This window comes from Cuculus canorus, chromosome 1 (assembly GCF_017976375.1).
Source record: "Cuculus canorus isolate bCucCan1 chromosome 1, bCucCan1.pri, whole genome shotgun sequence".
Taxonomy (NCBI): domain Eukaryota; kingdom Metazoa; phylum Chordata; class Aves; order Cuculiformes; family Cuculidae; genus Cuculus; species Cuculus canorus.
The window spans coordinates 196,675,895-196,820,073 of record NC_071401.1 but is presented as its reverse complement, the minus strand read 5'-3'; the positions used below and the strand labels follow the sequence as shown (position 1 = coordinate 196,820,073).

Genomic DNA, 144,179 nt, shown 5'->3' with positions numbered 1-144,179 from the left:
GATGGGGATATGCAAAAGTTAGCTGTCTCAGAGGGTTTCCACCAAAAATTCTCAGTGACTACACTCCTACATGACTTTTATGGGCTCCTGTACTCATGGCTTCTTTTTCTGCCTTGTTTTCAGCCCAGCAACTGCGCTAAGGGGGCTGAAAAATGCAGCTATGGAAAGAGGTTGTAGAGCATTCTATCAAGACTTCTCACATTACATACTCTAGGGCATTTGAGATATACACGTGGGACAAGTGGTATGATATAGACTCTGTGGGAGACTCGGACCTCCCTAAATTAGCTGCTAATGAAAAAAATAGGTGTGCTGAGATATTGCATTTATACAGTTAAGATACTGACACTGTTCACATTCCTACTTTCTCTGGTTTGCTTGCACACCTGTATGGCACATCCCCACACATGGTAGGGTGAGCATAGCAAACAGTCTGGGGGCTGGTGGGGAACAAGCTCCCTAGAAAGATGATGTTCCTGATGTCCCAACCTGTGCAATACCCAAGGTCTACTGAGCTTGTAGTCTTTCTTGTGGGGTATTGCAACCTGCTTTCACTTTATAGCCATCTACATGCAAACCTCTACCTGCATCTGTGGCTGTTCTCCCTGTCCTGGTCTTGCAGAATTCTCTTATCCTCATTATCTTGTATGGGGACACTCAGAAATTGCTGTTACAGATGTACATTTGAGTTTTGTGGAATGTCATTGCCATGGCCATGTGCATTGCTGTTCCTTCCTCCCTCTACATCTCATCCCATGCTTCATAATTTTTGTTTTAAAGCCATATATTAGGGATTAAGTAGAGCATAGCAGACAAGAGCTATTCAGATAAACAATTATCATTTCCCAGCAAGGTATAAAAATAAGGCTCAGCAGCCAATTAAAGCTGAAAATTCTGGTGCAAATTGAAGCATGCGTCATTCAGCTCAGTGCAGTGAGGGAGGGGAAGAAATGGCAAGATCAAGATCTAATTGCATTTGCAATAAAATTTACAAAATTTACAGCAAAACAGTATTTACTGGCAGTGCTTCACTGGAGAGGATGCCCTAAATAGTCCCCTTCTTTATCTTCCCATTCCCTCCACTGTATATTTGTTTGATTTTTGATTTGTCCAAACTGTTACAGTTGCTGTGTACCATCAGTTACAGACTCTGCAAAAAAAGCCTTTATGATTGTAAACCTATTGCATCATCCTTTGTGTAACAGTGAGAACTTTTCGTCCCTTTCAGACAAAGGCTGAATAGGTGAGTTAAACCACTTGTCAAGCATCGAAATATGTTTGTGAAACTGTGAAGCAGAAATCACAGGACTGGCACTCTTAGCAGGTGACTGAGGCAAATACACTCTTGAAGATTTTCTACTGGGGTATAAGGCATAGCTACGCTAAGCCGTCTGTGCAGACTTGTCATTCTTTACCTTTGTGTAAACTTAGACAGACTTCAGGGACCTCTGACCTCTTGACTCAAGTATTCCAGACAGATCAGCCTCTCTGGGGTCAAAGCATTAAACAGAAGTACTTTAATGTTATGATAGTTGACGCTGCAACACCGAAGGGGTTCTTGCCCCAGGAAAGAATTCCTGTGAAACACAGGGTAAAAATGGCCTCTTTTTCTGGATTCATAAAAGCTGATGTGCCAAGAAACAGATCATTTAAACTCCAAAAAGTGACCAATCTTTCTCCTTCCTTAAGGAGAAGATTCGTTTATCAATTGTGTTATAGTTCCCGCACCTTACTAGAAAGGGAGATCAAGAGATTCTGGTCCTTGATTCCTGGACTACGTCTGGTTTTAAATCAGTAAGAATTGGAATTAACATAAAAAGAGTCCTTTGTCACTCAATCAGTATCCAAAGTAGAGCCAAGTCCCCTTCACCTTCATGGATTACCAAGACTGCAGAACAGAATGCAGCTCCTGCCACATTAGAGTGTCCATCCATGTACATTAACTGTAGTGATAACTTCTGATTTCACAAAGCAAGCACAGTGTTTGACTACTGCAAAGATAAATTGTTACACCTCTTGAGTGAATGTACAGAGAAGGATATGCTTCCACATTTGTGGTAAAAATACAGGAAATGTCTGGTTTTATATATAAGTACCCAGAAGTACCCGCACTTCCAGCACTTCTGCTGATGATTTGAGGTGCCGACTACAGTTTAGCTCCTGCTGTGAAATAAAGTATCGGTGGAGAATTTTACCTTCAGAAACATTCACATATGTGGCCTTTTCATTTTGAAAAATAACTCTCCCAGTCCTACATGCAAATATTCCAGTGAGGCTGAAATTGCAAATGTGTTTATGGTGCATCCAAAACCTAAGGCACATAAAAGAGCACACATATGGCTATATATAAATTCTGAATTGTCCACAAATCATTGGTGTTACATAAGTGAGGCCAGGAAAGAAACAGAGGCCTGAAAAATACGGATGCAGCTGTTTACATCAAGCATTTATTTTGTAGAGCATCAGTTCACTGAACTCAGCAGAAACCTTGGCCTTAACAAAACACTCCAGACTGTTAATGGGCATCAAAATTTCTGCCTTGGTGCTGCATCCTTAGCACACACCTTGGATGTGTTTTTTCTCATGCTGCTTTTAAAGTGACATAATTATTTCTGAGCATGTCAACTGGCAGAAGAAGCAACAATGAATTTTAGCCAGCATTATTTTTTATTATCTGTGCTGAAATGAAGCAGGAGAACTTGTGAAAAACTGTATGCCCTTTGGGTGGCGCCTACTGCAAAGCATTTGGATTCTTGTCTTACACAGTATAGCTGAGAAAGGTCCTAGCCTGGTGGACTTCAAGCCCCTGCTCCTTTGGGTATTGCTGGGTGAGGGTGCAACTACAGACTATCAGGGATACCTGGCATGCAATGAGTGGACAGAGAATAAAAAATGAATAGCATCTATTTATAAATGCAGTTGGCATTTGGTTATTGTAAGTCATTTGCCAGTTTTTGGGTTTATACCGCTACTGAAACAAAACCACCCAAACTGCTAATATTTTCTATTAGTTATTAAAGTTATTATTTTTAAAAAACTATTGATCTGTACACCAATGAATAAAACAAGTCCTTGCTTAGTCTCACAGTTAAAAGAACAGAGAAAATACAAATTTTCTTTCTTTTTTTGTGGTGTAGTATCATGTTTGCATTGCCTTAACAAAGACTGGTAAACTACGTAGGAAGAATAGGTTTTAAGAAAGGCTTTGAAAGTGTAATTACAGCTAAAGATCAAGAGCTGGCACACCTGTTCTGGGGTGTAACTATGTGGGCTGTTAGATCTTGGGCCAGATCTAATTTTCAGCAATTACTTTCACCCATAAGGACCTGGGGCAAATGGGGAACATGAGATGTGAGCATCCCCAGGCACCCGTCCCACCCAACCTGCCAGGCAGGCAAAGCCAGGAAAGGATATTGTAATGTGCATCTGGATGTGCTAACACCATCCTCCCAACACCTCCAGCTGAAGGGAGCTGAAAGCAGGTATCTCTCTGAGATTGATTTACTGGGACTGGTTTAGAATTCATCAGTTTGGACATGCTTGTGCTTAAATCTGCCCACAAACTCTCCTCCTTTTTTGGAAGGAAAAGCATAAATGTTGTATGTCATTGATATTTATAATATATCATGTGGCAACATGAAACACGATACACACTTCTGAGCAGCTGTGGTGTGCCAGAGTACAATGACATAACAAGGTTACCCATAAGTTCCCTCATTTATGTTTATAAAATCTGTTTCTAAGAAAAGAAAACACACGCAAAATACCAAGAAAGGAAACATGAGGTGTTCATTATCCAACACAGAAGACTTTATTTGCATTTAGAGCTGAGAAAGAAGAGTTTGAGTTTTATTTTATTTGTACTGAATTCATTAACATTTCTAATAAATGTCTATCCTGCACTGTTCAAACAAATATAAACTCCTAACATTAGCCTTAATAACAAGAATTAACAATAACTGTAACGAATACTTCAGACAAAATAACTACTAAATATAATTCAAGTCCAGTATAGCTGCTGAACATAGTTTAGAAGTCCAAACAGGCATTGAGATCAATAAGTCTTTACAAATGAACAAATCTATTTGCGTGCGTGCAAAAATGGGCCTCAGGACATTTAAAATTACAGCCTGGCTTGCTGGATCACTGCTGCTGTAGCACAACATAGTACTAAACAAATCCAATAGAGCAAATACTATCCCTCTAACAATGGACTTGAAGCCAAAGAAAATGAATCTGAACCACTAGTGTACCAAAATAATGACAGTAGTACGGCTGTTGCTCCTTTGGTGATAAGATCTCACTTTTAGATTCTGGCAAAAAGGCTAATTTTGTTATAAAAACCTGGAGCCAGATCTTGAACTGCAGCAGAGCTGTACATGTTTCAGAGGGGAAAGCAACTTAAAAACTTTAGTGGTCCCCATTTTTTTTTTTTTTTGACCAGGCCGTAGGACTGTAGGGATGTCTTCAACTGTGAAATGAGAGGAAGGCCTTACTTTTCATTGAATAGCAAGCACTGTGGGTAATCAAATGATTAAGCTCTTTAAGTAAAAGCAGAGCTTCCAGTGAGTGCCATGCCTCTTTCACATCTCCTGCCCTGTAACTCAGTGCTGGAGAAAGAGAGAGTAGCCATGTACCACACCAACTTTGCCCTCAGGAGTATTCTCTTGGGATTTCTGTGATTTAGCAGCTCTATTCATCGCTACACAAATTTGTCCACAAAGAACATGATATTAAAATAACAGCATTTTAGTCTGTTCAGTTTTTTTTTCTTTCCAAAGGGTAAAAACACTTTATTCAAGATACTTCGTGAAAGATGTTGTCCTTTACTAGTAAAATAAATCTTTCTACTTTAAAGTCCATTGTAGCATTATTTCCAAAGACCAGGCTATAAGAGTCTGGCCATTTTTTTAACTTCCTTTTTCTTTGCAGTTCTTATTTAAAGAGACAAAAAATCCAAGAAGAAATCTTTAAAAATGCTGATTTTTTGGGGTCTTTTTCTGAATTCAGTAAGTGCATAAGAAAAGGGGGGACCCTATAACACTCAATGTCTGCCCCATTGACTCTCATTTCTAAGATATGGCATTCAGGTTAAACGGAAAAGTAAAGCATTTAAGCAGATGGCAGTGTTTGCTACCTGTCTACAGGCTGATGCACCCCATTAAACAAATGGTTCCACAAATTTCCTTGTGGCAGATGGTTTATAGTAAAGAATTGGGGTGACCTGTTTTAATTTATGTTCTTCTGTAGCAAGGAGGTGGAACCCTCTGATGTTTGATCAAAATTATCTGAATCCTACCTGTGTCTGAAATAATTTCACTTGACCCTGAAGGTGAAGTATGAGATCATTCCTTAAGAGAGGGCAAAAATGGGATTAGGACAGCGCACAGCCTGATGTTCAAGCAGTAGCCAGAAAGAGAAGGGCACAAGAGGCAACAGTAAAAGCAATGGAGCAGGTTGGGAGTTTGGGAGCAGCTCTGATTGCTAATCAGCTGTGGAGCCAAATGTTGATGAGCTCAATCAATATGAGAAAGGTTGTCTATGAGCCATCTCGATATAAAATGAATAAACAATGTATTTTAGTAAGTCTTTTATTAACTTCATGTATTACAGTTAGTAACTTTACATAATAAACTTCACATTCAATGCAATTCACGTCCCTGAATAGAAAACAGAGAGCAATTCTATTGCAGCAGCTTCCATTCCTCGAAGGAACAGAACAAAATGTTGCAACGAGAGCATCTAGAGCACAGCATGAGCTCAAAGGCGTTGTCATTCTCAGTCTGTGCTCAGAGACAGAATTTCCGTAAAAAGCTTTCAATTGTCTTGCAAATCCCAGAAGAAAAAAAGTAGTAAGTTGCATAAATGGCAGAAGGTGGACTAAGATCCAATTTCATCTTGAAGTCAATCCGACTTCAGTCTGCTTGAATGTCATTTAAAATTTGTAACAAGGTTCCAATAATCAAGCGTATTTGAAAGCACAGTTTCCATGGTGACTGCTTTAGTGATGCCAGAAGTGTGGACCTTTTGAAACAGCAGTTTATTTGGTTTAGTGAGTTGGTCTTCTCAAAATAGAAAAGAATGTTGAATTCCATAGCATGTGGACTGGCTGTGCCTTGATTCATACCTTTTGTCTCCAAATTTTAATATGCTTCTTGGCTGAAGTTTCAATTAAACATTACCTACCTCTGAACTCTTTTGTTACCTGTAGTGAAATAAAATCAGAATTCATCATGTGATGAGTTAAGTCTTCTTAAAAATGTCTTTTTAATACAGCATAATTTTCATCATAACATTCTCTACACTTCTTTTAAATTACTCTATAAATGCATTTGATTCCCTGAATGTCAATGCATTAATCCTACTTAGTTATTCTACCCATGATGGCAGTATATTTATTTTTGGTGGGCTAGGTACACTCAGGAGATATTTTGACTAATGTGGCAGTGATGCACAACTGAGAGAAAGAAGTGAAAAACTCTACCCAACACTAAAAAAGAGTCACGTACAGTGGATTCACTGAATCTCAAACAGAGGTAGGTTCTGTAAGAGCCTAGGAGTCTGCAGTTGTGTGGCCTTGTCCCAAAGAAGTACTAGAGGGCACTTCTGAACAGTTTAGCAATCTTGGATAAAATATCTACAGTTATGAACTCACTACAACTATGTTGTGCTTTGGAATAAAGAAAAGATATTCTGATATAGTTTCCAATATCCTCTCCTAGATATGCTAAGAGCATCCTGAAAGATTAAGGCTGGGAAGACATTTGAAAACATTAGCTAAATATTTCATTCTCCACAGAACAACTGCTGAATTTACTACCACTAAAAAAAATAAGAACAACTAAATAGGTAACGCCTCTGAACTTAGAATCATAGAATCATAGAATCACCAGGTTGGAAAGGACCCATGGGATCATCGAGTCCAACCATTCCTAACACTCCCTTAAACCATTTCCCTAAGCACTTCATCAACCCATTCCTTAAACACCTCCAGGGAAGGCGACTCAACCACCTCCCTGGGCAGCCTGTTCCAGTGCCCAATGACCCTTTCTGTGAAGAATTTTTTTCTGATGTCCAGCCTGAACCTCCCCTGGCGGAGCTTCAGGCCATTCCCCCTTGTCCTGTCCTCTGTCACTTGGGAGAAGAGGCCAGCTCCCTCCTCTCCACAGCCTCCTTTCAGGTAGTTGTAGAGAGTAATAAGGCGTCCCCTCAGCCTCCTCTCAGCTCTCTCAACCCCAGCTCTCTCAGCCGCTCCTCGTAAGACTTGTTCTCCAGCCCCCTCACCAGCTTCGTTGCTCTTCTCTGGACACACTCCAGAGCCTCAACATCCTTCTTGTGGTGAGGGGCCCAGAACTGAACATAGTATTCGAGGTGCTGTCTCACCAGTGCCAAGTACAGAGGGAGAATCTCGTGGACCTGCTGGTCACAAGCCAAGATGCCGTTGGCCTTCTTGGCCACCTGGGCACACTGCTGGCTCATGTTCAGTCGGCTGTCAACCATTACCCCCAGGTCCTTCTCCTCTGGGCAGCTCTCCAGCCACTCTTCCCCAAGTCTGTAGCACTGCGTAGGATTGTTGTGTCCCAAGTGCAGGACCCGGCATTTGGCCTTGTTGAACCTCATGCCATTGGCCTCAGCCCAGCGGTCCAGCCTGTTCAGATCCCTTTGCAGAGCCTCCCTACCCTCCAGCAGATCCACACTTCCACCCAGCTTAGTGTCATCCGCAAACTTCTCGAAACCCTGGGGAAAAGTTACTGCTGAGGACTGAATTGTCAGTGGTTACTTACTTATTTTAGTTTCTTTGTTCTGCATATGAAAAAGGAACCCATGAACGCGACAAACATCACAGAACCTGCAATCATTAACGCCATCTGCAGCACACCCAGAAACTGGACCCGACCAGTGACTTTACTTCTGAACATTTCTGCTTTCTCATCCCCAATGACAGCAGACTGAAACAATACAAGAAAATGTCAGTTAAAAGGAAGTATGCAAGCCCTGATTTGCTGAATATATTGCTGGCATGCACAACTGACAGCATGAATTTAATTGCGCAATTGCAGGGCATCAAGACTGAAAAAGCTAGGTTGTAGGGTTTTTTCTCTTTTCTTTTTTAACAGTGAAAATTAATAGACAGAAAATATACTAACCTCATTTAGCCAAAGAAGAGGAAAAATGTAAGGTTTCTTCACTTTTGATAAAGCTCTGAAATGAGGAAAAAAAATAAGTAAAGCATTTTAGCTTTAGTTTGGCACATAAGGTCAGTCTTTACTTAAACATTTTTCTTTTCCTCTCACTACATTTCTACCTTCCAAATGTACCTTTTTAGTATAGTTTTGGACTGAAAACAAATAAATGTAAAATTATTAACAGTCTTTTTCAGTATCGGTTAACCATCTCTTTCTGTCTGGTCTTACATGTGTGGGTAGGTAGAAAGAAGAAAGGTGAGGTGGTCTGAAGATCTATGAAATGTCCACCTGTCAGATGTTCAGGATCCCAAAATGCACAACTGTACATGTAAATTTGAGCCAATAAAGAGTAAAGAAACAGCTAGAAAACTGTCAGCCCTGGTGATAAAACCCACCTAGTGACAGAGCACACATAAATTCTCTCTCTCATTGGATTTATTACAGAAAATACATTTTGCCTTCCAGTTCAATCTTATGGTCCCCATCTGAGTTTTGTAAGAATGTTATTTTTAAGAATATGTTGCCTCATGAGCTTCTGTGGGGAAATAAAATGTGTGTTAAAGTACTTATGCAGTGGCTTGCTCAAGAAGGTTTCTTTTGCTGAAATTTATGGTCTCTGAAAAGCTATCACTGAAATTTTTGCAAGAAAGATGAAAAAGCTTTTGGAATTTTTTTTTTTTATTACTTCTTATCCCAGTCAACTCTAATGACAACCTCGTAGACCAATCAGTCCTCTTGCAAAAAAAGTCTTCAAAAACTAATTGTAAAATCATAGAATGGTTCAGGTTGGAAGGGACCGTAAATATCATCTAGATTTAACCACTCTGCCACAGGCAGGAGCACCTTCCACTAGATCAGCTTGCTCAAAGCCTCATCCAGCCTGGCCTTGAACGCCTCCAGAGATGGGGCATCCATGACTTCTCTGTGCAATCTGTTCCAGTGCCTCACCACTGTCAAGATAAAAAAATTTCTTCCTGCTAGCTAATCTAAATCTACTCCCTTTCAGCTTAAAAATGTTATCCTTCACTCTATCACTATACTTCCTGATAAAGAGCCCCTCCTCAGCTTTCCTGTAGGCTCCCTTTATGTACTAGAAGGCTTCTATAAGGTCTCTGCAGAGCCTTCTCTGAGCTAAACAGGTCCAACTCTCTCAGCCTGAGCTCATAAGGGAGGTGCTCCAGCCCTCTGATCATCTTCATGGACCTCCTCTGGACTCACTCTAACAGATCCATGTCCTTCCTCTGCTGAGGACTCCAGAAGTGAATGCAGTACTCCGGGTGAGGTCTCACAAGAGTAGAGTAGATGGAATGAAGTTGAACTTACTCAATTTTTGGTGCGGGCTTCACAAGGAGGTTTACTTGCAGCCTTTTTGCAAACTGTAGTGTAAAACCAGTGATCTAAAACCAGAAAAAAACCCCTCCCATTAATTTATATCAATGAACTGGGTGTCTAAGCCTAGATTGTAGACTCCGTCAAAAAAAAAAAAAAGAAACAACACTTCGATATTATTTTACCCTCATTTTTTGAAGGATTCCATTTTTATGAAAATGTAATGTTTCTAAGGGTCTCTCATTTCTATAGAATTTCTGATTTTTTGGGTTTTCCACAGTTACTTTTTTATTTGAAATCAAAATTGAAGGCCAAAAAAGATTAAAAATGCTAAATGAGTCAGGAAATGTCTCATATAAAAATATGGTTTGTTTGTTTTGTTTTTTCTTCAACAGAAATCAGCTAAGTTTTATTTTTAAGGAAGAAGGATATTGAACTTGCATAGGGCCAAACCAAAATATTTCATATCATAACAAACATATCAAAACCAAGGTCAAATCATTTTTTTAATCTTCTTCTTTTCCCCTCTGTCCTCCACAAAAACAAAGCAGGGTATGATTTTTGAAAATTTCATCAGATTCAAGAAATTCTATTTGATGCCTCTATTCCAAATAAAGTAAAACAAAGATTGTACTTTAGATCTCCTGATAGAAGTTACATAGCTTAAATGTCAAATTATGCAACTAAAAGTATTTTAGTGGAAAATAATGAATTTTACATTTTCATCCACAGTCAGAACAAAATAAAACTTTGAAACCTTAGAATTCCTCACACAATTGAGAAAAAATTGGTGAATACATTTTAAGTTAAGAATCTGAATAACTGAAACAGAAGTAGAGGTAAAATTGGAGGCAATCAAAATCAGACCCGTAAAAAAATTCCTTTTGGGAGCTCTGTTGAAAAATCTGAGTCACAAAGAGTATATTAGATCTGTTCGAGACTAGTATGATCAGGCTTCTGGCAATTTTCTTGAAAATAAACTGATTTATATTTATTTAACTCAATTGAGATACTAATTATACAAAAATTGTTAGTTATAGAAAAAGAAAAATATAAAGTATAGAGGGAACAGAAGAACTCTCTTAGAAAAGAATTTGAGTGTTTGAATATCATAAAAAAGCTATAGTATAATTCAAGTTTTGCTGGATCTATTTAATGCCATATTCCTAAAAAGGAAAAATGAAAACTTATTTTGTAAATTTTGAATATCAGAATGAGGCAATGTTCTGCTCTAATATTCAACTGCTAAAATCATAACACTTTCGTGAACAAATCTTGGAAAAGCAAATATTGTGTCTTCTGCTTGTGCCTCTGGAAAAAGGTAAAAGGTCTACACTTCTACAATTAAATTTAAACATTGCAAGTTTCTTGAGTTACAATTATTAAATATTTGAACTTACAGGCTCTACATCTAGAAACGTCTCGTGTTCCTTCTCATTTGGGCTCAGGCCTTCAACATCATTCAATATAGATTCACTCGCATGAAGAAAATGCGGAAGAGAGATAAATACTGGTCTTCCTGTTTGAAGAAACAAACTCACATGAATCATTCAGCCTTGTTTCAGTGCTCATCTTCTGAGGCCATTTTCAACACAAACATAATTTTTTATACAGACACACAATCCTGATAATAATATTTATATCCCTACTCTTCCTGCTCCCTTAATTTGCACAGTTCTATGATTCTGCTGTCATTAGAAAAATTTACAAGATGAAATAAGTTGGAATCATAAATCCTGCTCGTCTATGCCCACTCTGTGGAGGTGGCCATGCTGCCAGTTTCATGCTAAGGTGAGGACCTAACTGTCCCCGTTTCTCTAACCCTCGTGATCTTGTTTTAGCAGAAAGCAAGCCCGAAGGGAACCCGTGCTGTCCACTCTCCACCTAACGCAGACTCTCTATATATTTATTTTATTAAACCAGTGTTAAACTCAAGAAATAATGTCTCTCAGTCTCTGCATGTGTTTATAGTTGTGTATGCACATGCACACACTGCGTGTGAGAATTATCAGAAATAGAAGGGCTGTGACTATCTCTGGGATATAGACACCTTCTCTTTCTTTTCTATACATGCATTCATACTGTTTCAGTTTACAATCTGTAGCAGCGTGAATTTGCATGACACTATGCAAAATACAGAAACACTATAAGAGCTCATTTTGAGAAATGAGGCTACAGAAAATGAAGGGTCTCACAGGAAATCCGTGGAAGAATTTACAGAAAAACACAACCATCCTGGACGTTTAGATGGCCTCTTTGGCAGTACCGTGTCACTACTATACCTGCTTTGCAGGCACTAATGTCTAGGACTCCAGCTAACGTGCAGTTCTGTGATATGACTCGATCTGTACAGAAGCAATAATTATCTGCGACTTCAGCAGGTGATGCAAATGCTTCACGTGGAACTGTGAAACGATAGAGCGATATTCCTTTCACATTCTGCTTGCCCTGAAAAACTCCATAGATGGATCTGAATATAAAAGAGGACAAACATGTTTCAGTTATTTGGATTAAAAATCTGAATTTGTTGCAATACTTCTTAAGGATACTTCAACCGTCTCTTTTAAAAGAAACAAGCACTCCAGAGAGCCAAAGTCCAAAGTTCCCTTCACACCATTCAGCAGTTTGTAGGGCTATTAATCTGTAATGGAGAATACTCCACACTTTCACAAAAGGATGTACAAGCTCAGAGATAAGCATGACAATACAAATATACAGACAAAAATACTAATTCTAATAATAAACAGTATACACAAACTTACAAATTAATTAACATCTCTTTTCACTACACATTTCTGCATTGATTGTTATAAAATTTTTGAAAGTTTTCAATTATGGTACATTTACTTTTCAAGATAAATCAGCACTGCTATAGGATTTTGCTGACCTGATGATATTAATTTGAGCTTTATGATGCAGCTTACATTCTCCATATAAACTTATTACATTGCAGAATGCCACTTAGGCTTATTTTTGCTGATATGTTATCAACTGATATGGAGATATGGTTGTTACACAGTAATGTAACCAGGGCAGCAACACTTTGTATTGCAGCCAAACAAAAACAGGGGTCTGGGTTTTGTAACATGGACAGAAACCTTTTTCCATAGCCCTGTTTTAGCATGACCTTTGGGCAATTACTACTGTCCTTCTCCATTGTTCATTAATAGAATTAAATGACCAGAGGGATCTCTCAGACTGTGCAATCAATCCAAAGAATTTTATAATGTCTCCTCTGTATAGAATCCTCTTTTCCATGACTTGTGAAATGCTTTCCAGTTTGGAAATACAATTACTTCATGAAAAAGAAACCAAAAAACCAACTTCAATTTCATGTAAAAACCCTGATCTCTAAAAGCAGCCTGCAAAGCAAATGGCCCATGTTAAACATAGTTAAAAGGAAACAGCTGTTTCCAGGGAGCAAAATAAATAAAGGGGTTGAACCTCCCAAAGTAAATACACTGTAATGCACTCTAAATCTTTTACCACTGCTCTCAGCGATCCCACTGGAGAGCTCAGGGATACTGAATAGGCACAGCAGAAGCAGCAGACTGAAAAGCAGTCAGTGTGTGATGTATTAAGCAGGTTTGTTTGTTTGTTTGTAAATATATAAAAATAAAATATGTAAAAATATCCTGTGAGAAAACAATTTAGAGTATCCAGTGGATACAGTAATCTCTGTTCTGCATAGACGGTGTTCTGCAGAAATGCCAAAGATGGGTCTAACTGGTCCCTGCTGTACCTACTACCCTCTCAGACCAAATAAGGAAGGCTATAGACTAGGTCCTGATCTTAGGAGTTGTTGAAGATGTTTGGATTAAATATTTATACTGAATGCCTGGGTGACCTGAGCCCAAGCAGAGCCCCTGCAGTTGCCCTTTGAAACAAAAGAGCATTCCATTGCCACACACAGGTATGTGTGCACACGAGGAAGGGACCAGCCTACCTGCAGATATCGGAGGAGAAGAAGCGCAGTACCTGATCCTTCTTAACAAACGGTGGGAACGATGCTCCATCTGTGAATAAAGTAAAATAAGAGCTTGAAACCAATTTCACTTAGAAGATTTAATTTCAGGCCTGTACACATCTATCACTTTCCTATAAAACTTTAGAAAAAGTAAACAAGATGAGTCATTTATGGGGAAAATATTTATGTAAGTTATTGCACAGTAAAAAGCACTCCATAGATAAGATTGTATTTTGAACGTGAGCCAGAAACAGAGGATAAAAAACCAATCCTGCTTAATATGAACACAAATATTTGTTGCCATTGCTTCAAGGTTTATGCAGTCTAAAGACTTAAAACTTTCTAGACGTGTTTGATTAACCTGCACTTACAGTACTCAGCACTTACAAGAAACAAAGCTTTAGACTTCAAAACTCCCTATTTACTCATCAGTGCTGAACCTTTTTGCACCAAATGTTACTCAAGTGGATCTCTTCTTTGTAAGCTGGTATGGTCTCTATAGCTAACAGAGAGAAGGAAGCACCGCTAAGATGCAATCCGTCTCACACATGGTAAACATGCAAAATAAGTCAGAGCAGTAACACTTCGGTGATGTCTTTCCATTCACTACAAACAGAAATCAGACGGCCAGTTCAGATGTATACGTCTGCATTGCAAGCATTCAGGGTTAAGTAAGAGGACTGTCTGCCATTTTCTGAAACCAGGTGGTATAGCAAATCTCCAATCAGTATATTTGTTACTTCTTGCCACAATTTCTGTTTAATTTCTCAGTCAGCACTCATAACCAAGTCATTGAAAACATCTGTGATATCTTTGAGTCTAGTTGGCAAGAGCGAGGAAGCTAAATTACATACTGCCACTTGCTCAATGCTGACAGGAGCACTTTTTCTTAAAGAAGATCCAAGATCATTCTAGATACACACTATTTCTACACCTTGGCAGTCTTGGAGAGTTTGCAAATGTGGACTTATTTCAAGCCCCATACAAGAATACTGCTTAATCTTTTCATCTAGGTACTGACTTATTCTATACTTATTCTGCACTTTGATGTGAAAGTCTACAAGATAAGAAAGAATTCTCACACTTCTAAGACATTTTAAACCTGCTGCTTCTCTAAACACATGGTCTCTCCCCAGCAGACACACTGAATGTTCTTCTAGACTGGGTGATAACCTTTGCTAACAAGGAAGATCTTCACATTTTCACTGTACTGGAGCACTTAGTCTAGTTAGCTGAGTATGTTTATTCCATCAATTGTGGAAGAAGAAAAAGCGAAAAGCTGACCCCAGGAAAAAAATTCAGGCTCTGTAAGAAAGAAGGTATATCCCAAAACATAAGAAAATATTGCTTCTTATAAAACTAATTACATGGGTTAAAAAGGATCTAATCCTTTTTGATTCACAGGTTTTTGGATAGTCATATTCTTGTGATGCATTTGAAATACTTAAGTACACATTCTCATGTGCTTTGGGTTGTAAGGAAAACTATCTATGCCAGTTAAGGAAGCCCAGAAAAGAAAAAAACCTGCCCCAAAACCTGCTTGTTTTAACACTCGCTCACTGAAGGCCTAAAGCTCTTTGCAAAAGCCTCCACTGTGACATCTGCCAACCTCTGCTCAACAGATTGTGGTTGACATCCTCATTAAGAAGAAAAAAATATAATCTTGAATAAATGTATCTTAAACAAGTCAACACTTTTCATATGCATTCCAAAAGTAAATTAAAAACTATTCTTCCCTTGTTTATTCATCCCAAACAACTTCTTTTCATCATCCCTTTTCACTTGCTAGTGGCCTCCGAGCCATCTGTCTGATAGTCTTCTCCTTTGTCACTTTCTTTTCATATCTCAGTAAAAAAAAATTCTATCCATTCTGGTTCATTTTACATCACTGTAAATAAATGTATATTATGAGAGTACAAAGATAATTTTCAACCGCTAGGGCAATGAAAAGGAATCTTAGATATATTGTACCATGAGGACAATTATTAAGAATAGAGAGTTAAATTCTTTTCTTCTGTCTTCCACATCACCTCTAGCTGAAGAGAGTGTATGTTCATGTATACACAAAATAATGTACAATAACATTTAATATATATATTATGGAACACACATGTACAGTATTTGTAGTATGCATATATTCATATTTATATAGACATATAACACACAAAATTCCCCTGTCAAAGCCCAGGGGAATTAACTTAAATATTTTTTTTTCATTATTCTCTTGCAATAACAAGAAATTTGTTGATGTTTTAAAAGCCTTAGTAGCCTTACCTGTGCCATTAACCATATCACAGTGACCTTCCCAGTATGAAAGATTCCTTTAAGATAAAAAAGAAAATCATGCTTTATGTAGTATATCATATAATGTAATCCATTTCATCACCTGTATTGTTAAATGTAACTGCTCCAGTAAAAGCCTGATCCATTAGCAAAGTCAGGACAAAGATGTTCATTCATTTATTCAGATAAACTATATGATGCATTAGAATAGCATAAAAGGGATCTAGCTGCTTAAGTATGCAAAACAGAAGTAACTGCTTGTTTCAAAGAATCAATAACCGTCTTAAATCCAAGCTCTTAACAGAATCATTAATAGCTGAAAGAGTGGTGGTTTTGCTAAATTGAGGGCTTGATCCAGCTTCCTTTGAATCGTTGAAGATATTCCACTTATGTATAGCTCTTAATGAATCAAGCCTTAAAAGCCATACCTTGAAAATATGTATGCTTTCTGTACAATGTTATGATACCTTTTGTTTTTATAACTTTCGATTATTGCTGTTTTCTTAATATCTTCTTTCCCAGTATAAACTTTGTAAAGGCCATCGAATGTCCCATTATACTGTAACAGACACAAGAAGAAGGAATAACAGCTAGAAGCATTGAACCAGATGGTAGCATTGTCAGATTTTTCTTCCTCATAGTAAATGCCTTAATTTTTATTCACAGAATAAAAATTGAAGGCTTTGCCTCCTCAGTGGTTTCACTTACCGGGTAGAAGACTCCCAGAACTGGGTCCAAGGGGAAAGGGATCTTGTTTAAGAAGGGATCTTTGTATCCCCACAGTATTTCTTTCACTGTTCTGTTCTGCAGCATGGATGACTTAGAAGATTTAATCCAAGTGTTTAATAGTAGTTGTATAAAATTATTTGTATACAAGGCAGGTGCAGCCTACAACAACAGTAAAATTAATGTTTAGCATTAAATGCTTCATATGATTTGAGTCAAAACCACAGAAACTAACTCCAAGAAATCTTTGGCCAAGCTGGTTTCCAGAGTTGCAGCTCACTACAAGTTAAGTTTCCACTTAAAACTGATACTCCTTAACAGAATAATTACTGGGCATAACTTACACAAAAGCTGATAATCTGTCTTTACTGCTTACATGAGTTCACTAGATCACCCCTTATCAAAGAATTACAGAAGACTTGAGTTCGGAAGCGACCTTTGAGGTCCTCTTGTCCAACCTCACCACTTAAGCAGGACCACCGAGAGCCAAATGCCCAGGACCATGGACAGGCAGCTTCTGAGTATCTCCTAGAAAAAAACTCAAATCCCCGTCCGTGTAATAGGAGCTGTACCACTTTCAGATTTCTACTTCTTTTCTGTTATCTCCATATGTCACGTACTTCAGAATCTCTTACACTATAAAAACGTAAGTAAAAATATACAAGCCTCGTTACTTATTGCCTTAGATTAGTGGTTTAGATTTGTTCTTATGCTAACAGCAATACAACTGTATCCTGCATAAAACTGACTAAAGTGCTAAATCTTCATTATTTCTTTACTTAGAAAGAATACATATTTACAAGACAAGTCCCACTTTCTGAACAGTTTTAATTCTAAGTAATGGGTAACTTTTCCTAATCCATTGAAGAATAGTGTAGATTTACCAGCAGTAATTGTAATGAACATTCCCGGAGGCGTAAACACAAAGTCAAGACCATAAAGACTATTAATAGCTTGTGGAAAGCAAACAGAAATCATAAATCTGTATAAAACCAGGTGATTCTCTTAGAGCAAGTGCTCAGCCTAGGCCTGTTAGTGGGCCATGTATTTAGTGCTATGGGGATAGCAACAGAAAAGTCACTTTTAGTCTCATTTCTTTTCCCTCACCCTAATGAATCTTTTACTTTTGTCTGAACTTGAAGTAGAAAGCATGGATATGGCAAGATTATGATATATAAGAGTTGTGGATTCAATCCCCTTAGATTAAGAAAGTGTGAAAAAATACTTCTCTGCACTCTCAGTGAGTATTTTGACAACAAGTTTATTACATAAAAGGTGGACTCTAGTGGATTAAAGTCAGTGCTGTCAAATGAGATAGTCAGAGCCTTTCTGGGAATTTCTGCTTCCAGCATTGTGTTTCCAGACAGCAAAATGGAGTTTGGATCATCTGTTCCTATCTCCCCTGACGTGGCTTCTTCCAGGAATAAGCCTATGCTTGAGACTCATAAAGAGCTGCATGGTCCAAAGTGTGGCAGCTGAGCAGTATTGGCTAATATTGTGACTTAAAGGACTCTGAGTACAGGAAATGAAAAATGATTCTATACTGCATTAACACCAAGTATTTCTCTGCCTCTAGCATCCACCTTCTCACAGTAATCCTGAACACTCACAAACACCACAGAGTTAATGCAAGATAATCATACAACATAAATAGGAATGTTGTATGATAAATACAAACTGATAAACTAGGGATGTAGGGATAAATACAAAAGCTGTAAACAATAATCAAGGGCAAATGTTCTCAGCCTGAGACAAGACAAATACATCTGGACTGAAAAGGCTCTAGCGCTACTGTAGGTGGGGACACCTATGATTTTCTTTGAAGGACTAAGGGCTCAGTTGGATGGAGAAGCTCAAGGGATGCCATTGCGGGGGTGCTGAGGGGCACCACGGGGAGCAAGCAGCTGGGGCAGTGAGACTATGCATACACCCAGGGTGGGATTTAATGCAGCCTCCCTTGCAAAGCAGGACTGAGGATATTATGGAGGCATATGGAGTATGGCAAATCCGTCTTATATTGTCCATGCTGTATTTCGCAGAAAGAGAATCTGTCCACAAACTTTTAAATCATTCCCACACTAAAACTGATTAACAGGGTGTTTTTTGATACATCCCATTGAACCTGATGACTTTACTTCCATTGACAGGAACGGGTCAATTTTCCTTTGCCGTTTAAATTGCCCTGGGAATAGAAGGAAATATTAATATATGTGAAATAAGCCCTCAGAATTTTTTCTTTAAAGTCAATAATACAGGTATCCTCAGTGTAGCTAACACTTGTATCATTTGCATTCCTAGAGAGGAAATCTAGCCTGGCGCAGTTTCAGTATTCCTAATTCCTCCAGTATCTCAACATTTGAATGTGAACATTCTTTACTTACAACAACAGCGAGGTTCAGGCATGTGATGGTATCATTTTCTGTCCCAATAGACATATCTGGTTCAAACCGAGCAACATTAGGCAACATGTAGGATATTGTGCCATCAGGGTTTTCTGTGACATTTTCTTTGGGTAAATATCGCACCCTTGAAATTCAAAATAAATCCAGAAAAAAATTAGCATTTGATTTTCAAAACAACACATAACCGTGCCTAAATGAAGTTTTTTTGAAAAATTGATGAACATTTTTGTAGATGAATGCTGAACATTTTATAAGACCTGAAAGGATTCTAGACTTTTCGTGTGAATAATTCTAGACTTTTCCTGTAAAAATCCTATTTTCTGTAAAACATTTTTTCTTTTGGAAATATTTCCTCAGTGCCTAATGGGATTTTTTTTCTTGATACTTAAACAAAACCAAATACACCTCTTTATTTTTTTTTTAAGTAATGGATCTTGTATCTCTTTATATTTTGTTTTATATTAATTACATTTATTAAAACTTCTTTTTAAGCTTTCCCATGGTTTACTATCATTAGAAGAGAATGACTCAGAATGGTTAAAAAAACCATCCCAAATGATGTCAAAAAAAGATATATCTTTAGGAAAGCAATTTTATAACAAGGCTGCAAATGATGTCTGGATATTGGGCTTAATCACTCAGGAAGCATTAACAAGACCTATGTCAACATCACATATTAAATTAGGCAAATTGTTAAAAACATCCCTGAATGAGGATGGACTGCTCTACTCAGGCCCTACCCGGTACATTCAGAAAATTGAATGCCTTCCAGTGGAAAACTTGGAAAAGAAAAAGCTATAAATTAAAAATGTCATAAGGTAATAAAGAAATAAAACATATTATTAAAAGAAATTTGAGTGATACATGCATGATAAGATAAGCTCTTGGGCTCAGGGCATCTGGTGGATTTTCTTCTATGTAAAAAGTTGGCAAAAACTGAACAGCAACAAATGCAACCACGCCTGTGTGGAGTTGTGGCAAACTCCTTGCTAATGAGCAATTGTTTTTCACAAGAGAAAATAGCTTTACACCCAGTTTCCCAATTACATATTTCTATATGTGTTTTCCCAATGTGAGACCCAATATAGAAAGTGTTTCTGATTGCTGTGCACAGATGCAATGTAAGCATTTTTGTCAACTCTGACTAAAATATAACATTGGAATTTCAAAATCAAATCTTAACTCTGCAGAACTTTCTCAGATTTTAACAAAATTTCTGATAAGACGTATTATATATTCAGAGGCTTTTCTTACCTGTATGTGTAAGGTCCTCTCTGTTCAAGTACTGGACGTGCTCCAGACTCTAATACTTCTGAAGGATTTTGCACATTGAAAATCCAAAATTGCCTATAAACTGAACTTCCTGGCACAAGCCAGTTTTGAAAAGCAATGGTACCATTTGCAATGACAGCTTCCTAAAAGGACAAAAACCAAAGCTGAAATTAACCACAAAAAATGAGGGACATTTACTTTCCAGATCATTGTATAAGATCCTGAAACAAACATAAAAAAAACTATCTCATCATCCATGAGAGGCATACAGCACATATTTGTGGCCGAAATTTGAAGGCAGCCTGACATTCCTGCTCAGTGAGAGCAAAAGTGAATCCTCTAAAAGAAATGACAACAAGCTCATACACGTGTTACTGAGAGCAAAATACAGCTATAAAGATATGACATCAGGAATCACTCCAGAGTAACCATTGTCTGTGGCACTCAGCTATAATGTCATAAGTGTCCATCCAGTCTCTGGGACTGTACAGTGAGAAGCAGAGTTTGAAGGTATGTTTCCTATATTGTCAGGTGAATACCTGCTTTTCCTGGTCTATGTCAAGCCTCTTTCTATATGATTGTCCCCTGTAGTCTTTCCCTGTGGCGGCAAAAATTTGGAAAAGTTTTTTCAATAGCAATAAAAATCTAGGCTGCCTGGTTTCTACATATAAATTTATTTTTATTAAAGTGGTGCAATATTTATTAGTTAATATATTAACTTGAATCCCAGAAATTAAAAGGGCAGTATGTCTCCAGATAGAAAGAAAAGGCATTTTAAATACAAGCTGTTAAATCTTTCTAGCTTGTTTCTGCCACTAGAGCTTGCTTAGTAAGTACTATGAAAAAATTAAAAAGAAATACTATGAATTAAGAACCATCACAGTTAGAAATTAATACCATGTCTTGAAGAACTCTTACCACAGGCAGGGCATTGTCTGTGAAAGCCCGTTCCCATGGAATTGTAAATGCCTTGCTGTTGGTGGAAAGCACTGCATTTGATGTCTGAATAGCTGCTATAATTTATATGTATTTTTGTGACAGGTGAACGTAACCTTGCTAAGGCAGAATAAAACCTAGAACTTTGCCTTTATTCATGTCTTCATTTAATAAAATCAATATCCTCACACCAGCAAGTCCTTGGATTTTGGCTGTCTGATCACTGTTGAGGCCAGCCTTAAATGTCACTTGTATGTTCCCCTAGTAACACTGCCATGCTTTGTGATATTATGAGATATAAGGGAATTTGGAAAACTACTAATTTGCATTTAATGATATGAAACACTTCCCAAATCCCTAGTCAACCTACATCAACCCTTATATCTTATTGCATAGTCAATTATTGTTAGCAAAAGTAGCTATACTGTATGTAACTGCTGCACAGCCAAGATAATTTCTTCACCTAAATGTGCAAGGCTGAGTGAAATCAATGGGAACTTTAACCCCGTTTGTTTCTGAGAAATTTTTTCCTCCACTTGTGGTGAGTCAACTGGCAATACATAAATTCAAGAAATGCTGAGCAATCAGCAATAGAAGTTTGCTGTACTTTGTTGCTTTATGCTGAATTCAGCCGTCCTGGCTTCCAATGAAGAAATAAAATATACAAACCAAAGCTTCTGTCTTGAATAAAGGATCTGGCCAGATGGACAAAAGGTGACATTTTCTGAGAACCCAGAATAGCCCTGAATATTTTAGGCTGTAACAAAAGTATTATTAGTTTATCTCTGTGTGTCATATGTGTTGGGCTGCTTATGTAAGCTGAAAGAGTTAAACAATACAATTCTGTAAAACCAAATAAGTTACATTCCAGGAAAGCAAATAATCTTCTTCCATTTTGCAGCTGAAAGTACAATTAGCTATTTATTATTAAGTGATAATTAATAACTTATTATTAGCCTTTCTATCCAGGCCTTGTTGGATCAAAAATTTTAGTCTTTTTTCAGTCCTTGTTCTTAAAAAATTATGGGAGCCAATCAATTTATCACTGATAATGCTGCAAATTGTGTGATTAGATCACTTATGTTCTGCTGAGACCCAGTAGTTGCTTTAGCTTCATTAGTTTAAACACAGATGTGACGTGAATATCACAAACAATTTTAAATTTGAAGTGTTTCCTATGCCCCCAGTGGCTAAGGAGGTGTAATCTGGCCAATCATAGGTAACACATAAGTAGACATACAGATGGCTAAACATAATAATAGCTAAAACTGATAGCTTCATTTCTAAGAAGAGCAGAGACTAACTCTGAAGACTCTACAGAAAGAGTGCAGCACTGAGATATTGTTGCAAATCATACCTCACTATTCTGTAGTAACACTATCTGGCTTCTGTTAACCTCCTGACCTCGGGCACTCAGGTAGAAAGCAAAAGTTGTTAGAGAAGTGGTGATAAAAGATTTTCCTGGTAAATGAATCTGCTACTAATGGATTTTAGTGGTTAGACCTAGCTGGGAAAAAAAATGCTGATCAGCTGAGAAAAAGAAAACTTTTATCATAAATGAAATGATGTAATTTTACCTAAATAAATAGTATTGTTTTAATATCTCCTTTCAACAATATCCTATGCAAACTTTCTGATTTGTTGTTTTGAATTCACCTCTCCTCTTGATTTTTTTTTTTTCAAATGTTAAACATCATAATATGGAGTCAGTTAAAAGGTACATTTTGATAGCCTCAAACATTTTGATGCCTCAAGGCATCTTTTCCCTCTGGATAGATTCAGTGTTTGGGGAAACTATTTTTTTTCCCCGTTGGTGCTGAAATAAAAAACACCTTTTAAAGGAGAATTCTCCTTTCCCTGAATATTATCAGAGCTCAAGTAGCTTAGTAATAATCTTATTCAATGGATACTTGTTAAGATGCTACTGATAGTGCCATTTTTATTGTGCTATTCAAGTGACAGTTTCTTTAAAGAGCCTCTGAAAAAATGCAGAAAATATATGTAATATTAAATGCTTTAAGCCTGCTGGAGGCAGGAGTAGATACAACTTATCCTAAAAAGATCTGAGGAACAGGTAGAGTAGTCTGGGGTTAGAGAAGGTAGCAATGTGGTTTGTGTTGAAGCACAGATGTATATTAATGAACTGGAACATATGAAGAGGTGGCATCTTAGTCTTATCTGTTACATTGACTTTGTTTGAGTTGTCCACCCATGGACTGTTCATGAGTGGAGAACAGCACCTGCCTGCTAGGAGATAACAGGGTGTATCCTGAGAGACTCAATCAAATTTGTAACGGCACGGGACGTTGTTTATATATTTCCTGATGGTTTCTCTTTCCTGCAGTAACAACATGCAGTCTCCCAACAAAATATGTCCTGCAATGTTTACTCAGTCTAATCTCTCAGTGACTGCAATAAAGAAAAGAGGTTAGCAGGGTTTGTAGACTGCACAGATAGGCGCTTAAAGGAAGTATGCTCAATCTTCGGCTGCTAGCAGAACAAGAACAGTAAGAAATATTGATTCTATTGATTGTTAAAACTAAAGTTGTCCCTATGTATTGAGATGCTAAGAAGTTCAACTGGACTTGCTTGAGCATAAGTTGATGATAATGTGGTTTGACGAAATCTTTATAACATGTTAATTTATGACACTTTGACTTGCTATAGTACGAAGTGTCGTAAAACCATTTTAAAGAACATTTTGCTCATTAGAGTTTTTTCCCTGTCCTAGGGTTTTTGTTTGTGAGAAATTCTGAATAATATTGTCATTGAAACTGATCTGTTTCTTCCGAATATTTCCTTAAAACATGACATTTCCCAAAGTGAAAGATTTCAGAAAAAAAAATGTATTTTCAGCATGCTCTGCTCAGCAGATATTTTTGTTTTGCAGTCAGCTCTATGTTTATCTTAAACATAATTGCAGTGGATAACAAATATTTGTTTTTCTTACTTCCCTTTTCCTCAACACAGGTAAATAAAAACTAGTTAGATTCTAGAACCTCCTGAGCATCTGCTGAGCAGATGATGCGTTTCAGCTATTGCACCTTGCCGTATCATTTCTGAAAAAGAATTGTCTTAGAGACTCATGGTCTCACTAAACAGTGACTATGATGCAAAGGAGAAAAATAATCCAGTATGATTTGTACTTAGGGAAAAAAGCCTCTACACATTTACTCTTTTATGTTTTACATGAATATTGATACTAATTTTCCTTTACATATATATATATATAAAAGCCGCCCTGAAATAGATGCAACCATCTGAAATATAATCACAATGCAAAAGATTATAAAGACATTGACGAAAAAGTTACTCTGCCAAATACTTTACTGCTTAGGAAGTCATGTAAGTATAATTTCACATATAGACATTTGCAAATCATGTTGTATAACTGGTTCATTATTACAAGTAAACAGATGTAAACATAGCATTGCTAATATGTGTAATTTGCTTTGAAATTAATTAATGGCATAAGAAATTACTTTTTTATTCTCTATAAATTTGAAAAATTAATGAAAAATTCAATAGGTATTGGAAGATTCTTCTACTGTTAAGTTTTCACCGAGTTTGCTGACAAAATTAAAATGTTATGTAGAACCCACTTTTTAAAATTTTTTTTAAAAGTTGTGGTAAAACCTAGACAGGGCCTCAACAAACAGTTTAACATTTCCTGACAGTTCATGTATCCATCTACTCTACTGACTTCAATAGCTGTTAAGGGCAGTCTTCCAGAAGGGTCTTTGAATAAGTATCTCCACAATCTCCGCAGTCTTTAGCAAAATAGCAGATCATTAGGAGGACTGTTCATCAGCCAAAGACCTTAGGTCTCTAGATTTTTAGCTGTAGGAGTGACCCCAGGGTCATTCCATGTCTCCATGGTGGACACCCCAGAACTTATTCAGTCCAGATTACTCCATGATTTAGACCTTCAGTTACACAACCTTTTCACTGAAGTTTTAACAAATTATTTTTTCATTTTTCTTTAAAGAAAAAATAGATTTTAAAGAAATAAAATCTTCTAAAAAACAAAAAAAAACCCCAGTGTCCAGCAGGTCTATAGCACTCTACTTTGATTACTCTTCACACTCCTTGAATAAAAGAGATGTATATGATCAGATCCTGTGGTCTTGCCGAGGAAGCACTGGCTTGGATCACACAGTCATAGAACGTGAGCTGAATGCATGTAAGTGAAGGATCAGATTCTGCATCAGAAATTTGTTTAAATTATTTGCAGTACATAAATATAACTGCATGGAGTATAAAAATAAGAAAATGCAGAAGTGAATCATGATGAGGAAAAATAAAGAAACTAGAAACTAACAAAATAAAAATAAAAATAAAAATAAAAATAAAAATAAAAATAAAAATAAAAATAAAAATAAAAATAAAAATAAAAATACTTTGAATTACACTACTGAAAGCACATCTTGAAAACAATATTTTGGCTTCTTATATGAAGCACAAAGGACAGCAAACAAGTAAACATGATAATATAATTAGTATATTTTAATATATTCTCTATTCCCAGGGAAGTCTAGATTGCATAAATGACAAAAAATGGGTTTAATAGAGGGAAAAAGAAAAGGAATAAAGCAGAAGTGGAACACAATGTTTAGAATTAATGATTACTGAATAACCATAAACCATACAGATTAAAAAAAAAAAAAGAAAATAAAATTACCTTTTTTATTGCTTTGCCTATAAGGTTATCTCCAACCGGTACCAGAACTCCTCCAAAGATAGCCAGCACGGCACCAATGACGGCCCCAGTGAGGAGTCCACAGTCTCTGTTACAGCCCATTCCTCTCCTTTGTCAGGGTGCAAACGGTCAATATAAAAATATCCTTGCTGTAAGGCTTGATTTTTTTTGCACTTCTTGGTCCCAACGGACTCACTGGTCTTCCTGAGAGAAGCTCCTGATATAAGGAGAGAGTGAACAAAAATCACATTCCAAAGCTCAAAGTACAAAGTGCATGAGGTCAACAAGTATGGAGATAACATGTCAAAACCAGCCAGAGAGTGGCAGCCAGTGCCAAAAAAGCAAACAAATAAACAAAAAGTTGCAAGTACTTTTGACATGCTAGTCACTTGTTACACAGCATTACCTTTTTTGATTCCAATTCTCTGAAAGACAGAGAAGTTGTCGCATAAGTTTTTTTTTTCTTGGCTTTGTTTCGTTAGGGCAAACTGACATAATTATTATTCATCTGAATTATTCCTGAGGCAAGAACCTTCTCTGTAATCTCTCTGTGCCAAAGGAGGAAGCTGTAGCCTCTGCTTCTTCACAGCCTGCAATGCTCATGACTCTCACTTTTGGCAAACCCAGGAGTTTACACCACTCATGTGAGCTCACCAGGCTGTTCCTGCACTGTGCCAGTAAGGAAGCCCTCAAGGCTCATCAACACCTTGGTGGTGATGGCAGCCTTTATCAAGAGGCACCTACGAGAAGTCTGTCTTTCCAGGTCTGTGCCAATCCACAGGCTTCTACTGAAGAGATAAACCTTCGTTTCAGCAACTTCATGTTGAAGGCGTGACTGGATTTTCCTTTTAGAGAAGCTTTCTTACTACGGTGTAGTTTCATCAAGACCAATAGCCTTACAGAAAGGCAGATTTCTTGAAGTGAGTCTAGATTTTTATCTTTGAAAGATGTAACACCTTATATTTCAAGATTATTCAGTCTCAGAAAGAAAATGTCTGCAATTACTCATTAGTAAGTACTCATTAGTAAGTAAGTGCCAATCTATCTTAAGATCAGGCCCCTAGTGAAAAGGAGTGTAAAGAAAATACAATGATACTAAAGCTGAGAGACACTGTAAAGCATAAGATCTTAGAGATATTTTTTTTCTGTTTGTAACTGTTTATTAAAAAATGGACTAAGAGCTGCCTAATTCACAACTTATTCTTGTTCAGGAATTAATCACATCCACAGAATTTTCAAGTTTGTTATTTGCTTTAGAACTCCAGCTAACAGAATATCTGCTGGTTTCTATTTTAGATGTCATTGCCCATATCCTTTTTATTCTTACTGATTTATGTTTGTTAATACAGTGTGCTCAACTCTAAATTAATTTTAAAACCAGTATTAGTTGCCAAGCTAATTGTTCATTCAAGGCCAAACACAGAGAGCAAAGGAAAACACGGAAGGACAGCTCAACCGGAATTCCCAGTTTACTCATGAGGATTAAAGGTCTAAAAAATTTTTCATTAATTCCTAAGCAGTAAAGCAAGTATAGAAATAGCATGTGTTTTATTTTTGTAAATGCACTTATGAAGGCCTTTTATTTTTTAAAAAAGACATGTACAGAATACACTGACACGTAAGGTACTATGGTCAGCTGGTTAAGATATGTCCTTCCATGTACCACCAAATTCCCAACTATACCATGTCTGTACCTGAGCCCAGATTGCTCCTTTTATCTGCGCCCACCTTTTTTTCCTCCTTTTCCAGTAGCAGCAGTTTATGGCTCCTTTGCTGTTAACAATGGCTCTCTCTGTACATTTGAGCTCATGTGACATTTTAATAATTTCTTCTTGGATGCTTGCAAGCCAAATGACCTAAACACTACTTGCAATCTCATAAAAATATCCTTCCCATAGACGTCAACCAGTCCATCCACCTGCCACCAGGTCATTCTTTGTGGTTCCCACATCAAAACCTTACCCTTTGATTCCTCTACCTGCTCATACAAGGAACCAGGAAAGAAAGCAGATTTGGCTAATTTTTTTTACTTTTGCTAGGGTTTGAGGAAAATCTCATTACAGCTGTAGACCTGGCTTTACTGCTGGAGGAGGTACACCTTATTTGAACTGCAGGTTTACTTAGTTGGTGTCCCATCTACCAGCTCTGTTACTCTGTGCCTTTAAAGTGGTAGCATTAAGACTATTTGCCCAAATTATTTTCCCAAACTTTTCATACAAATTATTGATTTTCACAAAGATAACTGACAGATGACTTGACTAAGTAAAATTCACAAGTTATTTAAGGCTTTTTGATATAGCGGATGAATGTATATTGTGGCTAACAACAAACTTTAAAGCAAACTCAAGTCAGAATTTCATTAGACCCAAAGAATTTGTAAGTGAAAGTCACTAAGGCCAGCTCTCATATATCTGTAGATATGTTCAGATTAGGATTTTTAGTCTGGAAAAAAGCAGAACTGTAATACCACTGTTGTCTAACGGGATGTGGGAATTTAGAAATCGGACTACTATACACATTGTAGCATCTAAGAAGCAGAAATTCTCAATGAAATCAAACTCTGAGACATACATCTTTCAGGCTTTTTTTTTCCCCCAATTCGATCTATTCTAGCAGATTTTTTTTTTTTTAAATGTGGAAATACACATTTTAAAGTTAAAAATGGAAATTATCTCTATCTCTCCCATAAGCATCTAAAAGGGATTTTTAGATATTGTTAGACTTTTTATGTTGAATTACATACTGAAGATTCTTTAATTAAGCACAGACACACCTTTCACTAAAATACATTTCCATCTAAGTTTTTGCAGGCTTATCCAATGGATTATTTTGTGTGTTAAGTGGACTAGTTTTTTCTTCATGAGAACTAGCAATAAACAGCTAGAATGAAACTGGCTGCTAATAATTTGTGTCTAAACCAAGTTTTTGTAAAATATTCACCTTTCTCTTGCCAAACACTCTGCAATAGCAGTCTAGACACATCTGAATTTATGCAATTCAAATTATCCATTACACAATTGCAATGAAGAGCACTCATAACTAAACACTCAACCTCACATAGAAGTCAACAACCCATTCTCATAGCAACTGAATGAAAAATATGAAGATTAAATTTCCAATAAGGATGCAGTTGTGTCTGGGAATTCATATTTAAGTAAAAATAATTTACCTTAAGCAGAACAGAAAGTATCATAACAAAATTAGATATTAGCTATAAGACAACAGTATCAATGAAGCACAGCTTTGACTGCCAGATTAATACACATATTCATACCGTTCTAGACTGTACTTTTTATATTGTTTCAAATGTCTTTGGTAGAATATTGACAATGGAAAAAGTCCATTCAAATCCCTGAAAAGATCACTTGCAAGCAACTGAATAGGAGGAAACATGCAAAATACTATTAAACTTTCTCTTCCCTACTTGATTTATGCTTTTTACATGTCAGTTTAAAGCAAGTTCTTATAAAATTAAAAACTATTATCTGTATTTTCTTAATGAATCCTCCAGCACTAATAGCAATTTTTAATCAATGCTCGACATGGCATTGCTTCAGTTCTGACAAAGAAACATATTTATTGCCTCAAATGAGAGCAACTACATGGGGAAGAAGCAAGTGTATAATGAAAATTAAAACAGGGTTTGAAAATTCCTATTAAGAATTTCAACACCAAAACTTAGTGTTCCTTTAAAGCTAATTCCAGTTTGTCCAAGGTCAGACAATGAGATTAAAAATCCTAAAATTATTAAGAGATATATTTGAAGGTAAGATGTTACTTCTGTTTTTTTAATCTTTGACATAATTCAAAATTATTTTTTTCTGCAATAGTAAATACCACTTTTAAAAGATGCATTTCTCATAATTCACATTACTCTAGAACTAATTTCAAGAATATTAAATATCAAAAGACAGAATACAATCGAGAACGCCAGCAATACTGAGCATAAGATATCATTGCTAACATACTAACAAAGCATTTCATTAATACATGTAAAATTTCACTGTTTCTTGCAAACAGCTTTGCAAAATCACGTCTTTTTAATTTATATTACATATAAATATTTTCCACCAACTGATTTCAAAAGTATTGCTGAGGAAAACCCTCTGATTTTAAGCACTGTATGATATGACTCACCTTGAATAAGGGCAACTGACTTTTCAGCTGAACATACAAGTACTTAACACACGACTTGCATCAAGTTACAAGAAGACGAGCAGCTAAATCTCCCCACCAAGCACATAGCCTCTAAACTCTGAGGGAGTGTTTATATATTCCAAGAGACGTCAGTTCCCTCTTTATCATTTTGCCAGATGAAAAAGTTAAGTTGTATTGGTGCTTAGGGTGGGGGGGTTATTTTTACAGTCTGACTACAAGCCACTACCTACATCTCGTGGTAATATACTTAGCAGCTGCAATCTTTGTCAAATTTTGATCCAAGTGAGTCAAAGGTCAAGGACACAAAAGGGTAACTTACTTATTTGGTTTCTGGTCACTTCTTCTCTAATATCCATTTGCTTTAAAACTGCTCATATTAGCAAATAATGACTAACTGGTTCCTGACAACTTCTTTAAGATACAGAGTATTTTCAAATATTCTTTGCCATATAGCATGCTCTACTGTATAAATAAAGCCTCTTGGTCTCTGTCAAAACACAGGCTTAACACCTCTGCAGCTTAATCATCATGGTAGTATATTTTCAAGTAACAAAAATCAGGAAATGTTAGAATATTTTTAAAAGAGATTTTTTTTTCACAGATTGGATTACAACATTTCCTCACAAAGTGCTATGGTTCTTCCTTTTTTTACTGAAAGTTCAATGAACTTCATCCCAGAAGTTTCTTTTTCTTAGTGTGTATAAAAACCAGTTATTTTTACACTGACGTCTGTGTAGAACAAAGTGTCAGCCCAGAACTGTGTCTACTAATAATTAGCAATAATTAGTTTAGCATGCTTTTGCACAAACATTTTTTAAATACCTCCTCATCCTAGGAAAATTAAATTAATGGATTGTTTTAAAAGATTCTTCTGGCAGTAGCAAGAGGAAATGATTAATATTTAGTTTATTTAATTATAAGAAAGAAAATATTTCTAAAAATAGATTCTTAGGTCCAAACTCTTCAGGTGTAGAACTGAATGGTTTGTGATCCATGTTTAAAGTCTGATATGTGTTTTGACTGATTTTTCACTGTTCTGTTCTTGCTATTGCCCTATTTGAAAGTTAAGTTTTGTTATACTAATGCTTCTGCTACATCAATCTAAAGTGGATGAAGGCTAATGAATTTGAGATTTTATCACCTTGTAGTCAAAGCAAGAGTGAAAGTGAGCTTGGTCCTTTGGAAGCAACCTGTAGAACAATCTTGGAACAAGGTTTGCTGCCAGGGAAAGCTGGTGACCCTGACTGATGCCAGTTTAACATCCTTAAAAAGCAGAGTACATTTGCTTTCCTTTGTTCTCTAATTATAGGGTGGAGTTTAACTGCTGAAAGAAGCAGTCCTCCATGCTATGATTCCCACGTGCTTTTATGAATACAAACATTAATTATTTCTATTGGACATATCTTTGTATGATGCTCTTCTGAGGATGCTCTTGTTCGGGATCCTCCAGATTTCTTCCAGGCTGCACTGACTCCTTCACTCCTAATTTGCCTCTTTTAAGAGGAGTAATTCCAGTTACTCACTCACACACTGTCCATGTAGATGTCTCCTCCCATGCTCATTTTCTCCATTTGCATTATATAGGATTCATTAACAAGTGAGGAAAATATCTGGTGCTGTCTTTTCCTAGGAATCGTAAGTCACTAAAACAAATGTAATGAAGTTCAGTTTTCAGCATATATTTGCTGACATGTATCAGATGATTTTGTGACCTATGATACCCTGTTATTGTCCTTTATAAGCAAAATCTCTTCCAGCAGGCAGTGCTTGGCAGTAAAATGAGGACTGTCAGGTTTAACTTCAGGAAACAGCTGAAAGGATTTGAAGCTAAGAGAGAAGCTGTGCACTTTTGGATACCAGTTAATTTTGTTAAAAACAACTGAACGAAACCGTAAGTACTTAATAGTCCTTTTGTATTCTCCAGCTTCATATTGGAGCTCAGAGGTTGCAAGAGAGAAAGCATAGAATGGTGACAATAAAAGCGAAAAATTACATATTTCACTGGAGTCCTCAGTGGTGTGACAACAGAAAATCTAACCCACAAGGATAAATTGTCAAGAAAGAAATAATATACATGACACTCACATGCCTTATGAAGACACAGAGAAGTGCAGGAAGCAGAAAAAGACAAATGCAGTTGCTAACTCCAAATGATGTCCACCCACATTTCCAGGAATAAACAACTGATGAGAAAATGCTGAAAACAAGAGTGTGATTCCTGGCTTTCCTAGACATGTCATAGCTGGGCCTTTCAGAATCATTTTCATTGGGGTGTTTTCTGAACAAATGCAGATAATTATAATTTTTCTACATGCCCTGAGATCTCTAAACATTCAGTGTCCCTCCTTTGTATTTTTACGTTAAGATCTCTTCCATCACGGGATGACATATCTTTATGACACATTTAATTTGAATTTTGAGGATGCCCACATAAATGTTCCCACATTCCTGTGGGAATTATCTTATGTACAGCACATGATTTTACATTCCTGTGTTTCCACAGTAATAGCACTCTCGGGGCTTTTCTTCACCTGCCTATTATGAAACCTGTTAAACCAAACCTAAAATCAATCCCTTGTCAGATGTGGAGATATGGTTGAGGTTAGCAAGCAGAGTAGAAAACACCAAGAAAAACCTTTCTGTACTTTTGTACCCTCTGAAGATTTTCTTTATTCTTTTGGCTACTCTTCCTACTATGAAATAAAGGTGTGAGGAATTACTTTACCTCCTTTCCATGGAAAGTAAAAGCACAGAATTATGGTTCATCCATCTTATTCTATCAGCATCATTGTATGTGGTTTCCACACTCCCTCCCCAAAATGCTGTGCTACCACTCAGTGGTCCTCTCTGGATTCTCTGCAGTTATTAAGTCCCACAATAAGGCTTTCAAAAAAAAAAAAAAAAAAAAAACTACAGAAAATAAGCAAATGTGGCTCCTGTCCCAAAATAAGTTCTTTCTGATTCAACATACTCCTGTTCACTCATGTGCACTTAGTTCTACTGAGGAGGAGGGTGAAGATTATGAATCATCATCAAGAAAATGTGCAATATGCCACCAGCTGGATGAGACTTCTGTCCCTTTGCATGTACTGGAGATACTAGGAGGTGTTTCTTTATAATGCATGAAATTCTATGTTCATGAAAGGCAGTTTGATTTCTTGTGAAAAACTAATATGTATCACCTCATTATATAATGCACAAGAAGCAGTACCTGAACTATCCACCCAAAACAGCCTCCATAATTTATTTCACTTCAATTGCAGAAGAGCCTCCCCTAGAATGAACATGGCATGTTTTCAATTACTGCTTATAAAGAACTTGAATATGTCAAACTTGAATATGTAGCACTAAAATTATAAAAATAATCATTTTTTTTCTAAATGATATGTTTGATCACTTTTGATTGAGTATTCTCACTATTTTATTTTCTATCATCTAATTTTCTAAAAGCCATGGGAAATAACAGAGTTACATGGCAGAAGTAGTCACTTCAATTTAAAAGCAGGTAGTATCAAGATATTTCAGTTATTTCAGTTTTGTTTTTAATATCCTGTCTCTAAGGACCTAAAAGAAAAGAAAGGTGTCATTTCATAGCAATAATAATTTTCTTGTTTAAAACTATTTGTTGCAAATAATTTTATCTGGGTTAAAACTAGGAATCTGGCCTAAGGAAGATGAATTTGTGTCCTCTCCTCTTAATGGAGAGGAATGAGCACTTCCATGGACTCATCTCATCTACCTTAATTGTTTACCTTAGAAAAGGATGTATCATATTCTTTGGAGGTACTGATGTCTCTCCTTTAACTACAGAGGATCTAAAAAACTCATTTAAGCTAGACATATAACTTTTGTAAGGTTAATGTCAGAACAATTCAACTCAAGCTCCCCAGAAAGGTCTTCCAGCTCTTTCCCTCATCAGTGCACCATATCAACAATCCCAGCACACCTATACCAGGTTCTGGTAAGTGCAAACAAGTTCATAGAATTATAGTATAGACAAGTGGCCCTCCTCTGGGCCTGCTCTAACAGGTTTGTGTGTTCTTTGTACACAGGGAACTCCAAGTTGGATCTCACCAGGACAGAGTAGATGGGTAGAATTTCTTGACCTGCTGGCTATGATGCTTTTTGATGTCAGCCTTCTGACCTGCCAGTGCACACTGTTGAATCATGTCCAGCTTGTCATCTCTCAGTACCCCTAAGTCCTTCTTGCCAGGACTACTCTCAATCCCTTCATTACGCAGCCTGTATTGATATTGGAGACTGCCCTAACCCACTTGTAGGACCTTGCACTTGGTCTTTGTTGAACCTCATGAGGTTCTCAGGGGACCACCTCCTCAAGCCTGTTGGAGTCCCTTTGGATGGTATTCCTTCCATGAAGAAAATCAACTGCACCACTGAGCTCGGTGTCATCTGCAAACTTTCTGAGGGTGCACTCGATCCCACTGTCTATGTAACTGATCAAGATATTAAACAGTACTGATCCCAGTATGGACCCCTGAAGGACACTATCTGTCACTAATCTCCATCTGTACATTGAGCTGTTGACTACTACCCTCTGCATGTGTTCATCCAACCAGTTCCTCATCCACCAAACAGTCCTCCCATCAAATCCATACCTCTCAAATTCAGAGAGAAGGCTGTTGGGAGAGGACCATGTCAAAAGCCTCACTAAAGTCCAGATAGATGGCATCCTTAGCTCTTCCCTTCTCCATTGATGTAGTCACTCCATCATAGAAGGCCAGTAAGTTGGTCAGGCAGGACTTGCCCTTGATGAAGTCATGCTGGCTGTCTCAAATCACCTCCCTCTCCTCCGTGTGCTTTAACATAGATTTTAGGAGGACCTATTCCATGAGCTGCCTTGATACATAAGTGAGACTGACAGGTCAGTGGTTCCCAAGGTCTTCCTTTCTACTCCTTTTAAAAATGGGTGCAATTTTTCCCTTTCTCCGCTCACAAAGAACTTCACCTGACGGCCATGACTTTTCATATATCATGGAGAATGGCTTGGCAACTACTTTGAGCGATTCCCTCAGGACTCTGGGATGCACCTCATCAGGTCCCATAGACTTAAATATCTTCATGTTCCTTAGGTGGTTACAATCGTCATCTTCTCTTGCAGTAGGAAGGACTTTGCTCCTTCAGTCCCATATTGCAGTCCATCCACTTGATAAGTGTGGGAAGAGATATCATAGAATCATAGAATTGTAGAATCATAGAATAGTTTGGGTTGGAAGGGACCTTAAAGATCATCTAGTTCCAACCCCCTTGAGATGGGCGGGGACACGTCCCACTAGATTTCCAGAGAAGACTGACACAAAAACTTGATTGAGTACCTCAATCTTCTCCAGTGTCTCTGGTTGTCAGTTTGCTAGTAGTGTTCATCAAGGGTTACACTTTCTTTGGTCTTTCTTTTCTGGTTGACATACTTGTAGAAGCCCTTCCTATTACTCTTTGCCTCCCTTGCCAAATCCAGCTCCAGTCGTGCCACGGCCTTCCTGACTTCATCCCTACTTAACCGGGCAGCATCCCTATACTCTTCCCAGAATTTTCACAGAAAGGCATTTCACATTGGGCACTGCAACAAGTTGCCCAGGGAAGTGGTGGAGTCACCATCCCTGGAGGTGTTTAAAGGACGGGTGGATGGGATACTCGGGGGCATGGTTTAGTGGTTAATAGGAATGATTGGACTCGATGATCCAGGAGGTCTTTTCCAACCTAGTGATTCTGTGATTCTATGATTCTGTGAATATCTGTCCCTGCTTCCATTGCTTGCGCATTTCCTTCTTGCCCTTTAATTTGACCAGCAGATCTCAACCACATCAATTTCATGCCTTCCTTTCCTGATTTCTTACACCTAAGGGCTGAGAGCTTTTGTGCTCTATAGAAAGCATGCTTAAAGATCTTCCAGCTCCATTCTACTCCCTTGTCCTGAGGGCAGTTTCCCAGTGTGTCATATTGACCAACTCCTTGAAGCACTGTAAGTTTACTTTCCTAAAATTCAGGGTCCTGACTTTACTTTTTGCCTCACCTGTATCTCTCAGGAATGTGAACTCCACCTGTGCATCATTATTGAAGCCCAGGTTGCTTCCAGTCCTGATGTTACTGGTTAGCTCACTTGAATTAGGGACTATCAGGTCCAGCATTACATCCCTTTTGGTAGCTGTCTATTAAGAACAGCTTAAGAAGTTATCCTGAATGCACTCCTGGAGTCTCCTGGATTGCCTACAGCTCAACATGCTACTTTTCCAGCTGATGTCACAGCAGGACAAGAGCCCACGAGTATAATACCTCCGGTAGCTGGAGTAAAAAAGGCTTCATCAATATGTTCCCCTTGATCAGGCCACATGTAGTAGACACAAACTACAAGGTTCACTTTATCACCTTGGTCTCTGATTCTTACCTATAAGCTTTCAACCTGCTCACAGCTATTCCTGTGAAGAGACAGCCCTTCATACTCTATCTATTACTTGATGTTAAGGTCAAAGCCTCTGTCCCTTCTTCCTCACCTGCCTCTTCTGAACAGCATGTAGTCATCAATAGACACACTTGTATCATGGAATTCATCCCACCAGATTTCAGTAATGGCAACTAGGTCGTAGCTTTCTAGTGGTACAGTGGCTTCCAGCTCCTCCTGGTTTTTGCCCGTGCTGTGTGTGTTGGTTTAGGTACTTTAGCTGGGCTGTTGGCAACCTCACCTTCTTAGAGGAACACCTCTTAGTTCTTTTGAGGTATTTCACTGGTGTTTCCCTTTTGACAGCTATTAATTCAGGAACGCTTGGGTCATCTCTGTAAGACTTCAAGTGTGCTTCAGTGTAGCCAGCACATCTCAGAGCAACAGGCTGAGCACCCTCACTACCACTCCATCCCTCTAACCTTGGCAGTTCTTCTCACAGCTTGTCATGACCAAGCCTAATATTATCACCTTCCCCAACAAATCTAGTTTAAAGCTTTGTCAATGAGCCCCACTAGCTTGTGAGCAAAGACCCTCTTCTTCCTCTGAGAAAAGTGAATCCCATCTGATGTCAGCAATCCTGTTGCTGTGTCAGCCATCTGATTACTGGAAAAAAAATCCCAAAATTGTGGCTTTGATGCCAGTCACAGAGCCACGTATTAATAATCTGTGTCTGTTTTTCCCAGTGTTGTTGCTTGCAATTGAGGGAGAGATATAAAAATAATCTGTGCTCTAAATCCCCTTACCAACCATCCCAAGTCCTGAAGTCTCTTTTGTTCACCCTTGGACTATGCATTGTGGCTTCATTGCCACCAACATGGAAGAGCAGTAATGGGTGAGAGTCCGAGGGCTGTACCAGACTAAGAAGTTTCCCAGTGATGTCCTTAACTCTGGCCCCAGGGAGGCAGGAGACTTATCTAATAGGAGGGTCTGTCTGGTGTATTGGACCCTCTGTTCCCCTCAGAAGGAAGTTCCCTACAACTATGACTCATCATTTCTTCCTCATGGAGGTGGTCATGATAAAGAGGGTAGGCCTTTCTGACTCCTGGCAACACTTCTGGTGCAGGTGGACCTTCATACACAACATCCATTGACTGGTCTTCTACTTCCAGAGCCTCATACACATGGTACAGAGGCACTTGTGAAGGCAAGGGAGGCAAGGAGAGGGTTCACCTGCCACACTGAGTGTGTACTTGTCTCCATTCACTCCTCTCCTTTGAGCTACTGCCTCCAGCCTGGCATGGGAGGACACAGGATCCCAGCCATCATGGAGATTTTTTAGTGGCTGGTCTTGTTTCTGTCTCAGGGAGGGTGGAGGATAGCTCCGCTTTCTCAAACGTGCTGATGCTCCTTAACCTTTCTACTTCTCATAGTTCTGCCACTAAGCTGAGCAGATCCTCCATCTGGCCACACCTCATTACAACTGTTCTCACTACTGCCATCCATTACCAATGAAAAGCTCTGGCACTCCCTGAAGCCTGAGACCTGGACAGGTGCATGTTTTCATGACAGCTCTGTCTGGGTTGCCACATACATTCTGGTATGGTTAGAGGACATAGCTTTCTGACAGGTGGTTACCATAGCTAAGCTCCTCTGAGAGGGTGATAACCACCATCTGAACTCACTCTTGAGGTGATATGGTGATGATAACTTCCTGTGTGCCTTTCCACATGAACTGACTCGCCACATCCTGGTTCATGTGCCATGAACTTTTTGTCCACTATGTTTGCAGAGCTCGTGGTCACTTGCATTCCCAAGGCTCCTTTTTGCAGGCGTAGAAGTGGCTGCTGTTGCTCTGGCTACGTCTAGGCCTCATCAGTGTCTTCCACAAGAGCTGCTGTTACCTACATGGTCTCACCAATGTCCTGACATTTCCCTGCTTTAAGAAAACCTCTGTACACCAAGATCTGCTGCTCCACTGCAGATCGAGCCAGCTCACCTGGGCAGCTGCTGAGTCATGAAACAAAAAAGAAATGCAATGAGAAAACTTCAAAATATTTACCACCTGACACAAACAGAAAGTTTGGCTAAAAACACTGCAGAGATGGTGTAGGATTATTTTGCTCACCTTGCACCACAGACTCAGTGCAGATGTGTTGGCCTTCAAGGCTATCCAGCATATGCTCTGAAGCATACTCCAACCACTCACATACAGCAATATTCTGCCCCTTGAGAAAAGATCCTCCTAAGCATGTGCTAATAACTGATTTCCCATCATAAGATCTTGGAATACTTATTCCAGACTGCTGTGTAGCTCCTTCATTACCCACTAATGACCCTCATCTGTAGTTTTCACAGCTCTGTGAATTGTCAGGACCTAAGGTGCTGTCCCTCGTGATTCTCAATGTGTTCTGATGGTATGGAAAAGATCCTAAAATACCATTGGCTCAAGCCAACTTGGCAGTGGTACAGTGGAAAGAGTGTGATGTATTTGTCACCTGCCTGTGATGAGTTTCTGTTATATTGTAACTGTTCTTTAAAGGAAAAATGGATGATGGAAGACCCAGCAGCTTCTTCAGTTCATTTTTTCCCCCCCAGAAATATTGATTCTGAGCTCTTCTTCGCTGAGTATGGCATGCATAAACTGGTGCTTTTCTCTGTCCTCAAAATAGTTTCTAAAATTTATTTTTGAGTGACATTAGCAGAGAAGTAAGGTGAAGAAGGCACAAGTGAGGCAGAGATAGAGTGAACTTTGATTCTTCCTCTCCTGTAGCTTTACGTGAGAGTCACTTGGAAGGCAGACAAGAAGGAACTTCACAGAGTTTAACCCTGTACAGAGCCTGTAATAAAATAATCTACATCTCTGGGTGAGTCTGAAGCAGCAAAGAGACATAAAAGTCTGTTACCTAAAGGGTTGTATTGGTCTACTAATGCTAGAGATGTTTCTCACTGAAACCTAAGGAGGGCACAGAGAGGAGGCTTCAATGGTAGAGGAGACATTTTTGAAAGATTTTGAAAGCCGTCAAGTTTGAAAATCAGGAGAAATTTAATGTATCTTGTCCTTCCTTGGATATATTGCATTTCTTGCAAAACCTTATTCCTTGACTCAGAAGTCACAGAATAATGGAGTAATTCAAAACTCCTTCACTGCTGCAATACCTGGTTGAGAAATAGTCACCATAGTGAATCACACCAAACAGACAACAGCAGTGGCTTTGATGAATCACTGGATAATCCTTATTTTAGCTTTTACCTACCAGCTGCACCATAATTTTGTCTCTGTAATAATTAAGAATCACACACGTACTGAGGATTTTTCCAGTTAATGAAAAGGTAAGTTTAAGGTCAACTTTTTGGTGACTTCTTGAGAGCCGGAGACTTGTCAAATAATTGACATCCTTTTCTTTCAGTTCATGTCTTACAGAACTGAAGACATGTCCTTGCTCTGAGCAACATGAGGAAGATCTTTCCTGGGACTTTAGTTCAGCCTCAAACACAAGCTAGTAAGGCTAAACCATGAGCCTACTGACAGAAAAACCACTGATCTTCATCAGGGCCGAACAAGATGAGAGCTAACTAACTTCATGTCCTGGGACAGTTCAGCAGCCCCACCTTGAGAATCAGAGTCAGTGGCTGGAATAGTACAATGAGATCTAGGTCTCTGCCAGTGAGAAGTATGTTTTTTACCAAAAGAACGGGTGACGTTTAAGATCATCTGGAGAATTAATACAGGCCAAAGCCCTTCCTGATTAATCTCCTCCCTCAAGGGAAAGCTCAGAAACAATAGTAATGGCAGCACGGAGCTGATGAAAAAACTCAGAAAAATAGATTTTCTCCTGCAGCTGGTTGGGGAGGTACAGATCGGGTCTTACTGACCAGTCTCAGTGAGGAAGCAATACTCATACATTTCTGATAACTTAAATGCTTCTGAAGTATCACTTGAAGACAGAAAAGAATCCCCAAAATAGAAAACTACAGACTACACATTTTTTATGAATAAAATATTTTGGTGAGGCAAAAAAACCACCCAAAACCAAACCAAATCACTTAGTTAATATTGTATCAGTTGTTAAAGAGAATCAGATCACTAAACCAGCAAAAGTTATTAGTATTTCCATGACTATGCTGTATTGACTTGATCTCAGGACTTACATATCAAAATGAATTTCAGATTTGTTACATCAGCATCTTTACCGGGCATGAATTATAATTTTAAATCTACATAGAAATGTGTTTTCCTGTAATTAATAATTACATTTTTAGATATTCATTTATAACACACTTATAAAACATGCATTTCATAATTTGCCATACACTTGATATTTCTCTCCATTCAAATTTATTTTTTTATAATAAATGTATGTATTCCTTTAAATGATAGACTTTCATGTAAGATAATGATTCACAAATAATTACAGTCATGCCACAGTTTAAAATGTGAATTTTTAATTGAAATATACCGTGAGATATTAGCAATAGATTAAATATAATCAAGATGTCAAAATGCAAGCAAAATAATTTGTTTATTAGTATATTTAGTCTTTCAACATTTTAATAAATAGGCTCTTCTTAAAGTTAGAAAAGAAATAAAGGCTTAATGACATCTGACTTTGCTTTTAACAATTCTGCATGTAAGAGCGTTTTGGTAGTAGCAAGATGCAATAGTATGCTCACAATAAACAAATATTCAAATGTTCAATTACATGTTGAGCAACTGCATTTAGTTCAGGAGCAGAGTCACATACCTCTACAGAGGGAGAGCTGCTCTCACTACTCTTGCCATCAGGAACTGGAGAACTGTAGATGAGCCTGCTAATTTAGCTCCTTATTCACAGAAAAATCAAGTTGCTGTAGCAACCCTACTACAACCCTGGCTGCCCTACGAGTCGTTGATCTTTCTTCAGCCACAAAGAGAAAGTTGCAGGGACCTTTTAAACCCCTTGGTAGCTAATCTGTCTCAAGTGACAAGGAATTGCAAGACAAAGATAATATTCTTCCACACTTGTGTTGCAACAGCCCAGTATTTGGAGGCAATGTATCAAGTCCCTGCTGCCAGTCCAGAACAAACTTAATTGACTTTACTCTTTGCAATGACTCTTTGCATGCATAGTCTAATCCTGGTTAACTTCACAGCACACTGCAAGTTAGGTAAGGAGTTTGATACTAAAGAGAAATCTTCAGGTTTGGGTTTATTATACATATCCATATAAAGCACAAAGACAGGTCAGTCTAAAGGATCACAGCTGTGAATACAGGTGTTCAAGCTCATGGGACTATTTCTAGTGATTTCTACAGGCTTTTGTTCAGAACTTTGTTGTTTAAACGAACACCTGATTCAAGTGATAGTGCTATTACTTCCTCTGCCTGTCCTTTTGGATCCTCACTAGATCCTTTAACATAGCAGTTTTGAACTACCTAAAGTACTTTCTAAAAACTATTTAAGTATTGAAGTTTTTGGCACATTTTATTATTATTTTTATTTGAACAGCAGATTGAAGCACCTCCTTCGAGACAATTATAGCAAATAGCAACAATGAGCAGTCTGCTTGCCAAGACTTTCCACAAACAAGATAAAAGCAATCCCAGACTATTAACAGGACCCTGAGGTGAGTCAGTATGACAGGAGCTATAAAGCTGCATCCTACACATGCTAACTCAAGAGGCATTCCATGGCATAAGCATTTTTGTCTGACTTTCTATGAAGTTTCTCCTTCTCTAAAGTTATTCAGAAAATGAAGCTACAAGAGAAAGGAAGGAAATTTCCATGAATCTGGATATTTTCTGACCTGTCCTCTTATGCAAATGCTGTTGTTCTACCTTTGGTTTTCTTGGAGTCCCGCTGACTGCTTCCTGTGTGGCTTTCACAGCTGCAGCCTCCAGCTTGTTGCCAGACTTCCCTTCTGCCTTCTTTTCTACATGAGCTTCCTTTTACTCCCGTTTCCTTCCCCAAGAATCTCCTCCCTCCTGTAGCTCTCTGTACATCTCTCCCACCTTCCACCCTATCATCTCAGCAGTCACTTCTCCACCAAGCATCTCCTCTGGTCTGTCTCCTCCCCTACTGGATTATTTTCTAGGTTTTTTCCACACTTCCAGAATTTACAGCTCTCCATCCATTCTATCCTTATGTGATCCTCCCCTGCCCCTTAAAATTTATGTTTCCTCAAATTTCCCAGGATACTTTTTTCTTTCTTCTTCCTCTGCCTTAAATCCTGGTATATAACCTCACGCTATCAGTTAATCCAAAAGCTAGTTGCAACTGAAAGCCAGATTTATCAGCACTTTTTGGGACGCAGATGAATCTTACCTGAAAAGGTTGATTATAAATAATAATTTAAGTTTAGTAACTTAATTCTGTAATGTATTCTTCCTTATGTTACTTCCTAAAGACTCAGAACAGTAAAGTCCACAATATTCCTGATCATTATCTTTTCCCTCCCCAGCTGTCATTCAGCATTGTTTTTGAAGTCCTCCCACTCCTAGGAAAATTAATATTGAACAGCTTCACCCATACACAGAGAAACAGGTGTACCAGGTAAGGAAAAGTAAAGCTCATCCTTGACTTACTTGCACCAGAACAGAGAGAGGATTTGAGATGAGGCTGGGAACAACTCAAGAGGTAAAGCAGGCATATTAGACTACCAAAACCAGCGTCGCGCCCTTCCATCCATTCTGCCCCAGCAAGAAAGGATATGAGGTGTATCCTTCACTTCTTTCTTATGATTTGAGAAGTCAGGACACTCGTTAGTGTTTTGCATTTAAAAACAACCCTTAAAATTACATGGGATAAAGATTACAGAATTGTAAACCTGCCATTACGCCATGAAACACCCCAGGCATGTTTGTGGTGGAGTGCACACCCTCTATCTAATTATATTCAGGCTTCTCTGTTTTAGACAAAAAGTAGCAATACTCACATATCAGATTCCCAAAATGGTATTGGAGAGGATTCAGAAGGACACTCCCAAGACTTTCTGGATAGTAACAGCCACAGGATTACAGACATATAAACACTCAGTTCCTCCAGCTTCTGGCAACAATTTCTTCCATGCTGCACTCTGCTCTTCTAGTGGTTTTCTAGTTAGTATTTTCCCAGCCTGTCTTTCACGACTCCTTTGCTCAGCTGCCAGATTCTAACACAGAGTTGTCTCCCTTTCCCTAAGCCTTGCTATCAGACTGTCTGCCTGCATCCTCTCAAAAGATGAATCTTGACCATATCAGAACAGTGCCTTTAAAAGTCTTGGATGTGCAGAATGAAATGTTCATCTCATCATTGCACCTTCACACAAGCAGGAATATTTTTTTTCCATTGTAGTTATGCGTGTGAGAATTGTTTTAACTACGGTTGCACATTCCAGGGCTTACTGAACACTGTATTTTCCTGAAGTCCGTATACCCAAGGGAGCATGTCAGTATCTAGATCAAATACCATGGATGCCTGTCGGCTGATATCTGTCAGTTTACCTAACATTTCTCTGTCTATAGTTTTAATGCATATGTGATTCTAACATACATATACCTCAACAGTGTCTGTATGCACATTCAATCATGTGTAAGAATCTCCTTACAATAAAAAGAAACAACTGCAGTGAAGATGATTTTTTTATGGCCTCACAAGAGCTTTCTGGGCAGAGAGCTCTCATACATTAGGCTTACAAAAAACTACTAAAAGACAGCTTCTTTGCCATCTGGAGAGAGCAGATCTTCGTATTTTGATTGTTCATCTATGTGTAAGGAGAAGAATCTTCATCTTGGTATGACAGGCGTATGTTGTCTCATAAATTGATGAGGGTTGTGAGACTGTCTTTTCTTTTCTTGCATAGCAAACCTGAGGATGTATTTACCTGTGGATATTTTATTTTCCTGCACCCAAGTAAAATGCAACAACCCTCTTCCCTAAAGCCAATAACATTCCGTTCCTGACCCAATAAATATTTGAGTATTTATTCATGTTTGCATGCATACGTGAACACACATGTGTGTGCCTTATTGTAAATTCAAGGAATGTCTCCTGAGACTTAATGTGTAGCTGAGCAATTTTGGGTCTTGTAGACGTTTCTATTGCCATTTTTCATTATGCAAACACCCTGAAAAATATCACCCTTTCCTTGGAAACTTCCATGTGTGTCTCACTGAAATGCGTATGGCCAGGATGATTTGTGTCTAAATAGACCTTTGAAATTGTTTCATGATTAACACAGCGTTAACCAAGCCATGCTTTTCATACCATTTAGTTTCCTCACCTGAAGAATTCTACAGACCTAATTCTTTGGCCTCCTACCACGTGTGGTATGTTGCTCAAACTGAGGTTCTTTCTGAGGTGTCACAGCCCTCTTTAATGTGGCTACTGTATGTCTTCCTTTTCTTATGATGAAATTCATCCATTAACAAATTTCCACTTTTAGAACTATGCCTCATTTAAATACCATTTTGATACTTCATGTTTAATTCACATTATGCGCTGGGCGTGTGCCCAGTGCACATTCTATAGACGTAACAAGACTAACTTCCAAAGTATAGGTTATATGCAAATCTGTTGACTTAACACATCATCTAATTTCACTTCCAGATCTTTCCGGATCATCAGAAAAGATATCTGGTTTGCATCTTACAACTCAATCCAATGTAAACCTATCTTTGACAATACATGTGCTGTTTTCCACCTTACTGCAGGAAATCTTTATACTGTGGTTCTTTTTTGTGAATGTGATGTGCTGCCCTCAAGCATCCCAGGAGAACTGAGCTAGTGCATTGTTTCCTATGTGTGAACTTCCATAAATCTTTTCAGGACTAAATCTTAAAAGATCTTAATTGAAACAAAAAACTACGAACCAATGAAAGTCATGCAGCAGACTATATGGTGGTTTTTTTAAGAAAAAAAAATCTACAAAAATTTATCCCTGAATATTTCTTGATATGAGATGAAGTTTCTCCTTTCATCCTATGCAAAAAGGAATATTATTCTATATAATACCCCCAAAAAGGCATGCAAAGATGCAGTCCAGATATTTTGAAAGAGGCTCAGAATTTCAGAAATAATTTATTTCATGAGACGTTAGAAGGGAGCAAAAACAAATAACATTATAATATAAATTTGATCTTCCCTAGTCTCGGCCTCATTTTGTAATTGGAACTTATCTATTTCTGGGATTTACTTGCTATGGGGTGAGTTTCATGCTGAAAATTGACTGAAGTTAGCAAGATTGATATAATGACACAACTTGAATTTTAACAGCCTGGGGGCATCTTTCCTGGGTTTTTCTCGGAATGAATTTCATCACAGTTGAAAGAGTTCATATAGCTCTTTATTAAATAATCGTAACATGAAATTGTCCTATCTATTCATTAAGATTTTTATTCTCTTTCGTTCTTATATTCTCTATTCCACCATATTGTAATTAGTAAAAATTAATTTAATATGAAATTAACAATTAAAACTTGTAACACACTGTGCTTGCAATACATGAAACTCAATTTTCATGAAGTGCTGATGTAATCCCAGTCATCGGTTTTCATCAAGCAGTTTTAGAGAGACATAAAGGAACCATCATATGAATTAATGAATACAATATTAAGGTGTAGCAAGCAACATACTAACCTAGACACACCATGAAATGCTGAGTGATATTAATGAGAATGTATTACACTGACAAGCATGTCTTTCTTTATGGTATCTTTACCAACAAGAAAAGATTTAAGATACTGCAGTATGCTGCATTTCTGTTGAGAAACTGCAGCAGCAAACAGTGCTAACTTTTCTTTACTGTATGTTTCATAAGTAATTGACATTTCAAGTAAAAAAGCTCCCGAAGAGTTCAGGAGCTCAGTCTCTGGCATAAGAAATGAACTTTCATAGTGTTTATAAAGATTCAAGGCCCTTGAAAAGAGTGTTCTATCTACTTTTTGTTAATACGGAGCCTGACAGACTGTAAAGACATAAATAAAAATATAAAGAGAAATTTATACAGTGTCAATACATTGTATGCATGTTCAAGAGTTAAAAGTTAGTCTGAATTTAGAAACCACAAAGTGGAGTAGCTCCTTGTTTAAAGACCACCCATCCCTGCCAGATTTATTCTTGTAATTGAGTATTCACAGTGAAACCTTGAAACCTCTGGGGAAGCTGAGAGAGGTGGCACCCATGCTGAGTCTAGGCAGTGAGACTGAAAACTCCCATGTCAAAGCAAAACGTCAGAGTAGGAATCTTTCCTAGTAAGTTGCCTAAACCTGCTGCCTACGTGCCCAGAATTGGTTACAGTTGTTGTTGTCTCTGACTAATTCTGGATGTATTTGGAGCCATCCAGAATCAGGATCCATACCAAGGGATAAGTCACAGAAATCCAAAAGGGGAAATAATGAACTACATTACAGAAGTAATGAAGTAGAAAATCAGTTGTTCTGTGATATTCAGTTTTTCAGAGATTAAGCCCATTTATTTCCATATATTTTCTTTGTCTTGGCATGGCTTTATTTCTGCAAACCAAGCACTGCAATATCCCAATGTACATGAATCCTAAAATTGCTGTTTTCAAAAGTCACAAATCATGCTGAATACCTTCAAATTCACATAGCTTATCTATGAAGACTGCTATTTGTCCTTTGGAAAATCAGATCTCTTTTATGTGAAATTGCCATGTTCCCCAAAATAGAGACATTGACACTGCCAAAAAAAATGGAAAATTAAAAATTTCTGCTTATTTAAAAAATGGAAGCGATGTGTTTGTTTATATAATGTCTGCATAGTGAAAAATAAAGTAGTTAGTTTAGATTACTCAGTGATTGTTTTTAATCATCAAAAAAATATAAATCTCAGAGCTAGACGGATCAGCTGAATAGTTCTTTAATATCTCTTAAAACAGAGGCAAAGTTCTGTCAATTTTCTAGGCATGCAACCCAGATTTTTGTCTATCAGAATCAGCTGCAGTGTTCCCAGCAGCACGCTTTCAGTGATTATCTCATCTCTTATTAGAAAGATTCTGAACATTTCAGTTTCATCTCAGCACACCTTAATTAGCTGTCATTTCTTTATCCTCTCATTTGTATTTTCCAAACACAAATGCCTTCACCTTTTGATGAAAATGTAAGGTTGAGCATGAGTTATGTCTTTTGAAGGAGCATTGACTTTCCATGTGTTTCAACATATTGTTTCTTGGAATGTTTCTGTCTGGGAGCTCTTGATTTACAAAATATTTCTTCAAGGGCATAGGAAGGTGAGGAAGTAAAATCATAAGCTTTGCAAGGGACTGACAAACTGTTCTTTTCCACTTTAACAAGCACGTGTCCTGTACACTGCTAGATGAAAAAAGGCATCATACCACAACTCAGGCAACAAGCTGCTGTCCCAAAGAACTGGAATTTACTGGGGTTTTTTTCTGCCAAAATGAGAAAGAAATGTCAAATTCAAGAAAACTAATTTTTTCACAGAGATCAGATTGAGTGTCCTATGACCAACTCCCCAGCCTTTGCTTCTGAAGCTAAACTCAGGAGATGATACACTTTAAACAAATAAAGGCACTTAAAACACATTATCTTAAAAATCAAGTCACAGATATATATTAACAGAGGATTCCATTAACATTAACATATTAATACATGAATTTACTATTTACAACTTCAATGTTTTAAGCTTTTATATACAAGTTGTAAACTTTATAGGTCTAGTCATCACATTTCTGAAATAAAAGCTCAAAATAGAGGTACACAAATGTCTGGACTGTTCTTGCTTCCTTGAAGCAGCATTCCCCTCTGAATTGACCGGCATTAAGAAATTAATCTATTTGTATCTTGAATAAACATACTTTCATTTCAATGTTTGCAAACTTAAACAGCTAAATGAACCTTCCCTTTGTGGAATATGCAGACTTTTTAAGCAATGAAACACTGTCAGTGTCACTGTCTCTGGTGTGAAGAATGGAAATGTCTGTATCTTGTGTTCAAAGACTCTCTGCCCTACTGGGCAGCTGCCACAGACATTGGTCCTTGTTAAATTACGAAGATACTGAACAAAATGTCACAAGAATGTTTCTTGCACTTTGTGAGAACTTGGAACCACACATGTACTTTGGGTCTCTAATGGCTCTGGCAGGAACTGTGGGAAGAACAGCTGCTGATGCAAAGCCGGAAAGTAAGAAGTCAAGAGCAAGAAACATATTGGGACTGAGACAGAACTTGACATTGCACAAGTCATACTTAAATATGTGCCAAGAATGACTATTCAAAGGCCAGTAGCCCAAAGATACTTGGCTTCTCTTTTCATTTTTAATCGTTTTGTTCCAGGCACGTATAAACAATACCTAATTGTAGGAAAGCTGAGAGGCCATTTTTAACTCCAAAGAGTATGTAAAAGGGTAAAGGAAACTCTCATGTTAATAAGGGAGAACCAAACCGAAGTACTATCATAACATTCTCAAGGGACTTTACAGCAATTAGAATAACAATACTCAATCATAAGTATATTGTGGAAGGAAACTGGGAGAAAAGTAGAGATTCAAAAGAAATGCTAAAAATAGCAAAGAAAGTATAAAACTAAGCAAGAAAATCAACCTCCCCCCCTTGCCTCACTTCTTCATGGGGTTCAACTTCACTCCCCACTCTTTTACCTCCTCCCCACGGAGTGGTGCAGGGAGATGCAGAATGGAGGTTGCAGTACATTCTTAGCACTTCATCTCTGCCTGTAGCTCCTCCTCACACTCTTCCCCTGCTCCATTGTGTAGTCATTCATGAACTTCTCCAAATTCTGTCATTCCCACAAAATGCAGTTCTTCATGAACTGCTCTATCATGGGTCCTTTCCATGGAGTATAGTCCTTCAGGAACAGATTTCTCCAGTGTGGGTCCCCCACTGAGCCACAAGTCCTGCCAGAAGAACTGCTCCAGCAAAGGTTCTCCATGGGGTCACAGTCTCCTTCAGGCTCATCCATCTGCTCTGGCATGAGGCCCTCCATTGCCTGCAGGTGAATATCTGCTTCACCATGGACCTCCATGAGTTGTAGGGGGACAGCCTACCTCATCATGGTCTTCACCATGGACTGCATAGGAATCTCTGCTCCAGTGCTTGAAGCACCTCCTGCCTACCTCTCCTCCTTCACCGACCTTGGTGTCTGCAGAGCTGTTTCTTTCACATATTCCCTCTCCTCTCTCCCACTGCTGTTGCACAGCCTTTTTTTTACCCTTTCTTAAATATATTGTCACAGCTACCGCCGTTGACTGGCTTATCTTTGATCAGCAACAGACTGGCTCTGTTGGGACATTGGGGCAGCTTACGGTGTATTCTCACAGAAGTCACTCCTGCAGCCTCCCTCTTCCTGGTTACAAAATCCTTGTCATGTAAATCCAATACAAGAAAAAAGATATTGTGAACATATGAAACAACAAACCAACAGAAATACTTCAGGTAACCTGGACTTTTATGAAGCCAGCATTACCCAACGGGCTCATCATTTCACTGTGGAACTTACGATGTTTGGCATGATTAAAGTCCTATTTATAGAGTCAAATATAAGTGCTAGTATGAGTATCTCAGCTTTCATTTCTGAGAAAAAGTTTCTAGCTATTTTAGCTATAGCAAAAAGCTGAAGTAAAGTGAAATATTACTGCAGTGAAACCAGTCTCCTAGTTTTAGAAAGGTTAACTTATTATTCCTGGGGGAGGGTGGTGGGGTTATGAGTGTTGAAAATTCCAGTTTTTTTCAAGACGTTACCAGCATTTGTGGGAACTCTAGTCAACTGTGTTTTAAATAGCGAAATACATTATTATTACATAATTCTTGAGAGCAAATAATTTTCAACTAGATTTCATCTTTTCTGTTACTCTTACAGAGTGGAGAGTGGTAAGAATTTGAGAACCACACACAGAAAAGAACCAGACTTTTACACTTTGTAATAAAATTAAAAAGAAATTACAAGAGTCAGTGATATCTTAGCAGTTTAATAATGCACAATAATAATAATAATAATAAGAAGGAGAAGGATAATGTATATATATGTATATAATATATACGTATATAATATATATACACATTTTAATAATGTATTTTATATTATACATATACATTATATATATAATGTAATTATATATTATATATTTATATACATTTTAATAATGTATATATATGTTTACTTAAAACACATTATTACAGATATCCCTATGAATCTGAAGGAGGGAATCTGAAGAGGCAGATTCCCTCCTTTGCTTTCACTGAAGGACTGTTACATTTCAGTGGGGGATTCTGTGATTCAACTTTTTTTTTTTTTTTACTCAGAAGTCTATTGGACACCTCTTCTGAAAGTCCTTGAAAATTAACTCCTTTTCCTACACATTTCTAACAACACAAATGCAGGAAATTGTTACAATAAACGTTCTATAAACAGTCTTGTTTTGATGGATTAGTGTTTCTTCTAGCCTTACACTGATTGTCTGGCAATAATATAACTGAAAATGTAAGAAAATATTCTGGAGATTGTAGCTATTTCAATAACATCTAAGAAAACAATTATTCTTATAACTTGTTCTGTATAAAAGTAAGTGAATTAAGTATAATTGAGAAGCACTACTTATGAAGAAAATGTTCTGTTGGTGATTCCCCAGTGTCAGAGGGTTTCTCTGCACAGAGATGCACACGAACAAAACAAGGAAGGCAGACCTTAATCGTGAAGCAGGCAGGCCTGACCTTGTTTTAGTCACTAAGATAAAATCAAGAATGAGGGAGGATTTCTCAATTGTTTTTTTTGTGCATTCCCTATTTCTAGCACTGTGTCATCCATCTAGCAATTAGAAATTCTATCACTTGCAATTGCCTAGCTGCCTAATTCAGTAATTACTTCAAATCCAGTAGATGATTTAAGTCCTGTTTAAAAGGAATGATTCAACGGCAGCTGAAGGCTTGATGGAAAAACAAACCTTTAAATGCAGTAGGTGAAATCAAACATCATAGCAATAAAACTGCTTGCAAGAAGTATTTACTTATGCTTTAATTAAGGAAGCGTATTCATAGATATATTATCATACTAATTTTGATAATAATACAACTGAATGCAGCTGTCTTGAAAATACCAGTTTGCATTCAAGTCTAATAAATAAATCCATACATGTTTTCATTGTAAATCCTGATAGTTTGCTAAGGGACAAGGGAATGAACAGGATTTTGAAGTTTTATTCTTCTTGTCATATCATGAGAGTTTCCAGGAATATCTCGCTTCCATTGTTATCATTACTTTTTTTTAAAACTCCCCCTTTGTGTTTGTTTATCTAAAATAAGGCCTATCTGAACTGCTCAAGAGCATTAAATATGCTACTGTGCTCCAAGGTTTCCACATTGCGTGAAACATTTCTCCTTATATCACAAAGTCAAGATTTCAACTACATAAAAAATTGGACTGAACTTGCAATTCTCACCGCAAATCCTGTCTTTCCCTCCACTTCAGCACACCTGCTTTAACTTATCATTTTCCTGGTAGCTATGATGAAACCACTGGAGTGAGGCTGAACAGATAGGAACAAAACCTGACTTAATAGATTATTTCTCATAGCCAGTGTGAAGAGTTAATGCTAATTGGATGCTCAAACTCAGTTTGAGGTTTTTTTTTTACCTGCAGCTGCGGTCGTGTCTGAATACATATGAGTTAAGGAGATCAGAGGTGGAATTGAGAACTGGTGTTTTGCTGTTCTGTGTACTTCATTTACGTTTGAAGGAACCTAAAAGTGCAGTCACGTGATCTATAGTTGAAGAGTCTCTTCTGTATTAAGGTATGATCAGTAAAGTGAAGCTAGGTGCTTTTTTACTTTGGCAAAAGTTGTGGGCGATTGATGAAGTTAAAATTTTTCTTTGAGGCTTCCATGCTGTGATTTCTATAGTACATTATATAAACCAAAATCTAAGTAAGCCCACATGCATTGTTCGTACAGACCAAAACTGGTGCAACTAATGCAATTACTTTCTGAGAAATATACCAGTATGTCTATATGTCCCTTGTGTGTAGGAAAACATCTTGGTTTTCATTGGGACAGAATCTTAAATTCAAAACAGTTAAGTCTAAAACCTGGTGCAGTGAGTAACTGATGGGGATTTCTCCAACTCAGACAGAATATCAAATTAATACATTTAAACAAATCCTCAACTTATTTATTTAAAAAAATCAATTGTAAGTCAAAGTCCTGAAACCCTTTCTGGCAACAAGAGTTTATTTGAGAAATGATAAAATACAAACTGTTCAAAGTCTTTCAGAATTGAAACACAGTCTGGAAAAACATCATCACAAATGATTAACCTACCCTATCTAAGGCAGGACGGGTAGGTGTTACCCTACAGTATTCCATATCATTGTAAACCTTTTATAGCTTGTTCTGCTTTATGTAGAGTGGAAGGTGCTAAAGATGCAGTGCAGAAAAGCTCTGGAACATTTAATTTTTATAGCTCTGGTCTTAGAAATGAATCTAAACAGTAGTGGATTAATCCAATGTTTAGAATTCAGTCCAAATTATACAGGTAGAGGATTGAGATAATATTGTTTTGTATTAAACCAGCAAGACACAATGATTATAATAATTTTACCAACAACTGAAAGCATTCAGAAGAAACGAGTTATAACTTTAAAAATGCAATTACAAACACCAAGCAGAGCTCTTTTGGCTGGTAGTGTCTGCCAGTTTCTCAGTTTCCTGGTGGATATGAGTAATTTTCTGGAAAAGCACACCAACACCACTGGAAATCCAGGACACAGTTCAAACTGTAGTAAGAGCTGCTGGGCATGAGTCCAGATAGGCAGGTAGAAAGGCAGAAGGAAAGAGGAAAAGGTGCAGAGGAATGGCCCACCTAAAAAAGCAAGATATAGTAAATTCAGGCATACTTTACCACTGTTAGAATAATACAGACAAGCAAGTATGGACCTTAATAAAACTTTCATTAAAAAAATAATACAAGAATCTTCAACTTTTACACATAAACACGGTGGTTTTACAGCCAAAGAAGACAGCTGCTATCAGCAGAGATCTGAAAGGGAAGGGCTGCACTGAAGAATTGATAGGGAAGGAAACACACAGCAATGCAAAACTGGGAAGGCTTTGATAAAGTAGTAAAAATAGTCAGCCATATCTCGTTGGTAACCATGTCTTCTGCCAAAGATAGCTTCTTCAGAACTATTCTAAAATCTTGAATTCTTGTCTTCGGAATGTTTTGACTTGGCTGTATGATGGTTAATCATACAGCTTTCCCCTCTGCATGGTGTTTTGGACAGCAAAGGAGTGAAAGGGGACACGCTGAGAAAGCACCTGGACTTTGATCTCCAGTTTCTAACATTATATCCCTAACCCTCAGATTCCTGCTCAAAAAGAAATTACTTTTGCCAAGAGCATAAACTAAGCTTAGGTTTATCCGATTCGCTAAGCTATATATCCCAGCATAATTTATCCAACTCCAACACCCTGTTCTGAAGTCTGTTGAAACATCAATATTTCATTTATAATCCTATGTTAGAATATAAAGAACAGCCTCTGCAACTACTTGTTTCCTCTTAGCTTCTAAAATTTAAGCAGCTGAAGTTGACAGAAACTTTATTTCAATCATAAAATGGTTTGATTTAGAAAGCTGACCATGTTTTTCAATATCTAGTCTTCCAGGTCCATATGCAGGTATCTAACCCAGCAGTCTGATACTGATCTTACTTAGTACTCAGAACATTTCTTTGTTAATTTGCAGCTGAGGGATGATGTGAACTCTATTCTAATATAACTGAAGGAAACAGGTAAAATCCAGGGAAGAGTTAAAAAAGGCCTCCCCTTTGTCAAGGAAAGTCGTGCCTCAGAGCTTCCTCTGAAGAAGCAAGTAAAAGTGGACACAGGAAATTCCGTGCATGCAGTCCCTTCAGGTTGAAAAATTGTTCAACACAATCGTCTATCAAATGTTGACCGTTGGACTGAATATCCTAGAGGTCTTTTCCAACCTTTGTGATTCTGTGAGTCCATCTTCCTGAAGAAACCAAAGTGTGAAAGCATGAGAAGAAAAATTCTTAAATTAATGAGGAACTGCACAAAAGACAGGCAACCAGATAAAGTAATCTGTTTTTTTAATAGCTTTAAGAAAGCTGGGAGATCAGCAGGGGAAATCCACAGAGATTTGTGCTGGTACTCATTGAGGTCAGCAAACTTATAAAAAAGTCTCATGACATTAAATGACTCTACAATAATTTTTATGAAAATATAACTGAAGTGAGGTACATCGAAGAAAATAATGCTAAAATTAGTGAAATTCAGTGTTATCAGCCATAAATCTGAGTGATGAGAGATTTTGGACAGGATAGGCAGTTCCATAAGAATGCCTTCTGAATAACAGTCAAAAGAGCAAACATAAGTTTGTGAGCTGTATTAAATTCTTCATCCTGCAAGAAAGACTGCTGATGTAAGACAGGGTTCTATAAGTAACATGATAAAAGTGAATTGTTCTTTCTTCCAATACAGGAATAAAATCTACTACCTCTTAGAGTGGAATGAAAAAAATCAAACAAATCAAGAACCACTCCCCCCCCCCAAAAAAAAAATAAAATAGGCAAAAAGAGATGCACAAGGAAAGGAGGTGTGCCTTTAGAGAATTCAACTGTAGAATTATTTTTTGCTATGAAATTACTTGGGTCCATAAAATAACAGAAATGGATTCTTGACAAAAAATCTATTTAAAGCTATTTAATACAAAGAGCTCTTTGTCAGTAAACTGTAGCCTGCCATACATCAGGGGTTTACTCGAGAAACTTTCTCTCTTCTTATACTATTCTGTAAGCATTTCTTATCCGTGCAACGTTCAGGGTACTAGGCTAGAGGAACTTTTGGGTTGATCTCACCCTTACAAAAATTAGATATTTCATGTAATACCAAGGAGTCTGACTTTCTGACTTTCAGTCAGACTGATTGAAACTTGGCGACTGAAAGTAAATGGAGTAAAATGAGTTCTCTCTTTCTCAGATATGATCCTCTTCCATCTATGATGAAGAAAATGTCACAGCCCAGCAGAACAGAACAGTAGTTCTAGGGGTAAACAGGATAAAGTTGATAGCAAGTTGATTGCAGAGAATTTGTTTCTTCTGCAGATGTTCATTAGTCATTTCAACTCATTTCACCTTGGGGTAGTCTGAAGAGTAGTTTGACTAAATAAAATTACAAGAAACAAATATTTGGCAGGGTAAGTCTTGTATAATGGCGTTCTGATTGCTGCTAGATGTTTGGCACTTCTGTGTTTATTTGCTGTGTAGGGGTGTTTCTTTTTATGTATTTACTGGATAAGGAATCTCTGCCCCTCGAGACTGTGACAGGTGTATTCAAACTGTGTAGATTAATTAAAAGAGTCAAAAAGAGTTTCTTCATGAACACAGTTGAATGAAAGTGAAGGATGCTAATTGCTTGAATATCTCATTTGATTCTGAATTACAAAACAGACCTACATAAGATGCTTAATTGTAGAGTGAAGTTTTTCAGGTGTTAACATGGCTTTTTTTCAGAGGGATTTTCTTAGAAGCGGATGAGAAAAATCCTACAAAAATGAATGAAGTATTCGGGAAATATTCTGGCAGCTTTGAAATAAGACTTTAATATTTACAAGTAATTCCCATGAGCTTTTTTCTGATTTGCTGTTCTCTTCTCTACCATTGTTTAACTTGAAATCAAAAGAATTTTTATGTCATTTAAAACAGATCCTTCCATACAATAATAGTTCTCTTTCTGTACCACTCTATTCATGTTTTCTCTCTTATTCATAGACATTAATATTGTATTTATCTTCCATCCCCTAGTTTTTAGGTTTCTTTCTATGCAGAAATCTGGCTTTATGCGAAGTAACTCATACTATTTTTCTGCACAACAGGAAATTTTCCTAAAATTTTTCTTATTCTCTTTTGTATTGCAGTAATCTCCTTGTCCTTTTTGTCTCCCTACTGAAATGATGTTTTCTTACTTATTTTCACTGACTTGAGTAAACTGCTTTGAGTTCACATTGTCAAGTTTTCCATAATTTTAATTCCTGAAAAGGATCTCATCATTTCTGGCCAGGCTAAGTGACTGCTATATCAGTCCCTGATGGGAAGAATGCTATTAATGTAATGCAGACACTAATAATGAATGTGGTGACAGGATCACCAGAAGCTCTTTCAGACCCTGACCACACGAAATGTTCTCTGAACTTTTCCCACTGGAATATCTTCTCTCACTTGCTGTTCTCTTCCCTTTGAGTTCCCCAATGTCCAATACTTTGACTCTTACTCTGATTCCAGAAATAACAAGTATCTGAAGAGTCAAAGACTGGAAGGAAAATTAAGAAGGGAGTGCCAGTGTGAAATACATAAGACGGTACAGAATTGGCTCAGTTTGAGGAAGAAAGGGAAAAGGGAATTAGGCTTTGATAAACTGTGGAAGACCTGAATAAACTCCAACTTCTCCACAGATCTCCTTAGTGACATTGGCAAGTTGCTCAACTCCATACCTTTATGGGCACTTGAGTGTTGCAGTCCTCCAAGTCCGTTTTCAAAACCACTTGTAGTTCCTAGCATGAACAGTGTGTGCGTTGTTTAAAGCACAGACAAATGGACAGCTACACAAGCTATCCAAATAAGACAGGCAGAAGAAAGGGAATATAGATTAGATGCATCTCATTCAACATAGGATGTTTTACCTATCAGCTATGGTGATGGACTCCTCCATGGGCAGTTGTTTCTCATATGTGAGATTGTAGTCATGATCATCCACATTTCAAGATCCGAATTAATTCACACAGAGGCACCTGCCAACAGATTGTCTTTGTCATAGTGTTCCTCAGGCAATGCCAAAATGCTCAAGTATTGGTTTTCTCCTATTGGACTCACCAAGTTTAAGACTCCATGTTAGATCTCAACAGCTTTGAGTGTGTACAGTCTCGCAGAAGTAATTCAGACTGCTTTGAACCACTGCAACTAGATCTAGCACTAAACACAGTGGATATAGGACAATCAGTACCACTTGGCCTCTGTGGTCTTTGCTTTGTTCTGAATTGCAAGTATCAATAGACTCATAGGGGCCTTAGTTAAATGTAATTTTTTAGAGTCTTTGTGATGTCTAAATAGGTGTTAAAGGTACTCTAGGCATCACTAACTTAGCTAAAATAATGTCCCTCTCTGCTCTTAATTCAGACAATTCAGCAATTCAGACCTTAGTATCTTCTCCTTTTTATAAACTACAGAGGGGTAGGGCAAATGACTAACCTGCTAACCTCACTGAATCCACTAAATGGATGGATTTGGGCCCCAAGTCCTCTTGGGAGTAATTTCCTGCCTCACACTAGCACTAGGATAAATGTATAGGTAGGTATAAGAAGAGAAATAACTGGGAGTAGAGCATAGAGTTAATATTTTGCATGTATTTAAGGATGAAAAAACCTAACATTTGGTAATGAGGCCAGCGGTCTTACTCTGAGTCTTTACCTAGGAGAAAAGCCACTGGGATCTTTTTGCCTATATGAAGACCCAGTGAAATATCCAGCCTCATTTGAACCCTCTGCTGCAATCACGGTCCATTCCTGGTATTCCCTAAAATTAGTTTCACAGATAGACTTTACAGGTAGTGTAATGATGTACTTCATTACTACCCATTTCTGGGATGAATTTGAAAGTTTCCAGTTGTCTCACAATCACATCTCAGGATTCGTGCTACAAATCCAACAAATGCCAGCATTTTAGCAGCCATGTGTTAACTTTAACTGCATTGGTTTCATACACTGATTGCAATGTTTGTCATCCTGCCACAGAGTTTTGAAAAAGAAAGTTGTATAATCAAGGAAAACTTTGTAATCACAGAGGCTGAACACCTTTCACCTCCAGCAACAATGCTATTGATTCTACTTTTACTTGACTTTGATGGGCCAAAGTATTTTTGCATAAAATTGACTGATATTCATAATAAAATCTACCTCTGACATTTGTGCATAACAGCTAATTAGACTTTAATGGTGAAGACAATAAAATGAATTACTCTGTTTTCACACCAGTAGCGTCTAGAGAGACTATTTACATGGTCAATTTACTACACAAGGAGGAACAAAGCTATTTATACAGTCACATACAGGAGGATGTTTAGCAACCTACTGCCCTGCTGGAATATGTTGAAATGATAGAGGCTAAACTCCTTCACTTGTTTTGAAGCATAGTTGTCTGTTGAACACTGAGATCCTGAAAAGTCTTGGATTTGTGTGAACATGTACCGATCATCTGAAATTAATTCAACACTAATCCGTCGTAAGTACTTTTCCTCATAAACATGTGTGTAGTGTTGTCTATATAAGGAAACTCAGCATGCACACAGGATGTGATAATCATAGATTTAATTATCACTGCAAGAAGAATTTAAATTCCCATCACCAACAAAACCTTAACACAAGTGTGATCACGCTTATCTCACTGTTCCCCCTGCTTTGTTATTTAAGAGGTCCCAGTGCAGTTGTAGCACTCTACTACTACCCTTTTACTGTGACTCCTATCTTTTTTTGTCCCTTTAAGTGGTTTGATTTATGCCTTTAAATCTGTCATTTGGTAATTGTTCTTGTATTGTGCTATATAGTAAGACTAAATCCAGGTCTTTCCGGAGTTGGTGGAAAACTGATTTTTATAATCTTCAAGCTACACTCTGCTATTCCAACTCCTTTCATGAATAAGGGATCTAAATTGCCTTGCCTGTGATTTTTAAGCTCCTGAAGCAATAAAACAGCACGAGACAATGACCTTGTTGAGTAAGCAGTACAATATTTTGAGGTGCTGTTATGCTGACAGCATTCTAATCGCTGTGCTCTCAGCAAGCATGGTTTGTTGAAAGAATTGTTATTTCCACTTAGTCGCTTGCTCAGCTGTTTGAAAGAAAATTGCATTCCCTACACACTTGGAAAACTTTCTGGGATATGTCATGGCCCATTATTTTCAAACAGTTTTGTGAATAATTACAATTCCCTCAAGTTCTGCCTTTGGATAAGGCCGTTAAAGATATAGATATACTGTGTCCTTATGGAAAATACAGAGTCTATAGAAAAAAAAAATCTATGTTAATATAGAAAGGCTATACCTTTCTATATAGGAATTCTAGCTTTTCAGTTTTCCCAACCAAATATCTTGATGGTTCAGTAAGATCTATTTTGGCATTCTGACTTCTATTTTTATCTAACATTTGACATGGTCTTGATATTTGAGACTAGACTATCAGATGCTCAGCATGAATGGGCTCTAGTTTGCCTCATAAATAGATGTGAACTCAGGCAGACAATCCCTTCTAGGTCGTCTTCACTCCACACAGACACTTGTAAAAGACTATCAGGGGATGCCCAAAAGTAGTTGAAGTGCAAATGCCAAAGCTGAGAACACTAGACTGTGCCTTTGGCAGCTTGATTAACATTTTTAATGCTTTTAGCACCCTATGTTGGCTTCCAGCTTTCAACCTCATTTCTTTCTTTGGGATCGGTCCGACTCAGTGTAGATTTTCTTAGCTCTTTTTGGCAAATTGTTACTGTTTTATGTTCTTCCTCATCATGCTTAGAATAGGAGCCCGTGACTGCAGAAAGAAAAATCTTATCAGTATTTTCTATTACAGCATCAATGTCCCTCCTGTATTCAGTTCTTCCTTTCTGGGCTTTTCTCTCTGCTGAATACTAAAAAAGAATAATTCCTGTCCTGTGGAAAAGATGAGTGAGATCATTTATGTAGAAAAAAGGTACTTATGTACTATCATATTTTTTTTTTCTTAGTGTCTTGCAACACCAGTGAATTATTTTAGCCTGACATGTTCTTTTTTCTCAAATACTTTTTATTATTTTACGTTATTTTAGAGATTATTTAGAAAAGCACTTTGTAAACTACCAACAAATAGTATTTCCATTTCTATCCTCATATTTCTAAACATATTCTATATAGCAGTTATTTTTTTTTAATTGGAAATCACCTTTTTTTTTAAACAGAAATTCATCATCAGATATTATTGCAATTATCCACCGTGAATCTCCTTTGCTAATAATCAGGTTTATATTTTTTTTCTTCAATTGACATGGAGAAAAACTGTCATCCTCTTTACTACATTACATAGTACCATAGTTTTATATCTTTCTTAATCTTCATGACCTGAATGTAATTTGGCCTTTCCATAGTGATCATGCATTCTCGTGTCAGTCTTGGTCTCTGCTCTGTTCTTTCTCCTGTTTGTCTGCTTCCTTCTTATCCTCTTTACAATCTTTCTAACATCATTAACACGACATAAAAAGTATATTACATTCTTTGAAATACAATCTTTTTCTTAAAACATCCTGGAATAAGAGTGGTTCAGGGGTTGTTTGTGGGTTTCTTTTTTACTTCTGTATAAAAATCTCAGATTATTGAGCCATATTGAGATACTTAAATTGTTCATAATATTTTACTTTACTGACTTTTTATATATTCACATAATTTCTCTATCTTTGTAGGATTTTATATTGCAGTCCTCTTTCTTATAGTATTTATAATCCTTTCCGAAGTGACGTGCACTTATTCTGTTGGATAACACGGGTAAGATCATGCTAGTTCTTTGCTGTGGGTTTAAATTCACAGCCCTCTCTCTCTCTCTCTCTATTGAACTGACCAGACAACCTCTACTACTTAATTGTCTTTTACTGCTCCTTTCCTATTTTCAAACACACACATATCACTGCCTAAACTGTTGAATTCAGGCACATTTTTGAACTTCACCTGGATGAAACAGTGATGAAGAAGACTGCAAGGCCCTTTCATCTTACCTTAATATCTCCTCCTCTCCTTGGTTGTTCTGTCTCCTCAGTGTTCTTTTTTAACAAAACACTTGTTCAAAAAGAAAAGTCTTCTCACTTCAGGAGTTATTTAAATAGTGTTTGCAGGTCCAGATAAGTTGTTCTACAGTACATTCCTGACAGCAGAGGAGGTCAAACCTTTCTAAATCTCTTAACTCATATTTGCAGAAGATCATCTCGCAGTCAACATCTTCTCATGAAGAACATGCTCCCCATATGTTGTTACAGACTCACTCAAAACTCATCTGAATTCAGATTTTGGTGGGAAAAACACCTTAAAGTAGTATTACCTTTTGTTGTCCCTTGCACAATCCTACAGCTTTGTGCATTGCACAATCCTTCAGCTTTCTGCACTCAAAGACCAGGACTATAGCCCGCAGAGAGGGACTGCCCAGCTAAAGCCTAGGTGAGTTTTTTCTATGAACATGAAATGATTGAACTGATTGCTTCTGATGGAACTTCAAATCTGTACTCAGCCAGAATTTGTTTCTGGACAAGCAATTTATTCTACAAGTTTAATATTCTTACTCATAAAAAAAAAAAAAGGCTTTCCCCAAATCACAGTGAAGATATAAATACTAATTTCTTAAGAGCTTTTGAAATCTTCAGTGAGATCTTTCAAAAGACCATTCTTAATCATATATTTACCTGAAGGCTCAGTGGAGAAATTGTAAGTGCTTTTCAAAACAACCAGTTTCTTTGAAGGGAATAAATTAAAAATGTTAATTTCTAAATACAAAGTCTAAGGGATGACAGAGGTAAAGAAGCCACAGCATGAAGGACATGCCTGAGGCAAGTGGTTATACCCATTGCAGCTGCTTGTCCCTATAGTTTAGATGGTGATGGTCACACATTTGTTAATTAAATGGTGAGATAATGTATGTCAGATGGTCAGCTTGAACATCATTCCTTCAGCAGATTTACAGCTTACTAATTGCTGCAATCAGAACTGAACAATCAGCTTCTCCTGAGCAACAAAGGGTTTCTGCATGGGGAGAAGGACATTGGAGTGTCTCTTAGAATCATAGAGTCCTGAGTGGTTTGGGTTGGAAGGGACCACGAAGATCAACTAGTCCAACCCAACCCCCCTGCAGTAATCAGAGACACCTTCAACTAAGTCAGGTTGCTCAGAGCCTCATCCAAGCTGGCCTTGAATGTTTCCAGGGATGGGGGATCCACTACCTCTCTGGACAACATATTCTAGTGTTTCACCATCCTCCAGGTGGAAAAAAAATTCTTCCTAATTTTCTGATTTAAACTTCTCCTCCTTTAATTTAAAACTGTTACCCCTTGTCCTATTGCTACAGGCTCTGCCAAAAAGTTTTTCCCTATCTTTCTTGTAAGCATCTTTTAAGCATTGAAACTCCACAACAAGGTCTCCTCAGTCTTCTCCAAACTGAACAACCTCAAATCTCTCAGCCTCTCTTCATAGGGAAGGTGTTCCAGGCCTTTGACCATTATAGTGGCCCTCCTCTGGACCCAAGGAGTCGTTTGTAATACACCTTCTTTAAAACCATTCCAGCACATAAACAAAAAAAGAAAACCTGAGTATTCGTTTCTTCATTGGCTGCATTATTTTAAACATTCCTCATCTGTTACCAGGTAGCTGTTCTCAGCTCTTGATCTGTTCCTTCTGCTACGTTATTATAACCAAACCCCTTTTTTCCCCTGAGTTAGTTTCCAGCTGTGTTCCCTAATACAGTGAACTTGAATCAGTGCAAACAGAGGGAACCCATAGGATGGTAAGAATGTAGGAGTTGCTTAACTGGTTTAGATGCATACCTAATATTTATGCCAAATATGTAAACATCACCTCCAGCAGCTGGACAGGCAAGTTAACCCCATCCTCATAGCTTGGTTTGCAACATAGTATAGATACTTGTATGGCTTCTTCAGAGTCAAACAGAATCATCAAGGAGTTCCTAGATATTTCCTGAAAGACTACCCATATTCTGACAATTACCTTTAAACACGACTTCATCACTCACTGTTGATTAAATTGTAGTTTTATGACAGCTCATATCAAGAGCAACATTTTGTTGCAGAGATAAGGATTATATCTAGAAAGAGAATTGGATTCAAAGTATCCTATCCCCACCCAAGGAACAAAAAAAGCACCATGCTGAGATATATTATAGAAGATTGTCTGAGGGATCATTGTCGCAAGGCCAAACTCCTGCTCATGCTACCTGGTTAATCTACCAGCTCAAATTGCTCAGACGTAGGCCCAAGTATGTTGGAATTCAGGACTAAATTGACTCAGCAATATTATCTGTCAAGTGAAATACAGCTGCATCAATCAGAGTCAAAGTTTAATACAGCCTCTGAAACTGCTATCTGCATAGAATGAGAATTTGTAGTAAATAAATAAAACTAAAAAAAGAAGTGAAAGTATAAATCTGAGTAATTTACAAGTGTTCAAAAAACAAAGGCTGAGAGAGATCATAGGATTGAGTTGCTAATTGTATATATTACAGTGTAATTTATGCTTGATTATTACTGGTAATACACCCCACCTCCTTAATTACAGTGACATGATGCAGATGTGAAATATTTTCTTGTCATTCATAGCTATGAAGGAACACACAGGATTATATAGCCATAGAAGAGACCTGGACAACTATTACTGGGTAATCACACAACTGTTTTGCTTGATCATAAATTATATGGCTTATTATTTGTTTGCTGGCAACAGGCAGGAGAATTCATAATCAGATCATACTGTATATAGTCTCCTTGGTCCTTCCCCCTCCCCCCAAAGCATTAAGCGTGTGAATCTGTCATCTGTTTAAACAGGAACCTGTAACACCTTCTCACTACTTTTTAATTCTGGCACTTGCATGTAGTATAGTGTGTTCTCAGATCATGTTGCTAAGTGATAGGACAGTGTTAATCTGAAATGAATTCTTACTGCTTTTCTTCAGTGCAACAGCTTCAGACAAAGTAAATCCACATTCATCTGAACTTGAACTTGAATGTAAATCCACGGCAGAAGCTCATCACAGACATGTTTGCTGGAAGGCATATGTCCAGAGGTCTGATCCAACTTCCTGCTTAAACCATGATTTTAATCATGTATGTTACATCAGCTGCAGCTTTGATTAGCTATGCCTTGAAAACTTCCAAAGGCAGATTCCCCATGCAGTCTACCAATGCTACATTATCCCACCCCTACTAAGTAAAGAAGCTTTTCTTAACGTTCACAAATGTTCAGCCTCTGACTCTTTTCTTTTCTTATACACCTGCCACTTTTGAGAAGATTTTACTTTTGCTTTATAATGCCCACTGAAATAGATTTAGACTGTGGTTACACTGTCTTTTAACCCCCTCTTTGCTAGATTAAATAGGTACATCAACCTCAAACTCTCTTCGCAAGTAATACTCTCTAGGCCCCTAATCACCTCAGTGGTTGGATGTTTTCTTTCCAGTTTCTAGACTGAGTGAGATGGTTCAAAACTGTACAGAATATTTCATGTGCATCCATGTCAGCACCATGCGGAGGGTAACAATATCTTCCTGAAATTGTTGGACATGCTTTCCCGTTCAGTAAGTAGTTTGTTAGAGAGATCAGTCTGTAGTTAGTAGAGAACACTATTGGCTTATATTCAGCTTGATGTTCAGCATAGCCTTCTCAGCACATTTGCAACTTAGCAGGTCAGTTTGCAGTCTGTAATGATACCTGTTGTTATCCTGCCCCAGGCGCAGAAGTTTAGGATTCTTTTGAACTTCAGGATTCTTTTGAACTTCATAAAGTTTTTGTTTGCATAGTCTTCAAGCCTCTCAAAACCCTTGCAGACCAAATCTCAACCACCAACCTGTCAACAACCTTACCCAAATGTAATGACATTTACATTTTCTGATCTTACGGTCTGTCTCATAATTTGAAATTATAATGATGATATTCAAGAATATCAGTCCTGGCATTGACTCCTGAGGTACTTGTTATCAGCTGCCAATTAGATATCAAGCCATTGATTACTATCATTTAAATCCAACGGCCAATTTGGTTTTCATCCCATCTAATGCATACTTCATCCAACACATGCTTCCTCAGCTTACAGTTGGGAAGGCTGTGGAAAATGGTGTCAAAAGCCTTATGACAGTTAAGGTATCTATCTTCACTGCTGTCCCCTTGTCCCCATAGCCAGCTATTTAATCATTATATGATCAGTCAAGTTGGTCAAGACTGACCTGTGTACTTGGTAAATTTGTGCTTATTGTTCCTGAAGGACTTTCTTGTCTTTCCAGTGCTTCTAAATGGATTGCAGAAGTATACGGTGTCCAGTCTGAGGTTGACCAGCCTTTCCAGTCTGGAGCCACCCTTTTGCCTCTCCTAAAAAAAGGAGAGTAATATTAGCCTTTTTTATAGTCAGGGACTTCTTCCAATCATTATGACATTTCTGTAGGTAACAGACAGTCATCCTGCAATCACACTTCAGTGAATACCATCTAGCCCATGGTCATGAATTCACTCAGCTTTTTTAAGTCATTTTTAATTTGTTGTACCCCCCACTGTTGGTTAGTCTTCTTCCCCATCTCCTACAGACAGTGTGAGTACAGTCTTTGTGGTGACTGGGCCAAAAAAATTCAACAAATACTTCAGCCTTTTCAGAATCATCCATCACCAAATTGACTGTTTCATTCATCACTGAAATCACATCTCTAAAGCTTCTTTTGCTACTGCCATGCTTGTAGAATCCCTTCTTGCTACATCCCTGGCTATGTTTAATTCCAGCTGAGCTTTGACTTTTCTGATGTTTTCACCAAATGCTTGAAGTACTTTCGGATGTATTGCCATCCTTGCTTCCACTTCTGTGCTTTGCACATGCTAGTTCATTAAGAAGTTCTTTGTTTTCCTAAGATGGAATGTTGTCAAAATTCTCTCTCTTTGTATAAAATCACTGTCTGTGGAGACGTTCTTGAGCTTTCAGTAAGTTTTCTTAGAAGATCGTCATATCTCTAGAGTGCATTTCCCCATCATGACAGTCTCTGATTGGATTCTGTTCACAAGTTCCCTAAATAAGTTTGAGGGAACTGTTCTGAGGTCCACAGTCCTAATTCTGCTGTTTCTCTTCCTCACCTTCTACTGGTCATTAAAGTGTAAATTACAACCTACAACCATGTTTATCATCATTTTTTTTTGCAGGCAGAAAGTCAAATAGACATCATGAAATTTTCACAATTTCCCTGTGCTGACAGAGGAGAGAGATCAGGATGCAAAGTATATTTATTCATCTGAATAAGGTGTTCCATTCAAATTGAGGTACACCAAATGTGGTCCCTGGTTATTACACCTTTCAAGCATTCAAGTACAACAAGATTTGATCAATCACTACCTAACATATATGTACTAATATTTTTAAAAGGAACTACTAATTTATGTTGTCACCATCCATATCCTTCTTTTTGATCTAGATGTCCCTGGAGTTTGTCTTGCTACCACTACTTATCTTTGAGGCTATAGGAGGGTTTCACAGAGGTCCTGGAGGGGCGGGTGTTACTTCAGTGGGCTTTAGAATTCCAAGGAAAAAAAGTCCTTATCTTCAGAGTGGGACTGTCCTCCTCCTTGCAATGAGCTTGGGACTTTTATTTATGTTGACTTAACCATAACTATGCAGTATTCAATGTAAATTATATATCCCTTAAGAAATCTAATACAATTTCATACTATTAAGAATATACATTCAATTTCATACACAAAGATTACTTGGTACAATAGTTAGGGAATGAGATTTTCCTAACATAGACCTGTCTGGCTTTTCTAACTTTTATGCTAGAAAAAAATCACCAACAGGATCTAAAACTTTCTTGGATTCTTTGCACACCACTATCTTCCCCTCCCACTAAAAACCTCCTATGGGTACATCACTTTGTGATCAGGACTTCTGCACTATTTTTTATGCCATTGGGGGCACATTTCAATTCAGACCTTGAATCCTATTGGCCTTTCTCTTCAAGCACATCTAATCCTGTCAGAATTATGTAAGAAAGGGCATAGATCATGCTGACAGACTAAAAATTTGCGACTTGATATTGCCTCAACAGAAGCTCTTGTTGTTAATCACTGTACCTACCCAATCTGTCAATTATATTACTGCTCATGTTATGACAATCTGTGCAGGAAAGTCATGAAAATAATTCAGAACTTTGTGGAATCAGATTTCCTGTTTCTAATGCTCTTCTCTGCTTTTAGAGATTCAAGAAGAGTGCCACTGTTTTACAACATATTCTTTGCTTTGTGAGTGGAGAAGAATGGCTACACATTATTTCAGTTCAGCTGAGTGGCGTATAGTTGCTACCTAAATTTGCCTCCATGCGTTTTCATGATTTCAACATGATTCATCCCTCTTGGTTTAATGTGCATGTCTTAGATGAAGTATCACCATAGTCTTTAACTGTAAACTACTCTTATCTTACAACCAGTCCTCAGCTGAAAAGCTGATAATGCTCTTGCACTAGATGGCTTCAAAACTGGCTTGAAGCCAAAGACATGTCAACTCCAGATGCCACTGAACTTTCACTTCTGCTCTGATCCAGCAACCCGCATTTGAAGCTACATATTGTTCTGCCATCTTCTAGATGAAACACATTAAATTCTGTGGCTTCCAAAGTGCCAGGAGTCAGTTGGCTGGTTAATCACAGCTCAGGCTCACCAGGGTAGCTCAGCTTCAACCAGAACCTCTTGGTCTACTGCCAGAATCAGCAGCAAACCTTCAAACTCCATTCCCTTGCCGTGAGATTTGTTCTTGCCCAACTTTTTGATTATGATTACACTGAACATAAGGCTACACAAAATAAAACTTGTAGCTTTAAAATGTACAGTGGCACAGAGAACATGCTAGCTGTCCGTGTGTTTTATCTCAGGCCAGAAAATTAATCTAGCAAGGAGAATTTAAAATAAAATTTTTCAGTGATTAACTAAGTTTATCAGGAATACAGGAACTGACAAGCAATGAGGTGCACTTCAAATATTGCTTGCTATTTTTATATGAACTTTATTACTTAATCATATAAACAACATTTCAATCTTGATCAAGAAAAGATAAGTGAGATTATTTATGTAGAAAAAAGGTACTTATGTACTATCATTAAATATTTTATGGTCTTTTATATATATGTATATCTGCCATATGTTGTTTTATGTTCATCAAGATCAGAAAGAAAGCTAGTTGTTTTACTGTTATTATTATTATTATTATTATGCCAATAGCTGCATGTATGGTTGAGATTTGTTTGACAGGATGCACAAAAACTGTGCATGCAATACTTTTGGTCAAAATCATGTATTTAAAAGTACAAATTTATAATACATTTTTCATTATTGTAGTGAATGATTAAATATATATGTAAAATTTAAATGTATGTATAGTCAATTTCTGGAGAATCTGTTAAGGAAGAAATGGACTTGAACTGCTGCAAGAAAGTGCTGGGCTCTGAACAGGATGGGCAACAAGCTGAGCAGCCTGAAGGCACCCTGACCCTGAAGCCCAGTCATTCACCTACTTGCTAGCCAACTAGAGAGCATTCAATTTTATAGCATCAGCATTTTCCCAGTGTTCTGTTACAGCAGAAAATTATCAGTTGCTATGAGAAATTTCTTTAAATTATTAATCCAATGCGCTGTTTGCTTTGCAAAGTGACGTGTGTAGATTAGAATACTCAAAGGTTTGTCTTTAGATATTTTGTTTGTGGTAGTGGAACATGGCCAGAAGGACTCCTTTGCATTAAAAAGGACAGAGTTGATTATCTACAGATATGCAGACTGAAATCTGCATAACTGAAATTTCTTAAGTGATTTCATACCAGATGTGTGAGGCTAAAGATCTTAGTTCCTCAGACCTCCAAACATGCTTATGCTCCTTGGTTATCTTCTGCAATTAGCAAAGGCTATTCCCAAGCCCTGAGATTTGTCCATTATTTGTCCATTGGCTGTGATGGGTCATGACCAGTGAGAATGGTTTCAATGAGCAGCCATGAAGAACTTGACAATAACTTCCTACTGAGTCAGAGTTTTTGAAATGTGTAATTCAGCAATTGTGCAAGTAGCCTTTATTCTAAAAAAGAGGATTATGTTTAAGGAAATCAGAAGTAAAATTCTATTCACGAAGTGGAACTATTCTTATTCTCTTTACAGAAAACATGATAGGTGACTGCTGTGGCCATTAAATCAGTTTGTTTTCTCTGTAGTTCTTAGAAGAAATAGGTTTTCTTTACCAAGTCTCCAGCTGTGTCTCTGGGAGCAGCATGGAACTACCAGCTGACCAGCTGCACTTTGTGTATTGCTGCTGGGAACAGTGTGCCAATATTTCTATAAACATGTTGTCCCTGTTGTTTTGCTGGAAAAAAAAAAAAAAAAAAGACAAACGTGCAGTTTCCAACTGTGTATAAATTTGAGCCCTCTTGCATCTTGAAGAATAATCACATTTTAAAGCTAAGTAAGCAGGAAGTGGAATTAATCACAGAGCAATCAAGGGGGAGGACCTGTGCTCTAGTAACATGCCTGGGGGTTGCTGAGACATAGCTGTGGGAAAGGCAGGGATGCCAGAATAACTACTCCTCTGACACATTATCTGTGAAATCATGTGTTAGCAAGAATTTACTACAAAGAACTATATGCTCGCTGTGCTGTAGTAATTACTATTAGAACTTACACCCCCTTACGCCCACCTATAGTGTAATAAATTTCTCAAATTAGCTCTTATAGTTACAAAGCGTGAGGGAGAAAATAGACACAACTGAGTGCTTTCTGACTGTGTTCATTACATAAGCATATTAAGACTAACTAAATACACTTCTGCTACTCTTACAGCTTTGTTTTACAGTCTTCCAGCAATCCCATTGATGTTCTTGTTCCTTAGTAAGTTAAGACACAGAAGGATATTCTACACTGATATTGAGCAAATTTGGAATAAGTTTCCTACAGTCAGTAGAATAATACTGGCATAACGGTAATTCAAAAGTTATGTTTTCATAAGCTCCCAGTTTTCAACCTCAGTAAAGCACTTCTAATTTTTCTGTTGGTGTCTTTTCATACTTTGCTTTCTTGACTTGTATTTCTTGTTTGCATTACAGAGGTCACAGGAAGACATGTTTTCAAATAGAAGTTTTATGTCGAACACTGTTTCGTATATTTTAGACTCCTTTTATTGTTTAGGAGTGATGTCACTACTATGAAATGCAAAAGTATAAGAATCATAGCAGTCACTGCCTCAGCATTCGGGAAACATCTAAAAAACCCTAACAATAACATATACCCTTCCCCAAGCTTTATGTTCCACCTGAAAAGTCCCAGATCCTCCAGAAATAATAGAGTCCTCTTTTAAAGAGAATAACAAACCTTTCAAGGTCTGTTTGATCCATTAGTTTAGAGCCTTTAAGAGGAAATATTGTTTGAGTGCCAAAAAATCAGTGGGAACTGAGAAGTTGCTGGTTGCCTACAGAGAGCCATTTCTCTAAGAGCAAAAGGCAAGTGGCTGCAAGTCAGAGGGCTCTGAAGGATTTTAAGGAGACATAATCACATGCATCTTACCACTTCTATTAAGGCAAGAAGCTCCAGCAAGCAGCATTCTGTAAACTAAAAGATCAATGTCCCACACCAGTAACAGCAAGCCAAATCTGGAAAGTATAACTTGGGAGCATGCCTTCAACAACTGGAAAGGAGTTTTGCACTTGGATGTTTTGGGGTGGGTTTTGGGGTTTTTTTTGAGGTTTTTTTCAGTTTTCACTGAATCAGAGCAGTTACAATGCTGATATAATGCAATAGAAGAGAAATTAAAAGACACTGTAATGAAAATGTATTCAATTTAACTTGATAACTTAATGGGAAAAAAGCAAAACATTTCTCCCTCCAATGTCTGTTTCTGCTGTCAGGAAGTTTTCAAAACTCCCATCCAGTAAACAGTAAAATATAAAATTCAGGACTTCTTACCTGAAATATCAAAATGAAAACATTCTTAAACAATTTATTCAGAAGAAGACATTATAGCAAACGTGAGTCCACCTCTCAATAGTTACATTAACACCAAAGTTCCAAAATTATCTTGAAAACGAGTGCAAATATGTCTTGCTTATTGAAAACAACTCCTAGAACCAGATTTTTTAAGAAATAAAATTCTTCCACAAAATCTCTAAGTTCTGCAGAAGCTTCAAACAATTTCACTGTCTTTCATGGTACAAAACTATGGAAATAAATCAGAGGTGAGCTAAGTGACACTAAGTGTTAGTCTGCACTGGTTTGTATCCGGTTTTTATATAACTAGAACATTAAATTTTACTAAAAATCAAAACATACATAATTTCAGCATAGTTCATGATTTTTTTGTCATTTTTATGCTGTTTATAGCAATCAATATAAAATATTATGATGAAATACAGCACTTACTCAAAGTAAAAGCGACAGAGTAAAGGTGTTTTTCTAAGCAAAAGTCATTTAGACTCCCTCAAAATAAGTTAAAGATCCCACCATGAAATTATATTATTAATGGAAGGTGTAGCCACTGCTCAGGTGAAATAGCAGAATGAAGAATTCAGAGAAGTAGCATTTGAAATTACTGCTTTCAAAAAGCATCTCAGGAAACACACGGATTCACTTTGTCTACTGGAAAATTCCAATGAGGAGGAGCAGCCAGAGGTGTTGTTTAGTTCATTAAAAGAAATTCCCTAAACACATTCCTTCTTAGAAAGTGGTCTCCAACAGCTGTGCATAACAGGCAAGTCGATTTAAGAGGTAGAATTCACTGATTGAGAGGATCACAACCAGGACAGCACAAAATCATCTATGAGAAGTGGAAGTTCTTGACCCTGTTTACAATCTCCAAGAACCAAGGCATAATATGTACTGTGTATTCAATATCAGGAAATGTATTATTAAAAAATATTGCTAACCATTCCTGAAAAAATGGGTGGATTTCAGCCATGGATGGATGTCTATGGATGCCAGCCATGTCCATGACAATAGCCATGAATACGTTACCCAGCCTTACTAAAAAACATTCCGGTTTTAAAAGAAATGGGGGAAAGTGCATTCAGTTTTTGAAAACATACAAATGTACAGTCATGTTATTTCAGTAACAGCAATGAACCATCAATACAGGACATAAAATTTTCTAGGTCTACTGGGAAAGTGAAAGAAGACTATGTTCCAGAACCACTGCGAGAGTCCCCAGATTTCTCAGACAAGCAGGTATAAAGGGGAGGGCCACCATGCTGGAATGCAGTAAGGATTTATTGACCATTCCTGGGTACCATCTGCTCCAGTAAAAGGTGTATCCCTGTGCTCATGAGCAAACTACAATAAACCTCTGTGAATCCTTACACGCTTTTCTTATACTGTATGAAAATTTCAAAGTTAGAGCTCAAACACGAAGGCCAGAAGATCATTTGCACAACTAAGAAAGGAGAAGAGATGGCTTGGCATTTTGGAAGACAGTCACTGAAAAAAGGTGTAGCAGGAACAGCTTCTAGACAGGGACTTTGCAGTACTAAATGTTCCAAATGAAACAGCACAATGGTCTGCACTTTTAATAGAAATACCTGATGAGTTTCCCAAAAGGAGACTCCCATCAGATTGGACTAATACCAGTAAACATGTTATCAACATGAAAAAAAGGCAAATTAGGTCACATTGAGCTGTGCCTTGGCCAGAATTAGATTGTACTTCAGATAAATCAATGACAGCTTGAATAGCTGCCCACAGCCATTTCTGTCAACACTGCTCTGAGAAACTAGATTGCCTTGTTGTCTCTAACAGAAAGCTTTAGCAATTGAAATTGAGGTGTAGAGTAGTATTAACTTGCTCCTATAGATGATTTATTCATGGGCAATGTAGGCAAATGCTTAGGAAAGCATTTACAGGAAAAATGACAGCTGTCCTTCTCTGGAGAAGGAGCCTTGCAAAGGTGGTTTGTGTTTCTGTGTCCAGAGGGCTGTTGTGGAGTGCTGGGGAGAGGAGGAAGAGTAGCTCCTCCCAGGCACCAGGAACCGTCCTTTATTCCCATGTCTCCTGGGAGGTAGCAGAAGCAGGCCCCAAACAACCTCCACCCATCCCTTATGTCTGTTTCTTGGAGTAGTAAAAATCAGTGTTAGATCCAAGATTTGACCTGTCTCTGTTGCATATATTCAAAGTGGGGATTTGCTGTAAGTCTAGGAAAGTCTAGGTTCTGGGAAGTCATTGTGAGACAACATTAAGGAAATATATCTGAGCCTCCGGAATCAAGAAAAGGTGAATCTTGTGGTTTGAGGTTTAATGTCAGAACTCTTCCTATTAAATACTTTATATAACATATAAAAGGGAAGATGCAGAACAGCGTGAGATGGGGGAGAGTGTAACCTGCTTTGCTCTGAAAGTTTCTCTAGAAGATTACATTATTCTTACCTATCTAAGGGTAGCTTCAGGCTTTTAATTTAATTTCATGGTTCCATTAGAGGACAGAGCTCTTCTCTTTCATAGAACACTACTTCTTAAATTCACACTGACAGAAAACTTTATTTATAAATGTATTCAACATAGATGTGTTTGTGTGTCTAACTCTGTTTCAATACTTTTCCAAAGAAGTGAAACAACTAGGCTTGAGGATTTCAAAACCTTCTCAGTCTGCATATAAAAATGCTCCCCCATCACTTTCTTTCTTCGTATGAAGTGTGTGGTTTGACTTTAACAGTATTAACATTTTTATTTTAGAGCAATAGAGTTTTTTCTTTCATCTTTTATCTTCACTCAGCTGTGTTATAAAGTCCAGTAAAAAAAAAAACTAATTTCAACTTAAAAAAAACCCACATTCCTTTTTTCTAATCTCATGTCTAAGCAAAAACTTTAGAAGCAAAATAGGGAAGGGAAAAGGTTTCGTAATCCCCAGAGAGACAGAGAGAGAGATAGACAACTTTTATCACTTTTTGGGGCTGAGGGATATGGTGGTGGGTTGTGGTTTAAGGTATGGGCACTCATACTTTTCACATACAATTATTTAATTGTAAACTCTGGAAGGTCTTAGGAGGACCTGCAGAGTGTATACTCCCAAGAATTTAGTTATATATAACCTTTGTCCTCGGCATCGTCCTTGACTGGGAGTGCCCCACATTGAGTTCATCTGAACAGACCACTAAGGAGAATGTGGAGAACACATAACCAAAATGACAATAGCAGCCCAAATTTTGCTGCTGCACTGGAGCTCTCTAGTGGAACATACGCTGCAGATCATCCTCCTCCTGTCTTGACTGCCTAACAAAACACACCAAAATATTGGGCATGATTGTTATTCTGAGTCCTTGTGAAGTTATATGATAAACAAAAAATGTTGGCGTATTTCACAGTAAACTCTTTTTCAATACCCACTACGAGTTTAATCTAACTCCCCTGAAGCCCTCAACAGTATAATCTGGGAAAAGAGAAAGAGGAATATATTTCTGCTGAGAATGAAGGTAGGGCTTCTTGATGGTGAGCGTGTCATGTAATTTGACTTATATTTTCAGAATTTTGACTAGCTGGACATAGATAAGAAACAAACTTACAGGATCAGACTGAGCTTGAAGAAGATTTAGAATTCTCTGTCTATCATGTATTTTTGCTGTTTGCTTCAATGTTAGAATCACTTCAATGGGCACCACTAATGATCCAGACAGAAGTGAGAGGGGCCTACTGTGGTTCGGGTAATTTAAATAAACAGGAGGTTATTAGCACTCTCCATCAGCCACAGAGGGGTACTGTAGACTAAAAATCTCATATCTTTCCTGCCGCCTCTTCTTCATAATAAGAGAAACTGGCTTAAGCAGGGCTGCTGAGGGAATCATAACTCAGGGAGCACGGACTGATTCACTCTCCATCTTGTTCCCTTTCTCCACTGCTGTTTGGCCACATCAGAGACTCTAAGACAGACCTACATGCATGGTAGCTGCAGCATTCAGCGTTAGCCAGATGCTCATAAGCACCAGGTCTCCCATTTCAGATCCAGCATCAGCACAAGGTTCCAGGAAGCCCCTGTCTGGTCGGGGTTTAGCTTTGGATCCCTCCACTTTCTGAGTCTAATGCCATGAAGTCAAGAGACAATGCTAAGGAAAAGAAAGAAGAAATAAAAGAAAGGAAGCAATACATAAAAAAGATTAGAACAAAGTAGTAGCTGCATTTCTACTGCATTTATATACTTGTGGAAAGACCAGACAGAAAAAAGATTCTAATTCACGAGACCAGTATGCAAGAGTGGATAGATGTATAGCAATGTGCTTCATAAACACTATCAACAGAATATCTAAAAGCTTTTTTTGAAGTAAGGTATGTATTTATGCTTATAAATTTCTTGCTAATGGAATAGTTACCATCAGTGTAAGGAACCAACTTCTACTTTCCATGAGCCTTTAGGGACCCTGTAGTACCTCACTAAGGGTGCTTTTATGCTTGGTGTTACTGTGACAATTAAATGCACTGAGTAGATATCAGGTCTTCTTGTGTTTAGAAGTGAGCAGAAATGCAATGCAAACAGCCCATATCTGACAAAGATAGTGCTGTGCTTTGATTGTCTTTTTGTCATGCATAATGTGACACATAGGACTTCATGAAATCTTGTTTGAACAGATCCGTTCTTGCAAATCCCTCTCTCCGGGCTCTTAGGAATTGTCAATAATTAATGAAACAATTGGAGATGGAAGGGAAGGAAGATTAGGAGCTTTAAAATGAGTACCTTGCCATAAATACAAGGAGGTTTCAGCCCAAAACCTGTGTTTCATATCACCACCTAAGCAATGCTCTATTTTTTTGTTAAAGGCTTAACAAAAGAAGGAAACAGACAGAAAACAGCTAAACAATTTCCTTACCTTAATAGCTGTTTTGAAGTCTTAGACACATGCTTAAAAAGCAAAAGCAAAAATCCCAGGAATTTCTGAAGTAAGGTTCCATTCATAGGTAATAAGGTAGTGAGGCTAACCTGAATTTAATTGCTCCTATTGTGAAAAACACACAGGATAAGATTCACTTTGGTGCCAGTGATAAACCTGAAAAAGTCTGAGATTAATAAAGAGAATCCTAATGTTCACTAATCAGCATGATATAACCCTGAGGCCCAGGTTCAGATGACATTTATATTTTATGCCATAATGTCATTTAAATTATTTTGATCAGAGCAGCCACAGAGGTTCTCACCTAATTCCTACCATGTTGTGAAAAGGTGAGCTTAACCTCCAAAAAAGAAGGGAGAAAATCCTTCTTCTGCTGTTTTTACCAGCTGTTATAAGCTGGATATAAAGAGAAAGAATATGTATTCCCGAGTGTCTATTCACTACTGAGTACTCAACCACTAGCTTACAAAGCCACCTTACTTTGTCATGTCCTTCTTACCATCTTCGGTTCTTGGTGGAAAAATCTAAGCTAAATTTCACACTAGTATCTCTTTGGAGAGTTTAGCATCTCTCTTACACAACAATTACGGCAGACACCCTCCTAGCACTGACTATGCCATAAACATCGATGCCCAGAGTCAGTGCTCTGACTTGCCTAATTGGTTGAGGCAAGCTCTTTATGCACTAAGGTGGCTAATTCAGATGGTTAGAGTCTGCATTTTGAAACTGGATTAGATCAACAACTGCATGCTGAGATAACTAGGCACTCCTCTGTTAGCTTTCCATTTCTTTCATACTGTTTTCTGACTCTGATCTCCCTTTTAAGCTCTGGACTCTTGTTAAAAGCAGTGCATAACCACATGATTGGAAGCTGGAAGAAAAATCCTGAGCCTAAAAAAAGTTTCTGAAATCCTTTTCATTTTCTTCAAAGTAACTAAAAAGATATGTTTTAATCTGACATATATAGAATTACAGACACATAAGAATAGTTTGGATTGGAAGGCATCCTTAAATATCATCTAGTCCATGTGTGCCCTCAAAATGAGCAGAGATGTCTTCTGCTACATAAAATTGCTCAGAGCCGAGACCTTGAATTGTTTGAGGGATGAGACATCTCCCACTTCTCTGAGCAACATCATTAAGGCATGTGGTATATTTCAGTGTAATATTTAGGAAGGAATGGGGGACTATTGTGAAGATGTTTGCAAGTAGCCAAAAAGACTATTTGAAGTAGAAGAGGTCATTGAGCAGGATAAATATGTGTAAAAGCACAACATGATTCACATGAATAGGAGATAAATCATGTTGTTGAAACAAAATACTCAGTTCTGCCCTAATTATTAAAAAGACATCACAAGTAATGAAATGCAAGGGTACATAGGACACCAAAATCAGTTCCATTCTGTCTCTGTAGGTTAAATGTGACTGGATTTAGTGTGCCATAACAGTCTTTAGTAGAAATTAATCCCATTTGTTCCTATAAAAAAAGGGATTTCCATAACCTTCATATATAGCTTGTCCTCGTGCTTAACTACCAGTACAGTTAAAAGGTTTTCATAAGATATAAAAGAAAACCTCTTCATTATGAATTATGACTACCTTTTTTTTCTGACCTGAAGGTCTGATCTCTGTTCTACTCAAAATTCACATTTTATGTTTTTAGGCTAACATGACCAGTTCCACACTTAATTTCTTTTTAGTCTGCTTTCTAAATTTAAAAAGAAATCTGTTTTTTTTTTTCTTTTCTTTATCACCATTATTTCCACAGGCTCATTTATTCCTAATGCTTAATACAATTTGTCTTTGCTTTGTTATTTACTTTTAAATGCCATAACCCCCTTGTATATTCTTTTTTAATTAACAATGGAAAAATGCATCTTAGCTGTCAAAGCTATTAAAAAAGAATTTTCATCATCGAAAAGAATTTCATCATTACAAAAGAATTTTCATAACACTTTTAGATTGCATACATTACATTAGAGAAGTACATTAGAATAATTTTGTTTTATATCTATTGTAAAAATCAGGGCACAATGGAGGTCTGTTGCCCATTACATTCACCTGGTGCTGACTTACAAAGTGGCAAGTTGAACTTTTGCGATGTTTTTATCCAGAATGCCCCCAATATTTTCAATCTGAAATTGAATAACAAAGAGAAAGAAGGGTATTTCTCGAGTTTTGCTTCCATTATGAGCTTCTGCACTTGGCTCTGAGAGGCTTCCCTAAGGACATGATGGAACTGAGAACTGTCTCATATGAAACTCCTCTTACATTTCAGGAGTGTAATTTTATCTCTGGGAAGAACTCTCCTTGACTATGTTGACTTGGATATTATCAGTTACAGTTCCTTTCAGGTATGCCTGTTAGGACAAATCTGCAACTGTGAGACAGGCATCATCAAGACATCTATGTATCTCCTTTCTGTTTTCCCTTAGAATATATGGAGAACAGATGCTTTCAACATTTTCCTGCCCCTAGAGCTATGTCTCTATTTCTATTTTTTTCCATATAATTTCCATATACACTCACACAGATTCAACACAATTCAGAATTCCACCTGCAGCAAAACAGGTTTTTTTCTATAGTGGACTATCAGTCTGTGATATAGTTGCCTGTTTTGTATGCCTGTAAAGTTCACTTATACTCCTTTTTCTGCTAGAGAAAACAGTTCTATATTATTTGTGTTGGGGTTTTTTTATGTTTGGGTTTATTTTTTTTTTCCATTTTGAAAGCTGTGAGTGCTGAACAAATGTTTTAATATTCAGATTACTGGCCAATGAAGCAGGCAGAAATTATTCCAGAGATGGATTTCATTCTTAGTTATTAATTAAATATAACCTCTGAAATAAAAATATCCTTTCAAAAGTGAGACCTAGATCTGTGGTTAGAAAATACAATTAGACTAATAAAATGAAAGTAAATGTGTTGTCTTGCAGGCAGAATAGGGAACAAAACCTAGGGAACATCCACCTCACACACAAAAGAGCCCTTGTCAACACTAAGATGCATGTGACTATTGTCACAGGGACACTTTCTTTCACCTGTTGATCATGATAACTGTTTTCTCATTTCATGTTCATAGATCAAATACTGGAATATTTTAACAAAATACATATTTCTATCAATACAATTATTTCATCTTGTCATGCCTGTTCCAATGTGTTGGAAATGATCACTAGCTTTGGCCATTTTCAAACTTTCTGTTGGTTTTCCGAAGATTTTTGGTGTCATTAATGAGTTTCATATGGACCTTTTGCCCAGCAACTCTCAGAGTTTATCAAGATGCATCCAGAGCAACTGGCATTAACCACTGCAAGCACTCTCCAGTAACGAGTCAAACATGTTCATGCACTGGAGTTTGGAAAGAGTGCTAAATTCAAGACCTTTTCATGCTGTTTTCTTAAAATGAGAAATTGAACTTTGGCTCTTGGAGTCTCTCTGGACATTGATGACACTGTCATTTGTCCAATGACTTTGAGAAAAACAGTTCATCTCTAGCTTCTATGGTAAAGAAAACTTTCACCAGATACTTGCATGGGAGAGGGACGCTGTTCAAATTCTCCCTAGAGAGTTGCTAAATTTGGAGCAGTGAAAAAAAAGAGGGTTTTGATGCAAATGATATGCTTCTGATGAAAACCATACTCAGAAGAACTTTCATGAGAATAGAAGTGGAAGTACTGCAGATGGAGATAAAGATTTCAGCGTCCTTGTTGAAGATTTTTAGCAGCAAAAGATGAGACCTCTATGCTGTACATTGCAGGTGTGAGAGAGGAAGATGAACTCTGCAATTGCCTATTATTCATTGCCTATAATAAGAACAGAAGGAGATTAGTCCAGCTTTACACTTGTACACTGTAAATATCTGCAGATAGTTGCAGCTAATGTCAGCAAATACGTATAATAATCTTGACAGTAGTGATAGAATGTAGTTTTATTAAGCATACATGATTCTAATGAACTATCAATAAAGAACACACTACATAAAAGTGAAAAATAAATTATTATTTATCTATATTCTTATGTAGTAGCTTCTGCACAGATGTGCACTTTTGAAAGAATATGGTGTAGTCTGCAAACATTCTTCTGTTCACATAGATACAAACTTCTGTAAACAAGATGCTGAAAATTGCATCTTGGACTATGTAATGGTGATACAGTAAAAGAACCTTCCAGTTACTTTTTGCATAGTGTCACATAATTAGAAAAGACCCTGGAGAATGTGATGAGCATTTCCCAAAGTACATAAATGTCAGAGAAATAGTCTGTTCTGTCTTTGGGTATGTCTCTCAGGAATCTTTTAAAAGCTCCATCTCTTCCTGCTACTTCTACAGTTCTCACACAATTCATGACATTTTCACCTTTGGCCACTGTGATATCTCTGATATACAAAAAAAAAAAAAAGAGAGGAAAAGGACAGCATTGCCTACACAGAGGCCTCTATTCACAATAGTTTATAATCTTTATAATTCCTTTATTATTTGGTGTTCTTTTCCCAAAATCGCTCCTCAATCTTGGATCTTGGAAGTGGCAAGACTTTTTCACATATGTCCCAAGATAATATGGGGAGGGTGCAGAGCAAGTGCCTGATCAGCACCTTCACCAAAAAAAATGCTAGTTCTGGATACTGATGCAATTGCAGACCAGAGGCAGACTAATAATTTCAACAGAGGAGCAGAGAGTTCCTCACTGCTTGTTCATTTCTAAGGCACCTTTTTCTTCCAGTTATTAACCTCAAGCATTCCCCACAAATCAGAGAAGGATATCACAAAATAAACTTGTGGAAAACCAAGGAAAATAGGCTGCTCTACTCCTGTGCTTAGGGATGCAGCAGCAGTGGAAGGAAGCTGCAAGATGCCTGGAGAGCACTGAAAGAACTACTGAGTAGTCTTTGCTGAATAGTCTTCTGTTCCTGTAGAATGCAGGTATTGGCTTCCTAATGCTCACAGATCAGTGCAGATTGTACTGTAAAATAAGTAGAAAGCTGCAGTCATCTGAAGAGAATTGCATTCTTGGAAGTGTTTGTCTGCCATTTATTAATCAAGCCATCAGGCAAATAATGTTTCTACTGACCTTGAGCCCTTTAGCAACCTTATCTACTGGGAGGTGTCCCTGCCCATGGCAGGGGGCCGGGACTGGATGATCTTTAAGGTCCATTCCAACTCAAACCATTCTATGATTCTATGATTTCATGACCTTTTGTGTTCTAAATCCGTTACTATGATAAAGGTACTATTAATTCAAGGGATTTTAGCAGAGGGGGATGATCTTTAAGGTCCCTTCCAACTCAAACCATTCTATGATTCTATGATTTCATGACCTTTTGTGTTCTAAATCCGTTACTATGATAAAGGTACTATTAATTCAAGGGATTTTAGCAGAGGGGGATGATCTTTAAGGTCCCTTCCAACTCAAACCATTCTACGATTCTATGATTTTATGACCTTTCCTCTTCCAAGTCCGTTACTATTATAAAGGTACTATTAATTCAAGGGATTTTAGCAGAAGGGGAGAGAGAAGAGATGGCTATAACCAAGGCTAAAATATCCAGGAAGCTAAAGAATCTTTATATCCAATGACTTGACATAATAGAGCTAAGCAATACAATAATATTATGTCACTATCGCATAACATACTTGGAAGACTGAACACAGGTGTGATCCAGATTTTAGAGGAAAAGTGTTTCTTTTGCTGTAATTGAAAATCTTTTCTCTGATATTGCAGATTTGTGCATATTGTGGGCATAGAAACCGCCTTAGCCCACTCCTACACTCTAACACAAACTTAGGAAGCACGGGAATGTGTAATGCAGAATAAGGCTTTGATAGCCAAGATCCAGAAAGTCTGATTGTGTGACAGCTTGTAAACAATTTGTCCTTTACGTCAGGTCAGCTTCAGAATGCATGGCTTACACCTACAGTGATGAAGAGTAATTATCACAGTCTACCTCATGTTTGTGTTAATAAACTCTCACAACCTTCCAACCAAACAAGTTGTAAGTAGTTTGTCTTTTGTTGCACCAATTTTCATTGGCCAACCAAGCCTATGAATTGTCCAGGGAGTGTAATAAACACAACAAATTCTTCACTGGGACTGTCCTAAAAATTTACAAGCAAAGACAATCCAGTTCCAGGATAACTGCCAGACATTCTTGAATATACAAATATAGCTGCTGCCTATAAATTCAACAGATACCGAGTATACGGGGCAAATACCGAGTGAGAAGGCTTATTTATTTCTGTCACGTGCTACAAAATAATTCAGGAGGGCTGATCAGCTGGAAAAGCAACCTGTATTGCTAAGCTATATACGTAGGGAATGTTTTAATTACAAAGTGGAAATCTGAACAGAATGTGGAATTGAAAGTATACATATACACATGAGTAGTTTGATCACAACTGCTGGAGTCCAGCCACGCCATGTCTGCAGTTCAGAGGGACTTAAAAACTGATCATGTACAAATGAAATCTAAGAACTAAGCAGAGCACCACACTGAAGCACGAGACGTGACTACTCAGCCAGCAAGACCGTGACAGGTATGTGACCCTCACTTCCACAGAGCTAGAAACACACAAGGCAATGCATGGCCTCTGGCCAATACTTCAACTCTGAGATTACTTTCCATCAGGGTGACTCTGGAGCAGCAGAGGGCACATAGATAATAAAAAGCCTGTCAGAATTGTGTGAAATATTGGTAAGACAGCTTGCCAGCTGCACAGCGCTAAAATAAAGGATGGGGACTCCAACAACTTCTGGAGGAAACTGCACCCCGTGAAAGTTATGTCACAATGGATTTAATATTAAATACAAAAACACATAATCAACCACCAGGACAAACAAAGCATTTCAGACACAGGACAATATAGCATAGGATAACTCAAGTTATCCCACAGAGTACATTAAATTGCTACACCCCTTCTTCACAGAATCACTAATGAGAAAAATACTCAGATGGACAAATGAGAAAACACAGTCACTGTCCAAAGAACTTACAGTTTCTGTTCTCTGCTTCAGTTAGTGGCAGACTCAGATAAAGCCAATTTTGAGACAATAAATACTAGAAAGAAAAGGAATTATGAGAGACATTTGCACAAGGCATCTGTAGACGCCAAGAGAACAAGACCTCAGGAAATAAGAAATTCTGCCTGAAATTCTACCTGATGCTGCAATTATGAAAATAAAACTGGAAGGATAATATTTAATTGCGGAAATGATCATGTGGTTTTTACGAAGAAAAACAGCACACCTGAAGGTATAAACTAATGTGCTGCCTGAAGTTACATAGGCATTCCCCATCTCAACATGTTATTCTATAATTACCAAATGAGGTTCACACTTCCTTTGAGGCAATTGAAGTTGGACATTGTTGAAGATAGAGACAGAATCCCAGCCATGGTCTGTTATGGAACAACACTTAAGAAACTATTGGCATTCACAAAATGTCTGGCTCGTCTTGTTGGCTCTTCCATTTCCTTTCCACCTAAGTCCTGACTTAATTTCTTACGAGATTTGAGAATCCAGATGTTTACATTTTTTCACATTGATTTACTGTATGTGGGTGGAGTTCTTAGCATATGTGTTTAGGATCTCCTTTCCCAAACACCCAGGGAGTTTAATCTGTCTCATTACATTCAGGAGAGTAGTAAAAACATTTTGTTTTTGTTTTTCCTTCCCTCTCTAAGAACAGAACATTTTTGGGGCGGAGGCCAGCCTAACTCAGGAAGAAAAGTTAAGCATTTAAGTTCCTATTAAAGGGGAGCTGAAGAATGAGATAATTTCCATTTTCCCTTGAGTTCTTCCCAGGACAATACATATTTTTCTAGGGGAAGTGTCATCTAGAGTTGTACCAATTAGAACACTGCTTTATAAGCAGGATGGACGAATACTAAATACATGATTAAGTCTTACAGTCTCCAAAGAGTGAAAAGTCCCAATATTTCCTCCATGTTTTCTATGGGTAAGGATGAGGTATGTCGTGGTGCTATCTCACAGTACTTCAGGGTACTATCAAGACGGAATGTATATCAGGCGTCTTGGTTGAAGATATTTAAAAGTTAAGCATACCTGACCACAGAAGATGACAATGTGTAAGGTTCAATCAAAGGCTAAAAGTGTTACACGCCACAAAGAGCATGAGAAACAACTTTGCTCTTCTGGTGAAGGACTTTTCCTTCTAAAAGTTATACTAAAGAAGAGACAGAGTTTTGCTAAAATAATTTCAATATTATAGATTCCGCAGGAAACCTCTGCGTCTCTCTTTTACCTTATCTCATTTTGCTGCCATGCTCCATTCTTTGAATTAGTCAGCTCTAACACAAAGTTACAGTGAAAAAATGCATCTTTAAAAAAATTAACACCACCATTGTCTCTAAAAACCTACCAGAATAAGGATCTTATTACTATGGTGTGGAGTATGAATGAAAGAACAAATATTATGCAGCAGATGTTATCCTGCTTCCATGAGTATGTAGTGTAAGAATCCATATAGAATAAAAAAGATGTCTTCAGATGCAGTGCGCTATCTCAGTAGTAAAACAATCTCTTCAACAGTCTTTTCCACAGGGATTATTACAATACAGCAACAGTCCTTACGGAAAAGAGATTTTGTGGACAAACTCCACACAGCATGGTTCAATTCAGCTGACATCCTGGAATTTGCTCCAGGCTCTGAAGCTACCTACTTATATAGAATCATAGAATAGTTAGGGTCGAAAGGGACCTTAAAGACCATCTAGTTCCAACAATATATCCTCTTCTGAAATTCAGAAATCAAATTTTATCCAACCACTGCACAACTGTGTTACAGTATAGAGCTGCTTGTATTCTGCTGAAGGAACAGCAGTACCAGGCTGGCTTAGCTGGAACAAGTCTGCTAGATAATATGAAAGGAATGCTAGGATATTGGGAAAAATGTTTTTCATCTTTTCCATATTTTTCCTCACATATTATTTTGGCACTGAAGGAAAGGTTTAAATGTTTATTATTTGAGGAGTTCTACAAGTCCAATTAGAATTGTGTTTGTTTTTACTCTTCATTCATTTCTGTCTGTGCAAGGCACGATGGGACTTGGCCTGTCTTAATATATGGGTCTACTGGGAATTGGAAATGTTCAGAGTGAGATGTTGACAAAACATTTCCCCATTGTTTCAAGCTTTTTTTTATTTTTTTTTTTTTAATGTACTATGTTGACTGGACTGTTCACCTTGTACTAGAAACTAAATCCTTTTAGCAAAGATAGCAGGCATCAACAGTTTTTGTTGCTAAGGTTCCTTTTTTTTTTCCTCCCCTCAAAATACGACATGTACTTCTTGCAAGAGTAAGCTGGAGTGAATGTCAGATGCTCTGGTGGGAAATATACACTAGTCAGTTCAAAGATATCAAATCATTTATTCATTATAATACATTACATTCTGACTCGTCTTGTTAATTTCCTTGGGTGAATCAATAATAAGCCACAAGAATATTTAGACTCACCATATTAGAGAGATCATTTGTTAATATTTGTAGAAAGGTCAGACCCTGTGTATTTGCTATCCTCAGCGAGAAATCAGGGGAAATCAGCAGTGCTCAGTGAAGTTCATTGATCTTTCATATATATCGCAGACATCCCACAACTGTGGTCTGGAGTCAGTGTATTTGTTGAAGAAAGACTGAAGGTTTGGGGCTTCTTTAATAGCTTTGCACTAAACATTGTTTTTTTTTCCACTGGTCAGCCAAATCTATACATCAAGTTTCAAAATCTTGGACTGATCAACCCTAAATCTGAACATAGTAGTTCAGCCACACATTTACTGTCTCAAAATTGACAAAGATTTGCTTACAAAACAGCCTATATTCAGCTGAAGTATTGGTAAACATGCCAAAATTATGTGAGTGTTTTCTGGACTGGAACTCAGCCAGTGAGCCTCCACCCAACACTCAATAATCTTTGCTCACAGTAAGTCACACATTCCATTGTATCAGCATGTGTGGCAAATATAGAACTGAGGACAATGAGTATGCTGAAGCTGGTACAGTTCACGTATTTCATATTGAATCTGACATTGTCACAAAAAAGGGAATTATTGGATATGACAGTACTTTGGGAAAAAAATCCTCTTTGACAAGGTTGAATATATAACACTTCAATATTTTAAAAAAAACTATTGACATTTGTAATGTTGTTTCTTTCCTTCTACTTCCTTCTCTATTCACCTGTGTAAATGAATGACAGTTCCTTTTCCCTTTCCAGTATAACTAAATGGCTTTGCTAACATTAGTGTCATTACTGTGATACTAATATCGGGCTGAAGAACAAGATTTCCCTTTGTCTTCTGTTATTTGGTAAAGTTCCTTAAATAGAATCTGACTAACTGGGGGGAAGAATGGGAACCAGAAAAATCTTAGACTGAACTCATTTATATCCAGTGCAGAAGAAAAGAAATGGAGAAATCATCAAGGAGCAGATCAAATAAAAATAAAATAATCTGAATTTTTAAATTTTCAATATTTTGAGAGAAAAAGCAAAATTTTCAACTTAAGTGAGATATTGAAATATTCTCTACATCTCAGTGGGTTTTATTCATAGCAACAACATCTTTCTTCCCCAGGAAAAACTTGGAGTATTTTTTTTTTAGTTGTTAGAAAATTTCAGGAACATGCAGAATTTCAGGAAGCCACAGAGCTGAAGATCTGGCAATCATATTTTTTTCCACATGAATGCAGTTAACTTGAATATTAAATCCACAAAATAGTCTTCTTTTGTCAAAATGTGGAGACATTAAAAAAAGCACCAAAATGTAAATTATTGATAAATAAGCATATAATTGCCTCAGCTGATATTAACAACATCATTGCTTTTCTTATTTGTTATGAGTAAATTATTCTTACTTTAATAAGACTTTCTCCATAGCATGGAAAATAACAATAGTTCACCACACAAACATCCAGGATGATATTTAGAGTGTTAACATCAGTTATGTGACCTTACTGAAACAGCTATGCTTTAGTTATTTTAATTACTGAAAAATTCCTGAGGAAAGCTATGTAAACCTTTTTTTTTATTTATTGAAGCAAAAGGATAAACAGCAGTATTAATTAAAAAAATCATTCATTAAATGGAATCTGAAGTAAATATGGAGGCTTACAAGCAGCAGAACTATAAGAAGCTTACCTTTCATATAATAGCATATTTAAATCACTGTGGAATCATGTGGTGTATACAGAAAAAGCTTCACAATGTGTACACAAGCTAGATCATATATTTGCTAGACCATATATTTGAGTTCCTCTGAGTTTAATGGTCATCTGTTTTTATGAGGACACGTTTCAATTGTGTTTGAAAAACTCAAATAACTTGTTAACTTTTCGCAGTGGCCTATAGTGCTGTTGCCCAAACACTGAATTTCGAGTGTGCTTGCCTACTGCTCTGGGTTAACTTAATCAACATAAACTTTGGGCAGTGCTTGTTAGTGGTTGCTATGCTATGGAGCAGAGTTGTTTTTCAGACAGATTTCAGTTAGCTGAAGCAATGGGCCAACATGAACCTCATAAAGCCCAAGAGCAAATGCAGACTCCTGCATGCAGAGTGGAATAACTCCATGCAACACCATGAGCTGTGAGCTGACTAGAGAGAAAGTGGCCTTACAGAAAAGGACCTGAATGGTGGTCAGTAAGCTGAGTATGAACACCAATATGCATTTAGGCAAGGGCAGTGTATACTGGGCTGCCTTAAGAATACAGCCACCAGGTCAAGGGAATTCCTCCACAGGGCTGTCTTGGGAGTACATCCAGAGAAATATTTCTAGGTTTCAAGGTTTTGGATGACTACTAAAAAAAAAAAAAAGAGATTTGCATGAGCCAATGAAGAAGATTAGAAGTTTGAAGAACTTGGGCAAGATGGTGGTGGGCTTGTTCAGCGTGGCTAAAGAGAGGAGTAAACTGCAGTCTTCCACTAAGAAAAAGGGGAGCTGATAAAGACAACTCTCCTGAAAAGAGAGGCAACAGCCATGTGATCCAGCAGAGAAAGTTCAAAAACCCCCTTCACTCTTCTCTCCTGGAGAGGCTGTGAAATTTTTGGTTTTGGATAATTCGTAATATAGTAATGCAAAGCCCTGAGAAACTAACTTTGCACTTACCTCTGTTTTGAGCTGAGGGTTTGTCATGGATGGAGTTATGCACTTCACTAGTAAGAGAGAAGCAGCAATACGTGTAATGATATAAAACCAACTTCATGAAGTTTGATAGTAAATGCGGTAGTGGTTTAACACGGTTCAATGGCAAGGTGCTCTTGATTACTTACTACGTAGAGGACAGAATCAGACAAAACAGTCAGGGAGACCTTCCCATTAAGTCATAAGGTTCTGAAAGGACTCTATTTCTTTCTAAGCTCCTCCTCAGAGAGGAGTCTAGGTGTGACAGGATCCCAAATTAGCCTCAGATTTGCTCAACTGTTTATGTCTAAAAGAACATATATGCACAAGCAATCCTTTATGTCATTTAGCTAAGAATTCAAAGTTTCAGTGCACTTACTTCTAATTCACTTACCAAGTATCTGGCAAGATAAAGATTCTCTCAGCCTCAAGTAGTAACCTTGAGAAGCATCCCTGCTCAAGGGTAGATCCCAACATGCAGGCCACCGTCATTGCAAGAGTGCACAAAGGGTTCTTGGTCTGTTCACTATTTATGGACTAAAATGATTGACTCATATTTGCACACTGACTGCAGATGCCAATTTCTGCCAAATTTGGCTCGAGTTGGACCCGAGCAGCACTATGGCAAGGTGGGCACATTATCATAAATTAGCCCTGGGCTATTGCATTATCTATCTCCCTCAGTTCCACCTTGAGTCAGTTGTAGCCATCAGACCAGATGCATCCATCACAACTGCCACAGGTGATTATCACTTGATCACAGTAGCAGGAAAAGATCTGGTTGAAGGGCTGGGTATTGCAGTGTCGCAGGGTTGAACTAGAGACTTCTGCGGGTCCCTTCCAACCTAAATTGTTCTATTATTTTGTTAGAGAAATCTCAACTAGTTTTACCTTAAGTTTAAATCATGAAGCCTGTCTTTGAGTTCCTAAGGCCTCAAGTATTGCTTGGCAAGACACTCTGCAATGACTCTTCCCTAAGGAATCTCTGCCTTTTAATATAAAACCATTTCAGTAAAAGACTACTTACCCGTGTATCTGGAAAAGGGAGGATTGGGAAAAGTGAACCATCCTTGCTGGTGAATGATATATGTCATAGCATCTGACTTTCATATCACTATATTGTATTTTGACTTCTCTAGCACAGGTATCTGAAGTATAAACAGACCTCTATCCCATAACATCTTAACATTCTCAGTCAATATACTTAATAGATGCCACTTTATAACTGTGTACAACCACAAACAGAACTGCTGGTCATCCAGAATAAAACACAGGAGACTGACCTGTGAACTTGATCTGCAATAATGAATTTCAATATATATTCCCCTGCTGAGAGTACACAGTCCAGAGTGGATTTTTTGATTAAGTCATCTCATCTTATAAATATAAGATAACTGAACAGAAGGTAGTAGCATAGTAAGGTCTTAGTACTTACCTCTCCATCAGATTTTGTAGACAAGTTCTTAAAGGTAATTTGCCTAAAGGAGTGTGTCTGGATTATGCAGTAGGAAGCTGAGGAGGTCCGAGTTCTGACTACCCTGAGTCAATAAGATTGAGCATGTGATATATGCATATTGGCAGAACAGATGGCAGCAATGCTACAGGGAAACCCAGAGAACCTGAAGAACCTGCTGAGAGCAACTCCGGGAGATCTGCTTCCATCATGTAGCCAGAATGATCATTAACATAAGTAATTAACTCTCCTACTCTTGTTTACAGTAGTATGAAGCTGGCTGGTAACACCAATTTGATGATTATCACATTTGCTTGATCTGTGTCAGGTATCACAGTACAGTCGGTCTCAAGATTGATACATTTTCCCTTTGGAGTGAGATGTATGGATGCAATTCTTAAGAGGAGCCAGATACTCTTCTGAACATTTTTTTGTGTGCTTCATGTCATACCCAAGCTTCAACAGTTTCAGTTTTCGTGAATGAGTCACACTGTCTTGGAAGAGGATTGGAATGGCAAAGCGAGATAGTTTGAGAAGTTCGCTGTGGCAAATCTACTACCTTTGAGATTCTCTGCCTGTTACGCTAAACTGCTAGGCTAGATGACCGTTTCTGAAGATAGCCCTACTACCTTCTTGCAGGTCTGTTTTAAGTTCTTGTGAGTCTGAGATAAGAAAAGCTCACAGAATGATTAACATCCATCTGGTATATAATTTATAGCAGTCATGCAATATGGGTATCCCTACACTGTACAAGAAAGGTAACAATCCAAACTGTAAACATCACATAGTGAAACATAGCCCTATGTGGAGACAGTACTTCAGACCCACAAACATTTCAGCCCCATGACTGTAATCCAGTGCAAAGGTAATAAAACTTGACTCTTAACAGATTTCTAAAGCCTGTTAATGCAGCTTGCCATGGATCCAAGCTAATACCAGCACTGACAGGGAGCATATAAGGAGTCTCTATACCTGCTTCATCATGTCTCTAGGGTGTCTGTCGTTTAGCAGGTACATCTGCACATCTGTAGTCACAAAAGTCTAGATGGGCTTGTCCATTTTCAGGGTGCAAGAGAAACTTTTTTCCCAATAGAATGTTTCCAATGAGCAACAGATTAATTTGAAGGGTTTTTTTGTTGTTTCTTTTGTGCATCAGAAGCAGTTCAGTAGCCAACTCAAAGAGCTGAAGCATTTCCTTTGATTGTAACAGGCATTGTACAGATTTTTTCAGGCTTCCTTTATTTAGGAGCATACTGTAGGAAATGTATAGAAAGTTCCTAAATATAGACAGTTCTATTCTTACTGAAACTTCCTCCATTTCCATCAATGCCATTACTCCAAATTTTATCAGGCAAAAGGGAAAGCATTAATTATAGTGAAATGTGGAAAAAGATGAATGGACTCCAGTCTGAATACTTTGTAAATGCAAAGACCTAGAAAGAAAACAAGAGAGAAAAACTTAGAAAGCATGAATTTCTTAAGCTATACATCTTTCTTTGACTGGGAAGAGCACAGTACTTTCAAAATAAACTGAAACAGAAAACCTAACCCAATTGAATTACTCTAGTAACAGAATAGTCTATATTATTTGCCAAATATAAATCACAAACAATTACACCTTTACTATATTCCAAAATACAAATTTGGAATTGGAATCTAGAATCTCAAATCCATGACTTCTGAACAGATCATTTGAAAGAGTCTCTCAGAAAGTCTCTTGTAATTCTGTCTAGCTACTGAATGCATCTAGTGTACACTCTATATTATCAGCACCACCTAGAGTGCATCACTAGAAACAACTCCAACAACATAGAAGGTATTCTTTACTAAGTGTGATTGCATTTTCAAAGGAGCATTTTCCAGACTTACTCTCTTTCAAAGATATCCCTATCAAACAGAAGAGACGCAGGGAGGCATATTTTTATTTTTGCACCTAGACGAGGTGGAGAAAGATAACACAAAACATTTTAGATTGGACCTAACCCTGTATGGCAGTGTTAATTACTTCTGGCTTAATCGTCAGCAGAAAATTCCTCAATCAAAATATATTTAGTGATGATGATGATGATGATGAAGTCCAAAGAAAAACAGAATCTTGTACGTTCTAAATCTTTTTGACTCTGCAGAGAAACAGACACAGATTGCTGTTTTTTTTCCATTGCTTTCCATCTAGGAAAAAAAGATGCAAAGTTTTCATCTTGACTTATTTACATTTATTTTCTTCCGGTATAACTGAACAGGGTCTAGTTTACCATTACACTATTCCCATTCAAAACTGTGAAAATAAAATGGAAAAAACCCCAGATATATACTAACATATGCATGGAACAAATCAGTGAAGAAATGGGCCCTTAATCTGGAGATTAAATTCATTTCCATGATTTGTGACTACAGTAGTCAGTTTCTAAATTCTGTCAAGTATTCAGAAATGCTCAAACAGACTTACTTTTCAAACCCAGTGTAATTACTTACCTACGGTTTGGATAAACAGAAACCTGGCACTGATATCACATTTCTGAAGTTGCTTATTTTAATTTTTTACATAAACCAGTTTTTACTATGGCTGCATAAAGATCCTATTTCAGTCTATTTTAAAGAATAAACAAAGTAGGAATATAGGCTTAACAAAACAGAGCATTTTCTTGCATTGCAAATGTACATGCAAAAATTCAGCTGTTAACGAGTCCTGATGATTCATTTCTGGCAAAGCAGTAGAAGAAGACTGAAAACAGGGCTTCCTGCTCCGCTGACTGAGAAGAATACGCTGAAAAAGCTCAACTTCAGATCTTTATTGCAGTATAAGGTCTTAACTTTGATTAAGAGAAGACACTCATTATTACATGGGACGGGCACAGCAAAGGACCTGTCTTTTCTCAGAAGAAAACACTCTCCTGCTCTAACAACACAGAACTCATTAGTACTGCTGCTGATCTTTGTTTCCCTCCCTCCGGTGTTCCCCATTGCTTTCCTGTTTTATACCTGGGGTCCACCTACTTCTGCTGAGGGAGAGTTTCTTTTCTAGAGGACAGGATGAGGTAGATGCTTTATGTCTGGCCCTCTTCATCAGTTATCTTCACTGTAAAAATATGTCTAATTTCACTCAAACTGACCTGTATGTGTATATTTCCCTTAAACAATTTCCAGGCTAAAATTTACAGGGTTGCATACTGTAAAGTCAGAGCATTACTGAGTATTACCAGTCAATAATTTTAAAATTGTAGTATAATTCTATGTTTTCATATTCCATACAATGGAAATACTTTATAAAGTGAATAAGTATAATACTATAATTAATTACAGTATTGCACACCGGTGAAATTTATTTAAATTCCTAATCTGAAGAGAAAGAACAAAAAGAAAGTTTTCTGTATCCTTTCATCCTGACAGTAGTTCTACGCTCACCAGCTATGACAATATTACAGTAAAGTATATTTTCTCGATATACTGTTCACATTACTTGACAAGTGATATTTCCACTATATTGCATAAAACATTGCCATATTACTATAGCACTATGAAGAAATTAAGATGAAATTATTACATCAGTGTGGACAATCTGGCCTGTGTCCTTTCTCACACAAAATTGTGCAGTGTTTTCAGCCAAAACTGATGAATATTAATAAAATAACAGAAAAATGGAAAAGATTATGACATTTATCAAGGAATGGCTGCACAAAAGTATCACACTATATTACAAATTGCAGTAGAACATCCGTTACCATTACAAGAAAATAGATGTACTTGCCATAATATGATAATGCAGAAAACATTTTGTGCTTTAAGTAATAATTCAAAGCAACCTACTTCTTAACTATATAAATACAAGTTCAGTCCTTTTAAAATAAAAAATACACATATTTAGAGTTATGACCACTGAGAAAGATGAAAAATAAATTATGCAAATGCTTTGAAGACATAAACCTTTTTTTTTGCTTCTAGGCACAAACAATTATTCACAAGATGAAAACTTTTTCCTTGAGCTGAGTTATTCTCAATTTAATGAATTCAAGACATTCTGAACAGTTCTTTGAAGCACATGAGGCTGGAACCTATCCGAAAAAAGGACAGAGATCTACCTGTATCTTGGTTTTTCTCTTGAATAGATCATTTTAATTCTATGACATCATAACAGTACATTTTAATGTCCCTATATAAACCTTTGACCACAGTGGATCCAGATCGTGTGACAGGCGAAAAGGGACCATTTGATTTGAAGGCTGAATGCAGAGGTTGAATAAGATTTTAAAATTTTCTTTTAGGCACAGCCTATTCTTCACAATTAAAGCAACTAGTCTGGTAAGCAGCAAATCAACTGGACAAACAGAGGATTTTTAACAAGATGGGCAGTGGAGCCAGTTCTGAGAGCAAGGAATTATCCAGAAGATCCAGAGAACTGGAAAAGAAACTTCAGGCAGATGCAGAGAGGGAAGCCAGGACAGTCAAACTACTACTGTTGGGTAAATAGAATAAAAATACCTCATAATGCTTTTATTTTGGGTTTATTTTGCTCTGGAAATTCACTTCAGTACAGTGAATTTTCCACCTCTTACTATTTCGTTTGAAGAAGACAATCTTGTAATATATGCATAAAATATTTTCTGATTGTGGACGCTCATGAAGTAACCAATTAATTCACAAGGAACAGGCAGGAATAGGCTGGAAATGCCCATGTCACCACGTGTATTCAATCCTAAATATTATAAATACTTGATTTTGAAAAGATTTGAGAAATGAGGACCTACTGCTAGAATAAATGTTATGATGTTTAATTACACAGAAGTTAGCACAGATTTCTCTTTTTTTTTTCATGGTTCTATTTGCATTCATTTGCAGGAGGATTAAGTGAGATAACTGATTACATAGAAAATCCACAATACATCATAATGTATTGATATCATTTATCTTCCAAACTGTTGCACTTCATTTTTTGCAGAAGCAGAAAGTGACGTGTAAGGACTTTTTTTTCTTTTTTTTTTCTAATGTATAAAAAATGATATTGTAGAGAGTGGAATGGAAGGAAATGAAATGAGATTAGTACAGATGAATACTCTCACAGACTACTACATCTGGTCCACACTACCATCAATTTATTAATAGCCAACAGGTGTAACGGCAAAAGAAAATCGCTATTTCTTCATACAGCTTTATTCTTCTCTCTTTTTTTCCATAGTACTGCTTAGCTTACAAGAAATATTCAAGGGCACAATAATGCTGCTACCATCTTAATATTTTTCTTTCAACAGCATGATGCCTGCTATGAGAATTTACATCGGTTCAACCAAATGGATAGAAAAACAGCCTTTGATAATTGAAATGTTGCTATCTTTCTTAATTTTAAGCCCAGTACTTACAAACGCTTCTGAATCAATGTTTATTCAGACCTAGATAGTTCCCTTTGATAAAGTAAATCAGCTTAACTCTATTGGTTTGTATCTTATGCAAAGAGTCTATTCGTAGCAGCTGAGACTCTAACTGTTATTAATAATAAACAAATAAGATAAAAACACAACCATGAAGGTTTCTCATAGAAAGTAGCATTTTGATACAGTTTATCAGTGTTCAGACTGTGGCTTACAAAGCTTTTCAGTCCAGTGGAGAATATGAAGATTGCCCATGCCACATTGAAATAAAATATTACCCCTACTGAGACAAGCTTGAATTGGTCAAAAAACAGAGGAATGTTTTTATTTAAACTTTTGTGAAGTTTCAGTACTTTCTATAAACTCTTATAAAAAGTAATTTTCATACTGACTTAGAGGCAGTGTCCTTCTGCTCTGGAGTCCTGTCTCTGCAGTTATCCAACACCGATACATGAGGAAGATGTAATAAATCCTTTAGAAAGAATTTATAGGATAATGAAAATTTATAAAATAAGTAATTTTGTTATATATCTTCAAAAAATCTTATATTTTTGTTATATAATCTTCAAGTCTTCATGTCTTAACAATAGTACTGGAGGCTGCCTTGCACTAGGACACAAACTAAATTACTTCTCCTAGAACAAATGTATGTATTTAGTATTAAGAAATTTAGGTTTTAATGCTTCCCAATGTATATAATTTCTGGTTTTCTGACATTGTTAATATCACATACTCAAGATAATTTTAGTAAAACGTTTTGTGATTAATTGCAAGCTATCTGAATAAGATTTCCAGTGCATTCATTTCAAATCTGAACATATTTCAGTTTGACCAACTGCACAAGCACTCTTTTAATGGGACAAGATTATAGTAAAAATCTGAAATAATTTTGCTGAAGTCCTTTTTGTAGTGTATATTTCTATAACATCTTCCTTTATTGATGCCACACATTGTAAAGATTCAGATTCATCAGTGGGTAAAGTTTTGGAAGATTTTTTAGTCCTGAGAACCATTATAACAAATCACAAAAATCACAAGGAGTCAAGGACTTGGATAAAAATATACTGGAGGAAAAAAAAAAAAAAAAAGATATTATAGATTTAACAGCTTAATTATTTTTAAAAAAAGTAAGAAGAGAATTAAACCTAAGTTTTTTCTGAGCCTATTGCACAGCTACAGTGAAAGTGTCTCTTGAATATCTGGTTTCCAGCCCGTTCCACAAAAAAAAGATACTGTATTTGTTTATGTTATATTCCCTACTCTGGGTAAACACATCACCTGTGTCAAGGTGATAATTTACAGTTTATATGACATGCATACAAAAAGTGCATATGTAAACTGGGGGAGGCACAAAATTATGCCACTTTCTGACATTCCTCAACAGTCGTCAGGAATCAGGAGAGTTATGACCTCTGTGCGAGTTGTTCCTATGTTCTAAAGGCCAAACTAACCTCCTACCTTGTCCACAAACCTGGCCTTTACATATTTATACTCCAAAAAAAATCAGATTGTTCTATGAATCTGGATCAAACTCCAAGGTGAAACTTTTATTTCCATTGTATCAGGGCCATATCTTGCCTACCACATAACACGCAGTTTATATACTTTGTAGGAGGCCGGCTTGCTATTTATTTGTGTGCAAAGTACAGTGCATGTACGAGATACAGACAAAACAGTTGGTGCTCACAGTGATGGTTCACAGAAAATAGAATCTACCTTCAATTTAAATAATCATTAAAACTTGGAACTTATTAATTTCCAAAGTAATGCTCCCTGGGCTCACTGTCCACAATTTTCAGTGGCAGGGCCAAACTCACCTTCGCATCTGAGCTGGTCCCCTTCAGCTCACTTTACTGAGAAATACTCACTTTCAGGGCGTGATTTCCCCAATTTAATTTAAATGTCTGCTTCAAGGTGACAAAAATTGAAGATGTTTGTTTTAGTAGCAAATATTTTTCTTCGCTGACTGTAAGAGGTCTCTGAAAAGTAGTCTGAATATAGAATTTTATAGTATAGACATTTAAAACCTGTTCAATTAATCAGTTGTTGTAGTACTGAAGTCTGGTTAAAATTCCTGTTATTAACAACTGCAGTGTAAGGAAAGACTTTGAGTACAAAAATGGCCCAAAAATCCTGTTTCCTGAAATGCACTTATTTTCTTTTTTGGGGTGTGGGGCAGCATTTAAGGACCTTGTTCCCTCAGGAGGGCTAGAGCTTGTGTCTTTTCTCTAGTTTCTTTCTCACATGGAGAAAGATTGTTCAATTTAGCAAAAGGGCCCGAAAGATATAATTTCCACTCTAGTTCACAGTTTCCAGAACTCTGAAAGGAACAGACAAAGCTCAGGCAGAGGTGTGGAACCTTTTGTGATTTTAATTTGAAGATTTTCTTATCCTGCTTTTTGCTGGTTTATGTCATTGCTGGTTCCTTTTCTGACAGGTTTCAAACAAAATATTCAATTGGTAGGGTTTATTTAATTTTCCTACCTTTACTTCTGGAAACTTTCCTAAACCATAACTAATAACCATAATGAGATAATACCTCTTGCTCTTAGACACAAAAGCAGCTTAATATCTAAAAAGAACCACCTTCAGCCTTTGCTAACTTTAAAAGGGGCTCCCCAGTTTCCACAAACTATTCGAACTAATTCTGATTAGAAAATCAGTAATGCAAAGTTATAGCTGAGGTCCTGGATTCTGTTCTCCTTTGAACTTGAAAGATTCTCCCTGGTCATCAAGCTACCTCCAGTCTTTCCTCTTTTTCTGTTCTGCCTATATGCATCGGTGGTCTGCCGGGAAGAGGTTAGGCAGTCCCAGAGCAGAGGGGCGATTCGTGTCAAGTTGCTGGAGGACAGACAGCTCCTTTGCAGGTCAGCACACAGCATTTCTTCTTGAGCCTCCCCTGGACCCCCAGCCTTTCCAGAAACTTAATGGGCTTGGAACAGGGAGTGCCGCTCAAAACATTCAAAGCAAGAAGAGAGGCAGGTTAATCTGCCAGTGTGCTTTGTGTAAAGCACCATGTGAAAGGTGATCTCAAGAAAAAAGTATGGGAGCAAACTTCCATTAACTTTACTGGTGGTGGGGACATCTTCAGCTACCAGAAGCCAGGACAGAGTTTCAGGCATTGACAAAGAATATTTTGCCTTTATTTTTCTGTGCCTCTATGCATCTCAAGGAACCTTCGCATTCAAATAGAAACAGAGAAATCAAAGGTAAATTTGAAAAAGCTAGAACTTCCTAAATATGTGACATGCAGAATATAGGCTATGGGTATATTGTCAGCTCAGCTCTGTCTCAGGCATATATGCAGAGACATATCTATATATAAATACATATATGTATATAGAGAGAGAGATCTATAGAGACAGAGTTTTCAAAAAGCCAGTTAAATTTTCCAGGATTCAGGACAAGACTAAGTCTGGCCTAAGCTCTTTTCTTCAGAACATCTGGGCTTGATTGTAATCACCCTTCTCACTGCCTCCGAAAGGAAAACTGCCTTCAGCTCCTCGTGCAGGCACATAAGGGCTATCACGATGCACTCTTGCTGCTGTTTCTGCAAGCAGAACGCTACTGTTGTGGGTGGAAACACAGCCTTGTCTTCTAGGTGGAAGGAAGGAAGGAAGCAGGTGCAAAGTAAATTGCCTTCTACCCGTTTCTTGGAGTGCAAATGCCACTACAACTAACACAGTACTCCAGAGCACAGCCAAAGTCTGAGAGTCATCTGTTGCTTGAATAAAAGCATTACTGGATCATAAATTAAAGATGAGCAGAAGTAAAAAATGCACCCAAAATGTATCAATTATGCCTCACACTCTATTTTAACTTTGCTTTTCAGATCTGGGAAAGAAGTCCAGTTCTATATTATGTTTCCTAATGTTTTTCCCTGATATATATATATATATATATATATATATATATTTATATGAATTCTCAGCACAGTCTTCTCTCTTCCCTACAAAAAGTGTAGCAAATACCACCTTGCTGACAGAGCTTTACCAAGTTCTTCAGAAGGGTATTGAAGGGATAATAAATGATCTATGGCAGATTTGCATTTTTTCCAAACTGTGGCAGATGGCAGCACCAGCCCATTTTGCAGAGACTCATTTTTCTCTCACACTTTCTGCCTTTCACGTCATGGGCTTTAAAAATGCTTTCTGCTAGCTGTGTGTTGTGATTCATTTGAGTAAATTAATCCCTGTCATTTAAATGTTATCAGCTTTACAAAATCTGTTTGGAAAGTCTGTAATCAGTTTGTTTCATTCACTAAGAAGCCCTCAATTAAAATAGCTATGCCTCAGATTTCCTCTTTTGTAAAAAGCATTTGACACCATCCAGTGAGGTAAATGATAATCTGCAAAAACAAAAGCAGTGATGAATCTTGTCGCATAGATTCTCAGTCAAGTTAAATGCTCTCTTCAGGTGCTTTCAAAATCTGACTTTTTGTTTGGCAGTTCTTGCCAAGTCACACCACTGATGATAGTCAATCACACTGATTTCCAATACAGAAGATTTGCATTGTGGTTACTTACTTCGCGTGAGATAAGAAGAGCAAATTATTTGTATATAAACTAAACAAACCTATGCCCTAGGTCTGCAACTCGCTGTGCAAGAAAATGCATGTACCTCCCCACTGACTATGGGGTTTTCCTGCAAAATCATTCCCAAGCTGGATCTGCTGCATGGCTTTGTGGGTTTCCCACTTCCATCCACACTACTTCACAGCAGTCCACAGAGCAGGGGAACTGGCAAAACATCACTGTCGAGATATTAGCTCACATGCTGCCAGCACATCATGAGCCAGACCACATGCAAGCCTCCATGCTCTGTTTTTCCAGCTGCTTGGTGAGGCTGGTTGAAGAGCATGGAACTGCTTGGTTTGGCTTGTAAAAGGTCATGACGTACAATTAATGAGTAGCAACAAATCATGTAATTAAGGGACAGTATCAGAAGTTGTAGTATGTTCATGCCTTTCTGCCCATCTGCTAGGGATGAAATCAAAATATGACCCGTATTCAATTTGCTGGATAACTGAAGAATCTCTATGTTTTTTCTTAACTGAATGAATGTTCCTTTCTTTTCAAATACCTCTTTCCTTTTCAGAATTAATACTTTCACCAAGATTTCATTCTTTGTAGTCTGAATGGACAATACAGAGGGCTATAGTTAGTACAATGAGGATCTAAAACATTTGTATGTCTCTTCATAGATGCAAAAATCTGTGTTGCGGAGAGTTATTTTTAATACTTGCTACTTATTCATGTAAAAATCACATCTTCTCAACATTCCCCTTCTGCAGGTGCTGGAGAGTCTGGAAAGAGCACTATTGTAAAGCAAATGAAGTAAGTTAATAAGTATTTGTATCAGTTGTGGAATCTGGTATTTGTAGTATAAGCTATCTAGCTAAGGTATTATTACAATATTTATGGTTATTTGAATAAAATGCAAAGAAACATCATTCAAATCAAGTGCACATTCAAATACATAAAGAAAAATACAAAGTAACTAAGATGCATAGTCGTATTGGTAATCAAATCTGTTTGATTGAATTGTGCAGTGTTCCAGCTCCTCAATGAAGACCAGGGGAGCTTCTTCATAGGATTTGGTAGAAGTTACGGTACTGTAGTGAGTACACGAATGTATAAGACAAGCAGTCATGGCAGTTCCAACTAGCCTTGTATCCTGTCTCCTGCAGTAGCCAAAGATGTTTCCAGAAGATCATCAGATCAGACAAGTAAACAAACAAACTCATGCTGGATATCCTGATAGTATCTGATGATCTGTGACTTAGGCATCATCCTGAACCAGAGATGGTACCACTGCGTTAATAACCCTTTGTTAATTCGTGCCTTTCTCCTGAATCTTTTTTGAACTAATATAAACTAATGAAATCCATAATATTCTATGGCAAGTCATTCCAAACTTTAATTACATATGATCTGAATCATCTCCCTTTGTTCAATCTCATTTGACTTCACTGCATTGCAAGAGAAAATATTGAAGTAGTCACATTGTATAACAGTACAAAGTTTTGTTTGTGCTCTGCAGATCATCCTTGGTCTCCGCAGTCATATTCCAGCTGCTGCCAGAGGTCAGAAAGAATATTCTCAGGTCTTCTGCAGGTGGCAACACATTTAGTTGTCAGACTACACAGTGAGCAGCAGATACCAATCACCTAGCATTGTTAGGTGCAATTATGAGAACTGCTTTTAGTAAGGAAAGTATCACCCAAAAAAATTTTCATACAGTTACTGTATGAAAAAAGAAAGCTCAGTTGCAGAAAACTCTGATCAAATCTGGACTGAGTATCTGGTTAGGAGATCTTGTGACTGCACTATAAATCTAGTACAGTAACACTTGTAGATGTTTGCTCATAGTGAACATGATGGCACACAGACTGAAGTCTAGCTTTATTTCTCCTGGATTCAGAAGGTCAAATTTGTGTGTGCCCTGCCATTTCCAATTTAATATCACAATATTTTTCACATATAGTAAAACTTTCATGTTATTCTTTTAAGGACAGTCAAAACACTAAGCATGTATCCGACATCTATACGTAATCAAGCTGGATTCAAGACATCATGCTTACATAGGCAGCAAAAAGCCTCCTTCACTGTGTAATCTCCTCAAATATTGCTGTTATATCTAGCCTTATTTTCATAGACAGTGTCCATGTCTGCTTCCTAAACCTGTCTAGAGAGAGAAATAAATGACACAGGAATTGCAGCTGGTTAGACATGACCTTACTTTGCAGTCACCAATTTCTTCCTGAGTAAAAATCAAGCAGATTGTTTTAAGAAATCAGTAGTGATATCCTGAGTTGAAGTTCTTCTAAGTATTTCATATCTTCCACAATGCATTTTAAGGAGTCAAGTAAAAAAAAATATTTTAAGAGCAATTTTCTACTATTTAAGAAGCTCATTTCGCAATAAGATTTAGAACCATCCATCAAATATTCTTCTAACTTTTTTGCTCCAGTTAAATGGTGGATAATTTTATTCTTGTTCAGAGTTCCAATCAGGAGACCCTCACCGTTCAGCAAACCACTGAAATGTATTGTGCTGAAAGCTTCCCAAGTAAAAGCAGATTAAAGATGTCCCTCTGTATTATGTTAAGAAGACCAGTAACTCTTAACAGCATCAAAGTGGTCGTGAAAAACTGCAGTGTTGAGAGCTATCTTTAAAGCCTTGTGCATTTATGAGCTGCCAATTTGATCATAAATATGAATTATTACACAATAAAAGTGCTCTTTTTTTCATGTAAAATGTCACCTTTCTGTCACAACCAAGGCCTTTTTCAAAAACGAAGATTTTTCAGTAAAAAAAAATAAATTATTAATTTCTTCAGTGAAGCATAACATTTTCTAGAGAAGTCTGACAGCTGCTTACAATAGAAATAAATTTGCTAAAAATACACTTTTCCTCCAAAATCAAGTTAACTTTACTCCTATTAATGTAATTTTCTAATTCATAAACCTCATTCTTTCCACACTTTGCATTGTTATGAGACATAACTAAACTGGGGAAAAAAAATAAGCTTCTCTGGAGTTCTGTGCTTTTGACTAGATCATTTCCAACACGTGATCTAATGTTTTTAAAACCAAGTTGAGTATTTTTGTCCTATGCCCTAAGTTAGCAGTACAAACTTACTACAAATAATTCAGAAAATGAAAAGAACAAGACAAAGTATTTGTTAACTCATCATACCTGTTGAGACTGAATCAACTCAACCTATCTGGTGAAAAGCCCTCCTTGAGTGAAAAAAAAATAGAAATTAACTTTTTTCCTCCAATAGAAGTACAATGTAGATATTATGACTGGTAGCCTAATATCTCATACCTTCAGCATCCTGCATTTATTTTTTAATTATGTTATTTTTTCTAAAGAGGATCAGGGAACAAAAATTTCCATTAGATAAAATGCTCCTTCTGATCATAGAAGATTTCAGCCTGCTTTACAATCCTTCCTTACAAATGACATATCTTTAATAAAAGAAGCAAAATTCACTATTGATTTAAAGATTGGCTAACATTCCTTCTGCTAGAGGAAATAAGTGTATTATTTAAACAACAACAACAACAAAAAACAGCAACGTGACCAAGAAAACATGCAAAGCCTCAAGCAAAACCTAATTTTCTTTCTGTTATTACAGAAGCTATCTTTATTAAAGAATCTTATATTTTCTTCTTTTCTTTGTTCTTCAAAGGGAAAGCTTCTAAATGTAAAATAACTATTTGTGGACTGCATTAGGGCCTTCTATTCTCTCTCATCCCAGATTTTTGCAGCCACAGGCAAAATACTCATCTTCCCCAGAAATACTATTATGGCCACCACTGCGAGACACATAAAGTACTTAAATCGAGTTCATGTACTTTGTGGGGTTTGAGTTTCTGTGTATCTCAATAAATAGTATCCTATTATTTATAGAAAAGTTGATGTTTTCATAGGTAGTAAAGGTAAGAGTAAAAAGAATATGCTTAAATACCAGTGCAAGATTCAACAGTGATAGCTACTGAAATTATTTCTTGTTAAAGGTGATCTGACCCCTTAAGGGAGGACACTTACACCAGTGGGGAGCCCTGGGCTCCGTGGTTCTTCATATACAGACATTGCCTAATGCTCTGTATTGCCCAAGCAGCAACCTAGACTATCCAGCAGATTATCATAGATCTGCATTAGACTCCTTCAAGTGAATAAGCTTCTCCTTTGAATAATTATTGCTTTGTTCAAATCCATATGCTGATACAAGAATACATGGATATTTCAGAGGATGTCAAAAAAAGGCTCACTAGTATACAAGGCTGCATAACACAGCTGTCCTTTTCCTTTCACCTACGTTCAAGAGGATTCCTGTGAATCTTGCAAATTTGTTTGAGTTCATGCTGAAAACCATATTAAAAAACCCCAAAAATTCAAAACAGTTTATAGATTTGCCTGATCTAAAAGTGATTGGCGAAACAGATACTTTTTTCCTGCAGATGCTATTCCTACAGACCCAAGAAGGTAACTTCTGAATTTTCTGACATCCATAAGTTAAAGAGTTGTTAAGATTCCTGCACATTCTCTCATGGGCTGATTTGTGTGTGTATTCGAGTGAATTATTTTCTGACAGGACTGACTCTTCGCATTGAATGAGAAAGTCTCCTTAAGACACACACCTTTACCCATTCTGCACTAACCTGTCAGAACCTTTCACATAACCCCTTTCTGTTTGTATAACTGTCTAGACTTCATCTTTTTCAAGAGAAGGGGAGGAAAAACCCAAACCCAGAAATTACTCACTTAGCAATTTGCTGAACAACCCTAAACAACCGAGGTTAGGAAGAACAGACCTTTGGTTCCAGCAGCAACCAAAGCAGTTTGGTGTCTGTTCATTGAGAGCAAGCTGTACCTAAATGGGTCAAGTTCTTATCCTTTTTTACGACTCATGGAAACATATCTCCCTGAGTCATGATATAATCTGAACACTGATCTTGGAGATCTTCAATCACATGTTGCTTTTCAGTCGCAGAGGATTATGAAATTATAACACCTCTCTCAAAATTAAATTAATTGAATTTGACTGTTAATATTCTTTGTCCTCTGGAATATGGGGAAAATCCTCTGAAGTAACGTGTGTCCCCAAGTCCAATAGATAATAAAAGTAACACCTTTCAATAACTAGAAGTTGTAACTCATGTACAAAGAAATATTAAAGATTTTGTTACCTCAAGGAACTGCCTCACAGTGTAGAAATATTCTTGCAATATATTTTTCTTCTCTAGGAAATATTCAGGTTGAAAATGAGAATGACTAATCAAGCAATGTGAGAGCCCAGGACTGACTGCTTGGGCTCTAAGTCCAGCTATGCAACTGGCTGTGTACCCAGAGGAACAGGCCAGGATATTGTTCTGGATTCATATGTTATCTTATATTGACTCAGAAGGGGGGGGTGGGGGGGGGGGGGGAAAAGAAAGGCATTCACTCAGTTCAGGCAGGAGAATCAAGACATAGCCTCATAAATTTAACCCTCTTTATCTCCAGAAACTGCTCTCAACTTGTTCCAGCAGAGTAGGCAGATTGACCATTGGTAAATGCTTTTCCAAGATGGATTCTGTTCTTTCTCACACTGACCACAAAAGCATCTGATCTAAATTTCATGATTTTTTTTCTTTTAATGTATCCTGTAAATGTTATGTTTTCTATATTTGCACTAGGATCATCCATAAAGATGGTTTCACCTACCAGGAACGCATGGAGTTCAGACCTGTCATTTATAGCAATGCAGTGCAGTCTGTCCTCTCTATCGTGAAAGCAATGACTAAATTAGGGATAAATTACGAAAACCCAGCTAGAATTGTGAGTATGATGCCCTTTCACTTTAAATAAATGTTAGAATAACATTTTTTGTAATATAATAGTAGAGACTAGCAGAACAAAGACAGTTCAGTGTTTGCTTTATGATAGTGGTAACTAAGTACTGCTTGTGTTTATGTGACAAGATGTCCTCACTTATTTTCATTTTCTCAAGACTGATGCCTGATGTCTAATCCTTGCATAAAGTGCCATTTATTTTGTTACAGAAGAAATGTTCAGCTTGCAAAGACATGAAAAAGAAAAATGAAACAAAATCATTTTCTTAGTTGCTTAGTCACTTATTTATTGCTGTTGGGAAATCTAATAAATATTTTCCTTTCATGAAAAAAACTTGGGGCTGAGCCATGTAAAGGAAGGGTCATCAAGACATGCTGAGAATATTTCAGTTTGTCATTGGTCCTGGAGCTGAGACCTCTCTGTTGTTCAGAAACAGCACTGGCACATTGGCACTGATGAGGAGTCTGACCTTCCTGATGCTGTTAACAATCCTATGCCCAAGCACATAGATGAAGGAAAAAAAATGGTAAAAAGCCTTACTATCTTCTGGCAATCACACTGAATTTTCAGGGAAGGAAGTAAAGGAAAAACACATGCTTTTGTTTTCAGTGCAATGATTTAGTCTATTGCCTGTAATTCAGACCTTGCTGAGAATTTCTCAAAGGCCTGTCAGAATATCATTTGGTTCCAGTTTTGGGAAATTCTATGTATTCCCCAGAGGTTTATCTTAGAGGGAATTATTTCTGCTTATCTGAAAGAACATTTCTTGTTCCAGAAGTCTGCATTTCATTACAATGACATGTGGTACTTTGATCTAAAAAACAATAAACAAATGCTTCAGAGGTTACTAAAGCTCATACAGTGACCTAAAAATGATAAACAAATGCTTTAGAGGCTATTAAAGCTCATACCATCATTTGAAAAAATAAAACCTAAACGTTTTCTTCTGTATTCTTTTAAAGGCCCATAAGGGTCTTTTAAGGGTACAGAGGGATCTGATTAGGCTGGATTGATGGGCTGAGACCAGTGGTATGAGGTTCAACAAGGCCAAGTGGAGAGTCCTGCACTTGGGACACAACAACTTCATGCAGTGCTACAGGCTTGAGGGAGAGTGGCTGGAAAGCTGCCTGGCAGAGAAGGACCTGGGGGTGTTGGTTGACAGCTGGATGAATGTGAATCTACATTGTGCCCTGATGGCCAAAAAGGCCAATAGCCTTTTGGCTTATATCAAAACCAACATGGCCATTAGGACCAGGGCAGTGATTGTGCCCCTGTGCTCAGCACTGGTGAGCCCACATCTTGAATACCATGTTCACTTTTGAGCCCCTCACTACTAGAAAGACTTTGAGGTCCTGGAGAGTGTCCAGAGAAAGTCAATGAAACTGGTGAAGGGGCTGGAGCACAAGTCTTACAAGGAGCAGCTGAGGGAACTGGGGTTGTTTAGCCTAGAGAAGAGGAGGTTGAGGGGAGTCCTTAGCACTCTCTACAACTACATGAAAGGAGACTGTAGAGAGGTGGATGTTGGTCTCTTCTCCCAAGTGGTAGGAGACAGGATTGAGGGAATGGCCTCAGGCTGTACCAGGGGAGGTTCAGATCAGACATTAGGAAAAATTTCTTCATCTAAAGGGTTCTCGGGCACCTGAAGAGGCTGTCAGGGAGTTTATTGAGTCACCATCCCTGGAGGTATTTAAAAGATGGGTAAATGAAGAGCTTAGGGATATGATTTAGTAGTGGTCAGGTATGGTTGGACTTGATCTCAAAGGAATTTTTTAACCTAGCAATTCTATGATTCTATGAGTGTAAGTCCTTCAAACAAAAGGAACACTGCCTAAAACCAGCACACAACAAGTAGGCCCATGTGAGTGTTCTGCATCTTGGCCCAGTCTCCTCAATTGTAATAGGCATGTGTTCTGCATAATGATCCGTCTGCCAGGCTACTTGACCTAGACAGCTGAATCTTGCAGAGCCTCGTAACAGGTCCTGGTGCAATCTATTTTTAATGGGAAAAAATCAGCTGAAGTCTGTCTAAACATCAGAGAAAAACAAAACATTACATAAATCAGCATTATGATAATCTCAATCTGCTCCTATCTTCCCTTTTTGCATAAGTATCAAAATCTACATTTCCTACCTTTTACCAAATAATCGATGAACATTTACTGTACACTTCAAGGGTCTGAGCTCAAGGCTTCTCATTGTAGGCCACTCAACCAAGAAATCCAGCCTTGTAGGAGGATAGCTATAATCATTAAATGATAGGTGATATCTCGAAGGAGCGAAGTTACAACTCTTATCTTGAAGCTGAACCAGTGCGCAGCCCTGGAGACAAATGAGGGGCATATACGGGAAAGCATGACTCAGGTCTGCTGATCTCGGCACTGAGCAGGAGGATAGGATTGTATAATGGAACTGGTGTTTAATATAGAAGGGCAATTGTACAGCTACCTTCCTTCCTCTTTCAAATGAAGGCAATTTCCTACTGGATCTTCCTCTTTTTTTTTTAATTTTTATCCATGCTAACTCAATTTAACTGATATTTTAGAAAACCTGCAGTGTTTTGGTTTTGACTTTTACAAAGTTTCCATAAGCTGCAATTTCTGTTGAGATGTAAAGACGTAGCAGATTCTTAAAATGAATGTTACAAAACATTGTGAAGATGCTTTTTATTTTTTAATAAAACATATTCCCTGACAAAATAATGTCTGTCAGAATCCATTTCTACTTTTGCAACTATTGATTGAAAGTCACTTCAGTTGTCTACTTATACAGCTAGGAAGGAATTATATTCTATAATTACCCACTGCTGTGACAGTGTATCAAATGTCCCTATTTTAATCATGCTTTATATTTACAGTACATTTCTAAGCGATTAACCAATGAAAAGAAGGGTTTTTTTTAACATTATAGATTATTTAACATCTATTTTGACTAACTGTTAAAGAAAGAAATTACAGAATAATACATATAAAATGTTTGGGATTTTGTTCACTTAAAGGTCTTTTCTTCTCCAAAGGAAAAAAAAAAATAAAATATGGGAATTGCACTCACTAGTTATGGTCACTTTGCCACATTTATATCTGTGGCCTAAAGCTAGAAATGTTTTTCTCCAAATATACAAAAATAATATGTTATGTTCTATATTTCTGCTTTGATATGATATTTTTAAGCTTTAAATATAATTTTTAATTTAGTTTTTGATATCTCCATATTCTCTTTTATAACAAAAGCCTTCCTTCCAAGCTGGACTTTTTGTAAACATCTATGGTAAGGTGAGACTAACCCCTTGTATAAACAACACCCACACACAGGAAAACACTGTGTATGACAATTTAAGTTTAACTTTGACACTAATTAAAGGGAAATGAGCTTGTAAAACTATGTTTACATGCACAGGCGAGTACAGCTACCTGGAAAAATCAGTGAAAAATGAGAAATTTTGCCCCTGCCATTCATTGTAATCCAAGCACGTCTTCGAGGAGGTGGTGCAACACAGTGTGCTTGCACAATATTTACTGAAATTTCTCTTTAGGAAGATGAAAGGAAACTGTGTGCCATGGCAACAACACTGGAGGATGGAAACATGACTCCTGAATTGGTTGAACTCATCAAACAACTGTGGAGAGACGGTGGGATCCAGGCCTGCTTTGCCAGGGCAGCGGAGTACCAGCTCAATGACTCAGCAGCCTAGTAGGTGACACCAGCTGCAGATGCTAAAAGGCTGGCTATTACTGTAACAGATAAAAGGTTTGCTACAAGAACCCTTCTGCATGGGCAGAATAGCCTATGAAAATTATTGCTTGTTAACCTGAAAAAGAATGAGGGTTTTTGCTAATCTTTATAATATATTAGAAATGTTTTACTGAAGGAAACAAGTGAAAATAAGGAACAACTTGTTTTTGTAAGACTATTCTCTCTCTAGGTAATTCTAAGATTGACAAAATGAGGGAAAAGGTGAGCTGAAACAGCTTAGGTTTTGCCTAGAGTTGTACTTGAATCTATACATTTCATGTTGCTAAACATAAGTCTAGAGTAAACTATAGTAGCTTTCCTCTGAACTAATGTGGGAATGGATGGGTATTCCCTGGCATATTAGAGTCTCAGCATGCAGCCAGTACTGCCAGTGGTACTGCAGCCACTCTCCAACAGCCCCAGCTGCCTTTCTGCAACCTGAGAGGAGGCTGGCAGATAAGCAGGAGACTTGGGTTGCTCATCTCGAACTCCATGAAGGGTCACCAGCCAGCTAGGATCCCTCTTCTCCCTTACATGTAGTCAGAGAGCTCAAAATTTTCTTGAGTCCCTGGTTTGGGTGCTGCGACAGCTGTTCCTGCAGGGTAGAGTGGTCCTGCTCTCCTGTTTCTCAGGCTACACAGGACTGAGAAGGGACACGTCTCTTGGGTCGGAGTTTACTCCTAGAGTGTATACCTCTGACTCTAGACCTGGGGGCAGAGGACAGTTCCAGCTAAGGTCCATCTTCCAAGATCTGCAGTTAGAGGTCTGTCTGCTCCTGCAGCTCCTCCAAAAAGCTGAGGGCACCTGTAGGGTGAAACCTCGCAAAGCATTGGTTGTCCTTTCTACTCAGCAAAGAAAGAAACTATCCAGTCTGGGTCAGCAGCCTAGAGGCATTGATAGGTGTCTAATTGTAGATAGTAGGAGAGATATATAATGAAAATATAAACATTCTTCATTCCTTATATCTTCAAAACAAGAATGAAAATTTTTCTGCAAGACACCTAAATAAAGAAAATATTGCGGGTGTTGATTTGTGCCTGACTTGGCAGTATTTTATGGCAACCTTGTACTTCTAGAGGAACAGCACAGAGCAATCTTTACTTTCTTTGCATATCATTTCTGACAGGCTACACTGCAGTTCCTAGCACTAAAAGCCCATAACAAGTCAGTCATCATAATTCAAAGAGAATACATTTCTCAAAATTAAAAAAAAACCCAAAACCAAAATAAAACTAAAATCAAAACTAAGGCAGGAAAAAACCCCCAAAACTGTTTACCAGGTAACAGCTTAATGTGTACACCATGCCTGGCAGATGAGATAGTCTAAAGTAATTCCTTATCAGTGTTAGGAACTGTGTCATATTTTAACTTGCAATAGGGGTCAGTGTTTAAGGAAGCTAGTACAGATTGTGAAGGATCCAAAATAGTTATTTATTACTGGAATTAAATTAAAAACAGAGTGAAATGTTTTACAGTGGCTTGAACAGTACTGAAAATCCCACTAATCATCTGTCTTCATCTTGTGTTACCTGGCCCTTCTGAAAATCTAGTCTTTGGATCTGAAACATTAGAAACAATTTAATTTTCACGCTTTCTCCTGGGTTTCTAATGATCAATTCAAAACCAGGTCGAAACAATCAACCATCTAATGCTACATTTCAATTTCTTTTAAAACCAAAAGCCTGTTTCTCAGCTTCTGTTTCTCAGCTGCTCCAGAGATTACTGACTAAAACTGTGTAAACTCTAACTTTCTGAGGTTATCTTCTCTGAATCTTTTCATTATTAATTCACGCTAATGAAGTTTGATCACTGCCTTTCCTCTGTGTGTTTTAGTTGAAAAAAAAATGAGAACTTCTGAATAACAGCAAAACCCCTGTATGCCAAATTTGACTGGAATTTCTTCCTAAGTTTCACCTGGAATTAATCCAGTTTTAAGATTTTTAAAACACTTAAAGATAAGGAAGGGGTAAAATCAGGATTATAAATCATGAGCTCAAATGTCACCATATATCTTCCAGTAGTACATGTTGTTTCTTCCTTGCTCAGTCACTTACCTCTGGAGGTAGGATTCGAGTCACTTCCAGCCAAAGAAAGATCAGGCATTTAGACTAACCTAACAGTTTGGTTTCCTCCTTTTGCTTGTGAAAAGCCAGCCTAGAGAGTGCCTCATCAAAGCTGTCTGTTACTCTAGGAAGAATCTGAAGGTGCTTTTCTTTCTCCATTAACTAGTAATTAACTTGGTCAATTTTTTTTATGTAGTTGCAATAGGTTGCATTGAACTGGTATTTGTGACAAAGAACTGTCAGATCTCTATAATGAATTTTGTAAAGAAGTGTTTATTTTAGTGTCTACATGCTTCATAAGTTGAAAAATGTCTTCTGTCTCCCACAGAGGCCAGCTGAGATGAGTCTGCTCTGGATTTTTTTTTTCTAAGTATATTGATTTCTGGGCTGAAATAATGGGCAAACACTGAGCTCCTCAGATCAATTTCAAAACTCCTTGCTTAAGTGGATGCAATGTCTTCAACTTAAACAATGAAAAGATACTCAGATATCACCACTTCTCCTTTTGTCAGTTCATAACCTCTTAACACAGATTCCTAGACCAGCCAGAAGGATTCAGACTCTCTCCAGACATTCTGAGATAGCTGAATGCCCCTGGAAGAGACAGGAGTTTCCAAAATCTGGTTCGACTTCTCGTTTCATGCAGATTTTATTTCTGTATTCCAGACATAAAATCAGATAACCCGCTCTTTTCCAGGAAGTTGTGAGAATAGGGGGTACTCAGCTTCATTGAAACTTCTGGGCTTGATAACAAAATATTTTAAATTATTATGTACCTACCTCTCGTAGACTTAGAGGTCTGCAGGGAAAACAGACCCTAAATGTGAATTCCTGAATTCCTTCAAAATATTACATGCTCCCTTTCATTTAGGAAGGAAGATACTGTTACAACAGGTTTGATAGGCTGCAATTTCTAGTCAATCTGCTTTAGAGAGATGATTGCAGTTCTTTCCCTGTGGCAGCAATTTCCACTTGCTGAAAGCAAATGGACAAAACCTGTTTCCCGTCAAGGTGCTTTTTTAGCATCCTCAAGGAAAATAAATATTTTCCTTAACTGAAGTTCTCAGTGAGATGTTTATTATATGCAACTAAATTACACTTCTATACACAAGGATAAAAAGCAAGGCTGTAGATCATGGATCTAGGTTGTATAAAAAACAGTAGTATTGTATTTAAATGAACAATCTACATAAAATGTTTAGAAGCAGCTCAAAATGAAGTGATCATTTAACATTTATTTCACCCTTTGAATTCACCAATTGCTATTTCTTTTTCTTCTCTTTAGTTACCTCAATGATTTGGATAGGTTAGCAATGCCAGATTATGTGCCTAGTGAGCAAGATGTTTTGCATTCCCGAGTGAAAACAACTGGGATTGTAGAGACTCAGTTTTCTTTCAAGGATTTGAACTTCAGGTACAAAAGCTGTATTTGACAGTTTTCTGTGGTTTTATCTTTAAGTATTTTCTTTTCAACAGCATCAGTCTATTATAATATTGCTAACGCATTGTGATATCTTTGAATCCACTCATTTAATATTTTGAAATGGAAAAAAAGCAAGATATTTTAGTACCACTTCTCCAACTTTAAGCATATAATGGACCATTATTAAGACATCGCAGAAGATCAGACTCTAAAAGGACATTTTTACATATGTAAGTGTCTTAAAAGCATTATTTGTACCCTGCTGTTTGAATAATTATTTGTGACATTTGTGAAATTTGCCTACCTAAATGTCTATAACAGCATGCAAAACATTTGATGACTACTAATTTGCATGCACTCTCAACCTTTCACTCTCTTCCTTTGAGAACAGAAATAGCTGTTCTTAACACCGGAATGCATTACAGTTAGCAAAAAAATAATAATATCGGTCTTATGGAATATTTCAGTATTATCATGCTCATTTAAGGTAAAAAGCAAAAATATTCAGAAAAAAAATCTTGAAAATAATGTCTCTGAGAAATTTGACTGAAAGTAAATTACAATTTCAGATACTCAAGATTTTGTTATGCTTAGTGAACTGACTAAAAACATCTAATTCCACATGAAAATGTGTTTGAATTAATTATAATAGCTTCAGTGTTCTATAAAGATTTTCTCTATGGATTGAATTCTATTTCACTCTTAATTTAAAGGCTGAAGTGCATATTGAGCAATGTAGGCTAGACGAGAAGCTGTCTGTAGAGGCAGATAGATGTATAAAGCACCAGGATTATAATTTTTACATTTTGTTTTGGCCATCTTCTCTTTTTCCTCATACGGCAATAAAACATCTCTCAACCCACCTATGCTATCACACAGATGCTTTGACACAAGAAAGATTACACATACTAAATAAGATTCTGAAGTAGATGTCCTACAAATAAATTGCATACTATCACCTCTTACTATATTGATCATTCCGGAAAATTCGGCACTTACCCATGAAGGCTGTGGTACAATGTCATAGACATCATCTTTTTCTCTGATTAATATATTTCCAGACAGCTTTGTACAACGAAAATCTGAGAACCTTCACTTACCACCACAGTTTGCCTAAGGAATAAAAATAAAATCAGGATGAAGAAAGAAATCAAAGCGCAAACTCTCTTTGGCAGAAATGCTACCAGTCCTTGTACTAGAATATCAGAATTAGTGTCTACATCCAAAAGCAGTGTACTGTGAGTAAATTCATTGGTGATTTTAGGCACCTGAGGTAAAATCACTGCAAAATGGTTGGAGGGTTTTGAGCTGCTCTAGGGATGGAGGGCAACTATAAATTTATCTTAACCAGCCAGTTACTGCTACTTTGCATATGCTAGAGCAATGCAAAACAGCTGGGGGATCCTGATGACTCCACACTTAGCTTGATAACATAGAAACAGCTATAAAGAGAGGAGCAATTTGGAGTGAGTTCTGGTTGATGTACTTAAATGATACTTGGGGTCACAAGCCATACACAGAAAGAAATCACGAGCAGATGCCTCATTCACTGAAGACTTGTTGTCTTCTGAACTGAATGAGGCAGAAAACATTTTATATCTGTGCAATAAAAGTCTAAATTCCAGTACAGGTCCTGGGAGCTGAATTACAGTTGCACAGACAACATTCCTTGGTTTTTGCTATCTTCTTACGGAGTACTTTGCTGGTTAAGTGTAATCTAGCTTTCTTGTGCTCTTCAATTTATTTCGCTGATGTTTACTTTGATTTCAAGAGCTCAAAACATACTTGAATATTTTCAAAAGATCAGATCTTCATAGGTCCTCTCCCGCTGTAGTTTCCATTGATGTGCCAGGAAAAGTTTGACTGAAATCAGGGAAGCTTTATTTAGTCTTCAGGTCCCATACACGGACCATTAGGACAAATGAATATACAGTTAGTTCTGGATCTGTAGCTAAGCTTTCCTAGAACAGTGCTGGGAAAATAAGACCTTTCAAGATTACCTTTGACTGTCTTGGTAAAAGAAGAAGATAATCTCAGAAATACATTCTCTACCACTCACAGAGTGACATCAGTTTTACATGTACACATCCTGGGCTGACATGAGAAGAGCTAAGCAAGCTAAGACTAGTATGACAAAACTGCCCATAGGCATTGCCTCTGGCCCTGACCAGTCTTTTTTACATGACTTCTCATGAATATTCACAGGCCCATATGCTAAAAGCTTACAGGAAGTGGATACAGGTTCATATGTTTATGTGCACTTATGAAATTTTACTGCCAGCTAAATTTTGAAGATTTTTTTTCTCCTTATAACCCTGATTTCAGAGTTACACACCACAAATCAAGGAAGACACATAATGGCAGGTGACTTTGGGGCACTAATCACAGCCTAAAGTCAAGGTGCTTTATTCACAGTGACCTCACTCTTCAGCAGGCTTATGGAAATCAATCAAGATACGCTTGGAAGAATGCCACTACTGTTACTAAAACCTTGCTCCACAATAGCTTCCTGATTTCCTAATAATTCACATTTATAGACAGCCAATGATCAGACAGAGAGATGAAACGTGCTTAGGAAAAGTTATTGTCTCTAATTACTCCTCAGCTCAGAAACACTTCATCACAAGCATTGAGAAGGGTTTCATTTCTTCTAAGCAGGATGAAAAATGATAAACAATAACCTTTGTTTCCATCGGCTGCATTGCTGATGATGAAGAAAATGGAAGATCAACATATCACAAAAAAACCCCAATGTTTCAGTAACAAATTATTCTTGCTCTGTTTATTACTGATGTGATTTTTTTCATACCGAATCCCAATATTTTCATTGCCATAAAAACTGAGATGTATGTGATTCTCAGACACTGCAAGAGATGCATCCATAGAGTAAGATCTAAGGTATGTTTTTTAAAGGAAGGGAAAATGCAACAGGGGATTAGGTTTTGCAGTTCAACAACAGACAGCGCAGGGAAAATTCATCACACACACAAGGAAACAGAAAAAGTAAGGTACAATAAATTTGCTTTATTATATATGTTTTCTCCTTTCAAATGCACTTGAAAAATGTTCAAGTTTGGCACCTTTTACATCTGAAAGATAGCAAAAAAAAGTTCTATCCCTTACCGGTAAAGAATTGAAAATGTAAGTGTGAATTTTGAAAGCTCAGCTAGTATTGGATCCCATATAAAGAGTCCATAAAAATTTCACGTGAATTTACCCAAAGACAGTTATTTCTGGCAAAGAAATTAGGAAATTAATGCAGAAGAGGACAATCCTTCATTTTCCTCTCTGTACATGCAGGGATTCCTGCTCTCCATGAACTGCTGCTTAAACAGCCACTGATAAGATTGATAGAGCAGAGATCACATGCACAAAAATGCATGTGGCAGGTTATACAGCTGGCTAAGAGATCACACCAGGGCAATGAATAGATGACTAAATATAGATCAACACCAGCCATTAAACATAACTAGTGGGTCAACCAATGGATGGCTTCCAGACATATGCCTTACTGGTCAATGTGTCAGTTCACTACATGCAAAACTATGAAGTAACAAATGGCTGTGGATTTGGGGGTGTGTTCATGTTTCGCATATGAACTCTGCCCTGAACAAATCCTTGCCTGTAGGCCTTAGTGTTGCACTGAGGTCTTCTGCAGAATCCCACTTCCTCATCACGAAGTGCAACATGAAATTACCAAATATATTTCTTATATGCAGGTATTTAAATTTTTACATTTAGTATTATGCCCACTACAAAGCTGTAAGTAATGGATAGCACTCCTTGACCTGTTGGAATAGAATAGACCAATGTTGGATATTGGTCATTCATGTCCAGTTGCACTCTGCACATTAACAGCATGAGTTTATCTTTACTAGTTAGTGCTTTACATTGTACATATGTTTGGGTTTTTTTTCTGCAAAGGATGTTTGATGTGGGAGGACAGCGATCAGAGAGAAAAAAGTGGATTCACTGCTTTGAGGGAGTTACTTGCATCATATTCTGTGCTGCACTCAGTGCCTACGACATGGTTTTGGTGGAAGATAAAGAAGTGGTGAGTCAGAGACTTTTCAATACAAAGTTTTAATGTACTCTCTGATGGCATATCAGAACTATTCTTGTTCCCTGATAACCATTTAAAGTCTATTATGCTTATCAGTAAAGAACATTACAGTAAAAATGACACACGGAGATGAGATTTTTCTGTCTCTCATGTTCACCTTTTGCATTTCAACAGAACAGAATGCATGAAAGCCTTCAACTGTTCAACAGCATCTGCAACCACAAGTGCTTTGCAGCCACTTCCATTGTGCTGTTTCTGAACAAAAAAGACCTCTTTCGAGAGAAAATAACAAAAGTTCATCTGAATATCTGCTTTCCTGAGTATAACGGTGAGTTTGGGATTTTCAGAAGAAAATGCATTCAGATGATTAGTGTAGGCCATGCATTAAAGACCAAGAGTTTGACTCAGGTCACCAATGTAAATACTAGACTTCTTGCCCAAGAAAGAATGGTACAGGACAGATATGGCCAGAATGCAATTCATCTGACCTATTCATGATGCCCGTCCCAGGGTAGGATCATCTCTCTCTGGGGATGATTATTCATCTCCATTGATAGTAGAGGAAGCTCAGAGAACTAGAAGTTTCAGATGGCTGAAATAGGCATTTCAGTACAAGTCAATGGCTTATCACTCACACACAATAATGGAATACATTTTTTTTGGCCCTGTTTTGAAAACCAGTTCCATAAAGGAAGTCTGCCTCTTTTTGTATGTCATGGTAGTGTCTTCTGGACAGAGAAAAAAGCAGCTGTTCCAAGCTGATGCAAGAGAATCTATGAGTCTGTCAGAAAGTGCCAGAGAAAAAACAAACATTTTCAGTTTTTTAGTATTAACCTAATGTATTTGTGATAAAGAGGGTCTAGAACCAAGCATACTTAAAGAAATGTTATTATTAGAAGACGGGTAGAGTGCACTTCCTGAAATCCAGCTTCTCTTTCTTAGTACACATCAACACAGAAACCCAAAACTGCTCAGTGCTTCACTGGGATAATCAAACATTATGTGCTGGACTCAGTGGAACTACACCACTTCACACTGCCTGAGGCTTCAGACACAATGGGAGCGGCCAAGGACTCTCAGCAGCAGCCTGCCTAACACACAGAAAATTTGGGGTGTCTGTGTTCACTCCTGCTGTTGTTCTAAAGGAGTGCTACCAGAAGGCAGAAAAGCTGCTTGAAGGAACTGTGACTGAATATATAGTCATCTGAATTCTTTCCTTCTTCATTTCTCTACCTCTTCCTTTTTTATACTTTCCATGAATTTTGCCTGCCGCCTGCCCGATTCCTTTTGAATTTATGCTTTTTTCCTTTTCTCTTCTGTTTGTCTTACCTTCTGCTCTCTCCCTAAGGTCCTTAACTCTTTCACACTGATTTACTCAAAGGCATTTCACTTCTGATATGAATACTGCCAGTTAGGCACTGAAATTTAAATTAAGGGGTAGTTTAGATACAACATTTTTATACTTAATGGGTGAAGTTAATCTCCTTTATAAAAAAAAAGAAGAAGAAAGAAAGAAAGAAAGAAAGAAAGAAAGAAAGAAAGAAAGAAAGAAAGAAAGAAAGATCAGTAAAAAAAAAATCTTGTTTCTTAGGCAGCTGTGAGGAAGTACCAGCTGAAATGTGTCTTCTCCTTTTATTGTTCTCTCCACTAGGACTAAATACATTTGAAGATGCTGGAAATTACATCAAGAAACAATTCCTAGACTTGAACATGAAGAAAGGAGATAAAGAGATATATACTCACTTGACATGTGCCACAGACACGCAGAACGTCAAGTTTGTATTTGATGCAGTCACAGACATAATAATCAAAGAAAATCTGAAAGACTGTGGGCTTTTCTAACCTTTTATCCCCTTGCTCATAGCCTAACTTCATCTCTGTCCGCTTTCCTCTCTTCATCTTGTGTGTTGACGGAAATAAAAAACTCTAAGGAAGAAACAGTATCAATTAGGCTTTGGTTAGCTGTCAGCTGAAGCCTTGGTTGTAACTTGAGCATTGCAGCGCCACTGACTTTCTGTCTGTCATACGAAGATTTAAAAAAAATATTCCTGCTCCACAGATATGTTAGCTGCTGATAAACCCTACTGGAATCAAAGGAAAAGTCCTATTTTAATCAATACAATTTGATGGTAATCAGCACTTCTCAGGGAACTGAGGACAGCTCAGTATCCTGTGTTTTCTAGTGACAGAAGAAAAAAGGATAATGTATGACAGGTAACTGACTTTCATTTATATTTGAAGCATTAAGAAAGCTATAGCATTAAACAGTATCACTGGATAATTTCCATTCAGTACTCTTTTGTTTATTTATTACATAAACTGCTAAAAATGACATACCATTAATTCAACAAAGGCGAATCACCCAGACAAAACTGGTGTATGGCAAAAAGCAGTGCAAATCTGACTGCGTAATTATACTGTTTTGTTGGAAAAGCTGAGGGACACATACATAAAAACTGCACATGTATAATATTCATAGATGCTGCTATCCATTTTGGAAAAAACAAAACACACTAAGATGGAGGCAAGTTTTCTGAATTCCTAATGGAGAAAAAAATGCTATAGTGCCTGTCAATTCCTGCACAAGCCATAAAGGCAAGCTGATTTTTTTTTTTAACAATTAAAAATCAGACTTTTTTTAATAATAATTAATAGTCTTGCTGCTGGACAATTTCTCCAGTGCCCTGTGATTGCAACAGTCTTATCCACCAGTGCAGAGCAGCTGCAAACCCACCAGTCCTCATAGGAAAACCACATCCTCCAGACTTTGGCACAGCCAGCTGTCCTCTATGCAAAAACCTTAGTGCGGAAGAATGCTCCCCCTTTAACTCCTCCTGACTTACTGTGGCTACAACTAGAGAAAATATTTAATTACATTAAACAGATTAAGAGTTCTAAATATATTATGCTGAATTTTAAAATTTGGACATAGAATCATTGAATGTTCTGAATTGGAATGGACCCACAATGATCATCAAGTCCAGCTCCTTTCCCTGCATAAGACAACCTCAACATTCACTCCATGTGTCCGAAGGTGTTGTCCAAATGCATCAAGCTTGGCACCATTACTGCTTCCCTGGGGAGCTGTTCCAGGGCTACATCACACTCTGGGTGAAGAACCTTTTCCAAATATCCAACCTAAACTTCTCCTGGCATATCTTCCTGCCATTTCCTCAGGTTCTATCATCGGTCACCAGAGAGGAACGATAAGCACCTGCTCCTCCTCCTTCCCTTGTAAGGAAGCTATAGACTGCAGTGAGATGTCCCCTCAGTCTCCTGTTCTCCAGGCTGAAGAGACTAAATGTCTTTAGCCACTCCTCATATGACTTCCCCTCTAAACCCTTCACCAACTTTGTGGCCCTCTTCTGGACACTCTCCAGTAGCTTTATATCCTTTTTATGCCACGGCACCCAAAACTGCACACAATACTCAAGGTGGAGCCTCCTCAGTGCAGAGTATAGTGGGACAATCACCTCCCTCAACCGGTTAGCAATGCCATGCTATATGCATCCCAGGACATGGTTGGCCCTCTTAAAATAACACTCACTTTTGAAATCTGGTCACTGATAATTAATTTTTTTTTTTTTTTTAAAAAAAAAAGACATTTAAACGTAGTTTTTACCATACACCCATTGTGTTCTGATTAATCTAATTATTGCAAACACTACAGCAGGCAACTTGGCCACTGAACGACAGTCCTGCCAGTTCTCCACATGAGCAAGGTCATCAGTCTGTGCAGGACTCCTGCACAGTTGGTTTTTTTTTTTTTTTTTAATATTTTGGACCGCCTGATCTGTACCTCATTTGCATTGAAAATAATGGATTCTCAGTGGTAAAGTTTCTGCATTCATCCTCAGCAATTAATCTATTTTAAAATGAATAATTTGAACTATGGTGTCATCAACATGAATTTCTGCATACCTTGATGGGATAATCATAGAATCATAGAATAGTTACGGTTGGGAGGGACCTGAAAGATCATCTAGTTCCAACCCCCCTGCCATGGGCAGAGACATCCCACTAGGTCAGGCTGCCCAAAGCCCCATCCAACCTGGCTTTGAACATCTCCAGGGATGGGGCAGCCACAACTTCCCTGGGCAACCTGTGCCAGTGCCTCACCACTCTCATGGTGAAGAAATCCTTCCTAGTGTCCAGTCTAAATCTGCCCCTCTCCAGTTTATACCCGTTCCCCCTCATTCTATCACCGCAAGCGTTTATGAATAGTCCCTCTCCAGGTACGAATAATAAAAGCCAAACCCTTTAAGAAACAAATCCATGAGCAAACACATTTCTCAAACGAGGTCTTCAAGCAAACGCCTAAGAAATGGGATGACTTTATGTCATAGCCTTGCAGCTCGTACAAGTAAGACTGCACAAACTAGGTTTCCCCTTCTTGCTCTCAGAAATCAGGCCGCTGCAGTACGCCTGAATTTCCAAGCCAGTGTAGCCATGAGGTCTGGGCTTTGTGATCCTGCTCAGATCTGCCGCTGGCTCATGCATCAAACATGGTGGCTGGATCTTAACTAAACCCAGTCCAGGAGGAGCGCCCCCAGCCCTGCGGCGCTGCCCGTGCTCCTGATCCCATCCTGGTTCTGAGTGGGTCCAGGAGGCACAGCGAGCTGGGAGTGCAATCTCAGTATCCTTCTGCTTTCTTCCACGCAGACACAGAGCTCTGTTGGCAGAGGGAGGCAGGCAGAGAGCAGGGAGACGAAGCTCCCTTTCCTGCTGACAAACTGTTTACCTTTAATTTCGTGGGGTTTATGGAAATGATACAGAAAATGCCTGCAAATAAATTCTCTAAGGCTCGTTTTGGAGTTTTATAAAGCAAGCATCCACTATCATGCCTGGGACACACAAGGGAGTGATCTCCACCAAAACCTGGGTACAGATATCCCACTTACATGCATATGTAGAAATCCTCTCAGAATTCTTATGTATATTCTATTATTCTCCAAGGACTAATTTTAATGTTATTATAAACTTCACAATGGTCAAAGGTCTTGCTAATTTGTAGCTGGCTCCAGTTCTCTGCTTGACCTTGCCTTTGAGATAGGGAGAAACTCCAAACAGAGGTGATTACAGAAGAAGAGACATCTATTTAGCACATATTATACTTAACAGAAGATGTTATCATCTTCCAGGAATGAACAGTGTCTGGAAAAACACTGTCTGAAAGAGAAAGAAAACACTTTATCAGGGGGACATTCTGTCTGACTTTCAACATACTCAATTGCTCAGATGAAACTTAACTCCACTATAGCTTAAATCAAAATATTCCACTTTTTTTTAGTAGTTGCTACTTCTTGTATCAGAACCTGGCAGATCCAAGTGCAACAGCACTGGCTATCTGGGATAGCCAGGTGACCTCCGTCCCACTTGGCCTGAATTAGCCTAGGCAACAAGCTAGGTCGCTCTCTCCTCAAGGCTCGCTAATCCTTTAAACTCATTAAATACTTCCAAACTACCTTGTGGGATCACTGAGGATCTGAACTGAGGTACGAGCCGGTGGCTGGCAGTGCCAGATCTGCATGGACAGGCCACTGGGCACTGAAGCCTGACCCTGCTGTAGCCCCGCAGGGACCCAAACTGTGCCTGAACTCCCAAAACCCAAAAGGTGAAGCATGAAGAGGACCACAGTGAACAGTCTGTGCTGACAGGGTGGAAGAAGAGGGGAGACTGTAATGCCTGCCATGTATTTTTTGTACACAGTAGACTATTTATAGTTTTTTCTCCATGTACACACAGGAAAAACACCTTCCCATTTTTGTTGAAAATGGGTTATTATTTACAGTGAAAGAAATCTATGAGACCAGATGAAAACATGAAACATGACTTCTAGAAAAAAGATAGCTAGAGGTTTCTGAAAATATTCTCAGGAATGTGTCTTCACTTCCATAGAAAAGGTACTAAATAATAGAAAACAGATTTCCCAGTCCCTAACCCGAACTGCAGGTTTTACCTTAGCTAGAAATGAATTTGATTCCCTCAGCAGACAATGATGAAGAAAAGGTATCTTCAACAGTTTGAAAACAGTTCTGTTCACTCAGGGATATCCAAGTTACAGCAGGAATCTAAGTCCTGAGCCTACTTTCCCAAACCAGAGTTGTAGCCCTGATCTTGGTACTACCTCATTTCAAAATGTAAAGGTAGGCATGAAACAGAAGTCAACAAGGAGTTAAAAGGAAAATGGCATGAGTCTTCTTCCCAGCTTCAGGAGACCTTCAAGGTGTAAAAGAAACCTGTTCTTCTCAGACTGCACCTTCCAAAATTCTAGCCCTACTCTTAGTTTTAAATTTACCCTAGGCTAGAAATCGGATCCAGTCCTTGAGAAGAGAATGGCAGAAAATAAAGCAGTACTTTAAAACAAGATAAGCCCTTTCGAATTTTTCTCAGACTTCTCAATGACACATCAAGAATTTAGATTTCTCAAAACTGTTCTTGTCCAAACCCCAGTCCTAACATCACCCTAGCTTTTACTCCAAGTGCTGTAGATTTCAAAGATGTAAAATTAAATAGTAAAAACAAAGACTGGATCCCTTGGGATGTCTTAACACAACCTTTGGAATCTCTTCTTAGTTAAGAGTGCCCTTTGTAGTCCTGTGCATTAGTAAACACAGTATTGCTGTTGCTGCTAACAAGCCACAGGCTTTGTGTTTTATGTTAACACAGACCTGAGAGCTTGTCGGGTTTTGTCTGGACAAGCTTCAGCTAGGTTGGAACTTGCTTTCATTTTGTTTATCTGTATCAGCAATTGTCTAATGAGCAGATGGCTCTTACCTTCTTTGATTTAGTTCTGCTTAGCTTTCTACAATTGATGTAATATCTACTATTAAAAGTTTTTATATAAATAGGAATCACAAATAATTTGGTTTGTAGGATGAACTGTCTATGACCCTGGACTAATGGTGAAGCATAAAGAAGTAAAGTTACGTTGCAAAAGTCATGGCTGTAAAGGTCTGAGTGTAGAATAATATCAGTGGTCTCAGGGCTGTCAGTAACTCACCAGTGAGAGCACTGCAAACCTAGGGGATGGATAAAACTGGTTGTAGGCATAACAAAAAATAGAAGTATCTTGACAGTGTAAGCTTTACTATAAATAGTAAAGTTAGCTGTGACATGAGAATTTTGGATCAAGGAAGAAAAATCAGTCTAGAGTATGTTAATGAACATATAAAAATGGGTCCACGTGGCCCCTACAGCAAGGAGGAAGCAGCCATCAGCATCATATTCATCCTAGCAAAGAGAAGAAAAGCCCCACCATGAACATCATACTCCTCCCAGTAAACATGTCAAGAGGACAATTTGCTGTCCTGCCTCTTTCCTCAGACAAAACCCATCAGCATTAGAAGACAGAGGAGCAGTGGAGAGTTAAATGTAGCACCTGCAAATGCAGAATAAATACTAGGAAGGGTTTTTTTTAATTATAACTTTTAACTGTTATATAGTTGATGATATATATATATTTTTTATCTGGAAAATTTAAACCACATTTAACTGTCATTAACTATTTTCTGTATTTTGATTATGCAGTCAAACCTTTAAATTAGATGAGCAATAAAATTTTGGGTTCCAGTACAAGATATGGTCTTTCCTGTGCCTATAGTGATATGCTTAACCACAGCATATGTGGCATATACAAATACTCTGGGGTAGTCATGATATCATATTGGTAACCTCATCCCTGCCCTCGTACTTTAGATGATCTCCAGGAATGTATGCTGTCCAGTGGTATGAGATGACAAAAGATTTGCTGCATTTGACATCACATCTCTTCCTAATTCTTTTTGAGTTTCTCATTTCAAGAACTAAATTTCTGATTCTGTATACTCTATTTCCTAAGTTTCTTCAGCATTTATTGATCTTCTGGGAATCAAAAGGGAAATTAATGGATTTGTTACAAAGAATATTATTGCTTTTGCATAGGTTGCAAACTCTCCAACAGGCAACATTAACCTACAGAAGGAATGACCAAAAGCTACCACCTTTCAGTTGTTGCTTAAGGTTGGTTTTATTTGTGCTGTCATTACGATATTGTATATGCGGCTTTGATAATCCATGAATGATTGAATGGCACATCTTTAATTTGAAACTGGCATCCAAAACCTCACAGAGCAGCTTAGCTTTCTATAGCATTCCAAATCCAGCTCATTTGTTTGTGTGAGATTATTTTCTTGATGTATTGAACTTGCACTGATGGTGTGCTCCTCTGTTACATAACAGGCACAAAGCGCTGTGTCAACCTTACCCACTGCTGAGGCGGCTTCTATATAGGCTTCTATATACAGTATCTATAAGGACATTAAGGGGTTATTTTTCATGCCTTATTGATCACTAATATGCTTATCCCTGCAGTTAATAGAAGTAGACTACGCCTTGACTACTTTCACCTTTTCTGAAATCTGAAAATTACAAGTGAAATATCAGAGAGGTCTCATCTGGGATATGGGCCACTTCAGCAACTAGGAATCCCTACATGCGTTGTAGATTTGCCTTTCTTAGGTTTATGTCAGTCTTCTTCTTCTTTTCACTTTTGACTAAATGTTTCCTTAACCTGCATCCCTGTTCATTCCTCTCTTTTCCTGCATCTAATCCCAGAAAGCATCCAGAGTCAGTAAGGATCACAGAATGGTGTGGATTGGAAGGGACCTTTAAAGATCAGCCAGTTCAACTCCCCTTTCCGTGGGCAGGGGCAATTTTCAATACATTAGGTTGCTCAAAGCTCCATTGAACCTGACTTTGAAAACATCCAGGGGCATCCACAGCTTCTCTGGGCAACCTGCTCCGATGTTTGACTCCTTTTATCATAAGAGAGGAGAACACAATCTTAACTCTTGCCTTAAGAAGGGGCAGTAAGGAAAGTCTTAGAGAAGAAAAAACTCAGCTTGTGATGTCCTTACTTTTACATTACTTTATCGTTGAAGATGAAACACTTCCCAAGGCCCTGATATAGCAAAAACATCAGTCACTGAAAATGTGAACAGAATCATTTAAACAAGTGAAACTGCTGTACTGCAGAACTGCTGTACTGGGGGCAAAATGGCCAGAGAGGCCACTCAAGAAATGCCTAAAGAATACTTTTCTCCCTGGGGATTACAAGGAGTTTTGCTACTTTGGCCCCAGGAGCAAATGACTGATGTGGAAAGGTCATACTCCTTCTCAATTCTGAGTCAGACACTTATTCTAATAAATTGAATTAAAGACTCTACAGTCCATTCTTTCATCCACCGGGACATGTAAATCTTATTAGTGTCAATGAAGGTTGCAAGACACTCAGAAAAGGTAATATACCCTCCTTGTAATGTGTATCTGTAAGGTACATTATATATCCTAAAATCACGTTGCAGAAAATCTACCATAAATACTGCCCTTTTCCATAACATTTTAAAAGCCTAGGAATGGCATATAAATCAGAGGACAATGAGACTCTGATGATGAGCATTGTGAAAGTTTCTTGTCCTTGGTACAGTCCGTTAAAAACAGATCATAAATTCTGAAACACATAGGAGGATCATCTGAGACCCAAGGACATTTACATGCTCAACACGCATTGATCAAAACCTCTGTGTTTATCCAGGGGTGCAAATCCTTTCAACATAGGAGCAAGAAGCTGTAAAATGAAATTATATAGCTAGGAGATGCATTCATGTGGAACCTTACTCAGAAGATACAAAACTGCAATTTGCTACCTAGCAGCATTGTTCAGCAGCTGTTTTTTTGATAGCAGGAAGTGTAGAGAGAAGTGAAATTGCCTGATCCCCTGCTCAGTTTACAAGGGGAAAGAACATAGCAGACCTGAGGATAACTTTACAAGCTGTGTGCATTGATTGAAGATGTGCTAAAGAGCTGCAGATTAAGGGGATGTCATGTTCATTCTTATTATGAATAGAGAGTTGTAGAAAGGAAATCTTAATGTCTCTCTTAAGCTATTTTTTTCCTGTAGAGCAGATGTTTAGTTGGTTTGTAAGCTGCACTTGCTGTAGTTATAGGTGGACCACATCGTGCCACTGAGTTTTGATCAGAATTCACCATGAATTAAAAGTTAGTGGATTGTTCTGCATAACATCAATAACAAGACGTACTATAGGAGATATTTTTTCTTTGTGTTTAGTTTGATTGGGTAACTTTTTTCTCCAATGCTGTTATTGGAAAACCAATACAAATCTTGTTTAGCAGTTCTGCATACAATTGCTGCTTACTAAGTATTGTATTAGTAATAGAACAGCATTTAGCAGTTAGTTTATATGTTGGCTTTTCAAGAGTTTCTACTCTGTGTATGTCTGAATGTCTAAATTTATTTTCTTCTCTCTTTCCTTGTTTTGATTTTACATGGGATCAATAATTACCCTGTTGAATAATATGACTTATTTTATGTGCTTCAATTCAATGCTTAGAATAAGGTAGAAAAAAACAGAATTTCTTCCACTGGAAAAAAAGAGGCCATTAGTTAAATAGAGACTGTAAGTGGAACTTAGATGAAAGGAAAATGACAACTAGATCTTAGTAAGATACAATATTACTCTTCTTTGGAATAAACAAATAATCATTTACTTTAGAGCTCATTTACAGTTAGTATTTTTCACACTATAAACTATATGAAATTTTAAACAAATCTCCCTCTGAAAAGTCACAAGAAGCAGAGAAAATACTTGCATAAGAGTTTTGAGGCTTCAGGGAACATGAGCTAGAGAAACAAGGTGAAAGTGGCCAGACTCAGAGGAAAGGGCATCAAATGAAGAATAGCTACATTTCCAGACTAAATAACACCCTTTTTCTCCTTGCAAAACCATTCTTATTTTTTAATTTCACAGATTATAACTTATAAATTTCAAAGCTCAGACAAAACAGTTTGTTTTGTTGAAATAAATTATTTTGATAGATCTCAACTGTTTTCCTTTTCATGTGAATAATTTCATTTTTCATGTTAAAAACAGAAGCAAAGACAAGTGTTGAAAATCTCAGAATCTTCCCTGCTGGGGATTGCCCGTTCTCTGTATACCTCTGGGCAGCAGCATTCTTTTTTCTCACACCCGGTCTGCTTTAAGCAGTGTTGTACGAAGCCTGACTTTGCACCAGCAGAGAGCAGTAGTGCCCCCATCATTAATGGTTAGATCCTGACGAGCTGAGTGGGTTTTGTGTAGTTTAATTACACAGTGAGTCCTGTGGGCACTAACTTACAGGTAACATCCAGAAAGATCTCTCAAAATTAGGTCTGCTTGCTCTGCTTTAATCCTTCCACCTCAGACTCTGCACAGGTGACAGATGTTTTGCTGTTCTTATTTATATTTTTCTTTAGGTTGAAAGGAACAGTGAGGAGTTCTGCCCACAATATTTGCTCAAACTTAGCACCTCTGAGCTCACAAGTATGAAGGAGCTGCAGCTTTCCCCTTTCAATATTTAACATGGAGCTGCTTTTAACTTCTGTTTACTGAATTTAGATTTATTAAATTTTCTTCCATAAAACATTATTTATGTACAGATACCTTGGTGTTTATATCATAACAAGATTCCTACTTTTTAAAAAGACTGTTCATGTAAACAGAAACCTTCTGGTTCCACCACTCCCCAGTAAGCGCCTGCTTACGTTATCTCTGTGATCTGTAACAACTGGAGCTCCCAACTGAGCCCCTGCAGATTTACAAGTGCAATGAATCCCTGAGGTTAAGATATCAAACATCCACTTGCTAATTGTGACATTAATCTCACACTGTCGGCCGCTGAGATGTTAATGCTGTACTAGTGCCACGTTGCCATTTAAAGTCATTTCATCCTGTAGTGCAAGTCATGTGTTTCTGACTGCTGGTACAGATCCAACAGATGGATTGTGAAGGAGTAGGAGGCAGAAAGCAAAAAGCAAACAGACTCACTCATTTTAAAGTACAGCATCTTCAAAGATTGCCTTTGCTTTTAGATTTCTCAGTTCTTAAGCACCTAAAATAAGGTCATGGCTCTCATCACAGCGTAGTCAGATAGCTCAGACAGACATCCAGACCTGGGTGCTGGGAAATGCTTCTTCCCACAGTTTCCACAAGGAAAAGGGATTTAGACACAGACAAGCAGCTCCCAAAGCAAAATTCACTCTTCTGAGCACAGTGGTGAAGTTCTCTACAAAGTTCAGCAAGTCAGAGGGAGGTAGCAAGAGCGAGCACGCTGCAGAAGGAGCTCGGGGTAGTCAATAGGAAGTGCTAAGAAGGTTTTGCTGAAGAGACTGACTTTTCTAGATATAAGCAGGAAACCTATATACACTTATAAAGAGAATCTAGTACTCAAAAAGACATTTCTAGCTAAGACCCTTCGTGAAGATGGACCTGAGCACTTTGCTAGACATGCTTTTACCTGGATAGAACTGGGCCTTGAAATGTTACTTGCTTCATAAATGGGTTCTGCAACAAGAACGCTGTATAGGATTTGTGAAAATAAACAGAAGTCCCAAAAATCTGAGTGTGCCTCGATATTTCCATTTTCTTAATGTTAATCAAATGATAAAATCAAGTAACATCCACCTAATGACAGAGAAAAGCAACATATCATGGAATTTACATGCACAATCAAAATAAGTGACAAATCTGCACACTGAGAAGTTATAAAGAGAATACTATAAAAAGGTATTGCAGAGAACATATTTCTGAGGCAATGGAACATGTGGTAGCTTTAAAGATATTTTCATAACAAAAAAAAAAGGCTTACATATGTTTTTTAGTGAAAGTTTGTATATCAAATACCGACAGACGTCAGGCCGAGAAAGAAAAGTTAGTAAAACTAGAACCCATTGTAGGGAAGCAGCTGTTTTCATCTGGAGTTGACTGAGAGGTGTCATGACTAAAAAAAATTCTAGCCAAGAAAAATCTTGCACTCAGCATCTTGTGGAAGTGTTTAGCCCGTTCTCTACATCTTTTTCTCTCTCTCTCTCTCTGAATAGTTTATTAGGAAGTGAATCTTTCCTGCTCAAGGTGCAGCAGTCACAGGTCAGGTTTTTTCAGCTTGTGCAGTATTCAATTTGTCTTGTTAGCCTCACTGTTTAGTTTCTAGCTCCTTAAGGTTTTAGTGTTATGTAGTATCATACAATACAAAAGAGTAATGTTAATGTAATCACTACTGTGAAATAAGATTATAAATGACTGTTCAAGCTGGCAGGCAGAAACAGAGGGTTCCTCATGAATAGCAGAGATTCTGTATTGCTAACACTGAGGTTCCCTTTCCTAGGTTCATTAGCTCTGTTTCTTCCTCTGAAGAAAGTGATTTGCAGTGAAACATTCTGCACTTTGGCGATTCTATTTGATGAGAAGAAAAACATGCAAGGTAATGAGGGCAGGTCTTGCCTTCAGTTTATACCAGGCAAGACATCAGCCTTCAGCAGCAGTGCATCAAATCTCTATTTCATGTTTTCAAAGCGCTATAAAAGCACTTGCCAGGTAACCCTATATGTTGTCCACGAAGTGATCCAGGTTAGCAACATCAACTGACCACCAGCACAAAGAAGCACAAGCAGAGCATTAAAATAATTTTTTCCCTCACACCTTATGACAAGCATTCCAAAGGCTTTTGGATTCTTCTGGAAAGGATCTGGGGGAAGGCCAAACTTCCTAGGGGCAGGATGACCTGAATAATTTTGCGGAAGGTGACTACACTTAGCACTGATTATACAGACAGTCTCAGGAAACTATACTTCTAACTCTAACCTCTCAGCGGGATAGCTAAATAGAAGTGAGGTGAGGATATTAGGCCAGTTCTGTCTGGAAAATAAATGGGTAAAACAAACCTGGTCCACAAGATGAAGCACTGTCACTGGACATAAGTCAGAACAAAGCAGTGTGCCAAAATGTGCATGTGTGCATATATGCAAGCATCTTTATATGAGTATATGAAAAGTTTATGGGTTGCTTTTGTTATATTTGATTTCACAGAGTCCTCCTGGGATAAAATATCCCAGCCTCTCCATCTGTATGCAATAGATATTTTCTCCCAAACAGTTCTGAATTGCAGCATACCATTTTCTGCAGTTACAAAAATTACAGCACAGTTAGGAAGCTGCTAACCCAGCAGCATGAACAACATGAAGCTTTAAACTCATAATGATTTGAAGGCTTTTCTTAGCTGTAGCTAAGTGTTTCTTGTGCTTCTAGTAACCTGTAATAAAGAGTCAAACTTTATCCTGCAAAATTGTGGGGCAGGCATTTAAAGAGATAAAGATGTCATTTGTTGCAGAACTTTCTATTTAAGGTTCTGCTCTTCACTATTTGCAAAGCATAACACAGATTTGTGTTTATCCTCCAGCTTCCTGAAGACTGGGATTCTGTATGAACTTGGACTGTTATGAGAAGTATCGGTTATGAGTTTGTCTAACTGCCATCCTAAACACAGGCCTGCCTTTGTGTACACCAGATCTTTATGTAAAGACTGTGAAGACTGTAGGGTTGTCCTTCATAGGGCAATATAGCTCGGGGTTTTGTGGGAGATGGATCTGGGGAGGTGGAATCTGATGGCTGGAAGGGTGTGGAAGAGTTAAGGGTGATCTTTATTCCTGGAAACTGATAAACTTTGAGATGTCAAGATGACATAGCACTCCCTCCTTCTTCCTCTTCAGGCCCTTCATAGGTTCCCTGTCATTACCTCAGCTGTCTGCAGAAACATTCACTATGACACAGATTTAGTGGCTGAATAGAAGTCATCTGGTAAATTCAGCCTCCTTTTGGCTACAACGGAATAGTGCACAGCACAGGAGCATGGCAGACTTGTAAAGGTGGTGACTGAAGAAATAGATCTATTCAAAAGAAAGGGCAAAAATCTAGGAAAGTCATCTCTCCTTTCTCCTGAGTTCTCCATCAACTCCAGCAGAGAAGGGATGTTGCAACTGGAACTGAGCCAATGGGATGGACATAGAAGCTGTCTTAGGATGGCCGCTCTCAGGGGACTCTGGATTGCAATCTCTTAGCTGCTCTTTGCATGAGACGTCTTCCCACAGAGTGGCTCCTCCAGATCAGCCTCTGCCTGCTAATTTTAAATGACTGATTCAGTTAGATTTATTCTGTTCAAGATTACATGAAACAACAGTAGTAGCCAAATATCCTCATCAGGGTTCCCATCAGATCTAGCACTTGGATAAGGTTAGCTGTGCTGATAAGTCCTTAGAAAAGAATTTTCGAGGTGGAGTAGGCAGCTGCCAAAAGAAGGGAGAGAGGCACCTCCTGCTCAGTCTCGCTCTGTTTCAGTGAAGCGCAGTATCTTTTACCTTTGCTGCTTTAAAGAATTAGAGGCTTTCTATGTGTTCACTGAGTTCTTTTTCCTTTCCTTATTGATTTTTATCCTACAAGACCGAACTCAGTGCCTCTCTCTGATACAGAATTTTATTTTAGACTTCAGAAACTACATAAGTGTGATCTCTTGGGTAACCTTTATTCAGCCAGTTGCTGTGATCCCTTATCACAGAGCACTGGCCAGTGTCTGTCCCCATGCTGCAATACCAACTGCTGCCGAAGCTGATCTATGAAATCCAACCAGAATCAGTAATTCACAAGTGGTTTTATAGAAAGTCCCTGAAACTTAACATCAGCCTCAGATATGAGGAAGCAGTGAATGTCCAGGTTAGTGCACACTCTAATAAGTGCAAAGTCTGATACAAACGCCAGCAGTTCTTGAGATGCTGCATATAACATTAAGGATATGGACACTGGTTCTAAATGATAGACAGGCAGTCTGAGCTGGTAGGGCTTGTAACTTATACCAGTAATCAGTGCTGGTTCTATCAGCGATTATATCCAGTCCTGCCGTTACCAAAGTTAGCATCTATCTAAAGTGACTTCAAATTCCTTATTTAGACTGCTGCAGCTGGAAACATTTTAAGCAACTGTTGCATTTCCCTCTACAAATGAGCTGCGAGAATGGAAGTTGCATTTCAAGAGAATTTCAGGATTTCAATGTTTGACCTGATTCTGATAGGAATCAGTGTCCCAGACTTTGAGTTGTTGATAAGGACAAAAATAAAAAAGCTAGAGTTATTCTCAGTGTTTGCTTTCAGCAAATTTGAAATATTTTCACACTGACTATTTTAGATATGCTATTTGGATAGTTAAAAAGAAAAAAAGCCTTGGAATTAAACAGAAATCAAAATGTCTTGCTCTGAATCTGTCCAAATAAAATGCCTAAAAACTACTGAAATGTTATTCTTTAGAGAAACACGGGAGAGATCAATCTGATTTTACAATAAGTTTTAGATCCAATTGAAAGCATATTCAAATACAAAATCCATCCTTCAAAATTGCTTTCGGCAGTTCTACTTGGGATACAAAAGTTCATCTAATTGGCATCCATCAGGATGCTTATTTGTTCATGCAAGATGAAAGAACAATTTAGAAAGCAAAATGACATCCTCTGAGTAGAATACGAACCCTGACATGAGACTCAGCTTTTCAAGAAGTATTTTTCAATGCAAATAAGGTTTCAAAGGATTGTTCTGAGAAAAAAAAAAATAAAAGCAAAAAAACCACACAAAATGAACAAACTTCTTCCTCTCATTCTTGAAGTATACTGTATGATAGTTTGAATTATTAATATGAAGTGTGAAAGTAAAATAAATGTTCTTAAAATCACAAGCACATTCAAAGATTGCTTCTCTATTTCTCCATCTATTCAGTGAAAATGCAAACAAAGCACTGTTAGGTTGATTCATTTTGAAATGTGAATGAAGATGAGAGGGCTTTAGTCTACTTGCCTTGGTCAGCAGCACAACAGAGACTGACTGAGCCTCATGGAACATTAAGTCCCTGTCAAGACAGCATCAGTTACTATGAGCATCTTTTCATGAGTTTTGCATCAGATAAACCACAACTAAAACATCTGTTACACAGCGACTTGTGATTACTTTGTAGCTCGTGGTAGGTCTCTGTCTTTCTACAGACACTGTGTACCATGAAACCATATAGAAGACAGACGTAGTACTGCAAGTAGTGTTGTCAATTATATTACATTTAAGTGCACCTTGCAATATAAGTAAATACCATATTAATACCACAGTCTTCAGCATGTCTTCTTTGTCACAGAGAGACCCAACAGAATGCATAAGCAGAGCAGAAAACAGGTCAGAGAATAAGGTGTTTTATCTATGATAATTCTCCATGCTCTCCTCCTTCTCGCACTGACATTTTTAGAAGACTCCATGCCAGCTGAGATAAAGTCCATAATTTAGCGGGGGGGAAGAAGTAGTATTTCTTCCTGCTTCGAAAACATTCAGAGGCTGTGCTGACAGACATAACAGAAATGCCCACATAGATTAGAGCAAGAGAAAGAGAGAAAGACTGCAGAGCCAGAGCTCTGCAGATAATCATAACATAATAAGAATATTAGATCATTGCAATTTTTCTCTCTGTTACTGTCTGCTGGACTTATTCTCAAGGCAGAAGATTTTAGAATGTGATCCTATTTTTCCTCTCCTCAATTGCAGAATATAATCTGAATCACTGGGAGGTGGACTGGACACATAGCCACCCATCCTGTTTTGGGGATCGTATTTCTGTGTCACAAACCACTCTGCTTTAGGGGAGTACTCTGGGCACGGTGACGAACGTTCAGCTCTAAAGCCTGAGCTGACTGCTGATGTCATTTTAAAGCCATACTGTAGAAAGAACATAGTGAACGTGCCCTTGCATCAAAATATTTCAAGTCTATTTATGGTTTTATTTTTATGCAGTTTAGCAGGAGATTTTACTGTTGCAGTATTTTCCTTGAGTGGAAGATGTGTGCATAGTCTGATGCCTTTTTTCGTCATGAATGGCTCACATCACTGTGCTGGAGGCACAGACCGGCTCCCAGGGCCCCACTACCCTGGGACCATGCTCTCTCCTGTCTTTTCTCTGTGCTCTTTGCAGCACTGTGTGTGAGCTCCTCCTGTCACGGGCATTAGTGAAGTGCTGCCATTCCTTGTAAACCCTGCTGTAAATCCCAGGTGATTCCGGTGGATCTAGGAGATTTATTTTGAATTTACACTGAATTTGCAGATAGCAGGATAAAACAAATTGATTTCTGAAGAAAGCGCAAACAGATTACAAACTTTACATATTCAGGAACTTTCCCATTGTTTTTCATGGCATGACAAACATGGATGAAGAGGCATTTTTAGGTGTAAACTCTGATGTCTTAGTAACATAGCAGCATAGAGGTTAAAATGTATAAAGTTACATTTGCAAGACAGGGAGTAGCTGACACTATTGTTTCAAATAAATAAAAGCAGAACATATGATAAAAATAAATGTGTAAATTAAGAAACTATTTTATATGAAAGTCTTTAAAATCCTTTCAAAATGTTTTAATTTAGTAAATTAAAAATATATGACTTCGAGCAGGCAAATATTTTCCAAGTTTCTTAAGATTTCAAAATCTCACCTGGGTCTTTCATTTCAGTTATCAGAATTTCAGTCATCTGAAATCCCAAAGGCCACTGTATTTTGTAGGTCTCAAAGACTTTCTATAAATTATTTCCTGCTTTCCTCAAGGAATTTGAAAGCTTTTTTGTGAGTGAAGACATTTTTCTATGTTTGTCTGCTTTGTTTAAAACTATTTGAAATGTGAGAAAATAACAATAGAAGCAGAAAAAGTGATCCAGCCTTACTTTAGCTCAGTGCACTTAAAAAGATAAAACCTCTGTTAAGTGATTGTTGTTATCCTTAACACATAAAAGTGTCAGAATTCTGTGAAAGTATTCTTTCCAAAATAACTTGTGTATGAAGTGTAGGATATCGTCAACCAAAGGAACACAATATACTTGTGTAGCTGGTTCTGAGTATCAAACTACTCATTAACTTCTGTATATGTGCCTACACATTAAACTTTTTGTATTAATAAATGTATATACATTAAACACTAATTACTTTATCTGAGAAGATAGAAAATATAATTCCATATGAAAGTATCTGCATTTTACATAGGGTTTCTCTTGGGATGCATTTCACAGAATCTAGTACTCTTTTTTGACTCAATTGTAGAGTACATCATAATCGATGTTTTCACATCCATGTTTTCCAGGACCTGCAAACTACAAAATTAAAAGTAGAAATAAAAATAAACTACTAAGGAGGCATAGTGTGAATATTCAACTGAGTTCCAAAGTCATTTCTACTGGAAAAAACAACCCAACAAACTGAGAAGCTTTTGCTGTTTTATGACCTGTTTCATCTGGAAAGTCCTGTTTAAATTCTTCACAGAATGATTAGTAGGCTCGGATTTAAAACAAAACTACTGTTGCATATTAAAATGATAACACATGACCTCAATTTGAATTTAAAGTGGATTTCCAAAGATTAATCCACTTCACAGTCTGATACATTAGGATCTCGAGTCAAGGGCTCACACAATTTATTTCTCATTGACAGAACCGAGATTTTTAGTTAGTGCTTTTTTCCTCTTTGTAGATGAAAAGAAAGGAAAGATGAAGCGAAGTGCACACTTCACTCGAATATCTACAATGACATGAATGATGCCACAGGAGACAGAGATCATAGCTCTAGTCACATTTCACTTAGGCTCTACATCTATATTATATTCTTTTATTGAAAATCTACTTTCATGTGTGTGACTTACTGACGTCTTCCTATCGGATGTGTTTTTACCCAATGAATTTAACGTTTTCTCCTAATCATTGAAGAGTCTGTCATTAAACAGTTCCTAGCGTGTTATTTTTTCTCTTTGAAATGAGGACTTGTATGAGAATTTCTGTCAGAGGCTCATTAATACATAGTCTTCAGTCTTTTCCAGAATAACTAGCTGTGCTATAAGCAGTATCAGGAACACGATATGCCAACACAGTATGTAAAACGCCACTTGAAGAGCTGAATTCCTCGTTTAAGGGCAGGGCTACAGCTGCTTTATCTTTCTTTATCTGGTTTAGCTAGGGGGTAAGATGATATACGATGGTGATAATCTCATTTCTCTCCATTCCAGGTGCAAAATGGCCTACTAGAGATAAGGAAATAAGATTCTCACTGTCTTCTATTTTGAATGGCAAGAGTAGGGTTTAAAATGTTTCTTATTTTCCATCTCCCTGCAAAGTTATGGGGACCTTTTATTCTTATCACAAAACTAAAATCAAAACAACACCAGTAAATCCTAGAGAGGGGAGAGATTACAGTGTAAGTATTTTCCTTGTCTAAGCAAAATCATTTGGAGGAAAGCAAGACAAAATCAGCAGATATCCTGTAACATTTTCTGGGTCTGAAAGAAAGCAATTTCAGCACAACTCCTCACTAGAAAGGGAAAATATTTTCAGATACAATAGTTTTTCACTCTGGTAGGAGGTATCTGTACAGCCACAGTTTCAAGGCAGCAAACCTGAAGAGCACTAAGAAACACAATTAAATGAAGATGGAAGGCAGCAGTGAAATACACATCACAGAAGTTTCATTTTTTGTGCTAGTGGAAAATACTACTCAGTCTACAGATTCCTCCATATATTCCACTTCATTTCTCAACAATATCATGGATTCCATGGACAGAGTTACTAGTTTTCAGTTCCCTCTCAGGGATTCGTTTTTTGTTTTACGATACAAAGATACATCCTAAATTTAAAAAAATTAAGGAAATTACCTCTTTGAGTGAGTTATACTTTATGCCTTCTTAGGCCTAAGGAAAGAAAAAGAGAGAGAGAGAGAGAGAGGGAGAGGGAGAGAGAGAGAGAGAGAGATGCATATTAGATTTGAGACAAGCAAGCTAACCAGTTGTCAGTCTTCACATGTTCAACTTCCCCTGCTCACTCAAGGAAAGAGTACAGACCACTGAGCTCTCATCTGATGTCTTTCTAGCAGTAGCTCCCTAGGCAGGTCCTGGCTTAATGCAGCCCTCAGTGACTGGTTTTTCACACATTTATGCTCCAAGATTGCAGTTATGGGGAGAAAGGCTCTTACTTCCTAACATGATCTCTAGCATGGTCTGATATTAGCAGACAGTTATCCAGATTTTACCTACATTTCCATCAGCTAATCATTATGGATAAGCCTTTTCCTGGAGGAATGGCTTGTCCTTAACATCAGATTGCACTGAGCAGTAAATAAGAAGTATGTATAAACAGAAGCATCCAGCTTTCTGTAGGTCTTGTTGAACTTCTTGACCATTCATTTGATTATCAGATACCTTCTATGGCTCTCTTTACTCCTGCTGTCCTTTGTCAAGTGTCATTCAAAACAAAATTAATTTCCTAATTGTCTTAATAATAGAGGATGCCTGCGTGGTTGTGCCGTTAAGCCATAAAGCACTAGCTACTCACAGCCAGCACTGTGTCCATCTGGTCCATCAAATGCATTGATCCAACTAAAGACATTAAGGTTCTTAATCATATTGGGATATCTGCATGTTCAGAAGCTTATGTCCAGATTTAACAGTTCCCAAACACTCTTTACAGAATCATCTGCCAGCTATAAAGTTTATTGGAAGACAGAGCCTTTTCCATACTAGCGAGATGAACATGGCACTATTATTAATTCTGTGGTTTCCAAAGGAGAACGGAGTGCAAAAGGCAGTACTTTCATCCAGGATAATTACAGCAGTTAAATGGGATATATTTCCTTCTAATTTTTGCAGCATGGAAGTTAGGCACTCCTCATAGGAACCAACAGTGCTTTTAGCCTCTTTTAAGTCACTAACAAAGAGAAAGTACATCAACGGCTGGGAATGAATGTGAGAAAATCAGTCATCTTTATGTGGCTTTTCCTGCTGGCATATGAGGAGGGCCAGAGCATTGGATTGCACTGAAGAGGTTAGAGATCAGAGCAGGGAGAGCCTGTAGACTCTCACAGAAATCTTCAAGTTTATTCAGGTTAATCAAACACCCCTGAAACTGCTGAAGGAGTCTTGTCCACCTGCCTACCCTGAATTACTTTTATTTTTATTTTGATTTGAAAAGGACTGGGTCACAGCATATGGATTATTCATGTACATTCTAGTTGTGCCTGGAAGAGAATCGACAGCTTTTCTGAAGGGCTTAGTGTTACAGCATGGAGGGTACAGGCAAGGAAACAGGAAGAGACGACTGGGAAGACAAAGAGATTGAGCATGATGAGGAGGTGAGTTACTGCATGCAGAGAGTGTGAAGGCATAGTGAGTAGCTCTTTCCTTGGAGTAGCTGATTGAAGCAAAGTTGTGTTGCTTATCACCTATGTTATCAAACCAATCTATCTTGAAAGCTATACAGAAATAGATGAAACATTGATTTTAGAAATTTTAAATTTTAAAATCCCCTTTGATTTTCACTCGATTCCTTTTGTTTCTGTATGAGAACTTGAGAGTAGCACAGAGGCAAAATAGACTTTTAAAAGAACCTTTGTTTATAGTTCTGCTCATCAGCATGACTCATCCAGAAATCCATCCCTCCAGCTAATCTTACTCTTTGATAGATAGCATACTTACATTTCAGACAAGCCTCCCATTTTAATGAAGAAGGGTAGTGCCTTGTTATATTTGCTGACAATGGTAATATAGACATATCTCCTCTATCTCCTCTAGGATTGCTCTTGATTGCTGCTAGGGCTTCCACTTTGCATTTGAGAAGGAATGTTCACACCTATAAGTCAACACAGACATGTAGATTTTTGATTCATTGAGGACAGATGTTTCACTTCATAGCTTTCCCATTCTCACTCATCTTTCCTCTCTAGCTAATCAGTTATATGCAATTCTTTCTGTGCAATGCTATATGAAATCATATATCCGCAGGCAGATCTACCAGAGAACTGGATTTTTTTTTTTTTTTGGTATATCAGAAAATTGAAGAGGAGTAATTTATTTTTTATCAGTAGCTTAAATACATCTTAAATTCTAATCACACGCATTTGAGATTCAGTCTTACTGAGTATAAAGTATCCAATTAATTCAGAATTCTGTCGAGCAACAGGCATGATCCAAATAATCTAGCGAAATCTCCTGCCTTCATGTTGCCCTCTAGACTGCAGCTTTCATCTGGGTTAAGGTGGATTTTGGTTATCTTTATACTTTAGGCAAACAAACTGCACCATGATTTGATCCTTAAATTAGAAGCAGCAAGTTACACAGTTGGTAGCAATGATGTAGTCTTCTTAGTTTCACAAAATGGTGTTCTAAATATAGTCCTCAAGGTCTTGGACTGTGCAGAATCATTCCATTAACATGTAGAATACATCTTCATACTGTTTTGAAAGCTTTTTCACTGTGAGAGTGACATCTCTAGGGGCTATTTGGGGCTTGCTGGAGATGCAAGACATTAGTGTTTTGTTTAGATAGTTGGCTTTCTTCCAATTAATTATGGCTCTTTATGTTTCATTTTGTTTGGAAATCTCTAATAGAGATTATATGAATATGACAGAAGGTCTTCAGACAGAACATAGCGATTATATATTGCCAAATGCTATTAGAATGAATTGTCAGCATCTTTGGTACAAACAGACATGGTCTTTTAAGTGCAACTCATCAAGGCAACAATCCAGTATTAGTCTACCTAGTGTGATCTTAGCCTTAGTGAGAAAGAATTGGAATTTTAAATTAATGTAGTAGAAAATACCTTAGTTATTAATAATATCTGATTCATGCATTACCAAATGGATTGCTTATGACAAATGATTTCCACATGTAAACAGCAGTTGCCATAGGAACTGTTCATTTGGATTTTGGTACTGTATTATGATCTGATGCGTTTTCAAATCTACAGGTAATCAGTTGGAAGCAGTTCAAATCCCTGGAGTATCATGTTCCATATTAATGGATATTAGAACAAGAAGAATGAAGGTTACTTGATCACAGCTTGAGTGTTACTTCTAGGCAAAAAAAAAAAGAGAGGAAATTAATACATCTTTCATATCAAAAGTGTGGCATTCGTGAACAGAAAAGAGTATAAATCATGATAAAACTCAGCTGCAGGTTGTGTGATAATCTTTTTTTTATCTTGTACATCACTTCATATAGGCCAGCAATACTTATTTTCCTACCTATTTTGAAAGTCAGAGTTCAAAAATATCAGAATCGCAAAAAGCATTATCACTACCATCATAAAATTTGACTTTTTCTGGGAGAAAAAAATTACACAAAAATGTAATAAAATTTATGAAAAAAAACTTAAAGAAATACTTGTTGGTTATGTTGCAAAGAGGATATTGGAAAGAAGACTAACAAAACAGCTGTGCCTGTAAGTAGCTAAGCTTATTATATGCTTCCCGGCTTACCACAAATTGCACTGGAATTGGTGGTTTTGAGAGGTATCTTCTAGCTAGAGAACACTGTTGTGATTCCAAGCTCGATACACAAAAGTTGGATATGATAGCTACCTAAGCTGCAACTGTATTTCCCTTCAGCTGAGTAACTATGTTTTGACCACTGTTAGCTTCTTGTGACAGACAGGGATGGCTGAGAGTAGTTTCTGCACATCAGCATCCTCATTAGGGCACTGCTCCAAAGGGAGGCAAGTGTAGGTCCAAGTCCTCTCACATAGAAATGTCTCCCAGGCAGCTTTAGAAATGACAGCAGGGTACAGGTACAATTTTTTTTAAAGCCAACTGTCCCCATTGCACATCTGCATTCAGAATTACACTGATTGGATATCACACCTCGTGTTTCACATTGCTTCACTACAACCTAAGTGAAATGAGTGCATATTTTAAGTAAAGTGGGTCCCCCTCTGCACAGCTGCTGAGGAACAAATTTCTTCCTGTGAAAGATGTGGAAATTCAACGCTTATACCAGGACTGCAGTCACTGCTGCCTTCCCTCTGTTGTGGCCATGGCTGTGTGGAGGAAAATATAAGACTTAATGCTTAAGTTTAGTTCCTCTATTAGGCTCATTGCATCCTTTCCCATCCCTCACCTTCTCAACTTTCCAGGGTGCCAAGTCTATGCACACTGAAGAATAGCCTCTATGCATTAAAGAGTCACTGATAAAAGTAGCCAGTGGGATCACTTGTGACAGTGAGTCCCAGAGGATTGCCTAGGGAAAGGAGAGAATGCCAGTTTAGTTGGGATCCTTTATAATAGAGCTTTACACTCTCTTCTTTTCCACAGGCTATGTTGCCACTTCAGGAAAATACAAGTGGAGATCTACCAAAAATTACGATAACTTTTTAAAGTTAAATGTACCACCAGGAAGATAATCTCTCCAGATCTTTTAATCCAATATCTAAGTCCCTTATTAGTCACTTAGAGATCCCTAAAAAAAAACACCTGCATTAGCCCTCCAGCGTCCTAAGGCACAACAGAGACAGCAACACTAAAAGCCTAATCCAAATACCAAAGTAATCAATCAAAACATTAACATCACTTTGGGGTGCTTTATTTTCAGCCACCACTGCCTTACCAAATGCCATATCATCTCAGTTTGCTCTCCTGGCTTGGGAAAGCTCATCTTGCCAGTTCCTTGAGGACTGCGTAAGATTTCAGCTGGATGAGGTGGGGGGTTGTTCCCCTCTGGTGAATCAGAGAAGTTGAAGACCAGAGCCAAAAAAGCTCTCTAATCGCTGAGATTCAGAGATTCCAGCTGTTTTATCATGGCTGCCTATCTATGGCTGGTCTACACACGGGTTTACTTCAAAATAACTATCTTGCTTCAGTTTGTGTGTTCCCGTGACCAAGACAAATGGACACCATTCCAGTTACCTTTCACTTTCAGTGGCCCAGTTCATCTAACCAGAGAAACTTTCGCTAGGTCATCCTGCCTGTCTCCAGCACTGAGCACACCTTGGGTTTGAGTGTCTGAACTCCTCTATTGCTCCTCTGGTGAACCTTTTGCCTGCACCTGTTAGCTGCCCCAGCTTGGAGCAAGTCGTGCTGTTTGAGCAGAACTCAGCATCTCGGGGAGGGATCGGGAGGATTATCCCTTTTTACATTGAAATGCTGAGAGAATCAGGAACAAGAAAACACAACTACTTCTTTTTTTAGTTGCTTCTCCCTGGATGTTTATTCTTCCTTTGTCAGCAGACCAAGAATTCCTACATGTGAAAGAGAACAATAACCTTGCTGTCACTAATTTATCGTAACAACTAGTATTAAATTAAGCCTCATGCTTCTAGACTTGACACGTGGGTGTTCAATCCACAGACTGTTTTCCATGCTATCTGCACTGTTATCTGCATAAAAGAGATGCACTACACTGATATTCAGAAATGGCATCCAATTTACTGTCTGTAGGCAATTATAGCAAGTACAAGACAGAGGATGAATTTAAACTAGATCATTTTAATGTGACTAACATTTGAAGATTCATCCATCCAATTTACCTCCTGGAAACTTTCACAGTGTTTAAAAATTCCCTGAAGAGCCTGTCTGGATGAATTAACTTGGGAAAAAGCTATCTTCAGGCTATTGATTAATTATGCCATACTGTGTTTCTCCATCAGGTTACGTTTTGATGACTATTTTCAGGACACTAAAGAGAAAGGTCATTGTAAAACGTCATATTTTTTCAAGCTGCTATTTCACTTTCTTATTTTTTAATCCCTCATTTGAAACGCAGGACACATTCTCCACTGCATGAAAAATGCACTTGAGCCACAACATCTGTTAGTGGAACCAGGACCTGGGGCTACTTGAAAAATTTTGGAAAATATTTTCACTGAAAACTGGAATTTTGTTAAAACATACTTATTTCAGCATTCTCTTCGGCTTGGCTATCCAGAATCAGAGCATGCTGGGAATCAAGAGCACAGGCATTAGGGGCTTGTCCCTGCAAGCAAACTATGGGATTGATTATTTCCTAATCTTTCCTGAGAAATACACTACTTAATATTAACTATGAAATATTAAATGTGTAATGAAGAAGTACTCTGCACTCTCCAGGTCACTCTTTATATTGGGCAAAACAAAACACAGAAGTTATCCTTAGCAGGTCACCTGTACCACAGGAAAGTCTCTGCCTATAAGGACATGGAAGTATCTCTCATATCTGGGTCCCAAAACAAATTACAAAGCTTCCCACCAAAAGCCATGGATGGGCTGTGCCAGCGTGGAGGTAATGATTCACATGCAGCTGGAACTCAGCTTATGAGCTGCATAACAAAAACTTGAGGAAATTTTTTCTTCCTATTTCTTACAGTCAGAAGCTGGATTTTGTTGATTAGTAGCTGGCAAATATGAGAGAAAAAAGTAGTGAGAAACAGTATACTTTGGTACTTCAGAGAATACCATCAGCTATATATAAGAATAGGTAACAACAGGCATCTCTACTCTGGAAAGCATGCTTCTGACAAATTCTCCTCATTGTTCAGTTTATTTTCATGCTGCATTTTAAATTTTCTATGCTTTCTGACTTCTCTGCAAGTGTGGTTTTGTGGTGAACATAGGAGAAGGCGAGAGGTGTCAGACTGATGCTGACAGGGATGCAAATCCTTTATCTATAACTGCCTGACTCTCCCCAATCTCTGCCCATCCTTACTCAGATAAAAAACTCACTGTTGTTTTCCATGTTATTTTCTGTTGAGACAGAAATAGCACGAGGAGTGATTATTTCCTTCCACTGCCCCCTCACAATGCTTCACAGCAGTGTGGGTGACAAACAGGTACTGGTGTCTCCACTCCATCAGGAGGCTCTTCATTACGTGTCAAAAAAACCATCAGCAGCAGTGGAATTCATCTTATTAAATGCAGACATCCCCAGTGTAGTGCCAGTCATTCAGGCTGTTTAGCTCATGGAGAGAAAAAAACACATTTGGTGCAGCCTAGTAAAGATAAAATAGG

At 37.7% G+C, this 144,179-nt stretch overlaps 2 protein-coding genes across 7 annotated transcripts; one reads left to right on the top strand and one right to left on the bottom strand.

Moving 5' to 3' along the window:
• Nucleotides 1-4,762: 4,762 nt before the first annotated feature.
• CD36 (CD36 molecule) lies at nt 4,763-43,047 on the bottom strand. 5 transcript variants are annotated; one of them, XM_054075614.1, is made up of 14 exons: nt 42,914-43,047; nt 25,783-26,017; nt 20,148-20,308; nt 18,873-19,017; nt 16,474-16,653; nt 16,233-16,324; nt 15,757-15,803; nt 13,462-13,531; nt 11,798-11,985; nt 10,916-11,034; nt 9,510-9,583; nt 8,148-8,202; nt 7,785-7,949; nt 4,763-6,205 (listed from the first exon to the last, which is right to left on the bottom strand). In XM_054075614.1, exons 2-13 carry the CDS (start codon nt 25,900-25,902, stop codon nt 7,785-7,787), a joined length of 1,416 nt encoding a protein of 471 aa, XP_053931589.1. In that variant the 5' UTR covers nt 25,903-26,017; nt 42,914-43,047; the 3' UTR covers nt 4,763-6,205. The 5 variants fall into 5 exon arrangements, with proteins under 5 accessions (XP_053931589.1, XP_053931580.1, XP_053931564.1 ...); XM_054075605.1 differs by lacking the exon at nt 42,914-43,047 and adding an exon at nt 42,167-42,286; XM_054075589.1 differs by lacking the exon at nt 42,914-43,047 and adding an exon at nt 42,136-42,281.
• An 8,331-nt stretch (nt 43,048-51,378) lies between these two features.
• Nucleotides 51,379-118,759, top strand: LOC104066032 (guanine nucleotide-binding protein G(t) subunit alpha-3). 2 transcript variants are annotated; one of them, XM_054057684.1, is made up of 8 exons: nt 51,379-52,089; nt 100,184-100,226; nt 105,080-105,221; nt 108,766-108,923; nt 112,314-112,442; nt 116,376-116,505; nt 116,689-116,842; nt 118,166-118,759. In XM_054057684.1, the coding sequence occupies exons 2-8, from the start codon at nt 100,222-100,224 to the stop codon at nt 118,354-118,356; spliced, it is 909 nt and encodes a 302-aa protein (XP_053913659.1). In that variant the 5' UTR covers nt 51,379-52,089; nt 100,184-100,221; the 3' UTR covers nt 118,357-118,759. The 2 variants fall into 2 exon arrangements, with proteins under 2 accessions (XP_053913659.1, XP_009566871.2); XM_009568576.2 differs by lacking the exon at nt 51,379-52,089 and adding an exon at nt 93,867-93,987.
• Nucleotides 118,760-144,179: the final 25,420 nt, after the last annotated feature.

Bases quoted from the DNA above. Each gene is read 5' to 3' on its own strand.
- CD36 (XM_054075614.1), bottom strand. From the start codon at position 25,902: ATGGGCTGTAACAGAGACTGTGGACTCCTCACTGGGGCCGTCATTGGT. The intron at 16,325-16,473 runs GTAAGTGAAACC...TGTCTGTTACAG, and splicing joins TTCTGGGAGTCTTCTACCCG to TATAATGGGACATTCGATGG. The intron at 15,804-16,232 runs GTATCATAACAT...TTTATCTTAAAG, and splicing joins GAAAGTTATAAAAACAAAAG to GAATCTTTCATACTGGGAAG.
- LOC104066032 (XM_009568576.2), top strand. From the start codon at position 93,870: ATGGGCAGTGGAGCCAGTTCTGAGAGCAAGGAATTATCCAGAAGATCC. The intron at 108,924-112,313 runs GTAGGTGACACC...TCTTCTCTTTAG, and splicing joins CTCAATGACTCAGCAGCCTA to TTACCTCAATGATTTGGATA. The intron at 116,843-118,165 runs GTGAGTTTGGGA...TCTCTCCACTAG, and splicing joins CTGCTTTCCTGAGTATAACG to GACTAAATACATTTGAAGAT.